Genomic DNA, 144,179 nt, shown 5'->3' with positions numbered 1-144,179 from the left:
CCTCTTAGCCTCCAAATACTTTCTTATTCCTTAAAGATTTATCACAAGATCTTGAATATCTTCATCATTGCCTTCTGCCAAACTTACACAAGTGTGTATCTCTGACCATAAATCATTTAACAATTTTTTCTTGTCAATTAAATTAGCACATTGCTCCAACAGGTTTCCACCCAAGTCAAAAATTGGATTTTTCAGTGCCATACTAGTCCATCTGTGTAGCATATACTGCTCAGGAATGGTTTCAAACCTTTTTGCTTTCCAAACCCAAATCATATGTCTACATGGAATACCTTGTCTATAAAATAGCTTGCAAGAACATGTGGTGTCATAGTTAGTTGGATTAAACACAACATCAAATGTTCTAATCTGATTTCCTTCACTTACTTTTGCGACTTCCAATCCATTTTCTTTCTTCAATTCATCAACACCACAAGAAAAACAAGCAATTTCAACCTCATATTGAAATTCATAAAAGACAGAGTTAGTATATAAATGTGAGGCATGCTTTTCTATCCCTAGTGGTGTTTTGCACTCAGGATATTTATGCTTTGAATCATTATCATTCTGACCTTGAGTGTGTCTTTGGGCATCAATTGCAACTTCATATCTCAAGTAAAACTCAACAAGTGAAATATGAGGATTGATAAAGGAGCAGAAAAAGTCGTTTTCACTTTCGGATCTTGATGTTGTACGCATTATTCCTCCAAGGAACACATCTCTAAAATACGCTGGAATCCACTTGTTCCTTATCTTGTACATATAACCTAACCACTCATGTTCTTCCAAGTGGTATTCAACCATCACCTTGTTCCACCTTTCTTCAAACTCAGCGGGTTCAATTTCAAGATGCCAAACACAAGCACATAATTTTTTTTAGGAAACCAGTTTCTTCTTGCATGATTGATTTCTCCACCTTATCTGGTAACTTTTTCATTATGTGCCACATATAGAAGCGATGTTCAGTCTTGTTAAACACACTTTTAACAGTAATTTTCATTGCTGAATCTTGATCTGTAATCATACAATTCGGTTCATTTCCACCCATTGCCTTGAGAAATGATCTGAATAACCACTCAAATGACAATATATCTTCCTTTGCTATGAAACCAGCAGCAAAAGTAATACAACTCTTATGATGGTCAACCCCTATAAATGGAGTAAACACCATGTTGTACCTGTTTACACATATAGATTAAATTTTAAATGAGCAAATAACTACACACACACATAAATACAAAGACACACGTACTTAGACACAAACACACGCACGCACACACACACACATACACATACATACATGCACTCACAATCTGTAATAGAATCTAAAATCAGATTATGAAATCTGAAATCAGATTCTGAAATCAGAAATCAAATTCTGAAATCAGAATTGTCATCAGCTACTGAAACAATTCAATGCTCATTTGACAAATGAGCAAATAATTGATTGCTCATTTGTCAAATGAGCTTATAACTCAATGCTGATTTGTGAATTAAGCAAACAATTATTTGCTTTTTTGTCAAATGAGCAAATAATTGAATGCTCATTTGTGAAATGAGCAAATAAGTCAATGCTCATTTGTGAAATAAGCAAAAAATTATACTAAGTTCATTTAAAACAAAGTTATTAAGTTAAGCTATAGTTATAACATAAAAATGAATTGTGATTTTTATGAATTACCTATTGGTTTGGTATGTGGTATCAAAGGATACCATATCACCAAATAGAGCATAACTCTTTTTACAAAGGGGGTCAGCCCACAATGCTCTACAAAGGCAATAATCTTCATCCATCTCAAAATCAAAGAAAAAAGCGTTCCACATTAGCTTTTTGTTGGTAAAGTTATCCACGAACATTTGAGCATCACTTCCTTGAATGTATGCTTTCAAATCTCTATGAAAATTTTTGAAATCTTGCTTAGATGCACCGATGTTATCATATCCTCCAACAATTTCCTTCATCATTCGAAAAGTTGTAACAGGACCAATATTCACCTATTTAAAGAACAAAACAGTTTGTTAAATGAGCAAATAATTTAATGCTCATTTTTAAAATGAGCAAACAATTCAATTATTTGCTTGCTCATTTGAACAATTTAATGCTCATTTTTCAAATAAACAAACAATTAAATGCTTATTTTTCAAATGAGCATACTAGTTTTATTAGAACATATAGAGAATTCATGAAACATAAGAGACTTTGAAAGTCGTACCTTAGAATTATTCACAATTATTTTTTTGTGCAATATGTTCATTTTTCTCCCTTCTTTTTGGAAGAGATTGCAACTAGGTGTATAAAGTGCATGAGTATCTCCCTCATGAAATTGTGACACTATAAATTTGTTATCATCACAATGCTTTATGACAATATGTGCCTTGCACCCAACACGAGTAACGAGTCTCTTCCTTTTGATTGAAGTTTTTTCTTCATTGCTTTCTCCTTCGTTGTTATTTAAATCTTTTTCAACAGTAGCCTTTCTTTTCTCTTTGTATCCTTCTTTATTGCATAAGATATATTGTGATTTCAATTCTTTGCTTCTTCTTTGCCTTTTAGTTGTAAACTTTCTTGTGTTGAATCCAGCAGCAAATGCGTATCTTTTATAAAATTCAAGGCCCTCTTCAAGATTATTAAACTTCATCCTTATAGCTGGTTTTAACTCATTGGGGCATATTGGAAGCCATTCTTTTGTTCCTCCAGGAGTGAGCAAAGGTTCTACTTTAGGAGAAACTACTATTGTAGGAGTAGTTGGCACATTTGTGATGGTACTAGAATGACTGTCAAGTTCTTCGTTGTTGCTCATCATTTCTAACATTTAATATAATAGAAATAACAGGTCAATAACAATTCCATAAAATAGTTTTAGGAAGCTCATTAAAAATCTCATACCAGAACATTATGTTGCTGAATTATGTTTTTAACCATACTAATTACTACTTACAGCATAACTCTTACACTTACTCACACAAACACACACACACACACACACACACACACATAATAATTTCATAATCTAAAATAGATTTGAAATCAGCTTCAAAAATCAGAAGTGGAACAGAATGATGAGGGGGCAGGGGGGATAGGTTTGTATAAGGAATTGTAAGAAGGGGGTGTGGTTGGTGTGCAGGAAACAGAACAAGAAGAAGGGGGTGGGGCTTGTGTGCAAGCAAGAAAACCAAGGGACTCAATGCTTTGGTAACAGAAACTAGATGATTTGAAAACTTGATAATGCTACCCTTCACTGTGATTTGCAAAACCTAGCATATATAGAATTCAATATAGCATATGAGGACGTTGTCAAATGAGCAAATAGCTCACAGAAGTGCTCAATCTAAGAAGCACAACCACTAACAAACCAAGAAGGGGGGATAGGTTTGTGCAAGGAAGTGGAAAATGGGAGTGTGGTTGGTATGCAGGAAACAGACCAAGAAGAAGGGGGTGCGGCTTGTGCACAGGCAATTGCACTAAGGAACTCAATGCTCATTTTTTAAATAAGCAAACAATTCTTTGATCTTTTGTCAAATGAGCAAATAATTAAATGCTCATTTGTCAAATGAGCAAATAACTCAATACTCATTTGTGTAATTAGCAATTAAGTATTTGCTCATTTGACAAATGAGCAACTAATTACTTGCTCATTTGATAAATGAGCAACTAAATATTTGCTTATTAGCTACAACCATCTCTTTCACTTTCACTGCTTCTGCAACTCATGTTAATGAGCTAAATGCCATTTCTCACCCTCTTTCTTACACTGTACAATCACCACCACCACCAAACTCTCTCTCCTTCCTCCGCCCATGTCCCTGCACCTTACCACCACCACTATCACCACCACAACCTGTCTTACTTACACTCCCCCGCTGCCGCCTCTGTCCCCTACACCCTATCACCACCACCATTACCAACTTATTTTGCTCATTTGCTCATTTTAATTATGTTTGCTCATTATATTTTTTTTATATTATTACAAATATTTAGGTTTGCTCATTTGCTCATTTTAAATTTGATTGCAAATTTTCAATCTTTATCAAACCTAAATTATTGATTTGATTCAAAAAATTTCAAAGAAGTAAATTCAATCAAATGAATAATTGATGCAATTAAACATGCAATTCAATGAGAATAGAACAAACCTTAAAAATCGAAAATTACCATGCAATTAACATGCAATTCAATAACTGGCGATTGATGCAATTAAACATGTAATTCAATGAGAACAGAACAAACCTCAAAAATCGAAAATTATCATGCAAACATGCAATTAACGAAAATAATTCGAACTACACAATTTGAAATCCTCAAACACTAAGCTTAACATGCAATTGAAAAATATTAACAAAAATTAAGAAAAATACATTCGGAGAACACTAAAACTTTTGTTGATTATTTACCTGTATAATCTATGAAGGTTGTTGATTGTTGTTGCTGCTGAAATTTGACAAAAATCGAACTGAATAATGTTGAAATTTTTGAACCTCACTTAAATTGAAGCTCGCAGCAGAGTATATGTTTGATATATCGCAGCAGTATATCGCAGCCGTTGATATTGTTTGATCCTAAGGTTTAGATTTGTCCTCATACATAAGGAGTGTCCTCACATAAAGGGTGGTTCTCACCGGATCCCGACCCTATATATATATATATATATATACGGGGAGGTTCCGCTGAAAACAGTGCTTATGGTGAAAACTAAAAACAAGCAATCTTAGCCATTGAATATTCACTAGATAATCTGATGGTGTGAAACAACCCAAAGGTCACTATATACAAAAATAAGGTAATTATATCGAGTTATATTAAAAATTGATGACATTTACATCGAGGTCACTATATATAGAAATAAGGTAACTATATCAATTTTTAAAATATTTCCTTAGAGGTCACTGTATACAAAAATAGGATAATTATATCAATTTTGACCACATTTACATAAAGGTCACTATATACAAAAATAAGGTAACTATATCAATTTTGACCACATTTATACAAAGGCCACTATATATAAAAATAAAAATAATGAAGGTCACTATATATAAAAATAAGGTAACTATATCTATTTGACCACATTTATACAGAGGCCACTATATATAAAAATAACGAAGGTCACTATATATAGAAATAAGGTAACTATATCTATTTTGATAACACTTGCACATAGGTCAATATATATATATATATATCAATTTTGATGACACTTCCACAGAGGTCATTATATATAAAAATAAGGTAACTATATGACATTTACAAAAAGGTCATTATATACGAAAATAAGGTAACTATATATAAACTTCAGGTAATTATAAAAGTCGTTATAAATAAAAATAAGCTAATTATATTCATTTTTACTACATTTTAAAAAGATCACTACATGTAAGCCTATGTAGGATTCGAACCCACATCATGTGCAATGCAAGTGCACAATGCTCGACCAATTAAGCTAATAGGCTTCCGGCACACAAAAACAATATACTCCATAGCTATTAACTCATTGTGATGTGAGGAGGGCAGTAGGGATACATCACTGTTTCAAAATTGGGCCTCCACCAGTTAGCAACACACTCACCAATCTGCAAAATCACATAATTTAGACCCAAATATTTTTAAGGTATACGAAGTATGTCTCTACAAGAAATTTGCTTCAAATCAACATTTCAGAATAACAGCAAAAAGAAAAAAGAAGAGTGTTCGAGACAAATAATCAGAAAGAATATCACACAAAGAACACAAAAGTATCACACCTGCCAATTATGTGGAATAAGCATGCAATCCAAATGAACGCATTCCAAGTGTCGAAACAAATCATGTTGATTTCAGGCAGAAATTTGAGAATTTAGAAAAGCTTGCAGGAATGATAACATCATCAATTTTTAGCCGAAGGTGTTCTTGGGCTGTTATCCTCATGTTTTCAGCAGCCTTTTCATGAAAAAGATAGATTCTTCTGAAATTAATAAGGCTGTATCCCATGAAAGCTTATTAACTATCTAGCAAGAGAAAAATTCATATACAATAGATGCTTCAGGAATGTCAAAAGGGAAATAATAAGGTAAGCATGTATTGGAAAATGATGAAGGAATTTGAATAATAATAAGAAACCAAAAATAGACAATAGATGCGAAGAAAACCTAGCAACATAGAAAGCAGGATTCTCAAGCATAAACAATTTATTGCAGCAACAGATGGCCAGAGCTCCCCCAAAACCACCTTCACCGGTGACTATTGAGATGACAGGAACTCTCAGTCCAAACATAGACCTTATGTTTTGAGCTATAGCTTCACCCTGAGCTCAGAGAGACAAATCATTTCGTCCTCATTACCACAGGTTTAGTCAATATAAACTTAAAATAAACTAGTAGTTGTCTACTCACCTGACCAAGTTCCTCAGATTTGAGATCAGCATAAGCTCTTGGCGTGTCAATAAGTGTAATTACGAGAAAACCATGATGATCGCCATACTTCAATTTTCTGTCTCCTTCACATGTAGAAATCTGTTTAATATTTGCAATGGAAGCCTCTTTATAAAGCCTTAAAAGTACTAAACATAAAGAAAATATAATCCAAGAAATTATACAATTTCACCAAGTTCAGCTTGCTAGTTCCCAAAAATGTAACCCTATTTCTCATCTTTACTCTGCATCAAAATGCAAGGCAGTACAATCACAAGAAACAGATGCTAAACTACTCGAATTCCCCCATGAATCCGTGACAACAAACCGACCAAGCAAAAGGCACAATGAAGAGCTCAAGATTGCTCTAATCCCCCAATTTTACATAAATTCAAGGGTCACAAACTCACAATACATGACACATAAAATCTAAAAACAATTAAATGCTTGAATCGACAAAATTCGCATGCTATTCAACAAATTTCGAATCCAAACAACAATTTATATTTCATAACAAAAACATTCGAGCAATTAACTAGAAATAAACCCTAGATTGTGAAATTGATAGTCGATAATTTAAGAAATACTACCTGAGAAGCCGCTTCAATGGAGAAGAAAGCTCAAACTCGCTTCAATGGAGGATCGAGAAAGCTCAAAACTCGCTTCAATGGGATGAATATTCAGCGACGAAAATGATTAACTCACATAATTGATTGTTGAAACGCAAAACTCACTTTTCAGGTTTAATTTTGAAGCTAAAGACGAAATTGATGAAGATTGAAGCAAATTATTGATGAAGATTGAAGCAAATTCCTCTGAAATTTGATGATTTTTTGGGAGAAGGATAGAGAACCAGTGATATCGTGAGATTGAAGAAAGATAAAAATAGAGCAGAGAGAATGGACGGTCAAGATTACAAATAACGCGAATGTAATCTAATCCGTCAGATGAAAATTCAATGGTCTAGATCATCTGTTTTCAGTTTTCAGCTTTAGGTTTGTTTTCACATGATCCAATCTCTATATATGTATATACATATGTATATATATGCATATAATATATACATATATACATATAGATATACATATACATATATACATATACACACACATATAATCCGATTTTTGAAATAAAATAAATGGATAATAAATCTTATATATATATATATATACATGTACGGGGTATTATAAAACCAATATGAATTGTTTGGACTTATAAGTGCATGATACTACAAATCGTACTAACATATATGACTTGATTTGTGGACCTTTTTGTGAATATGAATCACCACACTATGAATGTTATATTATGGATGAGTTTTCTTTTGGATGAGAAGACTAGATTCCTATTATGCTTTTTTATTTATCAATTTTGTTTTCTATCTCTAAACTTTGGACAGTTTTTAAATGATTACAACAAAATTGTAGTCATTGTATTAGATCAAATCTCATTCCTTCATATAAACTGTTGATTTGAAATTTGGGATGACTTTTTAAGTTTTTTTTTTTAAATTGAAAAAAAAAATAAAAAAAATAACGTTCTATCAGTTTCTCCTTCATCGGTTTCAAAAAAAAAAAATTCTCCTTCATCAATACTTTGTTTTGCTTTTCTCTCATCCGGAATCAAATTTATGTTTTTAAATTCATCTCCATCTTTTTCTGGATTACTCTTATTAATGTCACAATTTCTTGATCGTGAGAATGTTCCTTCGATCCTTTCCCTCCTCATTTTAATTTAATGGGTTAGAGCTTCAAGTTTAATAAATACACCATGGATTTGAAATTGTTATTCTAGATCTTCAATACAATACTACCATATTTATATTCTTATGTTTTTTTTTTTAGTTTTTTTTTTATTGAAAAAGCAAGAATAGAAATTTTCGTTTATCTATATTGTACTTCGTATATAATATGGCATAATCCTTCAAAATCTTAATAAAGAGATAAAGATTACAAAAGAGAGAAGATCATGATCGTCGATCAAAATACTGAATTGAAGGAGAAACTAATTTGAAGAACGTGTGCTTTTTTTTTAATTATTATTTTTGGTCAATTATTCTTTTAAAAAGATTAAATAGTTATTCAAATCAACGGTTTATAATAATCAAAATAAATAAATGGCTGAGATTTTATCTAATATAATGACTACAATTTTATTGTACCCACTCAAAAGTTATCCCTAAACTTTTACTTGGAATTTTGATCTTCAATTTTTGCCATACAAACATAAAAAGAAAATAAAATCAAGAGAAAAACCATCATCTCAAGGATGAGATTTATTTATTGAAATCAATTAAAAGGTTTTTGGGGGCTTGGGGGCTTACCACTGGTAAGAATGCCAATGGAAGCCCCTACAAAGATTCACAACTGAGACCAAGAGGAAAGAGATGGTAGAGATGAAGAGAAAAGGAAGAAGAGAAAAAGAAAACCTTAGAAAAATTTGAAAAAACCTAGTAATGAAAACCCTCTCAGGGAGAAAACCTAGAGGGAATCAATTTAATCTTAAATTAGGGTTCATGATTCAAAGATTAAATTTAAGGTTTTACAAAATTGGGGGATTTGGGGCAATTGAATCGTAATACTCAAAAAGTGGACATCCTCAATCGAAGATTTTGCCGAAAAACCAAGAGTGGTAATTCTACTCAAAGTTTTTGTAGTAGTTTTTTCAAAAAAAAAAAAAAAAAGATTAAATGGTAATTGTTCTCAAAAGGTGGTCATTTAAATGGTAGTTTTGGGATAATTTCCTTTATTAGAGCATCCATTTGACCAACACATTGTTTTAGGAGGGAGAGATGAGTGATGTAAAATGCTATGTTTGAAGCTAAGGGTTAATAGGAAATAAAAGATACAGAGTATAATTATTAATACAAAATTAAAATTTTCACTCTTTATATATAAAGAGAGTGATTTAAACTATATTTGCTCCCTTGGTTCCTTATTACTTGAAATTTTGATTTTGACACTATTTATATATTAATGCATTATTCACTTCATCTTTATAAAATGATATAATATTAAGTAAAAATAATTTTAGTTTAAGAAAAATAATTTCAATTTAGTAAAAATGAGTTTAGTAAAAATAATTTCAGTTCTACAAAAATCAAGTTCTTTAAGGAAAAAATATAATAGAGAATCAGTAAAAAGTAATTTTAGCTTAGTAAAAATAGTTTCGATTCGGTAAAATTAATTTCAGTTCAATAAAAATTAATTAAGTTCAGCCAGTTTAGGTTAATTAATTTCAGTTCAGTAAAATTTAGGTAAAGTGAACAAGGCCCAAGTTTGCTCCGATTACATGCTTTTTTTTTACTAATAATTTATAAAAATCACACATTAATGTGCAATATATTGTTAGATTAGTCTCGAACTCTTGATGTATATCATCAAATTTTATTTTTCACGCTAAATAATTACACATATTTAAGGTCATCAAACTTGTGTATTGGCACGTGTGCCACTTAAAACCACCTAAGGAGTTTCAATTCCCATATTTTTTTTAGTCAAACAAACAAGCCTAATATGAACAAAAAAAAGTATCAAATGAGCAAAAAAAACTACCTTTAGATGCACCCAACTCTATCCCAATATACGGGTGTTAATATATGGCAATTTAATAAAGATAATTTTGTATATAATATAATTAGAAGTTTTTGCATGCATCGGGTGTATATGTACATTCGGTTATTGTATACCAAAAGTTATCCATATTATCACAAAAGTTACCCTTAGTCCCATAAAAGTTATCGTTATTACCAATGTTTATTTTATTCTCACAAAATTACCCTTAAACTATCTAAAGTTACCCATATTATCAATTTACATTTATTCTCACAAAATTTACCCTTAAACTATCAAAAGTTACCCATACTATAATAATTTTTTTTTCTTTTTCTTCTTGCCACACTGTAAATTACTGTACACCCGTTTGTTTACAACATTTGTCCAATACAATTTAGGCAATAGATTTATATAAATTTAGATAAGTGCCTTAACAGAAAGAATGTGTTATTGGGTGAAGCAACAAGAGATAAACTTGCAAAAAAAAAAAAAAAACCAAATTAAAAATGAAATTATTCCCCAACAAAAATGAAATTAAAAATAAGTGATAAGTTTATGGTATGGGCAATGGCTACTGAAAAATTGTGGCTATTGTAATTATTTTTAATCTCGGCCGTTTATTTTTAAAGACCAATCTTGTCCATTCATATATCCAATTGACTTAAAATTTTATATAATTAAATAAAAAACTGTTTTCCAATTATTTCACAACCAAAAAAAAAAAAAAACTGCTATTCACAATGGCCATTGTTATTGAAGTTTCAACCTTCAAATTGAAGAAAGCAAAATGCAAAGTTTAGTCTTAAGTTTAACTCTTGCCTGCTGGTTTATTAATAATCAACATAAGATCCAGAGTATCTAAGATCTACAATTTTTCCACCAAAATTATTAAATGAATCATCATCTTCGTCATATATAAAAAATTAAAAACAAAATCGTAAACACAAAAATGGAAGATTCACTTACAGTTACACTAGCCTCTAATCATTGATTCACTTACAGTTACACTAGTCTCTAATTCTAACTCCGATCTTTTTTATTAGAACTAAGAATTATATAATTAGATGGCTAATACCTTACTGAGTTACTGGGGAAGATGAATTCTGCGCAATGTATTCCTATAGTTGAAACTAAACGTCCTACAAACTGCATTTACAAACAGAGTGATTACTGGGGAAGATTATCTCTAATTTGTTAAGGCCCTGTTTGGCAAAGCTAGCGGTAGCGAGTAGCTTTTAGTGGTCGAGTAGCGGGTAACTGTTAAGGTAGCGACTAGCTGTCAAATTAGTAGTGGGTAGAGGTTAGTTGTCAAAGTAACGGTTGATAGCATGTGTGTTTGTTAAAATTAGCGGTTGCATTACTAAAATATATTAATAATTATAATATAAATTGTTACAAAAGAAAGTAACCAAAAATTAACAAACGCTACCCGCTACTCTTAAACGCTACTATTTTTAACGTTTGAGAAAAGTTACCTAAACGCTACTTCTACCGCTAATCACTACTCACACCGCTACCTTGTCAAACACTCTATTTTTTTTTTTCTAATAGTATTTTGACTGATCAAAACGCTAACCGCTACCTCAAACACTACCACCAAACACGGCCTTAACTCAGTGCTATTTGATGCTACTACTATTTTGGATTTAAAACTAATATTTTTATAAATTTTATTTATTATTACTAGAATTATGTAGTCAAACAAATGAATGACTATGATTTAAAATTGCATATTAATGGTCTATTTTTGAAGATTACAATTGTGGCCATTGCAAAATTGTCCCTAGGCAATATAGACTGAGATTATCATGATGAAGAATCATGCCTTTAAATTGTGGTTTTGCATTTGAGTACACCATATTATATATATGGATCTATCTAGATTCCAAATGTGGATATGTTAGATTTGTTGTACTCTTTGTGTATGAAAATGAGATCTCTTAAAAGAGAAAGCAAAAAGTAGTCTAAAGAGAGTGAATGAATGAAGTGAAAAAATAAGTGGAAAATGATGAGTGGCCATAAATGAAATTTCAAGGAAGTGACCCCAATTGAGTTAAGACTAAACAGTGCTTCAGCTACGTTTTTGGACGATCGACATGCCACAGAAAACGAGTTCTCGTACAACACATTATACATGTTTAACAAGTGAATTTTCAAGAACTTGCAGTGTCTTTGAATTTGGGTTCACTACTTGTCTATTTGTGCAGTGTTCCCGTGTTTATTACCCTTTTACTTTCATCAAATTATTTAATTGTATTATATAACCTGTGGGCATGCACGCAGCATGCACTTACACTTACGGTCCGTTTGATAAGTGGCTATAAATAATGAATTTGATGATGGCAATGAGAATGAGTTTGTATGTGTATATATATAAGGAAAATCAAGGTTTATTACCATGGCAATGCTAGCTCACCTTTAAGTGTCCATTTTTCCTTATAAATTTTCATTCCCACCTATCAAGTGGTAATGAAAAAACATAAAGAAAACACATGCTTGAGGAAATGAGGATGAAATTGCATTATCTTGAGGATTACAATGTTAATTTCCTTTTCAATTTACACTTAAAATTCATTTTCATTATCACTATTTATAACCAGTTATCAAACGGACCGTTTATATTTTTAGAAGTGAGTACGGATGGTATTTCACATTCTCACCGATCAATCTCCGATTCACTTGAGGCCATTGAGGGTGAGATTCTCTTACCTTTCCCCCTTCATTCCAAAGAGACATTAATCTCTAACTATAGACTTGTGAGAGATTGAGGTCCGATATGATGCATTGCCTTTACCTAAAAAAATTTGTAGTGTTTTGAAACACCCCATAATTTTCATATTCCTGTTTATACTTATTTTACAAGGAAAATTTTCTATTCATCTCATTAACCCCATATTTCCCTTCTTTGTCAGTAGACTACAGTTTGTGCCTTTGTGTAACTAATGTATGAGTAGAATCATAAAGAATTTTGTTGAAGGGAGTGTAGGAGTGTGTTAAAGAATTTTGACTAATGTATGAGTGTGTTTAAAATAAGTGAATAGTATAATTCTTTATACAAATTACAAGAATCGCAACACATATATAAAGTGAAACATGGAAAAAAAAAATAGTAGGTATATTGCAAATTACAAGTGTGTTAAATAGTTGAAATCAAATGGTCAACAACTAACCAACCATGACGTATAAAAAAAGGTGAATTTAAACTCCTAATGTCTAGTTTGAGAGGTCAAAGTTCCACCATTTACTCATCTAATACTATTCCCTACCTTCTTAGTTATGCTTTAACCATTTTTCTCTCACAAAAAAATTCCAAACTCAACCAACAAATAGGAACGAATAGAGTTTAATTTTTTTTTTCTTTTTATAAATCTAGTAACACTAATATTCGTACTTATCATCTCAAATCTTCAATATTTTGTAATTTTAAATTTTTAATATTAAACTCCAATATTTTAAATAATTATAGCATATGGTTAAAATACAGAAACTAATTCAAAATATTATCCAAATGTATAATTCCATTACTTTACAATGGTATTAGGTTGATGACATCTTTTAACTTACAATTAAATTCATAATATTCCCTAATTCCTACTCTTTTACTTCCAACTTTTCCAAGTCACGCAAATCTCACCCACCCATCCATTCCAAGTCATCCAAGTCAATAAATTAAGACAAAATTGCAAAAAATTAACAAATTATATTCATATTATATTTATACTTTACTACTACGTAGCATAACATAATCCAAAGAAAAAAAACCAAAGAAGAAGCCAAGTCAAATCTAAAAATCTTTGCTGGACCATACCACAGACGAGTCAACCAATCAAAATTTTATTTCATTTATTAAACTACATATTTTATTTTTAACATTAATTATTTAATTATTATTTTTATTCATAAAATAAACACGCGCGACTAACAAGTCTACAACTAACCACTACGAAATTGCCAACCTGTTTATAATAACTGCTTATTAAATTCAATTTTAATTTTGTACAAAATACGAAATTTCCACGTAAGCATTTCCGGCAAACCAACCCACCCTTATTTAATTTTTTATTTATTTTTTAATATTCTCTCTCCTCCTTCTTCCTCCATAAATTCCGATCATCTCCTTTCTCTCTCTTCCACTCACAAAATAAAAAAAAAAAATCAAAATAAAATTAAAAAAAGCAAAAATGGAGGTTGACACTCGGAGTACCAGAAATGCGACGCCATTTACCTTCACAAACCGTCGGAAATGCAACCTACAAGAGACCGAGTTACCACCGAGTCAAAGCTGGGTTGACTCGTTGGATGAACAATCTCCGGTGAGTTCGAGCGTTGGTGCGGCGTTGAAGGTTCAGAAGGTTTACCGGAGTTATCGTACTCGCCGTAGGTTAGCTGATACCGCCGTTGTTGCCGAAGAACTCTGGTATAATTACTTGTTATATTGACGATTTGGCAATGTATTGTTGTTTTATTTTTGTGTGAGGTTATTAATGGCTGTTTTTTGGTAGGTGGCAAGCGATTGACTACGCTAGGTTAAACCATAGTACAATCTCCTTCTTTAACTTTCCTGAATCGGCGGCGTCTCGTTGGAATAGAGTTAGTTTGATTGCTTCCAAGGTTTTCATCCACTTCTTTTTTCTGTTTTTTTCTCTCAAAATTGTAATTTACGACAAAATTATGTGCCTGTCAGTGAGTTAATTACTTTTTGCTGTTGTAAGGGCTGTGTATATCATTTTCCTTTTTTGGTCGAAGTAAAAACGACTGTAATTGAGATGAAAATTTGGAGTGTTGTTTAAATTTGGGTGTTATATGTTTACAGGTGGGTAAAGGTTTGTCTCAGGACTCTAAAGCGCAGAAGTTGGCTTTTCAGCATTGGATTGAAGCTGTAATTTTCAACACTTTTATTTTTTCTCTTTTTTTTTTTTGGAATTTTTTTGACTAAATTATTGATTTTGTTACTGTATTGTAGATTGATCCAAGGCATCGTTATGGACATAATTTGCATCTTTATTATAATGAATGGTGTAAAGCAAATTCTGGTCAACCATTTTTCTATTGGTAAGCATCTGACTATCTGAGTCAGGAATGTTCTGTTATACAGCGTCTTTTTCGGGGATTAGATTTGGAATATTGTTCTTTTGGGATATCTTTGTAGATGAGAATATATATTGACAATGATTATTAGATGTGCATTGTTTTTCTGTGCCATGTTATGATACAATTGGAATATGGTGTCTGTGGACATTGCGTCTTATACGGTCTGGTGAGGGGCTGATGCACGAGTGTAGGGGTTGGGTTTCTCTGTGCTCTGAATGGCTTACTCAATTATCGGAATCTGGAAACTATCTGTTTGTGTATGCTTAGAAATTGGTTGAGTTGGAACGCTTTTTTCCTGCTGAGTAAGAGGAAAACTATTGATTACCTAGGAACTACATTTGATAGTTGTTTACATGTATTATATGGTGACATTAACTGTCTTTTGCTTATCTTGCTTTTAGTGTGATCTCGTGTTAGTTATTCTGTTTGGTAATGAGAAAACATCCCATGAACATGACATAGTTCAATCATAAATTTTCGTATGATTTCAAAATTAGGTGATCATGAGTATCATGTGTTCCTACAGGAAGCTAGGATTGCTTAAACAGTGCCGTTAAGTTTTATGCCTTTTTATACATGAAAGAATGGGTTAGGAATCATGTTGGTTATTGTGTTTTTGTAGGCTGGATGTCGGAGATGGAAAGGATTTAGATCTCAAAGCATGTCCCAGATCGAATTTACGTGAGCAATGCATCCAGTATCTTGGACCTGTATGCACTTCTGTTAATAAAGTTGACTAATGGAAGAACTTTTATCTTTTATAGTGTTAATTCTCTTATGTCTGTTACTGACTTTATTTGGTATTTGCAGCAAGAGAGAGAACATTACGAGTACATTTTTTCTGAGGGGAAGATCATCCACAAAGTCACTAGGGAGTTGCTCGAAACAAGGAAGAAAACATCAGAGATTACCAAATGGATATTTGTTGTGAGCACCTGCAAGAAATTGTATGCTGGTGAGGTAAGATCTCCTAGAGAGCTCAATAGCAAAGGGTTGTCTTTTATTGATTTTTATTCTTGTTTTTGTTTTGGGTATTGACGACCACTGACACCTTCCAAGCTTATTGCAGAAAAAGAAAGGAAAATTTCATCATTCTAGCTTCTTAGCTGGAGGAGCTACTGTAGCTGCTGGTCGATTTGTTGTGGAACATGGTACTCTCAAGGTACACTTTACTTTCGTGATGGATTTCCATATCACTTTATTATTCCAGTCTGTAGCTCATGTTTCTGAGGTTTTCCGGTCTTTTGTCCTGTCTTTGTTTTTTTTAAGGATATGGTTAATCTTCAAATAATAAATTGTGTTATTGTTGACTCACTTTATTTCCATCATGGGTAGAATCAAAGTGATGGTTTTTGGTTGAGTATATGTAGCATCGGAGTGATATAGCTCATCATAGGCTTGTAGTTTGTTTGCATGGGCGTGTAGGATAGTTTGAAGCTTGGTTCTCTGCAATGTGAGGCACATGTGACTGCCACTACAAGGCAAATATGTGATGGGTGCCAGAAGCAAAGTTGCATGAGTGTCCAACTCTTTGGCATGTTTGTTCTTCTCTTGGCTTCTGGGTTTTTTTAACTCCTCTTATTGAGGGAGATTTTCACATAAATTACTTGTGTCTTTCAAGCTTTGCTTGATCTTCCAAAAAAACTATTTAGATAGCTTGCTGAGTTATCAATTTATTTGTTATGTATGCCCAAACTATACGCTACATTCTCCACCAAACTTTAGAATGTGAATTAGAATAGTAGAAAGACCACATTTCTCCAACTTAATCTGAATCATTATATTAGTGTTTGAGTAATATAGAGAACATTTTTATTGTGAAATGGGTACAAATTTTGCAAAACTATTGAGGTTTGGATGCTTATCCTGTTGGATCTGCTTTGTAACATGTGAAAAAGAGGCCAAGAGGGGGAGGGGGGGGGGGTGTTCTCACAATTTTTATACAGGCAAACGTCATATTTTTTGTGGTATGTATCTTATAAGTTTAAAGCACAAGCTACACTGAACAAAGGGTTGCATATAAAAATGAAGACATAGCTGAAATCCTTCACTCTTTGAGCTTCCTCACAATGAAAAAACAAATCAAAGCACGTGCTGTTTCACCTCTGTCAAAGTAGATATGTTTTGAGAGGGAACCTTGTGTCCTTGTCGGATGTTTTGTGTAGAATATTATTTACTTTTTAAAGCTAATCCACACTTTATGTTAGTTGGCACTACGGACCTTCATGCGAAGGCCAACCAAGCACAAATGGGAATCTAATGAGAGAGATTACATGCTCATGAATAATTATGTGAATGGATTCTCTATAAGAATAAAGATCCAAACTTTTGCCTTCACATCAAAAGGTATTTTACAAAGTTTAAAACACCTGGCATATCAAATCACCTTAAATTCTGCAATTGTTGATCTTGAGGGATTGAAGATTTTGGGAAGGGTACACCCTCGGTCACACAAGAAGCATCATCAAGGAAAAAATGGAACAAATGGGAAGACCTTGTAGGAAAATGGCCCCCTCTTTTCCATGTATCATCCTCATTGAAGAACCTATCTTTCTGTAGGAAAAGAGAGACACATCACACACGTTGAATTAGCTTACAATTGAAATCATGAGTAAAGTAATGGAGCCAACATAGGAATTTTAATGGTTTTGCAGAAGTCCATTCAAAGTTTCGGGGTCTTATGCTGCGGGATATCGGTTTCTAAAGGGAAAGCACTACCATCATTACTTCACTATGATATTAGTGGACTTCATGTTACCAAAGCCACTCTATCCCTTATTCTTATATACTTGCTTACTCTGAATCTAACACCTGACAAAAGACATAATTAGTCCAATACAGACATACAGTGTTAATGCCAGCTAGGCTTTACATAGGGTGGTTAACCCTAAGGCCTGAAATGAACCCAGAAATTAGGTTGATGTTGCAGGATCTCTTATACTCTTAGTTGAAAGATGTAGAAAGGATCTTATTATCTGAATATAGAAGAGGAAACAATAGAATACTTCCCCCTGCACTGCACCCTATTCTTTATAGTAGAGTATTGACTATAGATCTTTGCTCCCCTCCAATTCACTGGTACTGGTATGATCTTTGTTTGCTTCTTTGCTGGTTTCAAAGTCTTATGTCATTCTCGATAAGTGTAGCAACGCAATTGTTATATCATGGACTTGGGACCATCGTGCACATCCTGATCCTGAATTTCACATATTGTTAAAAAATCATGAATGTATAGTTCAAAGATTGCAGACATATTTGCCATGTTCGTAATTTTTGAACTCTGTTTATTTGCTGCTGAAGTATATGAGAATTACTTGTATATCTTTGGAACCTGTAAACCATGTGTTCCTCTCAGATTTTGAATGAATGACTATTGACCAATGACCACCATAGGATCAAGGTGTGCTCATTTCTGTGTTTGTGCCTAGGAAATTCCCTGTGGCCTGTGCTATCATCAGGCATGAAGCAAACATTTAGTATGGTTCCTTTCTTAGCGAAGCAGAGAAGCTTGTTACTGTTGATATTTGACTTCTTGAATCAAAATATGTTTGTTATTGAGGATCTAAATCCAGTCTAGTCATTATTTAACACTACAGTCACTTTGTAATAGTTTGTTCTAATACTTTTCTGAAATCTAATTTTTAATCAACCTTATTTTGCAGTCCATCTCAGCATATAGCGGACATTATCGTCCATCTGATGACCGCCTTGATGCCTTTCTTTCAGTTTTAAAGGATAATGGTATAGACCTCAGTGAAGTTGAGGTAAGTCAGTGGTTCTTTTCCTCACTTTTCTTGGATGTGTAGAGAACTGGTTAACATCTTACATCTTGGCTTGAACAAGTGATATGTGTGATTAATGATATTTGCCAAACTTGGAAATAACTTCTGGCTCTGATGAAAAAAATGGATGGAAATGTTACTCTTAGAATTGTTGACATTAGCAATTCCTAAATTTTGCATATTCTACTTTCAGATTGAGCGACCAGATGAGGACTACTCTAGTTACGGGAACAATCAATCCAGTAGTGTGACCAAAATTGAAACATCAGATTCTGAAGTACCTGACAGTAATATTTCTTCTATAGCCAACGAAGAAAGTGTGAAACAAGAACCTTCTATACTGGAGCAGGCTGAATCCCGAAATGAATACAGGAGAACTTTGTCTGGCGGTCTTCAAAGTCCAAGAACAGAGGTTCCCAAAGAAGCAATACTCGAAAGGATCAATTCCAAAAAGATAGATACATATGAACTGGGACATCAACTATCAAGGACCTGGTCAACTGGGGCTGGCCCTAGGATTGGATGTATTGCTGATTATCCCTTAGAACTCAGATTCCAAGCACTGGAATTTACTGAACTTTCTCCCAGAGGACTGCCTCCTCCTTCACCACACAGGCGTGGAGCTGGCTTTGCTCCTCCTATGCCGTGATCATCATTCTAGAAATACTTCTCTGATTGTTGGAATCGTGAGAAGTTTCGTACTTAATCTATGCACAACCACCCAAAACAACAGGAACAAGAAGAAAGTCTTCAAGAAGGAAAACTTATTTTCACAGAATAAGATAAAAGCTTGGAAATTTTGTCCTACTTAGCAGTCCAGGGGGTTCTGAACATCATGATCATGTTGTGGATTTATTTTATCTAACAATTGCTTTATATGTTTTCGGCAAGAGAAATGATCTTGTTAATCCCTTTAAGTTGTACTTCCACTTGCTCTTATGAAATTAGAGTTTGTATGGGATTGTTAAATTTTGGAATACTAATATCATTTCCCCTTAAGCCTTATCGTGCTTTTTGGTGTATGTGTTTTAATGTTATGTAATCCATCTATCATATAATTGGATTTTGTTACTGATTTCTGTAGTAGTATTGTACAATGTGATCTATTTTGTACGACAAGATATGAGCATGTATATTGTGTTGCTGTTGCTGCTGCTTTGGTTTCTCGTCCTTGGTGTCTTGGCGATCACTATTGCCAAGTTAGTAGTATTGCATCTATACTAAAAAGAACTATACAAGCAGTTACAATTTACAAAGCTAAGCCCTAAGCAAAGACAAAGCTGCTAAGCAAACCAACTCTCTTCACACTCCACCACACCCTAAGGCCACTCAACCAACAACACAACAGGTTCAGATCCCATAAGTGCCACCTTCTAGGAAGGGTTCACCTAAGGGAGCAAGAACCAGCTAGTCACAAGCAGGCCTGCTACCTTCCATGAAGGCAACAGAACAGCCAAGACTAGAACAACAAACAACAGAAACAATAACCAGTAACACTAAACATCTAACTCAAGCAACCAAAAGCAACAAAACCAGAACTCAAAAACTGTTTTTAAGTTTGAAGAGCCATTTGCAATCTTCTGTTCTCCATTTTTTGTTTATCAGCTGTTGAATCCTTCCTGTCACCTCCTTTTTTACATTTCTGACCAGAACACTAGGAAGCTATACAGATTTCTGCCAAAAAGCTTGATTTCTAGCCAACCAGATATGGTACACCATAGCAGTAAGAGTTGCTAGAAGTAACTTCTTTTGGATATCATTCTTTCCCTTCCTATTCCATTTCTTCCAAGTACTCTCAGTACTAAATTGCTGATCTTTTGGATATCATTCTTTGATCTCTAGCCAATTACAGATATCAACCATACATTGATTGTTGTACTTGCACTGGATAAAAAGGGTTGCTCACTGGTCTTAGGAAGTTCTCCACAAAGCAGACAACTATCATCATCACAAGCCAGCTTAAGGACACACAGCCAACTTTAGCCAGCTTTTCTCTGGTTCTCAGTCTTCCCAAAGCACACAGCCAGGCTATGAAGGAAGTCTTAGGGACATTATATCTATTCCAAACCTAAGAGCCCCAATTCACCTTGTCCAAGGTACCCTGCAGCCACTTATACCCATCAGCAATCCTATATCTCTTAGACAACCAATTCTGCTCAACAAAACCATCTCTCATTTCTTCTTTCACCTTACATGACAACTTCCAACCCCAGCCAGCATGTTTTGTGGGAACATGGTTCCACCAGTCTTGATCCTTAATATAAACATAATGCACTCATTTAACCCATAGAGAGTCTGTTTTCTGTGCCATCTTCCACACATAGCTCCCCATGGCAGCCTTATTCCAACTTATGCAGTCTCTAATGCCCAAGCCACCTGCTTTTTTGGGTCTGCAGACCCAATCCCAGGCTACAGGGAACCTTACCCAGAACAACATTACCATCCCAAAGGAAATCCCAGCAAAGCAGAGTAATTCTGAGCATTACATTCTTAGGCAACAACAAACATTGAGCCCAATATGTATGCAGGCTTGTAAGGACATAGTTAATCAAAGTCACCGTTGCAGCATAAGACAAATGTCTGCTCTTTCAGAAGTGCAACTTAGCCATCATCTTATCAATAAGCCCATCATAGTCAGAGCTAAACTTCTAACATCAAGAGGGATGCCTAAGTACTTGAAAGGCAAAGAACCAGCCACAAACCCAGACATATGCAGAATTTCATCCTTCACTCTGCTCTTGACACTTCCAAAATACATTTTTGTCTTATCAGTATTAGCCTGCAGACCCGACCTAGCTTCAAAAGCCTTCAAAGCTCTGATCAAGAGAGAAATAGACTCCTTTTGCCATGGGAAAACAGCATTAAGTCATCGGCAAAGATCAAATGATTCAAAGCTAGGGATCTGCATCTCTAATGAAACTTGAAATCACTCTTTTTCCCAATTTTCCTTAACATTCTACTCAAATACTCCATAACAATCACAAATAGCAATGGAGAAATGGGATCTCCTTGTCTTATACCCTTCCTCCCTTTGAAAAAACCATGAAGACCTCCATTGATCATCAGAGAGAAAGGAGTAGAAATACATTGCATAATCTAATCTTTGAACTTGCCAGGAAACCCCAGAGTATCCAGCATACTCCCAATAAAGCTCCAACTTACTGAATCACAAGCTTTCCTCAAGTCAACTTTAATAGTGCACCTAGGAGCTTTACTTTTATCATTGTACCTCTTAAGCATGTCTTGACAAATAAGAATGTTGTCCAAAATAGATCTTCCTGCCACAAAAGCTCCCAGATAAGACCAGGTAAAACGTTTTTAAGCCTTTCACAAAGCATTTTAGAAATAATTTTGTAAATCACATTACAACAGTCAATATGTAATACTCCGTATTTTTATAATATTTTCATTTATATAAATTATTTATTTTATTTATTTTTATAAATTAAAATGATTCATTTCGTTTTAAAAGAAATGAATTATTTAAATATTATGGAAGTGTGTATAAAATAATATGAGTCATTAATTGAGGCAATAAAAATATTTTGAATTGGGTCATATTTATTTAAATGGTTGGATCAACTTGTTGGGAAATTGAGGACACTTAAGAGCCTAACAAATTGGCCCCAAAGGAAGAAGTTAAGGGGAAGAAGGATTTAGTAGTGACAGTCTTGTAATTATGAGTTTTTGTTTTAAAAGGGGAGTATAAATACTTTAAAACCTCAAGATTTTTCACTCAAAAATCATAATTGTCATATTTCACAAAACCCCAAAAGTTTTCCTCCTATTTTCTCTCTTCTTTTTTCCTCACTTTTTTTTCCTCTCTTTTCCCAAGCCTCTCTCTCCCTCTTCTCCTCCCCTCACGACCGACAGCCACCGACACCACCACCAACCACCGGCGACCAGCAGCAGCAGCAGCCGGCCACCCTCCTTCTCTCTCTTTTGTTTTTGGTTTGATATTGTTATATATTAAAAAAAAAAAAATCTCTTCTTAATTTAATTCTAGTGTTTTATTATTTTTAAAGCATGATTTTGATTATGTTTTGATATTGGTTTTGGGTATTTGATGTTGTTAAATTATTCATATAAATTTCAGATTTTTGTTGAATCAAAAACCCTAATTTATAAACCTTAGAATTTGGGAATTTATTGTTTATGGTTAGGGTTTGATCCTAGGTTGTTGTTGTTTAATTAATGGTTTAAACATGTTTTTAATGAGTTTAAAGCCCTCAAATTAATGCTAGAATTTAATTATACACACTACTTTTTAATTATTGTGTTAGGGTTTGATTACCCATAAAAAATGGAGAAGGTTTTAATGATTTAAACATGATTTCCTAGTCTATTAGTGATGTTTTATATTAAATAAGTGTGCTGGAATTTTATTCAAGTCATAAAAACTAAGTCTTTTTTGACAGGATTTAAAGTACTCACGCACTTAAAGAAAAAGTTTTATGGCTTTTATGTCCTTAAATTGGGCTAATTAGTAAGGTTTAAAGTGTATTATATTTGCTGGAAATTTGTAAGAATAGTGGATTAATTATAGTTATGTATTTTTATTTATAGGAAGCTTTGAGCTAGGTGAATTCTAGCGAGTGTGGTCGAGTTTAGGCACTATTCAAGGTATGTATGTGCACAAGAATATTTGTGTATGTGTAGTATCATGCTAGGATTGTAAAGTATGATTTAAGTGATGAATTAGTAGCATGTTTGGTTGACTATATGCTTGAAATTGATGTTGGTTGAGCATGAATTATTATGCAAGCATGTGAATGTGTTATTTGAGGCGTGATACAAGTTGGATATGTATGAATCATGGAAATATGTTTTATTTTCAAGTATCAAGAAAGCATGAATTTAATAAGCAAGACTTATGTATGTTTAAAAGAGCTAAAATTAGAACTATTGAGCATGATTCTTGAATTTATTCCTCACCCATTTATTATTGGTGTTGAGTCAAGAAGTTAGTTTATTTATTTACTCGCTCACGTAAGTTGAGTTCGAGTCAAGGAAGTTTAGTAGTGCAGTTTATGCACCAAGGTAGTAATCGTGCAATTTTGTGCACAAAACTAGACAAAGAATCTTAATTAAAATAAATAGTATGTGCTCACTAATTAATTTAAGAATGAATTGGAAGTATTTGTGGAATGTTGTCATGTTTATTCTTGATTGATTGGTCGGAGTCATCACAAGTTAATTGGTAAATCACGTAAAGTGTAAAAGGATATGCACCAAAACTCTTGGAACGTATACACCTTGAGTATGAATATATGGGGGGAGTTATGGGGTTTTATATCTAACCATAGCTTCTATAGGGGTACAAGACATTGTACTTTCTTTTATTAATATTATACGCTGGAATTCCGTCACTAGGTGACACTAGTTGGTACTCGCTTGGTTAGCTCCCAAGTGAGGGGTCCCTTATATATTATTAAGGGATAGTTAAGGAAGGAAACCCGTTCTATGCGTAATCCAAAGCTATTATTTAATAATTAATATTGTTAGCTATGAGTCAAAGGTAAGTTGACTTGTGATTGTATGGCGAGGATGTTTTATTTATCAATTTTCACGTTAGTGTGGTGCATATGTACTCAGCTTTTGCTGATTCGTACCTTTGTGTTTATGTTTGGCTTTCCTTTGGATTGACCCTACTATAACCCATTTATATGGTGAGTAGAGGGGTTGAAATAAAGAGAAAGTAACAGGTACTTGAAGCATGAAGAGCATGAAAGGAATGAGTGGTGAGAGTTACTTGTTATATTTCTTAGTTTGGATATTTTTGAATTATTGATTATTGTTTATGGACTAACATTATTGTGATTGTTTTTAATTGGTTTTTAAGAAGGGCAATGTTTGAATTGGTTCCAACTTGTGAACGATTTAATTCTACTTTTGTTTTGAGGTTGTGAACTCAAGTTTTATTTTAAAAGTTAATTTATATTTTTGACTTTTGCAGTGTGACTTTGAAAATTAGCCTTAGCCGTTATCACGGTGGCGGTAATATTTTGGTTATTTCCTAAAAAATGTTTTATATAAAGTAATATGAGTGTTTTAAAAGAAGGAAATTTCCAGGGTATTACACAATAGGTCTAAACGGAGCAACCTTATTAGCATTGTCCACCTTAGGAATCAAGGTTAAAGTTGTGGCATTGATTTGTCTTAGCATCTTCCCAGTACTGAAAAAATTTAGCACAACTTTAACAATATCAGGCCCTACCACTTCCCAAGAAGCTTTAAAAAAAACTTACTAGAGAAACTGACAAGCTAAAGTCGTATCACCTAATCAAAAATAATTCCTAAGTCCTCTAACTAAAGTAGATAGGGAAGTAGGGTCGAATCCACAGGGAAACAATGTTCTCTTACTCCTAATTAATTATTATAATCTAAATTATAGAGTAACCAATTTGTAATGTGTAGGAATTAAACTAAGCAAATTAACTAAGGGAATAATCAATAATAAAAGGTCTAGGATATAGGTTCACTAATAAATAATACTCTAGGGTAAAACATAACAATCAATCATCAATGCATAAATTAATCAGATTATAAAGGGCTTTCGCTACGTATTATAATCACAGAATTAATCTACCGGTATTAAATCGCATCTCTTGAATCTTGACCTAACCATTTATAGATTAACATGCCTATTGAAACTAAGCCTAAACATCAATTCTCATCTCTCGAATCTCGAATCAAAATTGCAAAACTCATACAATTAAACCTGGCCAAATCTAATTGCATAGTATTAAATCAATCAATAGGAAATTAATCAATCATCAATAATCAACAATAATAAATTACCCCTTCGTATTATTCATGGATCCCGACAACCCTAGAAATAAATCTACTCACTCATAATCAAAATTAAACTAGGCAAAGCAATTAAAGAAAGCATAATTAAATCAAAGCAATTAAATTACTGAAAGTAAAGAGGGAAGAAATCGTTACCAAAATTAATGGAAATAATAAATTGCATAAAACTCAAGAGTGTAGAGAGAGATAGTGTAGAGAGAGTCAAGAAAGAGTATTAACAAAAGCTTAAACAAATAACTAAGAAATAAAACTAATGAGAAAAGTAGAGAGAGAGAGAGAGAGAGAGAGAGAGAGTAAAGAAAGTGGTAAAAAAAAATGTTCTTCACCTCCTAAAATAAAACGTATTTATACTTAAACTAAAAAGATAAAACAAATTATATCTTTAAACTCCTTCAGAAACACGCGCCCGGTCGGGCGGCATCTCGCCCGACCGGGCGCGCCTCCGGGCGAGCAACTATTCTCTTCCTTCTTCCTCGCCCTGCCGGGCGCGCCTTCAGGTGAGCTCCCGGGCAAGCTTGGACTTCTTCAATTGGGCCGTTTCTTAGCCCAATTCGCATTTCCTCTTAGGGTTCTAAATACATGGTCCATTGCCCCGGACTCTTCTTCTTTGCCGGGCCCTTAATCACCGATTTGATGACTCCAACCGGTCATGGGCTTCGGAATGTGGTCATATAAATGCGACCTTACTCCAATGCTCGTAGTGGCTACAATAAATCCAGGAAAATGCTCCAAATCCGCAATTTCCTATAAAACAATACCAAATCTACGAAAACACTAGAAAACGCATATTAGTAACAAAAGTAGCTCCGTAGAGCTTAAATAAACACAATTATGACCATTGGGACGGGGAATAAATATATATATAAAATAGACTTATCAAACTCCCCCAAGCCAACCCTTTGCTTGTCCCTAAGCAAAGCAATGAATAAATAAACCAAAACTTCACCCCAAAAATAATTAAAATCAAGCACAATCGATTCAAGGCAAATCCAACAAATATGCATCAAAGTCAACCAATCAAACCCATCCAACTACTCATCCTCCCTAACAATTGTCAAGTAGAGCGAACCACACAAGTGTATATGGAATTCAAGACTAGTGCTCACACACTCAACTCTCATTTATGTGGCGAGTAAAAGATGTACTCGATCGCTCTCCAACCACCCCTTTATATGTGAACAATGCCTCCCGAACTCACAACACTCGTGTATTTAAAAAAACAAGCACTCAACCTAGTAGTCGACTCGGAATATATCAAATCATTCTTTGCATTGATAAACAACTAATTTCACATTCACACAACTTTATGCACAAAGGTCGGAAGGTCTTCAAGCTTGTAATGTAAGGCTTAGGGTAAAAGGTAGGATAAATTTGGGAAAATGTGAGAGTAAAGTCACGGGAGCCAAAATCCTAATAAATAAAACCAAGGTCAGAATTAAATAATGACCAAATCATCTCCAACACAACTCAACTCTACCAAAAATTCACCAAACCTCCAATTATAATAAAAATTTCAAACACTTACAATTTCACTCATACATTCAAAATATAACACTATAGAACTTGAGTGAACAAAAGAACTTTGAACTCTTTTTTTTTCTTTTCAATTTGATTTTTTTCTCTTTTCTCTTTTTATTTTTTCTTTCTTTTGATCAACCTTCACTTAGAACATTTGAACATTGAAACAATTTTTTTTTTTCTTTTGCTCTTTTTTTTATTATTATTTTTATCTCACTTGGAATTTTTTCACTTTTGAACACTTTTTTTTTTTCTCAATATTTATTCCAATCCATAAAAATAAGAACAACTATACAACTTCTCAAATTCACCCACATTGTGCAAATTAAGTGCACACTACAACTCCTTCACCTCACTCACTATTAGCTCCCCCAAGCCAAGCTTGGGAATAGTAACCAATGGGGCTTAAATAGGCTTGTAATATAGCTAAATAAATAATGAAAGGGCACAAGCAACAACATGGGTAGCAAGAAGGGAAAATGTATCTAATACTTCTGAAGGCCACCTAAAAGAACAAATGCCTTCGTTCTCCTCAATGTGCATAATAGTGAGTCATACAAACATTACTCAAAGTTATAAACCAATACTCAACTTCATTGATATACCAGGAACTAACACACATTCCTAACCAAATCAACTAGTCAAGCACCAAATCCACAAACAGTTGGAAAAAATTGACTCATGTTAGGAAATCCAAGCAATCAAACATCGAATCATGACTAACCTATCCGCAATACTTATCATCATATACCAAGAATCAAAACAATTTACATGTATGGGGCACAGGAAAGCATGATTTATCATTCATTGGATCGTATTTTTGTATTTTTTTAATTTTTTTGAAAAGAAAAAAAAATCTAAACTATAAAGCAATAAAAAAGACTAAACTAAGCACACCAAAGAAAATAAAAAGAAAAAGGAAAGAAAGAAAACCTATATATACAAGAAATTTCCCCCAAGCCAAACCAGGCAATGTCCTCATTGACTCAAAGGGAAGAAAGTAACCCAGGTGACTACCCCTTATCTTTAAAATCGTATCCACCACCATCCCAAGCACTGCAATGCATCACCTTGGTACAGTTCTGGACAAGAAAGAAACAAAATGTTAGTAAGATAAGAGGTAAAAACGAGTCAGCTTCACTATTTCGATCATAAATTTTTTTATACAAATTATAATGAATTGATTTTAATTGCATTGGAAATTAGATTTGAAGAGCTTTCCAATGATAGGTCACACGCAAAATTCCGTAAAGAAACGCAAAAGTTATGGCATTTTGAGTTGACCAGTTTTTCTCTTGCGCTTTCGCGCTCTCACGCCCGATCGGGCGCCATCTCGCCCGACCGGGGGCGCCTTCAGGCGAGTTTAACACTTTTTTCGACCTTTGGGAGAATTTTGGGCGAAAATCCTCTTTTCTCTTGCGCCCGGTAGGGCGCTATCTCGCCCGGTCGGGCGAGATGGCTCGTATACGGACTTCCTCTCGCGCCCGGTCGGGCGGGTTCTAGCCCGGTCGGGCGCCCTACAGCACTTTGAGTCCGATTTTTTTCAATTTGTTCCTTTTTCTCCACTTGTTCATCTTCCAACCCAAACTCTACACAATTTAGAGCCCTTTCTATAGCATCCACTTCATCCTTCCATGTAGTGGCTTTTCTTGTGGAAGATGTAACACAAAATACCGCCTCCAAGGGATCTCTAACGAGAGCTTGAGGCTTATTAGAAAAATTATATGCACCGACCACATCAATACTATAGCACTTTTCTTCCATCATGGGGCTTTTAGAGGCATTATGTAGATTAAAAATAATATTTTCATCCCCTACACATAACGTAAGTTTACCACTTTTCACATCTATTATTGCCCCTGCAGTATGAAGGAATGGTCTACCCAATATAATTGGAATTTTCAAATCTTCCTCCATATCAAGAATAACAAAATCAACAGGTATATAAAATTTATCTACTCTAACAGGTACGTCCTCTAAAACACCTAAAGGATATTTAAGAGAACGAATCAACCATTTGCAGAGTAATATTGGTAGCTTTTAATTTACCCATATTTAATTTAGAGATCACAGATAATGGCATAACACTTACACTAGCACCCAAATCACATAGAGCTTTATCTATCATCAAATTTCCAATGTGACAAGGAATAGAAAACCTACCTGGATCTTTTAGCTTAGGTGGAGATTTATTCTGTAGTATAGCACTACATTCCTCAGTAAAAGCAACTGTCTCTACCTCACTAATAGATCTTTTCCTGGTTAATATCTCTTTCATAAATTTAGAGTATGCAGGAACTTGAGTAATTAATTCTGTAAAAGGAACTGTTACATGCAAATTCTTGACAACTTCCAGAAACTTACCAAACTGCTTATCTAATTTACTCTTGAGATGTCTATTAGGAAATGGTAGTTTGATAACTGGTTTCTGTACATCCCCACTCTTGTCTTGATTTTTATCCTTCTTTGGAGTTATACCCTGCAATGTATCATTAGAAATGTTAGTTTTACTCTGGAGCCCCGTAGGGCTAGTAATAACAATATTTGGTGTAACAGAATCATGATTAGCAATTTTTGTAATGATAGGTTCATCATCTTTGAGCATAGAAGGCCTATCGTAATTTGAACCACTTCTCAGCGTAATTGCATTCACGTGATCTGTAGGTTGCACCGGCTGCGATGGTAGGGCTCCTTGCTGGCGAGTTTGTAGAGCAAAGGAAAATTGCGCAATTTGATTGTCCACGATTTTATTATGGGCTAAAAGTGAATCAATTTGTGCATCCCTACTCTGCATGTGTTTTTGCATACTTGCTAACATAGTTCTAATTTCTGACAAGGTAGGGTCAGTGGATGGAGGTGGATTTTGTGGTTGGGCACTTTGGTTGGGAGGTTGATAATATTTTTGCTGTGTTTGTTGTGGTGCTTGTTGTTGTGGTTGTTGTGGAGGTGGAGGGTTTAGCACATTGGTACTCCGGTAGGAAAGATTTGGATGGTCTCAGAGTCTAGGATTATAGGTGTTGGAGTATGGGTTATTTTGAAAGGCATTAACTTGCTCCATGGAAATCCTACAATCTTGTTCCCAATGTCCTACAATTCCACAATTTTCACAAAAAGCATCATTAATATTATTATTAACAGCAGAAACATTAGCTACGGAAGATGAATTAGAATTATTAATATTGTCTAATTTCTGGCTAATAGCAGTCAATTGTGCTTGCAAAAAGGATATAGAATCAACTTGGTGCTTTCCCTTATTTGCAAATCCTCTGGGATTCCCATATTGGGAATTATGAATAGCCATCTCTTCAACAACATTACTCTCTATAGTCACATCCAAGTTCATAAATCTGCCGTTAGCTGCAGAGTCCAAAATCATTCTTGAATTATATCCAATCCCATTGTAGAAGGCTTGGATTATCTGCCACTGTGCTAGTCCATGATGAGGACATTCTCTCTGTAAATCTTTAAATCTTTCCCAAGCTTCATACAAAGATTCATCTACTTCTTGGGAAAAAATTTGGATCTTACTCCTTAATAAAGCTGTTCTCTCTGCAGGGTAGTATTTGTTATAGAAATTCAAAATAAGAGTTTCCCAGTCAGTGATACCAAGTGCAGTTCTATACAGTCCATTATACCACAGTTTAGCTTTACCACATAAAGAAAAGGGAAAAAGAATCTCCCTGATTTGGTCCTGCGTGACCCCAGCTAGCCTAATAGTATTGCAATATTGACAGAAATCTAAAATATGAAGATTTGGACCTTCACCCTTAGCTCCGCTAAATTGCTTCCTTTCGATCATAGTAATAAACTGGGGTTTGATTTCAAACTATACTCCTTCGAGATCAGGTGGAGGAATAAGATGTGGGAAATCTGTCAGGGTCGGTTGCGAATAATCGCTAAGCTTGCGAGGTGGTTGGTGCGTCATCTCTGCTTCTAGTTCTGAATAAACTTCTGTATTACTAGAATCAGGTGGTGGTTCCAAAGGTATAGTACCTTCGGAAGTAGCTCGTACCTGTCTAAAAAGATTCTTTTGTCTATGAAAAGAACGTTCAATCTCAGGGTCAAATGGAATGTAACCTGATCTAGAACTCTTGGGCATAAACACAGAACTAAAAAAATAAGTATGAGAAACTGTCCCAAAGAACTTGCGTTCTCTAAGACGAAAGAAAATAATTCAGACTACAAAAATAATCAGAAATAAAAATAAAACCGTTTCCCCGGCAACGGCGCCAAATTTTGACAAGCTAAAGTCGTATCACCTAATCAAAAATAATTCTTAAGTCCTCTAACTAAAGTAGATAGGGAAGTAGGGTTGAATCCACAGGGAAACAATGTTCTCTTACTCCTAATTAATTATTATAATCTAAATTATAGAGTAACCAATTTGTAATGTGTAGGAATTAAACTAAGCAAATTAACTAAGGGAATAATCAATAATAAAAGGTCTAGGATATAGGTTCACTAATAAATAATACTCTAGGGTAAAACATAACAATCAATCATCAATGCATAAATTAATCAGATTATAAAGGGCTTTCGCTACGTATTATAATCACAGAATTAATCTACCGGTATTAAATCGCATCTCTTGAATCTTGACCTAACCATTTATAGATTAACATGCCTATTGAAACTAAGCCTAAACATCAATTCTCATCTCTCGAATCTCGAATCAAAATTGCAAAACTCATACAATTAAACCTGGCCAAATCTAATTGCATAGTATTAAATCAATCAATAGGAAATTAATCAATCATCAATAATCAACAATAATAAATTACCCCTTCGTATTATTCATGGATCCCGACAACCCTAGAAATAAATCTACTCACTCATAATCAAAATTAAACTAGGAAAAGCAATTAAAGAAAGCATAATTAAATCAAAGCAATTAAATTACTGAAAGTAAAGAGGGAAGAAATCGTTACCAAAATTAATGGAAATAATAAATTGCATAAAACTCAAGAGTGTAGAGAGAGAAAGTGTAGAGAGAGTCAATAAAGAGTATTAACAAAAGCTTAAACAAATAACTAAGAAATAAAACTAATGAGAAAAGTAGAGAGCGAGAGAGAGAGAGAGAGAGTAAAGAAAGTGGTAAAAAAAAACGTTCTTCACCTCCTAAAATAAAACGTATTTATACTTAAACTAAAAAGATAAAACAAATTATATCTTTAAACTCCTTCAGAAACATGCGCCCGGTCGGGCGGCATCTCGCCTGGCCGGGCGCGCCTTCGGGCGAGGGCTCGCCCTGCCGGGCGAGCTCCCGGGCAAGCTTGGACTTCTTCAATTGGGTCGTTTCTTAGCCCAATTCGCATTTCCTCTTAGGGTTCTGAATACATGGTCCATTGCCCCGGACTCTTCTTCTTTGCCAGGCCCTTAATCACCGATTTGATGACTCCAACCGGTCATGGGCTTCAGAATGTGGTCATATAAATGCGACCTTACTCCAATGCTCATAGTGGCTACAATAAATCCAGGAAAATGCTTCAAATCCGCAATTTCCTATAAAACAATACCAAATCTACGAAAACACTAGAAAACGCATATTAGTAACAAAAGTAGCTCCGCAGAGCTCAAATAAACACAATTATGACCATTGGGATGTGGAATAAATATATATATAAAATAGACTTATCAGAAACCATTAGGCCTAGGATTTTATCATCTTCAATACTCCACACAGCTCTTTTTCCGTCAGCTTCACAAAAAGCCCTGCACAAACCCTCACCTTGCTCAAGACTTAGCACAACTCCTTCTACAATCACTGAAGCATGAACTCTACCTGAATCAGCAGCTTCAATACCCAGCAAACCCTGATAATAATCCAAGAAAGCAGCACATATATTGTCAGGATCAGAAACAACCTCTTCATGATCATTCAACAGTGCATAGATGCTATTATGCATCCTCCTCTTCCTAATAGCAACATGGAAGAAAGCTGAATCCATATCACCCTCCTTCAGCCAATGAGCCTTAACCTTTTACCTAAGGAACTTATATCTTGCAGAATGAGTGTGCCTTAACCTTTTGCCTAAGGAACTTATATCTTACAGATTGAATGTGCCTTAACCTTTTGCCTAAGGAACTTATGTCTTGCAGAATGAGTGCCAGAATATAAGTTCCTAGCTAGCTTCTCCTGATCAATCAATGCCGCATTCTCAGGATCATTCTGCAAAGCCTTTTGAGCATTAGCTAGATTAAGCTCAGCCTTTGCATCAGTAGTTCAACACATGAAAACTTATCTAAATTCAACTATTTCAGCCTATCTTTCACCTTTTTTTTAACCTTTGAACCACCTAGAACATAATTCTTACATCCCAACCATCCTTAACCTCTGTCATAAACTCAGGAGCATCAATCCACATATTATAAAACATGAAAGGTTTTTTAGTCTTGAATTAGTGCCAAAAACTCGAATGACACAAGGACAGTGATCCATGAGCCCCTTAAGATGAAAGATAACCTGCATAGTAGGGTGATCCTGCCCCCACACATCATTCACCAATATTCTATCAATTTTAGAGCATACTCTCCCACTTCCTTCTTGCTTATTATTCCATGTATTAAACATGCCACCCATCTTCCAATCAACCAGACTACTGTCATTCAAACATAGTCTGAAAGGTTCAACATCCTGCAGAGAAACAGGAGCTTTAATCCTCTCATTTACATTCAATAAACTATTAAAGTCACCCCCCACAATCAAGGACCATTCACCATGCCACTTATACTTCTAATTTGACTCCATAATTCCTCTTTACCAGCTGCATCATTTAAACCATAAACCTAAGTACACGCAAACTTATACCAAGAAGCTTTATGAATAACCAACAAATACAGCAGCTACAACTCCACCCTAACAATGGTAATCTCAAAGACTTGAGGGAGCCAAATCACCCAAATTCTACCACTATCATGTTTGGCATGATTAGTAGCCACAGACCACTCATTCCATACCTCTCAAACACCTTCCCAAACTTCTTACTCTTCACCTTCGTTTCAAGGAGTCCAACCAGTCCTAACCCATGTTGTCTAATAAACCACAAGACATCACAAGTTTTGGTAGACTGATTTAGCCCCCTCACATTCCAAAATCCTATTCTATCCATCAATGGTATGTGAACACTCCCCCTCCTCTAGTACCCTAAATCTGTTGTCACTCACCCCAATTCCATTCACTCCAACATCCATGGTCTCCTGTTGCTTCTCTTTGTAACTAACCCCATTAATTCCTTCATTTGCATTATTATGATCAACATCAGGACCATTCCGCACTACTTTATTCCTATCCTACCCTGCTCCAACTTGTTTATTCATTTTGGTCCATTCTTTTCTATTACCCTTCTGCTTTTGTTTTCTAGCCCTTACAACATGATTTGGGCAATTAGGCTCAGAATGCCCTATACCCCTACAATCTGTACACATTGTAGGCTTCCATTCATACACCACCTTTTGCACAACAGTTCTGCCCATCTCATCTAGAAATTCAATGTTATCAGGCAGCTCACCATTGAGTTTGACCTCAACCATCAACCTAGCATACTCTAGTTTCTCTTTAGTAGAAGTAGCTTTATCAATTTTGAAAGGCCTACCCACAAGAGAAGCAATCTTCATTAGAGCATTTAGCCCCCAAAATTTCAGATCTAAATCAGGCAATCTGATCCAAATCCAAATCAATTCCTGAATACCATTGCTTAACAATGACATGCTTCTTATCAAACAAAATAGGTCCCATATTCAAAGCCTTATCCCTCCCCTCTATACGTTTGAATCGAACCAAAAACACACCATTAGATCCCATTGAAACTTATCCACCCCAAATTTGCCTCAAATTCTTCTAGAAAAGCCATTCATAGCATTATATGGTGGTTTTGAGCTCAACACATTGCAAAATAAGGAAGAATTCCAAAATTCAACTTATGATTGAACATCATTAGCAGTGATTTGCAGCTTTGTGGAAACGTTTGCACCAGATTTCGAATTATATCTAGCCTCATTACCCAATCCATCCCCAGTCAAATTCAACCCCTCATCAGCCACATTGCGAAACAAATTATCCCTCGAAGAATTTCTACCAGCAGAATTAGTAGAAGCAGATTGAAAAGCAGGGTTTTGCAAGTCTGGGTTCGCAAAATAGAGCATCGAGAACCTAGGTTTGCACAATTTGGGGGAAAATTGTGTGAACCAATTCCAGAGCTCAAAGAAGCCTCAACAATCATTAATGGCGTAGGATTAACAAAGCCATTACTAGAATTTCAAAATCAGAAGCTCGATTAAGCTCACCTTTAATGGAGTTCGAGGAATAATGAATTACCTGAAGCCATTGATTGAACTGCTCCTGATGTTGCTCACAGACCTCCTTATTCACCTCCTATATCGGTATCTCCTCCACCATTGGAGATTCCAGCCAGCTCTTCCCTGAAACATCATCCGATGCTGTGCTCTGTTCCTTCCTCTTAGTGTAGTTCCTAGTCATGGGTTTCAATTAGATTTTTGTTTAGATTTATTCTTCTTCTTTTATTTAGAGTTAGAATTCTTGCTCCCCATAGTTTTCTTAACCTTAGCCATGGCTCAATCCGAGGATTTGAAGGTTCGAAAATGGCGGGTACAAGCTTTCTCTCTCTAGGATTTTCTCAACTTGCACCGATTTCATAACTTACACCGATTTCATTCCATTCATAATTGATATCTTTAACTTGCCAATCAACAACAAAAAAGATAGCAGTAAACTTGCTTTCTATGTTCAACTATAAATGTGTTGCAACTTACAAGCCAGACAAATAATTTGCAGAAGTGCACCAAGAACCACCTTTTTCTCCTTACAACGGTTGCTTCACTTGTTGCATAGCAGAAATTCAGTCGACTATTAGTTACCTTCGCAACAAGTGATTTTGCTATGTACAACACCCAATTCACACAGTTATGTTAGCATTTGTGAAGGGGAAGGAATAAGAGGGAAGAGAAAGGAAGTTGAGGGGAAGGATTCTCTTGCCTTAGCTTACCCTATGTCTTATCCAAAACTTTTTGGATGGGGTGACAGCGGTGGGGGCTGGGTTAGGGTGACGGCGGTAGGAAGCGGTGCCGGTGGTGGCTGGGTTAAGATTTTAAGATTTTTCCTTTTTTTCCTTCTTTTTTTTAATCTAATAAATAATTGACACGTGTACAATGTGGGGCCCACTAAAGGTTTTTTGTAACAACCTATCTAATAACCTCTTGATGTGGTGGACATTTTCTATCAAACTTTTGCTGATGTGGAATTCTTCTAACAAACTTTTGTTGAATATTCTGTTGATTGCTTGTCCTACTGCTGCTTGAGTGCTGATAGTATAAACCAACACCCTCCCCTCAAACTAGGAGTGGGAATAGAATTGACCATTCCTAGTTTGGTAAGAAGAGTTTGCTATTGAGAAACTGGAAGTACTTTGGTTGCAAGTTGATTCTGAGTAGGCAAATAGCTCAGTTGTAGCAATCCTTCCATCACTTTTTCTCTTGTAAAATGACAATCAAGTTCGATATGCTTAATCCTTTCATGAAAGGCTGGATTCTTAGCAATGTGAAGAGCTGACATTTTATCAAAGTGTAGAGTTACAGGCTTCAACCCATCAACTCCAACCTCTTTTAATAGTCTGACTATCTAAGTAACTTCTTCTACCGCTTGAGACATTGCTCTGTATTCAGCCTCTAAAGAAGACTTAGAAAGAGTATCTTGTTTCTTTGACTTCCAGCTTAAAGGAGAACCACCAAATAGAAGAATGTATCATGTGACTGATCTTCTAGTGTTGGGATAAGCTACCCAATCAGAGTCATCACTATAGGCTAATCAAAAGCTGTAAGTATTATGCCTTGCCCTGCAGTACACTTGACATATCTGAGATTATGTTCAAGGGCCTTGACATGTGGTTCTCTAGGAGACTGCATGAATTGACTTAGAGTTTGTACAACAAAAGCTAAGTCAGGTCTAATGTGAGTAAGAAAGTTCAGCTTCCTAACATAACATATACAAAGCTGAATCTGAATACAAGTCACCGTCATCAGCCATTAACTTAACACTGGGAGAGGAGTAGATGTGTGCTTAGGCAAATCAAAAGGACAATCTTCAAGCAACTCTTTAGTGTATTTCTTTTGACAAAGAACAATACTAGATGAGCTAGGTATAACCTCCAGCCCAAGAAAGAAATATAACTTTCCAAGATCATTGATGTTGAATGTTTTGTGCAAATGTTCTTTTATATGAGTAGTAGAATCAATATCATTTCTTGTGAGAATAATATCATCCACATACACAACTGCAATGGTGATATTAGATCCTTTCTTCATCAAAAATAGAGAATAATCATTCTTAGATTGAATAAAACCCTAAGATTCAGCTCATAGTGAGTTTAGCAAACCATTGTCTACTTGCTTGCTTAAGTCCATACAAAGACTTTTTGAGTCTGCACACCTTGTTTTTCAAGGATAGGAATTCCTTCAGGCATCTTCATACATACCTCTTCATGTAGATCACCATGTAGGAAGGCATTATTGACATCAAGTTGAAAGATATCCCATTTCCTTGATGTTGTCAGAGCTAAATTACATCTTACAATTGATATTTTCACAACCGGTGAGAAAGTCTCTTGAAAATCAATCCCATACTTCTGAGTAAATCCTTTAGTAACTAGTCTTACTTTATGTATATCTCTCAATAGTCCCATTTGCATTTAGGATTTTGTAAACCCATTTACAGCCAATTGGCTTCTTGGCTTTTGGAAGATCAACAACTTCCTAGGTCTAAGTATTTTCTAAAGCCTTTAACTCCTTTAGCATTGCTTTTATCTAGAGAGGATCATTAGAAGCTTTTCTTTAACTAGTTGGTTTAATGTACTGAGAATGAGCAGCAAGAAGAACCTGTGACTTACTATCAAGTTGAACAAAAGAAACTAAGTTACACCAATGAGAGTTAGCTGAAAAAATGCAAACAAAATCATCATAAAAGGAATTAGGTTTGTGAGGTCTTGAGGTTTTTCTTATTGCTGGTTGGGGATCAGGTTGAGGTATTGCAACAGGTTAAGAGTTTTCAGTGTTATTAGAAATTGTATGAGAAGAATTTGTATTAGACAAGGAATCAGGAAACTGAATATCAGATAAATCTGATAACTCAGTAGTGTGTGGTAAGAAAATTTGCTTAGGTATATGGAAGAAATTTGGTTTTGTGAGGAAAAATGGAAGGGAAAATGTTTTTCAAAGAATAAAATGTCTCTGGAAACTATGTTTCTCTTTGTAGCAAGATCAAGTACCGTGCAAGCCTTCTGTCGAGCAGGGTTTCCTAGAAATACACATGGATTTGCCCTTGGATCAAACTTGGTTCTCTGAACTTTTGATGTAGAAACATAGCGTAGACATCCAAAAATTATAATATGTTCTAGGTTAGGTTTCTTATCAAATAGTTTCTTAAATGGAGTGAAATTATTGATACTTCTTAAAGGCATCCTATTCATCAAATATGTTGCTATAAGAGCACATTCACCCGAATACTTCGTTGGAACTCTTGATTGAAAATAAAGAGCTCTTGCAATTTCTAGCAAATGTCTATGTTTTCTTTCAACCAAACAATTTTGTTGTGGTGTGTCACTACAAATTCTCTGATGCTGTATACCTTTTTTATCAAGTAATTTTTTCATATCTCCTTCATATAACTCCAAGGTATTATCAGTTCTTAAAGTTAGAACTGTCAACTTGAACTGATTCTCAATAAATGCTAAAAACTCCTTGAATATGAAAACTGAATCAAGTTTACTTTTCATTAAATGTGTCCAAGTAAGGAACATATTACAACCAGAATGTGTAGATGTTTTGTAAGGTCCCCAAACATCAAGATGAATCAACTCAAATGGTCTAATAGACTTTATTGAACTAATAGGAAAAGAACTCCTAGAATGTTTTGTCAATGGACAAATCTGACAAAGACTTTCTGCTATAAAACTCTTAGTATCTAAAGAATGAAACAACTACCTTCTAATCACTTTAATGTTATTCAATCCTGTATTACTTCCTTCTTCCTCTTGCAAAAGAGTCTTATTTAAACTGTATAAACCATGTTCTAATCTACCCAGCACTATTGGCTTGTTCAGAGATCGAAAGGTCCTGAACCAAACATACATCAGATGTAAAACTCACTATAAAGCCATTGTCCTTGCATAGTTTAGGTATTGAAATAAGATTAAATTGAAAACCAGGCACATGCAAGACATTCAACAACTCAATTTTCGAATCTAGCTTAATAGATCGAACATTCTCAACCATAACTCTACTTCCATCAAGTATAGTAATATAGAAATTGTTATCATGCACTCTATGATAAGATGAAAACATCTTCAAATCTGAACACATATGGTCAGTTGCTCCACTGTCTAATTAATATCCATCTAATTTTAGATGAAGCATTAAGACATAATTTACCTGTCAAATGATCACTGGTAACAAGACCAAGTGAACCTCCAGAATCTTGATCTTGCTTGTTAGTGCGATTGTTGTATTTGTTGAGTACTTCCAGAATTTGATTGTATTGCGTAGTAAGAGAAGCTTGAATCATCTGATTAGAATCATCAGAACAATCATGTTCTCCAATTTCAGTTGTTGCAGCAATCTTCTTGCCTTTATATAACTTGTGTGTAGGTGGATAGCCATGAATCTTCTAGCATCTATCCATAGTGTGACCTGACATCTTGCATTGATCACAATAGAAACTTCTCTTGGTGCCTGAATAGGCAGGAAATCTGGATCCACAAGATCCTTGATATGCTTGCTGAGATCCTTAATTTGCTGGTTGCCTGTTGTTGTTGTTTCTTCTTTCTCTGTTAGCATTTGCATTAAGAGCTGACCTTGCATCAGTCAGATTATATTTTTGTGGTATGCATACCTTTGTGAGCTTCTTCCTGGAATAACAGCCTATAAGCGTGATTGATAGTATGAAATGGCTGCATCATCAGTATAGTACTTTTCACTAATCCATATTTGCTGCTTGTTTTCATCAAAAACTACATCAATCTATTATCCAGTTGAGACTTGAAGATCTTATTTGTGAGTGTACAATTACATCCAGTACATACACAAGCTGGAAGAGGATCTAATCCATCAATCAAATCCCAAACAGCCTTGATTCTAGTTTAAAGCTCAAATATATTTTCATCTTCTCCTTGATTCATATCATACAATTGTTGATGTAATGAAAACAATTCTATTGCAGATAAATGACCAAATCTCTCTTCCAAGTTCTGACATGTTTCTCTTGCAGTCTTAAAGTATAGTATACTCCTAGAAATAGTTGAATTCAATGAAGCCAAGAACCAAGAAATTACAAGATTATTGCATCGATTCTAGATTCTTAGATTAGGTGAATTATCAGCAGGCTTGTTAAAACTTCCATAAAAAAACTAGTTTATTTCTAGCTGAAAGCGCTATAATCATAGCTCTCTTCCAATCACTAAAGTCATTTCTAAAAATAAAAAAATAAATAAATAAATAAATAAATAAAATAAAAAAACAATCAAAACTAAGTTTGTAGTCTGAAGATCTAACGAACTCAAATAGTAAAGACTATTCGGATCCTGAGTAACATCATTATTTGAATTACTTGAATTATTAGGCATTTTGATCAAGGATTTTGTACAAAAATTAAATGAGAAACAGATTGAGTTCAAGGAATTCTGGAAATTTACCAGAAATTATGCTGATCAGGCTTACAGAAGCTGATTCTTCAGCTGAAACTCTGGAAAAATTATGCGGAAAACACAATTTGCATGACTTCCTGCTCTGATACCATGTGGATATCAATGATTTCTATAATATCAATGGTTTCTGTAATTTCAACAAATGAATCAAACTAAACTTGTTGAAGAAGAAAAGATGAACTGAGATATTTCATTGATATTTTTGTAGAGAGAAAATGCAAACCCAAAATTTTGGGAAGAAAATAAAAGGAAATTTTGCAAATAACACCACAAAATTGTCACGATTTGGATTATAACACCACAAAAATACTTTTATTATAACACCACAACAAATCCAAAAATTGGATTTCACCACCACTTAACTTTGCCATCCAAAAAAACCGTTAAGTGGGCCCTACACTATACACGTGTCAATCATCTATTGGATTAAAAAAATAAAAAAAAAAACTCAAAAATCCTAACCCACACCACCCCACCACCGGCGCCCATTCCCACCGCCGTCACCCCCACCCAGCCATCGTTGTTACCCCAACCCAGCTCCCATCGCCGTCTCCCCTACCCAAAATCGTCGCTAAACCGCCAAAACCCCAACCCAAACCAGCCCAGGCTAGCCGACAACAACATCACCCCCACCACCATCGCCGAACTCCTCTCCCCTACCCAAAACCGTCGCCGAACCGCGGAAACCCCAACCCACACCCACACCCATACCCAAACCCATAAATCGCCCTACTCCTCTCACCCTCACCTGAATCTGTACCCATACCTAGAAACCAAATCGGGGCTGAGGTTGGGGTACGATTAGGCTGGTTTCGACGGTTGGGGTACGGTTGGGCTAGTTTCGACGGTTAAGGGTGGTCGGCTGGGCTGGTTTCGTCGATCGAGGGTTGTCGGCTTGGATGGGGTGAAGGCGATGGGGGCTAGGTTAGGGTGACGGCGGTGGGAACCGGCACCGGTGGTGGCTAGGTTAAGATTTTAGGGTTTTTTTTTTCTTTTTTTTAATCCAATAAATAATTAACACATGTATAATGTGGGGCCCACTAAAGGTTTTTTTGGTGGTATTATAATATATATATATATATATATATATATATATATATATATATATATTTATATATATATATAGAAATGGGATCATGTGAGAACCCATGGCTTAGGTGAGAACCATTTTAAAATGAGAACTCATCTAACACCATTCATTTTTATTAGATGAATGGTTCAGATTTATTGTTTCATTAGTGGGAAGTCACGTGGGCCACCTTCATTAATTGTAATGATTGTTTGTATTTTTTTTTAATTTTTGTGCATTGGGACACAAAATCTGTCAAAAGCTGTCATTATTACATGTTTTTTATTATTTATTGCATTGAAACACGTTAATTTGCATTGGAAAACCAATAGATTGTTCAGTAAAATGCAAGGTTCACATAAATTCGAACGTTACGTTAAAATGTAGTTGAAGTGTACGTCGTAAATGATGTTTCGTAAAATATATCAAGTGTTTCAATTTATAATATTAATGTTTCATATATATTATTGCTTGTTTCATATAGTTGGGCTCTATATGAACTAGGTGTACTGTGATTTCTTATACCTTATCTGATGTTTCAAAAAATATACCTTATGTTTCATTTTATAGGGCTTATGTTCCATAAAATATATGTGTTGTTTCATATACTAATGATATTGTTTTATACATAAAAATCATTGATGTTTCATATAATATTTCATTTCCTATATATGTTTGAAACATCAATGATTATTATGTATAAAACAATATCATTAGTATATGAAACAACACATATATTTTATGGAACATAAGCACTATAAAATAAAACATAAGGTATATTTTTTGAAACATCAGATAAGGTATAAGAAATCACAGTACACCTAGTTCATATAGAGCCCAACTATATGAAACAAGCAATAATATATATGAAACATTAATATTATAAATTGAAACACTTGATATATTTTACGAAACATCATTAACGTACACTTCAACTTCATTTTAACGTCACGTTGACAACACAATTCAATGTAACATTACATTTTTTAATTGAAACAGCGACAAGTCTTTTTGATACAATAATAACATTTTAAAAAACAAAAATTAATCGTCCTAATCAATTGAAATAAAAATCTTATACTACCTTTACCCAAAAAAAAACGAAATTAACAAAATAATCTTATACTACCTTTACCCAAAAAAAAAATTAACAAAATGATAAAAGGATGTTTGCCACCATTAATGACATTGGAAGATGGGAGAATTTCTGAAAAATAGAAAGAGGTGGGTCAAAAGATTTTCTCTCTCTTCAATTTATGGAATGCGTGCATTATGGATGACTGTTTTCTTCAATTTTCTATGCAAAATGTGCACCGTCAGATTTAATGAAATGGATGGCATGAGATTGGTTCTCATTTTGACAAGGTTCTCATATAAGTCTTGGTTCTCACATGATCCCTCCCCTATATATATATATAGGGGAGGGATCATGTGAGAACCAAGGCTTATATGAGAACCTGGTTAAAATGAGAACCAATCTCATGCCATCCATTTAACTAGATCTGACGGTACACATTTTGCATAGAAAGTGTAATTAATCAGCCCCATTTTGCACGCATTCCAAAAATTGAAGAGAGAGAAAATCTTATGACCCACCACTTTCTATTCTTTCTAGAAATTCTCCCATCTTCCAATTTCTCTTTCCTCCATTACTGAATTCTTTCTGCCATTGAATCAACCATGTCTACCTATCAAAAAAAGCAACCATGTCTAACCTACCTCAAGAATATTGATTTTAGAAGGACGAAAACGAAGAAGAATTATCAATAATCATCCTGAGTAATGGTCTTCCTTCTTCAATTGCGTCAAATGTTTATGGTCTTTTGGTTGGGAAAAGCTCATTCACAATGTCATTAATGGCGGCAAACATCCTTTTATCATTTTGTTAATTTCGTTTTTTTTTTGGGGTAAAGGTAGTATAAGATTTTTATTTCAATTGATCAGGACAATTAATTTTTGTTTTTTAAGAAAAAAAATGCACATTCATGTAATAAATCTGCGTATTTTGTTTACAAAATTTGCATATTTGATTTTTAATTACTTATTTTATTGTATTAAAGAAATAATTTTTAGATGTTTCAAAAGATGTTATTATTGTTTCAAAAAGACTTGTCGCTGTTTCAATTAAAAAATGTAATGTTACATTGAATTGTGTTGTCAACGTTATGTTAAAATGTAGTTGGTGTATGTTAATGATGTTTCATAATATATTAAGTGTTTCAATTTATAATATTAATGTTTCATATATATTATTGCTTGTTTCATATAGTTGGGCTCTATATGTATAAAACTTTATTGATGTTTCAAAAAACATACCTTATGTTTCATTTTATACTACTTATGTTCCATAAAATATATGTATTGTTTCATATACTAATGATATTGTTTTATACATAAAAATCATTGATGTTTCATATAATATTTCATTCGAATATTATTTATATTGTTCCAGAAATATGAATTATTGTCCCATAAATATTATACATTGTTCATACATAAGAATTAGTGTTCCAATTATATGATATGCTATAGTTCTCGAATTTTAATTATGTTGTTCCATAAATTTGAAATGATGTACCACACATATGGTCTATTGTTCCATAGCCATGAACTAGTGTTCCAATTGGATGATATGCTCATTATTGTCAAATAGTATTTCCATTGTTCCAGAAATATGAACTATTGTCCCATAAATATTATATATTGTTCCATACATAAGAATTAGTGTTCCAATTACATGATATGCCCATAGTTCTCGAATTTTAATTATGTTGTTCCAGAAATTTAAACTATTGTACCACACATATGGTCTATTGTTCCATAGACATGAACTAGTGTTTCAATTGGATGATATGCCCATTATTGTCAAATAATAACTATATTGTTCAAGAAATATGAACTATTGTCCCATAAATATTATATATTGTTTCATTTATAAGAACTAGTGTTCCAATTACATGATATGCTCATAGTTCCAATTACATGATATGTCTCACCATATTAATTCTTATGTATGAAAAATATATAATATTTATGGGACAATAGTTCATATTTCTGGAACAATATAAATAATATTCGAATGAAATATTATATGAAACATCAATGATTTTTATGTATAAAACAATATCATTAGTATATGAAACAATACATATATTTTATGGAACATAAGTAGTATAAAATGAAACATAAGGTATGTTTTTTGAAACATCAATAAGGTATAAGAAATCACAGTAAACCTAGTTCATATAAAGCCCAACTATATGAAACAAGCAATAATATATATGAAACATTAATATTATAAATTGAAACACTTAATATATTTTATGAAACATCATTAACGTACACTTCAACTACATTTTAACGTAACGTTGACAACACAATTCAATGTAACATTACATTTTTTAATTGAAACAGCGACAAGTCTTTTTGAAACAATAATAACATCTTTTGAAACATCTCAAAATTATTCCTTTAATACAATAAAATAAGTAATTAAAAATCAAATATGCAAATTTTGTAAACAAAATATGCAGATTTATTACATGAATGTGCAATTTTTTTTTCTTAAAAAACAAAAATTAATTGTCCTAATCAATTGAAATAAAAATCTTATACTACCTTTACCAAAAAAAAAACGGATGATTGAACCAACCAAGCTTGAAATATGCTGGATGAGAGTGATAATGGCGTCAATGAGAAAGAGGAGATAGTTCATATATATATATATATCAGAAAGAGGAGAAAATTATGAATGGAATAAATTAGCTAGTTAAATCTCTTGGTTTTCCAATGCAAATTAGCGTGTTTCAATGCAAGAAATAAAAAAAAGCATGCAATAATGACAGGCTTTGACAGATTGTGTGTCCCAATACAAAAAAAAAGGAGGCCCACTTGCACAAGTCATAACACCAAGATTTAATCTCAACCATCCATAACATAAAAATGGATGGTGTAAGATGGGTTTTCACCCTTAAATGGTTCTCACCTAAGCCATGGGTTCTCACATGATCCCATTTATATATATATATATATATATATATATATATATATATATATATATATATATATATATATATATATATATTGGTGTTATAATCCAAATCGTGACATTTTTGTGGTGTTATTTTGTAAAAAATCCAAAATAAAATGAAGTTGTATTGATAATTTACAGATTACATATATTTATAGAGAGTACATAGAAGATTCTAGACTAATTATAGCTAATCAATTTTCTAACAACCTCTTGATGAGGTGGACGTTTCTAACAAACTTTTGCTGATGTGGAATTCTTCTAACAAAGTTTTGTTGAAGATTCTGCTAACTGCTTGTCCTGCTATTGCTTGAGAGCTGAGAGTATAAACCAACAATTCACTTTGCACAGCAACAACTTTGTAGTTTAAGTTGAATATAACTTAAAAATTCCGATGCCCTCAATGCGTGCAATGTGGTTAGTTTTTGGAAAGAGTTTTTGCAATTGGCCCTTATGTCCTATGCTTATTTGCATAGTATTTTACTGTAACTATTTGCATATAGGCGATAAATGTATTGGATGTTGAGTAATCGTGCAATATTTTTCGAAATTTCAGTATACCTAATTACTCTAATTTAGATTTGGTGAGGAAGCGGTAAAAAACTTATTATATCTAATTAATTTAGCTTTAGTGAGAAAACAATAAAAAAAAAAAATGTCCGCACACTATTCATTAGAGCTCTTTCATACTTTTTAAAAGGTAGAGATATCGTCTTTTATTGTTGGACACTTGTAATAATTTAACTTTCATATTATCTGTACATTAATTTTACAACCCTCTCTATTCAAACGTTTTTATAAAGTTTATTGTTGGACTATAGTTAAACTTGTATAGTTGTACGACACTACATGGGGCTGGCAGCAGCCCGATTCTGGTGGCCCAATCTTGCGACTTTTTTTAATATGGCTTTGTAACTTTAATGATATATACTACTTAACTACAATATATAACACTTTAATTTTTTGGGATTAGTGGTCAGTAAATTAGTTTATCTTTTTCATACAAGTTTTCCTTCACACTTTTCCAAATTTTAATTTATTTATTTTTTGCTACATATTGCTTAAAACTTTTCTTTAACTCCACTATTCTTCTCGAGAGGATTAATTTTCTAACTCTTAAAATTTACATTGATTGAATTGATTTGTTTTCTTTAAATCTTGCTTTATTTTTAATAATTTCACTCATAATTTAGTGATTCAGTAAAATGCATGTGAGTTTTTTCTTCTTCTTCTCTCTCTCTCTAAATTCTGCGGTATAATGTTTTTTTGGTTGATAATAAGTAAATTGAGATTATTGTTTTTTGAAGTATATTTATGAATATATATTTGCTTTTAATTTTATCAACTGATTGGCCCTGATAGTTTTTAAATCCTGGCTACGTCCCTATATATGAACAAGTGTATCAATCAAATTAAGCGAAACTCCATTATCTTCGGGCAAGACCCCTTTGATATAGCGAGAAATTACCACCGAGCGCATATTGCGTTCACCGAGTGGCATTATAGAACTCTCACATATACCTTTTTTTCCTTGGGGTCTCCTATCCAGAGACTCCCCCCCTCCCTTTCTACCCATTCTCCTTCACCTAATTTCATCATGGTTACTTGAGAGGCACCACCCCTCAACTTCCATAAACTCAAATTTGACTGCTCGGTTCTCAACAACTCGGCAGCAGCAGGAAGCATCATCAGAGACAGTAGCAGAACTTCTTCCGGAGCGCGTACCTTCAATCTCGGCAACACCAAATTCTTCATTGCTGAGGCGACAACTCTTCACAAAGGTATTCTTTTGGCCCTTGAGCTCGGGATAAAAAAATATTCATATTGAGGGCGATAATCTCCTTGTCATCACTCTTTCAAGGGCACTTAGTCAATTCCCTGACAGATTTATCTCATCATTAGAGACATATGCACTCTTCTCACCAAATTTGATAATTGGAGCATACGTCATATTTTTCAAGAGGCAAATCGGACAGCTGATTGGATATCTACTGTAGGTAATGTAGTTAGTGATAGTATGGACATTACTCCTTGTAATAACTCTAGTCTCTCTACTATTCTCTCCTTTGATGGATTAAGAATTTCCCTCGTGAGGAGGGTCTCCTAATGCCCTCTTTTTTTCTTACCTTCAAAAAACAAAAAAAAAAAAGGTTAATGTGTATAACAAACCTAAAGGTTGGGACGTTGGGTCTATCTTTTGATTTTTCGATTTAAATAAAGTGTACTAAATTGTTGTCCAAAGAAAGTAAACTGAAAGGAGGGCACAAAATTCCATGAATGCCGCCACAAATCAACCATCTGGAGCTCGTCATATCTGTTTCACCGCTTTAAGACTTTGATCTACAGCCATATAATTTGCCAATTTCTTGTTCTTCTTTAATTGGTTCCCAAATTTAACTAGTCTTCTTTATAATTGATTGAATAGAAATACTGAAATATTCCTTTAAATCTCAAATTAACATAACGTTGTATTACTTAACTACATACTTTTTTCAAATAATTGCAATTACTTACTTTGTTCTCTAATGATTGATATTCAATTTTTTTTTTTTTTTTTTTTTTTTTTTTTTTTTTTTTTTTTTTTTACAATTCATATACTAACTCGACTATACTTTTGAGTAATGTATGAAAACCATTAGGGATCGTTTGGTTGGGGGTATTCATCAAAGGAAATGGGAATCAACATGAATCACTCCCTTTGTTATTGTTTATTAGGCCATTTTTTCCATTCCCTTTACCCTTTCCATTCCCCTAAATCCCTCCAAGTTGATTCCCCACCCCCCTTAGGTATTTTCATTCCATTCCCTAGCTACCACAATACCACCACCCTCCCCACCACCGGAACAGCTAGCCTCCTCATCGAAACCCCTCCCCTCACCTTCGCCGTCCCTCCCCCACCCTCGGAACAACCAGGCACCCCCAGCGAAAATCTCCCCACCACCAAAACAACTAGTCACCACTGTACTACACCCACCAAAATTACCACAACTCCCATTGAAACCACCACCACTCTCACTGAAAACCGCCAAAACCACCACTACATCCACCAAAAAACCACCAAAACTACTACTGCTCCCACTGAAACCACCACCATTCCCACTGAAAACCGCCAAAACCACCACTACACACACCGAAAATCACCGAATACACCACAACTCCCACCAAAACAAGCGAAAACCACCACCCCCCTCTCTTTCTCTCTCTCAAAATTCAATTCTGGAATTTTCCCTCAAAATTCACCAAGAACCCTAATTTGTTTTCCTTATTTGAGCATTTGAATTCCAGATCTGAGACCTAAATTGTCGTCTTTTTGAAAATGAACAACATATTCATGGATCCAAGTAATGAATCTCCTTAATCAATCAATTTTTTTTTCCGTATTGGAGCCCTCGTATTTTTGGGTGAGCATGATGGGGTGCTTAAGAAGTGGTGGTTTTGGAAAGTTTTGATGGGAGTGGTGGTGATTTCAGGAAGTTACATGAGAGTGATGGAGGATTGACTGTTTTTGGTGGGAGTGGTGGTGGTCTCGGGAAGTTTCAGTGGGAGTGATGGGTATTTTTCAGGGGAGGGGAGAGCTGTGCGGGCACGGGGAGCGGCGGCGAGGGGCGGGGGAGGTGCGGCGAAGGGTGGCGAGTGGTGGGGGAGGTGCGTCGAGTGGTGGGGTGGCTGGAAATGGTGGGAAGTGAATCAATTAGGTAGTTATGAGGTGGTGGTGTGGTGGTTGGATTGGTGACAATGTTTCCCTTTGTTATTAAAACAAACAATATAGAAAATTTAAGGTAATTTCATTCCTTTCTTTTCCATTCCCTTTGTTCATTCCATTCCGTTTACCCTGTGTAAACCAAACGACCCCTTAGTATGAAGTATCACATAAAATTCTTATTATAAGTGAAAACACACTCCATTATATGAGACCTTTTGGAAATTAAATTGATGTCCCAAAGCAGACAATACTATACTAATATGAAGTGAAGGCGAACATGCGACCAATAAGATGGATGATTAGGGCCAACAAGTTTGCAAAGTAAATTATCTTGCAAAACTTATTTAAGGGTAAACAATATCTTAAATGAATATGCTTTGATTTAGTTTTTGCGTGTCAAACACTTTAAAGTGAGGGCGAAGGGGGGCGTATTCAGCACTAGCTTTTGAGTAGCTTTTAGTGGTTTGACTTATTCAAACCATTACTTAGTAAAAATATTAGTGTTTGGCAAACGTAGTGGCAGGAGTAGAGTTTAGTGGTTGGAGTAACTTTTGTGAAAAGTTAGGTATCTGAAGAATTCTATATATTTTTAGAATATCACAGCTAATAGCTAGTTTGCTAAACACTCATATTTTATTATTCATTTTCACAGCTTACAGGTAGTTGACAGCTACACATATAGCTAACAGCTACCTCTATCTACCGCAATATTTTGCCGAACACGCTCTAAAAAGTTTCACCAAATATAAATAATTAAGAGAAATTAACCTACTAATCACAAGGTGATAAATTAAATCTCAATTGACTAATGTAGATATTTTAATTCCGATAATTAAATATGTCCTATCGAATCGAAACCCTAATAAGTTTAATGTACTTATCTACAACTACGTGTTAAAAGCTGTTTGTATTTGTAATACAAATCTATTACTTGTATCATTCAACACATTATTGTCACCAGTGTCACAAATAATAAAATAATTATTATTCTTGCACAGTATAAGAAGCCACCGCCAACCCATTGTAATGAAACAAGCAACGAATTGAAGCAAAAGTTCTTTTTAAATTTGTGTGCGTACCGTAATGAAAATGTAGTAAAATTTTCTTTCACTGCATTTTTGTTTTTATTTATGTCAAGAGGTTTCCTACGATTTAAAGGAACACTGTAAGGGTTAACTAAAAAGTCTAAAATATGTTACATGTATAATTTTGGAATATATGTTTAGAGATTTTCTATAGTCTAACTACATATGAGTAGGGCTGTGCATCAGTCCAAAATCGGACCGGCCGGACCGTAATCAATCGATATAGGTTTCGATCTAGACCTGTTTATTTCGGTCCGGTCCGATTTTAGATCGGAATGGACCTGTTATATTTTTTTTTTCTTTTTTTTGCATTTTAATATCTTTATACATACATATTTTTTAACGTCTTGTTTTTTGTTTGCGTGCTTTTCTATTTTGCACCTAGGATTTATAAATTACAAGTTTTGTACCTAAATTTTTTAAAAATTTAAATATAAAATTTAAATTTTTCACCCACAAAAAAAAAAAAAAACATTTTCCGGTCCATTCCGGTTCGGACTGAATATTCCGGTTTTTACCCGGACTGGACCGAAAACCCGGAATCACCAATTTGTGGGTCCTTTTTTGCACACCCCTACATCTGAGTTATTATATACTTCCTCCGTTTCTTTTTAGTTGACAGTTTCTTTAGTTACGTTTGTCAATGCACAACTTCAACCATTAATATCTTTAATTACTGATAAACAAAAATTATAAAAAGTTGATATTTTGAAAATATATATCGTGACGAATCTAACAAGATCACATATGACTATATTTTTCATTACGTATAAAGTACAAAATACAGTCAAAGGGGAGTGAGTTAATAGTGCTAAAGTAAAAAAGTATCGACTAAAAAAAACCCGGAGGTAGTATGATCATAAAACTCATTTGTCTACTCTGATCTAATTATGTGCAGTTGTGTGCACCTAAGGAAGGTAGGACATTGTCCATCTTAAAACCACTACCATGCATCCTAGCTAGTTAAGTATGCTTTCACTAAAACAAAGATGCCCACATTGTTTGTATAGGTTGCCCCATCAATTCCTCTTACTAGAAGTGTAATTCGGATAATTGGTTCATGTTCGGTTATGTCAGATTGGGTTAAATTGGGTCATGTCTAGTTCAAATTTGAGTAACTGTTATAGTAAATCATTGTGTCCACACAAGTTGAAATTTGAATCGAATTAGTTTTGAATGAGGTAGAATTAGATTCTGAATCTCTTACACAAATCATGTATACTCCAAAATTGAATGGATCTATCGGACTACCCATGACCGTAGTCAACTTATCAAAGTTCTGTACATAAATTTGCTTATTAGTGCTTGCCAAAGATCCTACTTCTACAATTGTATGTTACCGGTGGGTTATTCCACAGATTAATTTGGAATGGATTGTGATTAGGGGATTTTTCCCCACCAATCACCATCTGACAAGTGGACCAATCAGGTTCCGCCATGTGTCCGTCACATGGGCCAATAGGAGCCTGCCACGTGTCAAGCAATGATCCGTCCACCATGGACCAATTACGACACGACACGTGTCCTTCCCATGACACCTGGGATAACCGGTCACCTAGGCCCAACTCCCGAGGGAAGCCCAATCAGCCCAAGGTTAACCTAAACCTAGATTGACACGTTTCCCGAGGTTATAAATACCTCCCTTAATCCTCATTAAGGGAGATAACACGCTAAAAACGCAGATTACACACATTAAACACTCTCACCTAGAGAGACCCAATCACTTTAATTTCCGCATTAATTACTCCTTAATCAAGTACTAACTTGACCGTCGGAGGCGGATCTCCAATCATCCGGAGCATCCGTTTATTTTGCAGGTACATGCGTCCGGTTCCAGTCTCGGAATTGTAACTCTCCCGCAGGACATCAGAAAACCCCGAAACAGATTGGTTAAAAACCAATCTATATTAGGAAGCTTGGTCGTGGCTCTTGTACATGGTATTCAATTTTATATATTCAGCTCTTCTAATCACATCTAACAATAAATTAGAATATGTGTAATTCAAAATGTTGCAAGTAAAAGACAACATTATCGGAAGACATACAATAGGAGGTTAATTAAAAGAAGTAATAAAGAGATAACATTATCCGAAGATATGGAGAGAGAGGGGGTAGCATGTTATGGAACAACAAACGAAGAAGTGTGCCAGCGTGGACAAAAGGACACGTGGCGGCGAGAGATAGCCTGAAAGTGCCAACAGTCCACATGTGTCAACATAGAAATGGAGTTATACACCTGGCTTTTCCACCCGCCTTTAACACCCCGACCTTCTGCCGCCCAGCAGTCATCACCATTTTCTCTCTCTTCTCTAAACAATTATTTTATTTTTCCATGCTACCTCCTATAAAAACCATACATTTTTTGTTGCACCATTTATTCATATATCTTCATCCTACCTTCTTTTGTCAATAACAAACAATATTATCATCATAATATCTTATCATATGTTATAAATAATATTTATATACATATATATACTTATTTGTACCTAGTCATATAGGTTTTGTACTGATAAAGATCTGAAATAAATTAAAATAATTATGATGATGAGTTCACATAATAATAATGATGGTGAGTCTAGTGGTTCTTCTTCTGGAGGAGGATCCGGAGAGTTTGAAATAGCAAGGGTTTTGGCGAGTTTAAGGAAGAACTATAGCGCCGCTGCGGCCGTGGCAGTGGAGGAGATGAGAGGAAGTAGTGGTGGCCGCAGCGGCGAGTCGGTAGGTCAAGGTGGTGGTGATGGTGGTGGTAATAATAATTGTTGGGGGAGTAAAGGGAAGCGGTGGATGAGTAACAAGCGTGTTAAAGAGTCGTCTTCATCACTTCATTCTTCTTCTCCTTCTGTTTCTCCTTTGCCTTTCGATCTTAACGTGGTACTTTATTTAATCTTTCTCTTTTTCTTATTCTTTTTTATTTTTATTTTTTTTTGTTATCTTTTATTGTTACATGCATGCAATCTATGTTGCACTAATTTTTAACAAGTTGAAATTAAATGCGAGGTACAATAGTTTTATGATAGGGACATAAGATGTAAGATTTTCTCGTACTTTGTATATATGACGGTTGCAAAAACTATTTGTAGTAGACTTGTAGTCATATTGTAACAGTAGAAAGTTATAGGGTGACAAGTGGTTGTTTGAGCATGAAGTATGTGGGTTCCAAAGGGCATGGGGTAAGCAATAGTTTTAAATTAGTTGATACGTATTGACTTTTAATAATATTTAAAAACTTGACTTTGATTACCGTTTGTGATTTATGGATGTGATAAATCACAATCGTATGAAATTTTATTAGATCTGTTTAATGTATACTAGCTTAATTAAAATTAAATTTCAAATGGAGGAAGTATAGAGTATAGACTATAGAGTATAGACATAATAATTTTTCACCATGCTTGTGACCTCAAAAAGTAAGAGATTTTATAAACTTTTTTTTTGCAAGAGTTGACTTATATAGTTAATATTGACTTGTAAGAAGGTCTAGTTTAAAAAGTATCTTTATCTTTAAAAAAAAATAGTATTTTTAAATAATTAAGAAGATTGTTTTAGATGAGACGATCTCAGTTTAAATCAATATGAACTATTAAAAAGATTAACCTTTCAAATAAATGTAACAGGTGAAGTCTATTTAGTTTGTTTGTGTAATTAAGATTGTTCTGATGATGCCTAAATTTTTTTTATTTAGTGCGACACTATAATAGTTTGTAACGCGTGGTTGGTGCACCCGAAAAGAATATTAGGCATGTTTATTTATTTTGGGTCTTACATGGTAGTTCAATTGCAAAAATGAGATAACTTTTTTTAATCATCGCAATGTTTTGACTTTGACACTTAGACAGTGGACTAATTAAATCATTTATAGTTAATAATTAACTAGTAAAATGTAAAAGACAAAGTTACCTTTGAAAATAACATTGAGATGATTTGGACAAATTCTACATCAAAACTAGTTACGTATAGTTCATAGTTGTGATAATGCGACGTAACTACCAGTCCGACTTCATGTGTATAGCACTGGTTTTGCTTTTAATATAATAACAACCGTGTAAGAGTTTGTCGTAATTGACTACTCTACTTTCATAAAGGGTTCCAGATTTTCTGAGTACATCACTATGTTCACTGTTTTTAATTAGATTTTGTTGTAACTTGTAAGAGTTTGTGGTAATTAAAATTATTTACACTACGAATGATAGAATTATACAGTGCAACTGTGCAAGACTGTTTAACATGTTTCATTTGTGTAGGATCAGCCTAATATATTTCAAGAGGAGTGTCTAAGTGTTGATGTAAAACCTGAAAAGAGCTACGAATCCACTGAACGTGGCCGTGTTTGCAATTCAGCACATAATACTGGGAGGTCTAGGCATAATCTGACTGAGGTATATGACAGAGGTCAAGACATAATGGTGATCTAATTAACCTTTACTTCCATGATTGTTTTTGACAGTATGTAGCGATCTAGTTTGCCTTTATATTCACATTCGTAATACGCTATTCTGAATGATTTAGGCAGAGAAGGAAGCACGAAGAATACGCAGGATATTAGCTAATAGGGAGTCTGCACGACAAACTATTCGCAGGAGACAGGTATTTCTTTTTCCATAAGTATTGTATATATGGCCTCTTTTCATAAGTATCAACTATCATATGTATATATTCAGAAATACATGCATGTTTAAGCTTAGGCAGGCTTTGGTGGTTTTGATCTCTAAATCTCAATTACTCACTTAATGTTTGTTTCAGGCTTTTCACGAGGAACTTACAAGAAAAGCCGCAGAACAAGCATCAGAAAATGAAAGATTAAAAAGAGTAAGTAAATATTTTTTTTTCGTTTGCTTCATGACCTTGGTACAAAAAGTGTATCTCTATAGTTTCAGCGTATCTCCATAAACTGACATCGTTCCCTCGGTTTCTTGCATCTTATCTTTAATCTTCAAAAGAACAAGGATTTGGCTGTCAAGGAGTTTCAGTCTCTACAAACTACCAACCAAAAGCTAAAAGGACAGGTATATATTTACAACATAACATCAAATAGCACAAGATTTTGTTACATGCTTTTGATATAAGGTTATAAGGATGTACTTTACATTTCATTAGTGTTATGCAGTTATCTCAAACATTAGGCTTCAAACTTGGAGAGAATAAAGGTGAAGCTCATCAACCATCTTGTCCCGATACTCATAACGTTAACCCTCATTCAGCAAATTGGGCACAGTTTGTGTACAAGAAGTTATCTGCAAGCACCTTTGTAATCCCTGCATCTTTGCCGCCTTCAGACTTGAACGTTTCAAATTTAAGTCCTTGCAGCTTCTCCGAGCAGGAAAATCCTCGGAGTATTAATGGCCAAAATATGCCTTGGTGTATATTACCCTGCCCTGTGTTCCTTCCAATACATGATATCAAGAATTTTTCTTCTTTACATGTGAAAGATAGTGATGAAGGCACTTCAGTTGATTCTAATCATGTTCATAGTCCATCTTCAGATTATAGTCCATCTTCAGTTATACGTTGCGTACACAACTGTCAGTTAGTTAGTCCTGCAGATAGAATAAGTAGTGGTCTTCCATCAACACAAGACGATTGCAGAAATGGTTTCCATCGATTCCCATTTGGACTATCTCTAGACGGAGGGGGTCAAAAGATGATACCGTGTTGCTCAAGAGGTGATTTTGCTCTAGAACGAGAGGATTGTGTCACTCCGCACACACTAGTTAATACGAATGTTTCTTCAGCAGCATGTATAGAGTCTGCAAGTGCTTTAACGGAAAAAAGGAAAGAGCGTGTTCTAAAAACGAGGGAGAGGAATGTTGCAGGAGCAGAGGCCAGAAAAAAACGGAAGGAGCTGATGAAACTAAAGAGCCGCCTTCACTGCCAATTAATAGGATGAGAAAGTAGCTGAGAAATAAACTATTGAGCTTGTATTTTAGTGTTTCTAATTAACTGATGAATTTTTTTTATCTCTTGAAAGGATAAATGGCTTCTTTCCTCTCGGAACAATGCTCGACAGTAGAACTAATGCTGCGCCTTTCTGGTTGAACCAGGCTAAAGTGTCTTGCAGCGGTTAGCATGGAGTTGTTTCCATGGGCGAATAAAAGAACATTTTGTATGAAGAGCTTTGTATTAGTAGTACCATGGTATTGTAAGCGTTTAATGGCTTACAACAGTTGGTATGGATTATGAACATTTTGTATGAAGAGTGTTGTTTAGCGAAGAACATGTTTATGTAGTTCAGTTTACGGTTGTTGTTCAAAGTAACCGAGTTTAAGACTTGAAGCAATTAGTTGGTTCCAAGTTTATTTTGCATATAGGAGTTGTTCTGCATAAACTCTGCTCTGTGATTTTTGTATATTAGATGTTTAACAAATTTTGCGATGTTGGTTGCTAAATCTACTAGTTAGGGGTTAGAGACTACATATAAGTGACCTCTCTAGAGATTTTCAGCTATATAACAACTCGTTGCTAGTTGAACCACCTATCCCAGGTTTCCGCTTAGCCCATCTACAACCTCACCCATGCCCATCTACAACGAGGGTGGAAGGTGGAGCCTGTGGAGGAGCTTACCACCCTGATACCCTCTTGTATTCTTTTGTTATTAGTAATTTATTCTTAAATTTCATACATTATTCCAATGCCAGTTCAAATTTACAGACGAAAAAATGTACCATTAACGACTAACTAGCAACCTACAAGCCCTCAAAACACTACATTACCAATTCTAACTAGTTTCAAAAATCCGATTTCTCAATTGTATGGCCGGTAGATCACAATAGGGCTTCTAACTCTATGATTAGAGCTAGACTCAACCCACTCTAAGAATGAATTATGAGTGTAGATTGTAGGTTCCCACCAATCATCTAAGAATGAAGTAGAAGTAGGATCAGTTACAGTCCCTTTCACCATGACGTTGAAAGACCTTTTCTGGCGCGCCTTTGTGAATATCAAGACATCAGGAATGACTTTGATAGACACACCCTTATTCGGCGATGTCACTTGGGCTTTGTAAACTGCTGCACCGTGTCCTACATAGGTTACAGTCCGAAGAAAGACTCCTGAAATTCTTGTGGCATTAACAGCAAGTTGAAGGTGCATCGAAGGATAGTTTAGGCCATCAGCCCCAATGCCTTGTTTGAATTTCGAGCAGTTGTAGTGGTTTGTACTGTTTTCTGTTCCATGGATAAGGGATAGCGCGCTTTCATTGTAACCTTCAAAGCATAGGTACCGAATGTAATCCTTTGGTGAGATGTCGTAGACTAGGCCTGGATGAACTGCATCAACAGGGTTAAGCAGCCCGGCTCCTGAGTTCAATGGATCCTCTGAGCTATTACCATTCACAGGTTTAGCTGCAGTACGTACACACCAAAAAAAAAAAAAAAAACTGCATTGGTTTGTGATTTAACTAAATTGGTAGCAGCAACAGTCAAAACCCAAGGAGCCACATTGCCTACAGTCCCTCTATAAGGTCCGTCATTTCCCGCAGCACAGACTGTCAAAATCCCCTTCTTCGTGGCGTGAAATGAACCGATGGCTAAGATATCTTTCGAGAAGTTCCTCACAGGACCGCCAATGGAGAACGATATGATATCGACTCCATCAGCAATTGCATCGTCGAATGCAGCTAAGATGTTGGTGTCCGAACACCCTACACTGCCACACACTTTATACATGGCAATGCGCCCACTAGGCACCCCGCCTCGAACTGTTCCCTTAGCTACACCGTATAAGCTTGCTCCCTCTACGGACCTCCCTGCTGCTGTTGATGCTGTGTGAGTTCCGTGCCCTTCGTTGTCGACTGGGGTGGGTTTCATTCCTGTGTCTTCTCCTAGGTTGTAGTACCTTGCTCCTATCACCTTCCTACGAAGTATAACTTAAGCAAGTTATGGATTGACCTTACCTTAACATTTGACCCTTATTATAAAATATTTCCCTTATTAAAAAAAATCAGTTCACTTAAACGAGCATATTTAAAAAGTTAAATTGACCTGTTACATCCGGTGAAATTTTTGCCCGTATCACATTTTCCCTTCCACTTGGTCGGGGGAGGACCATATCCTTCGTCATTGAAGCTTGGCGCTTCAACATAAATCCCTATGAACACAAAGCAAGTTTGTACCTTGTACGTACCATAAAAAATATATTTCAAAGAAAAAAAATAATGTACAAATAGTATAATAACATGAACCTGTGTTATACCAAGTACGAGTACATGACAAAAAAATGTCATTTAAACAAAAATGAATCAAACAAAAAACAGCATAAAAATAAAAAATAAGAAGTAACCTGTGTCCAACAGCCCTACGATAACGTCACTTTCTTCAAATTTTCAGGCATTCCCAAGAAATCCCATGATCTTGTTGTGAGAAGTTTTCGTATCGTGCTTGGAAATACCGATACTACATTGCTTTTCTCTGCATTTTCCAATTCATCAAGTGTGTATTCCATTGATCATATATATGTGTAACAATATATTAACCACCCTAGCTAAGATAACTAGTCAGACATGAAATTGAAATCCGTCATATTCTTAAGTACCTGATAACCTTTGTGCCTCACTAGGCAATAATCTTGCCGCAAATCCGTTAATACTCCTACCATAGCTATGTATCTTAGCTGCCTTGGCCACACTTTCACTGATTTTTTTTCAAATGTAAAAAAAAAAAAAAAAAATGTTTCTTAAATTGGGTGATTGTTTATAATTGTTGTTAATGTATTCACAAATATATTTGTAGAGGAAAAAAAGAACATACTCTCCAATGGTTTCAGCAAGCAAATTGTGATGATGCGACTCAACTGCTAGTTGTTCAAGTCCGCTTGACAACTCCCCCATGTATACTATGTATGGCTATCATTATATCAAAGTTAGTCCAAAACAAAGAAATATAAATCATATTAGTTTTTTTGTTATCTCAGTTTTAAATTTAATCAATTTTAATTTTTTTGAAATTTTAATGGTAGAATTTTTTTTTTTTTTCCTTCATATGTATAGATTGTTAAATGTGAAAGCTTATCTATACTTTTATATACTTCCTCCATTTCTTTTTAGTTGACACATTTCTTTATGCACAAATTCAACCGTTAATATCTTTAATTATTACCGATAAGCAAAAATTATAAATCACAAAACCCCTCATGACTATATTTTTCATTACGTATAAATCACAAAATTAAACACGGTCAAAGAAAAGTGTGTGAATAGTGCTAAAGTCAAAACATGTCAACTAAAAAAAAACAGATGTAGTATTAAAAAGCGTTCATGTGCCGCATCATTCCATCCTTAACAAGCATTGTGCCATGTCATCTATCACTCAATCATGGATTTCAAACACTAAACCTTAGGGAAACAAGATCACACTCTTACCATTTTAGCCAATAATAAAAATTATGTCATCTTTGTAATTAAATACAACTATAAATGGTAGGCACAAAATAAAAAATAAAAAACCTAGATATGCAACTCGGGATAAAAAAAAATTAAGAGGAATATAATCAGCATTTTCCAAATAATGGAGAGTTAAAAATTGTCTTCCTATACTTTTTGTTAATTAATAGCATTTTTTTTAAATGTTAATTAGTAACATTATGTTTAACATTTGTGCACAACAAACTCAAACAACCTATGCTTTAATCAATTCATAAATCATAATACCACAATTATAATACATATAGTTGACAAAAAGGATATATATATATATATATATATATATATATATATATATATATATATATATATATATATATATATATATATATATATATATATATGAAAAACAGTATGATAAAAAAAAATTCATAAAGAAAAAAAATTAATCAAAGTTGTAACCCGGTGCAACACTCGGGCCGTACACTAGTTAACTATTAAAGAGAAAAAAATGCAACCTATTAAATGCAAATGATTTACACGACACATTTCATAGTTTACTGTGTAAAATGAGGAAAATGCATGCAAATATATGATCAAACACTGTTTTTTCACGTAATTTTTCACAAACAAACCAATTTTTTTTACCGTTTTAAATGGACAAGTAAACTGATCATTCACAAATTTCTCAACTTTTAAATTTTTTAATAGAACTTAGATATTTGTACCTAGACTTTCTCTTTGTATTTAACACACTGAATTTTCGATAAACCTTGCTGAATCATGCATATGAAAACAAAATTTTAAAAATGGGTGCGTGACATTAGTAAAACAAATAGTAGTGTGTATTGTTTACTCCAATAGTAAGTTGTAATCGAATTCTACATCTATAAGAGTTACACATTATTTTATTTTATTTTATTTGACGGAAAGAGTTACACATTATTATTAACCCAACAATAATTAAATTAATGACATTTAGTGTTATATATAATATATAAGAACATTATCAAATAAATAAAAATAACGTAAGAGTACTTGATGAAGAGTTTTCACATTAAACTATCATATAACTATACTTAATTGCCAAATTACTACTTCCAATCACAACAAGAGATACTTTTTAAAAATACGAAGTAAATTTCAACAAAGTAATTACACAATTTAAACATGGTGATTGGTGAATGTCACAACCAAATGTTACAATTTTGGTGCTTACATACATGTACATACCTTTCTTTCATTATTATTGTGGTTTGATCCCTTGATCAACGTAACTCCAAGATTTGTGAAGAATAAAAGAAGAACAAAATTGTTCATTTTTCTACTCTCAGTCTCTTACTTTTTTCTCAATACACATACAATCAGGAAAAGTGAGAGGATTTGTTTATGACTAACTAAGCATTGATATTGATTTTTTTAAAAAAAAATGGAATAACGGTATTTATAAGAGTTGACGAGGCAGCTGAGTAGAGTTAATCTTGGCTTTCATTCAGGATCGAAAAATAATAAATAATAATAATAATAATAATAATAATAATAATAATAATAATATTAATAATAATAATTTACTTAAAATGAAGAAATCAGTCTCCCCTTGCACATCGGAAGGACTGTTTCAGAAATTGATATCTGCTAAAAATCAGTATTAATTTGTTGAATGTGGCCCATAATCTAATCTAGCTAATACTCCATATTATAGTACTTTATACATGAATTGGGCATAAAGAATTGAAATAAACTTCTCCAAATATGAAATTTAGGACATTGTATTTTATTTGGAACAAAATGTTATGATTATGATATAATCTTATACGAATAAGGAGTAATTGTTAATTTTAAACAGATCAGATAAATGCAAATTAAATATTAAATTTTAATTATATATAAGATATATCAATAAAAAAAATAATGTTACTGAAAGTATTTTTTTTTTTAAAAAAGTATTAGCTAAAAATGAGTAAGAATCGAGATATGTACGTACTACTGTACTAGTATGAACAATTTCTATAAATGATACATTTTTTTTTTATTAACTAAAACTAATTATTGGCTCGGGCGATGTCCCGAATCATTATAAATTATGATCATGTGAGTTTGATCAAACTTAAATTTAAAGGGATTGATTTTCAACGATGTTAATGAGTGAATGAAAAAAAATAACATTTTCTCTTAATTTTGCATCAATAGAATGAATCACATCTTTGTTATTTTGATATCCATACTATTGATATTATATATCTCACACTCTATAACTACATTTTTATCATTAAATACACATGTTTCTTTTTGAAAAGGACTTAAATATTTTAATACAACATCATGAGTGATATTATGTAACTTGTAATGAAATTTCAATTGAATAAACAATGCTATAAAAATGACCAAGTTGTTTACATATAATAGATAGTTATTTAAATTGAAAGGTTAAATATATGGAGTTTTTCATGTAAAATAAATTTTATTTATGCTTATTGTTAATTATTGCTAAATAATAAGGTATCTATTATTAGAGTGCTTGAATAGACACAATATATAATAATATAGCTTATATGAAAGGTCTTATGAGGTTTGCCATGTCATTACTTATGTGGCTCCAAGTCATGATGAGAGAGGATAACACATGTCAATACCATATTGTCCCTTTGAGTTTTAAATAATATTATAGATGATACATTAACATTGAGTTATGAGACAAAATAAAATACTGTATATAAATCGAATATCAATAAAGACCCAAGACCCATGCATTGCATTAATATAATAATCGTCACTTAAGTTTCTTTTTGACACAAAATATAGTGTTAATTACTTACCCCTTAAAAAAAAAAAAAAAAAAAAAAAAAAACTATACTTGTATGAAGAACTATATATCATTACATTTATTTTTCAAGTGATTTATTTATTTTATTTTTTTTTTTTTTTTTTTTTTTATGTTGTTGTTCCCACCCGGTTCACCTTTTGGGCAGATCCGGATTTGGAGCTCATTTTTGGGTGGTTAAGGTCCAGTCCCCTCCCAATTGTTGTTGCGAGGGATTGAACATGCGATCCTTCCTACCAAGTGCATTCCCAATCACCACTGCACCAAGCCACCAACAACTAATTGGTTTAGGTGAATTAAGATTGATTAACTAAGGAGTAATACTAATTAAAACAAAATCATCTAAAGCAACTTCTTTGGAAAGTCTGTGGTAAACTGGTAACAATCGTAGGAAAGAAGGTCAATTTGTTAGACAAAACAACCATAAAAGTTTTTTAAAAGAAAAAAGAAAATTTGTCAAAATAAGTCAACCTTTCGATTAACTCAAAATAAGCAGACTTTTAAGAGGTATTTTTCTTTTAATGGGCCAAATGACCTACAACTTACCAAACATGTCATTCTTTTAATTAAAAACACTTTATTAAATTTAATTAAGTATTTAACTATAATTATATTAAATAGACAAATCATTTGGATAAAAACAAATAAACATTTTTTTTTTTTTAAAAAAAAAAAAAAAAAAAAACCAGCCACCCCCTTCCCTAGTATCACTGCTAGCTCCTGCAAGCGATCGACGTCGACGACCACTTCCATCCCTGGCGCCGACGACCACCTCCATCCCTCGGCGCCGGTGACCCCACTCCCCACCCACGACACCCTACCCCTCCCTTTTACCCATTCCCGGTTTCCCCTCCCACTACCTCGACACCACCCATTTCCCCCTTTCAAAATTGCCCCCTCCCCGTCCCCCACCTAAATCGACCCTCCTCCCCTTTCCCACCCAGATTCATCACCCCTAAACCCAACCCCCGAAACTACCTTAAACGAGTTTGGGTTTCGTTTAGGTGGTTTCCGGGTTTGGGTTTAGGGTTTGGATGTTGGGTTTAGGGACGAGAATGGGGAAATGGAGGGGATAGGATCGCCGGTGACGGGGGAAGGAGGTAGTCGTCGGTCGACGGCCACTAGAAGGGAGAGGGGGGCTAGCAGTGGCCAGTGGGTGGTGATTGGATTTTTTCGATTTTCAAAAAAAAAAAAAAATTTCGTTTATTTTATTTATTTGATATTATTATTTATTGTAATTTGATTTTTTTTAATAATTAATCAATAATAAAGAATGGACCAACCACATAATGACACGTGTCATTATTTATCTTAACAACTGGTTCACTTTTAATTTAACAGGTTTTGACTCATTTTGAGAAGATAGCTTAAAAATCGACTTATTTTGAGTTAATTGAAAGGTTGGCTTATTTTGAACTAACCACGTAAAGATTGGTTTATTATTGACAAATTTTCTAAAAAAAAAAAAAATACGGAGTAGAAATTTATAAAAACTATAATAGTACAAAACTTTAAAAGTGAGCTACACACAATGTTCAAAAGTTAAAAGAAAAAGGAAAAGTAAAAACACTTACCAAAATTGTTTGATTAGGTAGATGGCTAATCCATTTAATACCAAGAGTAGATTAAATTAAACTTATATGCAGCGGTTTTACCATACATGTGCAAAGTTACCTAAAATGATCAAAGTTACTTCAATATATTTATATATAAACATTATAAAATTTATAGATAAAGTTACACCCTTTGAAGGAGCTAAAATCGAGCTGGCAATTTTTGACACAACACGATCGAAATCGACACAACACGAACACAAAATTATTGAGAGAAAACACAAAATCGACACCACGAAACTAACCCGAACACGACCTGTTTAGATAAAGTGGTTAAATTACGCAATTATCCTACATTTTACAAAGTTTTTTATAGATTTTGTGAACAACACGAAATTGATACGAGGTCAAACACGAATACGACACGGCATGACTTTTGCCAGTTCAACTTGAGAGTGGGGAGTCGGGGAGTAAATTTTTTTCTATGTTAGATAAGAGAAGTGGAGACCTAATACTGAAGGGCAGAATAATTGCATAGACTAGTATCCCAAATTATATACAAACCTACCACTCTACAAACAGAAATTAAACCTCGGAGTTTACCTCCTTAAAAGTTTCTTATCAAACTCAGGGGCAAATATCTCCTGACACCGCACTATTCCAGCTGCTCCACCATAGCACAACCATTTCTCACTTCCCTTATTCATGTTCCATCTCACTTTATTCATAGAGACTGCCTTTGGAGGGAAAACTTCGATTTCAGCAACTGCTTTGGGCTCTGGTTTTCCATCAACATTATCCCCATCTCTATCAGCACATACCAGTGCTTGATCATCACTAGCCTTTCTCGATTTGATTGATTTTCCTTTTCCACCTTTCACACTCGTCTGAGCCTCATTTGTGTCTACACCTCCAGCATCATCACCGTAACACAATGCTGCATTATTGTGGGAAGTTGCAATTATGTAGATGACAGAATAGTCCCAGATACAAGGAATAAACAAGATGAGCAGCTTACCAAGAACCTGATCATCTGGTTTTTGGCCTTTTCCAGTCCCTTTTCTAGTCCTTTTAGCCTGATTTAAACCCGTTGCAACAGTTCTTGCAGGTCTAGGCGTATTTGCCCATTCAGTTGCTGACTTTCTCATTGGCTGTGGAGAACTTGGTAATTGAGTGTTCATAGTGACTGCTGATTCTTCACTTGAAAATGAACTGCAGATAAAATGTGGGGCCCGATTTCTCAATGGATCTTTGTCCACTGCTTTATGTGTTAGCTAGTAACACCAAAACAATAAGGATTAGCTACAACGGAAAAACTTCTCTAATATAATTTCGAAAGAAAAACAGTTATTTTAAAGCAGCTTCCCTACCTAAACAAAAGAGCCTTTAAAAGAGAACAAAATCCAATTGTTCAACACTTCTACACTAGTGCCTAAGATTTCAAGGCCAAGCTTCTGGTTGAGCTAGGAGGACCCTGACACTACAACTTAAGCAAACACTAATGCCTAGAAAACTGATGAGTTCCTTAGAAACCCTACATAGATTCTTAAAGCTCAAAGGAGAAGCTCCAACTGGAACTTCTGAGTTCAAATAACGGGTAGACAGAACAATTCACTTGATCAGATCACTCTTCTCAAGCTCAACCAGATCTGACGAGTTCTGGCTAAGTTGATAAGCAGGTGAGTCAACTTGACATGATTGAAAAGGTAATGATGGCCATTCACAGAAAAACAAGTATGCTGAGATCTACACACAACAGACTGGCATTTTAAACAAGCATTCATCTAGAACATTTCTTTAGAAGAAGAACTATTGAAGAGGGTACTAGGGAGATAAGATGTAAACAGCATTCGACAAGACAAAATTAGTAGAGAGGAGGGTTACAGAAGATCCACAGTAGAAAACACTTCACAAAAATAGTAGTAAAGACAACAAGATAACACTAGAAGAAATTATTGAAGCAAATCAGTGAGTTGAACAGAAAACTTGGATTATATAAGTGTTTACTCTTCTCAGAGGAACAGACAACTGCAGATAAAAGTGAAAACTAGTGATGGGATGTCTAAATCATGTTTCCAATCAAGGAACAATACATAATAATCTAAGTAACCATCAAAAGAACAGAAAACAGCAAGAATGAAGTTATTGGTAATTGAAGGTGCATCTTACCTGAAAATAGAGTACAGTTCCATCTGCACAGCAATATGCAACCATCCCTACGTAAGAAAATAATGTCAATATTAGAGAAGGATAGCTGCACAAACATCGATATATCAGGCTATATTGGGAAAAAAATGAGGCGAGTGCTTATGAGTTATGACTAGCTAGTTTACACCTCTCTCATTTATCATTTTTTCTCAATAAAAATTTAAATTTCACTACATTTTTATACAAGTTTTTGCCAAGTATCCCTCCCTTGTAATCTTGTACTTCCTCCTCTTCATATTGGATGACACATTTCATTTAGGCACGTTGCCAATGCATATATTCTAATGCAAATATCCTTGATTACATATTAACAAAAATTATAAAAATTTAATATTAAAAAAATAGATGCTAAGACGAATCTAACAAGACCCCATATGACTACTTTTTCTCAGCACGTAATCACAAAATGAAGTCAAAACAAGTTATGTGAATAGTGCACAAAATCAAACTGTGTCATCCAATTTGGGTTGGAGGAAGTATATCATTTTTTTTCCAAATTATGTTTTAAGAAAATTTACCTCTCCTCCATCCCACCAACCTCAAATGCTTAAACAACTATCACTCTATCATAGAGAGCCTTTGAAGGTAATTTCTTATAGTTCCTCATTTCCTTAAAATTGCAACAATTTGACTGGCACACTTGCCAAAGCATAACTTTGACCATTAATATCTCTCATTTCATTGGTATTTTTCTTTTGCTTTTCATGACTCCTAAGGAAGAAAAAAGGGAGAAGGGTAGACATGGTAAAGCAAGTTGCTTGTGCAGGTGTCATTGAGTTACATGGATAAGGCTTTAGTGGAAAGTAATGTGTTGATCTCTAGAAAAGAATTGCAAGTGTTGTGAATATAATTGTGTACGAGTTCACCTGATCCTTGTATCTGTTTACAATTTGTAGTATATTTGTGACATTTAGATCAATTAGTTTAAATTTTTATACGGTTATACCGCTTTCATAAATGAACTTTGAAAGGATCTAGGATTCTATGGTAACTTTTTTCAATGATCATGTAAAACTAATTTGGATATCACCATCCTAAGCATTGGCTTTACTTAATACTTCCTCCGGTTCCTATAATTGCAACAGTTTGACTTTTACACTATTAATTTTGACCACATTTTTTCTAATATGTACAAAATAAATGTTAAAATGGAAGATGTCCCTCTTATTCTTTTCAGATAGGTAGGATAAATGACCTGACCCGTTATGAGTCCTCCAGCCAAGCCTTAGAGGCCCAAGTCCCTTTCTCTCCTCCCTCTCCTTGGGCCTCACAACAGAAGAAGAGAATGTATCACACTCAAATTAAGGGAAAAAGGAAATTTAGGGAAATAAAAAAAACAGGAAGTATAAATCACGTATCGCATGTGTTGAACTCTGATGAAAATATACTAGTAGGAGAAATCTTCCTGATTGACATTTTATTTAACCTGGAAGTGGTCAGGGGATTTATATACACCATTTAAGAAAACAGTAACTTTTTTTTTTTTTAATAATTTATATAATAAGAAAACATAAAGAGATCGCTTGACCCAGAATGTTAGGAGCATGGGAGATCTTTAAAGGCGAATATTAAGCAAGTATCCATCAACTCCAAGCTATAGATTAAAAAGTCTGAGGTGCATAAGATGAGTTCAAAAGATCTAGTTATGATGAAATTAAAAACTTGCCATAAAATATAAAATACGGAATCACCTGTTAGTCGTGACACATGAATGTTCCAAACGGCAAATGCTGAGCAATGATAACTGTGCAATCCTTGTTGCTGCGTTCCACTAAAAGGCTGTCCAGTAACAGGAACATCATATGCAGCTCGTGATATACTAAGCATCCGTAGTGTTCCATCATCATAGGATACAAGTACACATCTTGACAGAAATAAAAAATATATATACATTCATGTAAATATAACAGAAGAAAACAATAATATCAATGATTGACCAATACTCTATATGACAAAGATATAGATTACATCAAATATCAACACTTTGTTTGGATTGAAGGAAATGGAGAGAAAGGAAGGGAAGGGAAATGTAGGGATGGATCATCTTCCATTTGGATAGAAAATGAGGAAGGGAATTGAAGGGGAGAGAAATGGAGAAATTAAATTCTAAGAAATTAATCTCTCCAACAATAAACAGATTTGGAAGGAAAACTCATAATTCTTCCCTTCCCTTCCAATGGGAAGCTGGTATTGGCTGGATGATCATGTCAAGACAAGGGCCAGAGTTCAAAAGTAGGCACAAGGTGTTGGCAACTTTGGCAATTCAAACTGAAGTTCTTGCAATTCTCAAATTTCGAACATTATAACCTCACTTGTATTTGATAAAGCCCCGTACAAACCAAACCATCAGCTTAGCTTAGTTTTCAGATATGTTTGATTGATTCTGGACAAAAGATAGTTGGGTTTGGAGGACATCACCGGCAACGAACAGTTGGTCTCCTTTTCATCAACTGGTGACTTATTTGGCGACAGTCATGAGCGTTGAGGAGAGAAGTAGGGGCCGGTCTGAATCATTGAGAATAATAGAAAAGATTCGAATATTATTTTACCAGAATCAAGAAGTTGTAAGAATTTTTCAGATTTTGGAGAGTTTTGTTTGGTTAGTTCATTCTCCATAGTAACAAAGGAAGAATTGGTTCATATGGGAAACAGACGGACACAGGAGTAATTTTGGCAGATGTGTGAGGTGAGCCTCTTCCCAATTAATTTGTGAGTCCATCTCACACAATACACTTTAACTAAAAGATGAAGGGAAGGGGCAACATTCTGTAAATAATGTTTATGTAAAGTTGCAAACATTATATGTAATGGATGGAGTACTATACCATTTGTTATGAAAAAATATTCCTGCTAATCATGTTAACAAAATAACAAGTATACCAAACCCCAGCCTATGAGCACTAGTGTGGAGATACGTTGGATGGTATTACACCCTTTTTCAATGTTTCAAGAAATCAGGGTAAGAAAGTACTAGAAACAACATATCAACAATTATGAGTCGATCATGCTACAAGAAAGGGTTTTGGATGACCAGATTTACTCAGTCTTACCCTTGCTAGTCCAAAACAATACAAAGATCAGTTTTGACAGACCCACATAAATTATCTAATAGGACAAAGTAGGCAAATATTTTCTCAAAAAGAAAATAATAACAAAAATAGTGCAGTAATAATAAGTTTATAATTCATCTACAAATATATTCCATCGAATTAGTAGAACTTTATCATACCTTGGATCAGGCACCCAATCAAGACCATATATGAAACGTTGAGAAGGATTTGCATCCCACAAAGGCCGGAATGGATCACTGCAGGTAAATAGAAGTACTCACGGGTTAATTAGTTGCAGACTTGCAGTATATATAAGAACTAGAGAAGCCAAGGCCCAGAATTAAACAAAGGGAAAATTTTAGACACAATATCTCTCCTATTTTTTCACTATTTGGAGGGAAGTGAGTACTGAATTAGGAAGGTGCACTTTAGACCCACAATAAGGTGGCACATACAAGCTATCACAAAATATCTTTCTACCGTTATTGCAAAATGAAGAACTTAAAGGTTTGAAGTTGCTACATTACCGCAAATCCCAAAACTTCAGCCCTCCATGCCCAGCAGTGACAATAATATTTGAGCTCTCTGGGTCACTAAAAATGAAAGTGAAGATAAAAGTGAAGTTAACAAGTATAAAAAAAAATAAAAATAAAAAAAAAAATAAAAACAAAAAAAATTCACTGGCACACTATAACAAAAAGAAAATTATTTTTTTAAAAAAAAGTTTCATTAAAGCAGTATGCTTCTAAAATATTGCGAAGTTGCTTGCTAAATTCTGATCAAGTGTGTCATGGAAACAACATTTCTGCTATTGCTCATCAATAAAAGTGGTTCAGCTTTTGTCTCAATTAAAGTAATCACTGCCCATCTCTACAATATTTATCCTGCTTCAACTAGGAAGGGGAAAAAAATATCAATCGAATACACTTACCCTTCAAACGGGGCCCAAGAAAGGGCTCTAATAGGACTTGTCTCTGCACTAAAGCACAACAGAGGTCTGGCATCTGTAGAGAAAAGCAGTGTTACAATGCAAACAGGAAGGTGAAACTGAATAAACATTAGCTCAATCCCCTAGCTAACTTAGCCCTATTGTGGCAAACTTAAATTGCAAATTAGAAAAATAATTATATTTAATTTGAAATTAACGAGGAAGGGAAAGGAAATGATGACAGGAGCCTAGGTCAATCACTCATAGTAACTGTACCTTCAGACTGAACATCTACAGAAAACTTCCACAGAGCAACCTGCAAAAAGAATTATAATTAGAAGCACCAATAATAAGAACATACCCAAAAAAAAAAAAAAAAAAAAAAGAGAGGGTGGGGGGTGCAGTAATCATCTATTCCTTTAGGAGAGACTTGCAGAATAGCTAAAAATCATAATCAACCAATTCAGTGCCATCAATATAAAATTAAGGGGGCATTTGAGCGAGTAAATAGAGAGTTTATGATGAGGTGAATGCCTAGTCATTGACATGTAACACAAAATTGACTGAATTCCTACCACTCCATCATGACATCCAGCCAATAAAAAATCGTGTGGAGGGGAAGCCGACCATTCCACAGTCAGAGGCATACTGCAAATTTGACAAAAGTTAAACACAAGCTGCCAAAAAAGCCATATACATGAGAATACATACACTTAAAAGTTGTATATCTTAAAAAATGATGACTAATAAATGTCCAGCAATATGTATAGCAAAATCACCATCTATCTACTACAATAACTAGCAAGCCTGTTTACAGTCTACAGATGTCCTAATTTACAGAAAATAGAAAGTTATATAAATTTTATAACACAATCCCCTTTGCCCCTCATAGCTACAGTACACGTTGAGTCTATGCATGAATGATATGATGCTGCTGGATTAAGTCAGACTTTCTCTATCCACCTACCCCAAAAAAATATAATTGATAAATGATATAATAAAATCAGAATAGGTCACATAGCTAAACAGGTTTGCATCACTTTTTTATTCATACAATTTTGGAAAATGGAGGTTCAGTTAGCTACACATAGTTCCACAAATCATGACTTCTGATCCTTAGTGTCCAAAAGCATTTCTAAGATCTTATACATTTATAAAAGTATAGAGCATTTCGTTTACATAAAAAGCTCTCATACCTCGCAAAGCATAAATCTCAAGAGACATTCGACATTATACAATTTGAAGATTGTCAAAGGCTAAAATATACATAAGAAAATTTATAAAGTAAAAAAATCTCACCATCCATATAAATTTCTTAGGGGTTTATATATATATACACACACACACACACACACACAAACATCAGGTGTAGTTTACCTCTGTCTATCATCATACTTCAATACGGAGCATCGAAATACTGGCTTCAATTTAGCAAAACGAGGATCTCGAGGATCTATGCCTTTTGCATGTCGAGATGCATAAATACGATTAATTACTTGAGGAGAAGGAATTTCCCACCTGCAAATGATGTAAGAGATGTAACTAAAACTAAAACAAGACTGTAGAAGTAAAGTGTTAAGATTGCCAGTTTTAGAAGTTATGAAAAAGGAGAATGTTACAACACAACATCAGGCATTCCAGAAGCATAATACGTATAAATGAGTGTAAAACCGAGTTGATTATTCAATACTGTGGTGTCATATTAACACAACAACACACAGAAGACATTACTATGTGTTTGGTAAGGGGGACACTAAAGACAAGGTTTATAGAATGCAGTTCATGATAAGAGAATATGACATGAACTAAACAGAACCTAAAACAGATATCACAAGCAGGGATTTGGCCTCAATGAACTCATTAATTACTGAAATCCGCCGATCAAAATAATATACGAAGTAGTAAGTTCTAATTGAAGAAGCTTTTGCCCGCTCAACAACTTTTTTCTAGACTAGAGTTATGTACTCCAGCATAAGTAAAGCTTTACTTGTGGATCCATATCCACCCTACTTTTTTTTTTTTTTTTTTTTTTTTTTGGATCGGAAGAGAACGACTACTTTCTCAATCAACAGGAGGTCAATTTTCACTGTTTATTTAGTTTAGTCTAAATCTTTTCTATAATTCAAGTTGGCTGGCAGTCAACTAATTACAATAATTCTTAGCTGGAGTGCTATTCACTGACTGAACTGATAAGATTCAATTGTATCAAACCTCCAGGGGAATTGACGTGGTAAAAAATATACATTATTTTTGAGTTTTGCAAGCTACCCAACCATTCTTATTGGGCATTTTTAACACATCAACCATTGGACATAGTCATTTCAAGATTTCTACTATGTTAAAGAATCATGTGCCACAAATCAATTATAAGCCTTTAAACCACATTCAATTTTAGTTAGGAATGTAGTCAGTGAGGATCAAAACTTCTCATTAGGCCTATTGTTCATTGAACACACATCGCTTTAACGCGTTGTCTTGATAATTCAAAATTGACACATGCACAATTAAATTCTGCTGAGGGGCAACTACTTTTTTCTTGCCTGTACTCACTGGCCATGTTCAAAGTTGCGGATCTAGAACATGACTTAAACTTTTGCCACCAATATGGAAGAAGGGACCACCCATTACGATCACCAAGAACTCAAAAAAGTTGCACCGTGATACTGTATGTCTTAACATTTGTGCAAACCAAACAAAAGGACAGGGGAGATAATATTACAGAATTGAGATAATAGCCTGATTTCTAAATGCGATAAAGAAATTGAAGAATCTCAAAAACATCACTAAACTGTATAAGCAGATGAGAAGGAGATATAAGATACTTACACTTCCACAGATCCATTCCCAAGAACAACAGCAAGATAGCCCATCCTATGCTCATTAACAGACTCATCAGCATTAGGGGGCCGCCATTTCACGTCCCATGCAACTTTTCCATCATGACCCAGGCACAAGACAACTCTAGGAAGAACATCATCCTTTAGGACATGACTGTCACCAGAACCAAGACAACTGTCACCCACGACATGTTCTTTCGATACCATATTGTCTTTTTGACAGAGGTTTTCTTCTATACTTGCTAAAGAAGGTCCTTCGCCCAAATTTTCTGTTGGCAACCCAATGTTGTCATGATCTAAGTTATTACATGTTTTTGACTTGTTTCTAGACCTTCTCCTCAACACTGCAAGAGTGCAATCCAGATCAGTTCCAAGTACTCTTTTACTGGTACGCCTTTTACCAGTTTCTTCAAGAGGCCCTGAAGTATTCAATAAGCTATCTTCAGTTGGGGATATATTCTTCATACTTTCTGGAATTTCAGTGGCAAGAACTTGAAAAGACGGCCCTTCAGAATTGGATATTCCAGCAATTTCATTCATTGTAATAATATCATTATGAACATCTTTCCTTTTTCTTTTCTTTACTTTTTTTGCAGAAGGGTCATTGACTATATATTCATCCACAGGAGGCACATTTAATGAATGCTCTGGAAGCTGAACAGCCAGAGCTGGAATAAACTGGCCTTCAGAATCTTCAATTGAAGAACTACTTATTGGATTTTTTCTAGCCTTTCCTCTGGGTTTCTTTTGTTTATTTTCTTCCTTTGAAACCATAACATTTTGATGTTTTTCTTTTGATCGACTAATGGGAGTTGATATGTCCTGGGAGGAGTGAGTACTCAGCATGGTATTTTCTGGAAGCTGCACAACAAGATCTTTACTGATCTGCATTTCAGGATCAGTGGCAGGTTTCTCTATTGGATTCTTTTTAGGTCTTCCTCTAGGCCTTACAGGTTTGCTGACATTACTCTCTCCCTTTTTTGCAGCTTTATTCGTTTGATATTTCCGTTTTATGCTCCCTACAGAAGCCTGCATAGCTTCCTTTTCTGTAGAGTTTAATAGACACCAAATCTGAATCATCCCTCGTCCATTAAGGGGATCTCCTAGCTTGTGATATGTTGAATCAGGAGGATGGGCAGCAACAGCAAGAAACTGACAGACAAGACAACAAAAAGAAAATGAGCCCTGTATAAGAATGAGATATTGAGAATAACATTGTACTCAACTTATGGGGCTTGAGACTCCTGAAAAAGCATGGCATGGTGATTGAAAATCTTTTCAATGTTTTAGTGCTCCACCCTCACTTTTTTAAGTTTCATTGAAAGAAATACGCCATAAAATTAGTAGTTTAGTTTTAAGCATTGGAGCAGAAAAGGCACGACTGAATTAAGTAGAGTAGTAGTTTTCTCAAACCTTTTCATTTGTTTTCATCACATTTGTGAAAAGGCGTGACTAAATTAAGCAGAGTAGTAGTTTTCTCAAACCTTTTCATATGTTTTCTTCACATTTGTTTTCCTTCCATTCTTTTCCCCTTTCTTTACATCTCCTCTTAGCCCTCTTTTGTAAGATTTCCTCAAATTTTATTAAGTATCCTCATTTCTTGAGTTCCACTCTACACTGCCCTCGTTTCTCGCTACATATGTTTTCTATTGTCTGACTTTCCCCACTTTCAGTTTCCCACTTTTTAAATTTATCTTCTTTGACTTATCTCTTTACTTTTCTTGTTTCAATTTTCGAGAGCAGTTTCTTATGACAATTCATGTCAGCCAACTCCAAATCATTCTTGATTTAGAATAACAGCCACAAGGATTCCTCACTGGCAACATACTATGATCGTGAAAATAGAATTGCATACATGCTTGTCAGGCGAAAAGGATGAAACAAAAGGTGGAGAATGTAAACAAAGCAAAAACCTATAAGAAATAGTACTTAGACCATAACATGCTTGCTTCCTACACATCAGTATAAACCAAGAGAAGAAAAAAACTTACAAAGAAATATTACAAAAAAAAAGTAATTGTAAATAGGAAGAAGTGTGAGGAACCATGCTATTACCTCACATTTTACACCAGATTCTATTCCTTGATCAGTCCTAGGACACCAATCCAACGACCAAACTAGTCCACCAACATATAATACAAAGTCTTTCCTGCAACAAGCTCAAATTTAGGGACAAATATTGCATATTTAAATGCAATAAAGTATGAATATGTACATAAAGGATCTAAGGCATGCAAAAGCACCAGAGACACAGCAGTTTTGCTTTTATTGCTTTAGACTAGGCAACTATAGTGATCCATGTTTGAGGCGTGCCAAAGCTCATGCCTCGTAAATGGTAGTAGCTCAAGTCTGATAAATATAAATTTATTGTCCAAATCTTCAATGTTATATAATATAAATAACACGTCACTATGGAAAACGAAGTTCATAACTGAGTTGCATAAATATAATTCAGGGTAAATTTTTTTAATAAAGGACTGTAAAATCATCAAAAAAAAAAATGTACACCTCACTTTGCCTTGCCCCTCACCTCATATCTAAACTCTAAGAACCCTACCACCATAGTGCACTTCATGCCTTTTAAAACCAAGCAACTAGCAATTGTTAAGCTGTAAGGCTGTAAATAAGAAGACTATGATATAGACTTTAGATATCTTTAATACGGAGTAATAAATATTTAACATATGATCAAATAAAAAGCAGCACTGCACTAAAATAACATACTGGCCCGTATCCATTAAAAAAATACTTCATAATTCTCTAGAAAGTTGAAGACTTGAAACTGTATTATGCCATTCACGCTCAAGTTCTTTAACATCCTAGATAGATATTGCCTTCAGTAGGTCCACAAAGGTACAATAGCATGTGGTCTCACTCCATTTAGGTTCAATGACGAAGTTATATTGGGACAGACAAATTACAACAATACGTGACTATTATATATAGCAAACCTGGAATCAGTAGACAACACAGCACCAGGAACTTTCTCCGCCTGAAACGCAAAAGATAAATAATTAAATACAACACCAGGAAGTCATTGCTTGACAATGCAGTATCAAAGTATTCTGCGAGCAAGGATTACCTCCGTATCACACTTTGGCACCATAGCAGCTGAGAATTGAGATAAAGTTATATCATTACGAGCTTTATCGCCATCGGGATGTCCTATTTCAGAATCAAACCGAATAGTTTTTGGTTTGTAATTGAAATACCTCCATTCACTACACGCACACATATAAGGTTTCATTATACAGGAATGCGGTAAAGAGGAGGAAAGAACTAGAAAATGTGCATCAACTAATAAGGCAATTATTCAATCGCATGTCACCTACTCAAAAACCCATATCAAGGTCTCTAACTCAAAGCATAAAAATAAAAAAGAACAATTCAAGGCACAACACATTGTGTTCAATAAGGTTTCATTATATACACCCCATCTTTTGGAGTTTTCGCGTCGTACACACAATCTTGTTCACAAGTTAGTCAAATTCTATCTGTTTCAATTCTCATAAGCTCTATAATTTACAGCATATTCGCCGAAAAACTTGCTAAAGCCACATACACTTATCGTACACAGACCCTCCGTCTTAACCGCTCACATTATATAATTGCATACAATATCCTCCATCTTTCAAGTCCAGTCAATTTTTCTACACTAACAGTACAGTATTATTCATTTATTCCAAAAAATAATCTCATCATAATATGTACCCATAATTAAATTAAAATTATTACCTGAGGTAAGTAATTGTAGATGCTAGGCGTTGAACTTCGGCATCAATGAAACTAGAATTTTGACCTCGACCGCAAAGCTTGTTGATTGAATCAATAAACCTAAAATGATTCTCAATTGAATAATCAAACATCGAAACTTTGATTTCCGAATTATCGTCGGTAGTAGTGGTAGTCGTAGTTTGAGTAGTAGTCGAGTGATTGAAAGAAGGTTCAGGTGTTGCTTTAGTTTTTCTCGCTCTTCTGTTGATTTGCTTTTTCTCTACTTTGTTGGTTTTCTTTTTCCCTCCTCTCTTGGTTTTGGCTGAGATGGAGTCACTGAAGTCGGATTCAAAGTCGGAGTCCAAGTCGGAGTCGGAGTCGGAATCCATAGCTGAGAGAGCGTCTGAGCTTGAAGACGAAGGATCAAGGAGTTTGAAGAGAAGGGGAAGAGAGGGAAACGGGAGAAAAGAACGAAATTTGCTTATGAATGGAGATAATACTAGATTGATTTAATAGAAAAAAATTATACTGTATATGATTCTCTCCAAAATCCCTTGTCACATTTATTTTAAACGGAGTAACAAAAAAAAACAAATATGGAGCACAGAATTTTCAATTAAAAATACTCGTAATCATGCATCTCCGACTTCTCTCACCGTTTCACTGTCTACCGGCGTCACCTCCTCTCCACCGCGTCTCACTCTCATCACCGCCCGACAATTTACTGAAGTTTGTAATCTGGATATTGGTAAAAGGCTTAAGCTGGAGGAAACAATTTTAATGGATGTAGCCGTGTTTTTCATAACTTAGCCTTACCCTTAGTAATGAGGTGACAATTGTTCAGGTGGTTGAGAATGGCACGAAAAGGGCTGATGGAACAAGACTTGAGCAAGTTGGATGTAACAAAACTACATCCGCTTTCACCTGAGGTCAGGCCACCATTAATATTGGTAATATACATTTGATCATTAATGTACTTTGAGAATTGCATTGTTTATCTTGTAAATTTGAAATATTCTCGTCATGATATTCATTATTACTCCGCATATTCATAGGAACTATTGGTCATGTGGCTCATGGAAAGTCGACTGTTGTGAAGGCTTTATCTGGTGTTCAGGTACATCTCTGCTACTTTATACATGGTTTTGATGGGTGTTGACTTAATACTGAAATTTATAGCCTGATGATGATGGTTTAACATAAGTAAAATATTTTCTAGTCACTAACGCTTTGCATTTTAGCCAAAAATAGACTAAGTATGTATGAGCTGATCATTTGTATTTGTTTTTACTCTACATATTAATGTAATTTGAGCAGTGGAGGTTATTCTTGTTGTTAACTGGGATGTTGTTTGTTTTGTTTTGTGTTTCTTCCTATTATGCAGACTGTACGATTCAAGAATGAGCTCGAGCGAAATATCACTATCAAACTTGGCTATGCTAATGCCAAAATTTATAAATGTGTTGACGAAAGATGCCCTCGACCCATGTGCTACAAGTATGCTATCTGTTTTACCTCAACAATCCACTGGTGTGATGATTGTGATGATGCCTTTCGTTTCTTTTCCTTTGACATCTATTATCCTCTCTCTTATTCGGAGCTTATTAGCTCAACAATCATAAATTGATGGATTCTTGTTGTATAACTAACTAGTAGAGATGGATGCACCCTTTGGAAACCACCTATTCTATTGCGGTTGTTTGTTGAAGATGAATGATTTTATCCTAAAGTTTATTTCATGTGTTGCAATTTTGGATTTGCTGGTGACATACTGGCCAAACTGTTTTTGCAGGGCATATGGAAGTGGGAAGGAAGATTCCCCAATGTGTGATGTACCTGGATTCGAGAATGCTAGGATGAAGCTTCTGAGACATGTGTCCTTTGTCGATTGCCCAGTAATCTATTGCTGCTACTAGGATTTTGTGTTCATAACTTTGGTTGATTGTTTGCTCGAGAATTGTGTCGATCTTATGAATTCCTATTTGTTTTGTTTCTCAGTTTTGAGTCTAGTGTTGCTTGGGACAAGCAACAACTTAGCTTTGGAGAATTTGATTAATCATGTTTATGTAGGACATTTTGGGTATTTTTAGTTTGCATTTATAGATTAGTTGTATGCTTTTATGCTATGAATTTGATTATCTTTGTTGGAGCAATCAAACTTTATTTTTTCTTGCCATGTTCGTGTAGAAAATTAGATAAAAAAATCCTATATTATTGAGTCATGTGGGAGCTCAATGGTAAATATCTAACATCCCAACCTTAAAGTTATGAATTCAATTCTCATATCCCAACCTAGTTTGGGTCCTACCCCTCCTCTAGCCTCATTTGGGCTAGTATATGTAGACTAGGTAATAATTAGTCTGAATTTTGCTTAAGGAGGTGGAGCTAAACTAGCTAATTTATAAGAGTTGTTCCATCTAAAAAAAGTATTGCTTAACAACTACAACCTTTGCACTTTCTCGACTTTGATTTGGCACACTAGTGTCCTTTTTCTAAATAACTGACATCAATATTGCTGTTTATTGAAGATTGGATAGCATGCTATGTTATAAGTGGATTATCTCTAGCCTTAGACCTTGAGCATCTCCATTTTACACCAGTTTTGTGTGATTTATGTATCTGAAATTCTTAATGACAGGGTCATGATATTCTGATGGCTACTATGCTTAATGGAGCTGCTATTATGGATGGGGCCTTGCTTCTTATTACTGCTAATGAGAGCTGTCCCCAACCCCAGACTTCTGAGCATCTTGCTGTAATTGAGATCATGCGACTTAAGCATATTATCATCCTCCAAAATAAGGTTGATCTCATCCCAGAAAATGTTGCTTTGAATCAGCATGAAGCTATTCAGAATTTTATTCAGGTAACTTGTTTAGAATGTTGAACTCGTTGACCATGGTCCAAATTCATTTAGTTGGAACTTGGAAGGCTGAAGCATGTTTCAGTGTTTCTGATGCGGTATTGTTTTCTTTAGGGAACTGCTGCTGCTGAAGCCCCTGTAATTCCAATTTCTGGTCAATTGAAGTACAACATCGATGTTGTGTGTGAAAACATTGTCAAAAAGATTCCTATCCCTGAGAAAAATTTCGTCTCACCACCAACTATGATTGTGATTCGGTCTTTTGATGTTAACAAACCTGGGTATGAAGTTGATGATATACGTGGTGGTGTTGCTGGTGGAAGTATTTTAAACCTGGGTATGAAGTTGATGATATACGTATAAAAATAATATAAGTAACAACCCGTGCATCGAACGGGCCAAAATGCTAGTTCTAATTAATATGCCTGTAGCTAGTCAAGCCAGTCTTGTTCCCGACATAACTTGTTTAGTTTTATTTAGCCTGTTTAGGTCGGAAAAATTCCAAACGGACTAGTCATTTTCTAAGGTAAGAGGATTTGAGGTGGGAAGTGATATACTAATTAATACCAGCATAATATACCGCTACTCCACCAACTCAAATCAACATCGAGTCAATTTTATATCTATTGCAAATTTATATAGCAAAATCATCTTTAGTAACCCTCTAAAACTATTGTCTATTGATCAATTTAATCATCATACTAACTTTCATATCTTATTAATCCATTCTTTTGATAGAGTATATGATAATATTGTCTAGTATATATTATGTGGATATCTTTTGTGTGTATTCATGTATATCTTATATTCTCATAGATTAAGTTGTAATCCCTATATTGTTTAATGAGAATATGATACTCAATGAGATTTACACACTTACATGGTATCACAGCCTATAGGAAAATTCTCTCTCAATTTTTCTTAAACCCTAACGATCCGTGCCCTAGCCTCCTTCACCGTTCATCATCATCATGACTCACACTGATAACGAATCCTCCCTCAACCATGGCGAATCAAACCCTCCTCCCCCTCCATCCTCTTCTTTTCATCCTGCTTATGCAGTCACTAATATCAAAAACCTCATGTCTGTTACCTTAGATCTGGAGGAAAGCCAATACGCCACTTGGGTTGAGCTCTTCCAAAATCATGCTTGTGCATTTAATGTTCTAGATCACATTGATGCTACTGTCCCTCGCCCCATAGAAATTGATTCCTCTATGTGGAAACGTCTTGATGCCATTGTCAAGTAATGGTTCTATGGAACAATCTCTCGGGATTTGGTTCACACAACCATAAAATCGGGTGCTACGACTCTCGAATTATGGGCTCGGTTGGAGGAGATTTTTCATGACAATAAATACACTCGTGCTGTTTACTTAGAGGAACAATTCACCAACACACGCCTTGAGAACTTTGCTAACATGCCGGACTACTGCAAACACATCAAACTATTGGCTGATCAACTTGCTAATGTTGATAGACCGGTCTCGGACAAGTCAATGTTGTTATAACTCATTAAGGGGTTGTCGAAGGGTGAGCACGATACCCTTACTGTTATGATCCATCAGGCTAAACTTATGCCTACTTTTAACAAAGCTCGTTCACAATTTTTATTGGAAGAAACGAGAAAGGCTAAACAAGAGGAGCAAAGCCAATATGCCCTAGTAACTCAAAATGCTTCTTCCATTGCGTCCACCACCCCCGCACCGCCACAACAATCCGATCAACAGCCACGTGGCGGTGGCCGGGGTGCTGGTCGTGTTCATGGAAAGCCGAACTAGTCTAAGGGTGGGAAAGGTCGTGGCAGAGGTGAAAAATCCAACTCGGGTAGTCAGTCCGCTGAAGGTTCGTAATTCCCAACAACAACAGCAGTGGCCAATAGGCCAAGGTGCACCTCAGTAGTGGGCCGACCGAGCACCATGGCAGCAGCAACAACCGGGCCAGTGGGCATCTCCCCCATGTCCGTATCCTACTGGTCCGGCCCAACAGTACATGCCACCTTCACAAGGTATCCTGGGCCAACGTCCAGCCCAACAACAAGCTTACTTCAGCCCAGCACCTCAACAGGCTCACTTTGGGCCCTTGATGTCTCCAATAGACTTCGGCCAGGCTTATAGCTTTATGCAACTTCAGCAACCCGAAAATGTGTGGTACATGGATACTGCTGCCTCATCTCACCTTACTCATAATGCAGGTAATCTTCCTAAATTTTTGCATTTGAGCTATCCTCAATTTATTTTAGTTGGTGACGGAAACGCATTCCAATTCAAGGCTATGTCACTACTACCACCCCTTCCCCTCATCCTTCCTTCACCCTTAAGAATGTCCTTTATACTTTTATATAATGAAAAACTTAATTTCTATTAGGAAGTTTGCTAGTGACAATTCGGTTTATGTTGAGTTTAATTTGACCTTTTCGGTTTTTCTATGAAGGATCTCAGTATGGAGACCTCTAGCGAGGTGCAATAGTGGTGGGAACCTCTATTCATTCTCTTTCTCTTTCCGCTGCATCACACAATGAACATCTCTCTCTAGCTACTATCTCTCCTTCAGTTTGACACAGCTGCCTTGGTCATCCCGGAGCCCCAGTTTTCAATTATCCAAAGTCTAGGAATTTAATTCAATGTAATAATGGGGATAAATCCCACTTTTGCTACTCTTGTCCATTAGGGAAGCATATTAGACTTCCATTTAACTCTTCTTTAAGTGTCACTTTTTATATCCACATAATATGTACTAGAGAATATTATCATATACTCAATCACTTTTTACATCACCAATAACAAATTTGCTTTAGAAGTAGAGAACGCACACATTAAAACTATGTGTCATGCGATAATAATCCCACAACATAGATGTGAATATGTGATAACAAATCAATTAATAACAAAGAATCACATTAAGGACATTAACCTACAAAGACACAAAACTTCAGTAATAAACGTACACCAAATACATGCAATTTTTACAACCACTTGTACAATTTTATTCTTTTTAGGAACATTATTGACCATTCTCCGTGGCAAGGATGAACCAAGCTTAGCTAGCAGTTAGCTAACTAACTTTGTAGGTCATCAAGGTTAGCCTGTAACGTTGTGGAACGAGTTAGAGCCTCCCAGCCGGCTTGCGTTGGGTGTACTTCATCCCAGAAGAAGTAAGACTTTGGGTCTTGGCATACCGTGTACATCTTGTTGCCCTTATCATCCACACTTCCACAGTAATAATTTTGATTTATACCCGTGCAACATGGCTTCATTATATTGTCAAAATCTGAACTTCCTGCATTAGAAGAAACCAATAAAAATGTACAATATTAGAGGTTTAGATCTTGAATTAAGCTAGCTAGCATGTTCAAACACTAGGCCTTCGTCTCATTTCCCTTGTGACGACTAATCCATACTATACTACCACACACACAATCACGATAATATATTCTCTTTAGATAAACAATAATCTACAGACAAACTAAGGTAAAGTCACTATATCAACATTTCACCTCTATTAGCTGTATTAGCTGCTTAACTGTTAGACAATTAGCTAACCTCTTATAATAAAGAAAACGCAAGTTAACATAACATTAGGAAACAAGACTGATACAACTAATCATATTCAACCGGTTATCTTTTACCCAAGACGGTTTAAAGCCTCCATTAGTCTCACAATATACTAATTAAGCATCAAAGTCAAAATACCAAGATGATCATTAAAAGTGAAACCTAAAATCAATCATAAAATTAACATTATATAAGGAGATACAATGAAGTCAATTAATTATAAGTGATCACATACCTTGTTGAGTTCCTTTTTCTTGGAAGATTGATAAAAAGGCGTTGTATAAATCGATGATGACAATTGGAGAGCCATGATGATCTTGAGTAGTTTGATTGTTTAACTTGGTAATTGCTTGTTGTAACAAGAGATTATGGAACATAACGGCCTTGTTGTAAGTGTCGTTGCACCTTTGGAATGAATTCTCTTTTGTGCTACGAGGTAAACATCCCAAAGGTTGTAATGCTGTCACTGATATTTTCTTCACTCCTAATTTCTTGATGCGTTGAATATCCACCACTAATTGACTTACCACTTGGGGAATAAAATTTTGTAAACCCTATACCAAAAATAGTGTTATAATTAGCTTAAGAATAATAAGAGGTGTTAATTGAGTTTTATCTTAGATTACAAGGCAGCTATTAACTTGACCATTATATATTCACTAAATTTTCTACTCCTTAGTAGTAATTTTGTATCCAATAATACATTGATCAATTGCTTTTGGGGTCAAGCAGTTGTTAATGTTCTACCCAATATGCAATATAGTACCTTGTTTAAAAATAAAATAAAATTACTCCATGTAAATTTCTCGTGATATGTACTAGAAATAGTCCAAAATATATAATCCTAACTGAACTGCTATGTTCTTTAAAACTAATTGTCTTTTTCTTCTTTCATCAACATTGCATATGCATGACTTCATACTGTTCATATAAATCATATTGGTCATGTAACAATTTTTGTAAGTTGATATCATACACAGAAGGTCCAATTGAAAATTTTAAAGATTAGTTATGCCGCCCAACAATAAAGGATTACGTGATTTTAAAATGTTAACACAAGTAATAAGCAATTCAAAATTGCGTGCAACAAAGTAATGTTTAATGTTTTAATACTAGTATATAATTGGAGAAAGAGATTTCATAACCACCCTACACTTTTTAACAATAATTATGAGTTGATTACCTATGCGTGTAAGTAAAATAGGGTGATTTAAGATTGAAAGCCCCAACCCTACCCTAACATATAATATATGTAATTGTACATTTCATTCCTTATTAATTTGATTAATTGGAAGGTTGCCACATTTGATTAATTAATAATGTAGAATGATTCTCTCCTAAAACATTTTATCCGTACATCTAGATACAACTTTTGGATATATAAAAAATAAAAAAAAAATAAAAATATAACAATACAATCAACACCAACTTTTATATGCGGCTGACTACACAAAAATACAAGTAGTGGCGGATCTTGGGCCAAAAAGTTAGGGGGGGCAGGGTTTGATCCCTCAACCTTTTGCACAAAAATACAATACTTAACAACATTTTATTTGTAATTATTAGACATCATATTACTTATAATCAACAACTCAAATATGCTTAAGGGGGGTCGGGCCCTTACCCGCCCTAATCAAGATCCGCCCCTGAATATAACAATATGATAAACACTAACTTTTATAAGGAGTTACTCGGTTAATGTTACAAGGGTTACTCTATCAGTGTTATAAGAGTTATTCGGTCAGTGTTATAGGGGATACTTTATTCTCTTACAAGTGGTCACATGATATGGCCAACCACACCCAAAATGCGTTGAGCAATAATGTCTAGTGATAAAAATTAGTCATTAAGTTAATTGGTGCTAAAAATTAGCCATAAAAATTATGTGACTGCTTTATTTTTATTTTAATCCGTCACATATTATTTTAGTTTTATAGATGCACTTGGCTTAAAAGTATGCGTACACGCTACACGTAGATATACACCTAGATGTAAATTAGAAATTTCGCTACCTAAATAACAAATTCCTTTACGACCATTTGCCATACCATACAAAAGAAAACTTATTCAGAATTGAGAATGTAACTATAATAGGAGATAAAGTTGCATATTTACCTGATTGGTACCACCTCTAGCAAGGAAGGCTGAGTAGTCATTACCAACAAGACTAACATGAGCAATGGAATGTTGAAGGTCGGAAGGTGTGAAAGTGTTGTCGTTTAGAAGACGTTCGAAGAAATCGATCTGGGTTGTCATGTTAGGGTAAGGCGCCGTTGTATCAAAAACACCCGTGCCTCCGTAAGCAAAGTTCATTCCATATTTCAAATGGTTGTTTGCATATCTTCTAAATTTGTAGGCTACCGGTGACCTTATTCCTAAAGATTTAGCTGCATAAACATTGAAAAATCATGGAAACTAATTAGAAACGTTGTGTAATATTTTAATAAATCAATTCAAATTCCATTATGCAATGTTATTACTAATCTATGGGAGAAGGAATCAAAACACACACGTTAATTATGACCCGATATAAATTTCTATCTTATGGTGTAACCAAATGGGTGACAGTACTATTTTACTCTCTAGAAGAGGTTATAAGCCATGCCGAGCCTACTTGCCTCATTGGAAGAAGCTAGGCATGACGACCTAATTAAGTTTGCGTGTCACCATGTCATGTTGTGCTAGCATACCTAAGTTAAGCTATATTTGTGTGTTTTGTTTGTGTTGGATCATGTTATGTCATGTTTTATTGTACAGTTGTGCTTATGAGATTGGACATCTGGCCCACAACCTATCACGCACAATATTTTATTTTGGTTTTACCTGTCACGCACAATAATATATCACATTGTATGTTTTCTATATGAGGTCATGCACTGTCACGATTCGGCCTAGTCTACTGCCATCTCTACCCTCTTCTAGTGCAAATTTGAAATCTTGAATCTCTAAGCTAAGTACTATACATAGAGCTATGCCAAATTAAAAGACACCAAAAATGTAACTAACACTAGTTAGGGGAACGATTCATCATGACGAAGTGAGAAAACAAAGTATGTACTAAAAACTTTAGTTTAGTCGTTAGAAACGTTATAAAATAAAATCCAAACATAAATAAATGACATGGGACACATACATGACGAATCAATTAAATCAAAGTAACAAAAATGTAACGATATAAAGACATAAAGTAGTAAGGCTGAGGCACACCATATTTATATACATAAGTATATCTGTAAAGATGATGAAGAATCAAGGGGACCCCAATCATACAATTATTTACAGCGTTAAAGATATATGATCATATGACTAAGGACGTGGGTAAATAAAGATGGAATCTAACTCCACTAATACAATTTCATCTATCTATCATACTTTAAACTTTAAAGGGAATAAGGACGCCTACAAAAGGTATTATTGGAAATTTGGAACAAGCTAGGAAGAGAGGGGCTCCAACTTCACCAACTTAAACACAAAAGATAAAGATACCACTGAAAAAAAGAGAGGGTATTTGGGTAGTCTTTTCTCCTCTTTTGTTGACTAGTAATCATTTGTTACATCAACTTTATTGTTTATTTTTGTTCTCAAACTTATCTCTTGTGAAATATGAGGTGCAAAATATTAACAATATATAAAGAAGTTACTATATTGACTTAATTGAACCGATCAATCATCACCTAATCATCTTTAATTAGACCTGAATATCTGAGTTTTGAAATTTCAAGTTAAAGAGAATACACCCTAAACCACCCCACTTGTAAATTCTAATAGAAATTGGTGGAATGGTGGTAATGAGATTTTATTCAACACTCATGTAATTTTATAATACTCTAATAGTTTAAATGAATTTTTTAAGCTTTAAAAAATTAAATAAGGAGTTTAACTAATGTTTAATACTTGCCAAAAGTCAATTGTCCATGGCCATTAGCAAAATAAAGGAAAGTCTTTATCTAATATATAGATAAAGACATATAATTTGACTTCACTTTAACTAATATTGCAAAACGTTGTATTTAGCTAAAGAAGGTATTCGTATGTGACATTTGCACATACGCGACATGATTGACGATGACCGATATATATATACCAAGATGTACGTTTCCATCAATATTATTATATCATGATTAGTGACACTCATTTTGCTTAATAATATACTCAAAGTCTTATTAATGTCTTATTAGAAATTTGGAATTTAAAATAAAGCCAATGAAAGGGATTAGAGTGCTTGATTTAGCACAGGTATTAAGTACTAAGGAGCAAATAACATCATTGGTTAAAGTCTTAAGGGGTGATACTCAAGACATGAAATTAAATTGCGTTTACATCACTTGCCTTTGTAACTCTATCTACGCTAAATAAAAAAGTATTATTAAGGAGCAAGTCTGATTTAATGTTACATTTAATCAGCCTACATGGTTTAGGGTGTGTTCTATTCACCTGATTTTCACTTCTTTGAACTTATTAAACCTGAACTAAACTTATCTGAACTTATTATACTTGAAATAAGTGAAAATAAGGTGAACAGAACAGACCCTAAATCATAGTGTTTGATCGAATCTATTAATTTTGCAAAGCTCGGAATAGAAAAATTGTAACAAAAGTTCATCATTCATTCATTGTTTTGCCAATAGACTTCATATAATATAGCTAATTTAAACAGCATCAAACAAAATCAATATATTGATTAATAAATTTTAACATTATGATACGTTTTAACATTATTATTATTATTATTTTATTTTATTTTATTTTTTTGATATAACTTAAAATAAGATGAACAAAATAAGGCTTTAATAATTTATTTTTTAAAAAATTACTGAAAGTAAGATTAATTGAAAAACTTATAAAGTACGAGTAAAGCATACAAAAAGATACTCACTCCGAACCTTAATATTTGTCTCATTTAAAATATGTAGTTCATATGAGAAGTGGAATTTTGACCATTATTATTCATTGATAACCAAACAATTACCAAGTATATGTCACATATTATATATGTCACATATTATTGCTTAAAGACATATAATTTAAAGAAATTTGTCTAGGAAAAAAAATTAAAAAATAAAATCAAATATTTGTATGACAAACATTAAAAACGGAACGATTTGTAAACAACATATAAAAATTGGTATGATATCTCCCATTAATTAAACTACTTTTCCCTTGATCATCTCAAATATAATAACTAAAAAACTACTACGTAAAGGAGGAAATTTACATGTGCAAGTTAAGGAAAACTTTTAACAATAATAGATTAAATAGTGCACCATTTTCGAAAAGGGATGTAACTAATTTGACACGTAGCTAGTATAGAAGAAGTATTTGTGTCAAAAATTATGAAGAGGACAGAAGAAAATAATAAAAACGTACCAAGAAAATCAGTGAAAACACGACCATCCGAAAATCGTCCTGAAGGTTTGCCAGGAAATGTGATACCATATGGAATTTTCCATGATTGGCTGTTCGATATTCTGTTATTTCCTGTATCCGCATAGGAATCTCCGAACACAAACAGCTTTTCGTGGCGACGGTGGTGGTGGTGATGGTGGTGGCGCGAGGTGCTCTCTACCACTTCACTTCCTAATAATATAATAAAAAATAGTTGTTAGAGATAAAATACTACGTATAAAACCAAATCCTGACCTTCAACTATTAACTTAAGCTAAGCCGCACTAGTCTATTAAGGTTAAGGTTAGAGGTGAGGGACCTCAACCTAGAATAAACTTGAAATAAGATTAAAATTTTAGCTAAGGAGGTGAGAATCAAAACTCGACCTCTTGCTTGACCTCATGGTTAAGAGGTGGGAACTCGACTAGATAATTGAGCTCTCGCTTGATTCTCTACCAAACAAGAACGAGTGTACATATAATACAGTAAATAAGTTACGTACGTACCTAAGAGAAAAAAAATGGCGGAACAAAGGAAGAAGAAGGCAAATTGTGCCGGACCCATTGCAAATAACAAAGCAATAAACGAAGAATGAAATGTGTAATGCGATCGATGTTAGTTGTGGTCGTAAAAAAGGGGTGTGCTTTGAATCTTTACAAAAGTTATATATTTATAGTGCTTTCTGAATTAAAGCAAAAAAAAAGGAAAAAGAAAGTATTAGTTGTATCAAACCCATTTGCATGTACCTGGTGTACAGTATTTTTACTGTACATCGGGTTTTCGCACGTACTTTTTTTTAAAAAAAAAATCGCAGAATTTCAAATACCTAAAATAAAAAAAAACGCTGAACAACAATGGAGGAGAGAGAAAGTGAGAAAACACAGCTATCAATCATCCATTGAGGAGAGAGAAAGTGAGAAATCGCAAAAATTGCAGAAAACGAACATCAATCGAGGAGAAAAAAGGTTAGAAAACGCAAAAATTGCAGAAATCGATCATCAATCGAGGAGAAAAAAGGTGAGAAAACGCACAAATAGAAGAATTCGATCATCAATTAAGGACAAAGAAAGTGAGAAAACTTACAAATTGCAGAATTCGATCATCAATGGAGAATTCGACTTTCGATACAACAAATTGCAGCAATCTCATTCACGAATTGCTACAAAAACAGAGGCAAATTGAGACTGAATTTGAAATCGGTTTAAATCGATCGATTATAGAAGAAGAAGAAACTAATTGTTTTGGAGATGAATTCGTACCAATATTCAAAATCCAGACAATGCAGATGAAGCAATCGATAATGCGGATGAAGCAATTGAGAATGCAGAAGACGCAATTCATAATGCAGAAAATCAAGTGGTTCCTGATAAATCAATTGATTCAAATTCAGAACAAACAACCAAATCAGATGCAACTGAAGGTAATTTCTATGAATTTTTGAGATTGTATGGAAAAAGTAACCCTTTGAATACATAATTGTTACCCTTTTCATGCATAAACGTGACCATACTTATGCCTAAATGTTACCCTCAGATTGAATGCAGAACTTTTTAGATTGCATGCAAAAAGTAACCCTTTGAATGCCTAAATGTTACCCTTTTCATGCTTAAAAGTGACCCTATTTATGCTCAAATGTTACACTCAGATTGTATGCTGAAAATTCAGATTGTATGCAAAAAGTAACCCTTTGAATGCCTAAATGTTACCTTTTTCATGCATAAAAGTTACCCTACTTATGCTCAAATGTTGCACTCAGATTGTATGTAAAAAGTAACCCTTTCAATGCCTTAATGTTACCTTTTTCATGCATAAAAGTTACCCTATTTTCAAACGAATGTTACCCTTTTTTTTATGCTGTCTGTGGTTATTATCTGATTTGTTTGTATTAAATAACAGATACAAATCCAATTGATGCTTATGGTTTAGATCTTAGAGGATCATTTGTTGGTGTGGTAAGAGAAACTTTTGAAGAAATTTTGGAATTGTATGAAAAACATGCTGCTATACTGGGGTTTTCAATAAGAAAACATACAACTAGATTCAAACAACACACAAAAATAGTAACTGAGAAAAACTATGTGTGTTCTGCTGAGGGAAAGAGACATTCAGGTCAGAAGAAAACAAAGTTAGTTGAAATGGTTGATGAAGAGGATCCAAACTTCTTTTTTAGAGTGAAGTTTGACAAAGAAGGAAGAATTTGCAATATCTTTTGGAGAGATTCAATGATGCTAAAAGACTATAGGATATATGGAGATGTTCTTGTCTTTGATACAACATACAAAACCAACAGATATAATCTTATATGTGCTCCATTTGTTGGCATAAATAACCACTGGCATAATTGTATGTTTGCTTGTGCTTTTATTGGGGATGAAACGACAGATTCATTTGTGTGGTTATTACAAACCTTCTTCAAAGCTATGGAGGATAGAAAACCAACTTCAATATTCACTGACCAGGACCAAGCAATGGCAAATGCTATACTGGAGGTAAAAGATTTATATTGACATCTTACAGATTTGAGCTATGACAATAAAGTTTTCCTTTTTCACATAAAGTTACCCTTTTAGCTACATAAAGTTACCCTTTTTAGTGCATAAAGTAACCCTTTTAACAGCATAAAGTGACCCCTTTATTTTCAATGCAGGTGATTCCTAATACAAAACATAGACTTTGTATATGGCATTTGGAGCAAAATGCCATAACCAGATTTGGAGCTCTTAAAAAAGACAAAGAATTCAAATTTGCATTCAACCAGTGCTTAAAGATGTGTGTGACAGAACAAGAATTCGAAGCAAAGTGGCAAGCAATGTTGCAAAAATATGAGTTGACAGAACACTCTTGGTACAAAAGAGTGTATGAGTTGAAAGACAAACGGTGTCCTGCCCTTTGTAGAGATTTCTTTTCAGCAGGGATCTTATCGTCACAAAGGAGTGAAAGCACTAATCATGCCATAGGATTCAGATCAAGTAAAGCAACTACTTTGACAGAATTTTATACCATATTTAAGAAGACAACTAATCGTTGGAGAAGCACAGAGAAATATGATGAGTTTACCTGTAGCAAGTCAATAGCATTCACTTCATTGCCTCTATCTGGAATGCTAAAGCATGCTGCACAGGTAAAAAGTTAACTGACAAGTACATAAATTACACCTAATATATGGCAATTTAAATGAAGCTACATGATTTTGATGTACAGGTTTTCACTTTATCACTCTTTAGAAATTTTGAAGAGGAGTTTGGATACTCTATGGCAACAATTGTTCAGATGTTAGGCAGTAATGAAGAATGCCTACTTTATCAAGTAACACTAGAAGACAAGCCATGGTCTGCACATCAAGTAAACTGTATACAAGAGAGCCAAACTGTATGGTGTACGTGCAAAAACTTTGAAGCATCTGGATGGTTATGTTATCATTGCATCAGAATTCTACATTTGCATTCAGTAACAAGAATACCAGACAAGTATGTTTCAAAAAGATGGACTAAGTTTGCAAAAACAGAGGCATGGGATAGGTTGAAGAATCAGGATCCTAAACAGCAATATATTCCATGGAGGCAAACAATGATGAGGAAATACTACAATCTAATCTTAAAAAGTCAAGAAAATGAAGAGACAAGAGCATTTATGGAAGAAAGCTTCAGAAACAGTCTTAAAATGGTGGAAGACTTACTTGCTAGTGCTGCTCAGAAAGAAAGTGCAGAAGCTGCTTCTAACATTCCTGATGTGGCAGACAACACTCAAAGCAATACTGACGCTTCTTCAGCATCAAGTACAAGCACATGTGTACCAATAATTCTTGATCCTAAAAGGGCTGTAACAAAAGGAAGAAGAAAGAGAGCAAAAGGAGGACTTTAAAAAAGCAAGAGAAAAAGAAAACCAGCACTGCCACCTCCAAATTCAGAATTTGGATCAAAGACACCTAACTTACGACTCTTTTAAGATCTTTTTTAGAACATTTTTTTTTTCGAAATTAATATACCTTGTATTGTTAAACTATTTTTCTTTTGTTTTCTTACTCTATGACTAGTTTAATGAAAATGTGATTGACACTTTTATTAGCACATGTTTAATTATTGGAACACATCAACTTATGTTACCCTTTAACGTATAAAAGTAACCCTTTTCATGCATAAAAGTAACCCTTTTCATGCATAAAAGTGACCCTTTTCATGCATAAAAGTTATCCTTTCTATCCACTAAATCAACATTTTCTTTGGCAATAGTTACCCTTTCTGTTAATAAAAGTTAACCCTTTTATCAATAAAAGTTACCCTTTCCATGCATAAAATTTACACTATCTACCCACAAAAGTATACCTTATCATGTATAAACTTATTATTTCTACCCACAAAAGTAACCCTTTTTATCCTTTCTATCCACTAAATCAACCTTTTCTTTTCTAATAGTTACCCTTTCTGTTAATAAAAGTTACCCTTTTTATCACTAAAAGTTATCCTTTTCATGCATAAAACCCCTGACCCTTTTATTTTACAGAAAAAAGTGTCCCTTTTCATGAATAGAAGTGACCCTTTTTCTACATAAAAGTGACCCTTTTCATTGCTAAAATTACCATTTCTAACAATAAAATCTACCTTTTTCTATAAATAAAAGTTACCCTTTCTATAAATAAAATTTACCCTTTCTATAAATAAAAGTTACCCTTTTCTGCATAAAAGTTACCCCATAAAAAACATAAAAATAAACCTTTTAATTACTTTATGTATTCACATACATCAGTATTCCAAAAACAACTAAAGACTTTAAACTAAGTTTAATTACATCATTAAACTTAATGTATGCACATACATTAAGTTTTTTCATTGTTAAAAAAACCCCCTGAACTAATCAGCTAACAACTATCAATTATTTCACTATTTAGAAGGAGTAAACTTTTTTGCCTGCTTTTTTGCCCTTTTTCCTTTGTTCTTTTCCTCTTCTCCCTCTGCCTTTGCTTCTGCTTCTGCTGCCATTTTTCTTTCTTCTGTTTCTCTCTTCTTCTTTGCAGCAATTGCAGCCTTTAATCTTTCTTCAATTCCATTGACATAAGCAGGATCTTTCTTCTTCTCAATGAACTTGTGTAATTCTAACAACACATCGTTCCTAGATTCATTCAAATCACACAGTACCAGTGTGGTACAGATCTCTCCTCGTAAAAATTTCCTTCCATTAATCTCAAATCAGCAAAAAAAATAAAAATTATCAATATGTAATTAATAAAAGCAATAGAAAGGAAAAAACTACATAAACTATATAGATAATTACTGTTTTGAGATCATTGAATTTGAACGATTCACCAACAAAATGGAGCATGTGATACATGACAAAGACCCCACAGTCCAAATTGTCAACTTTTTCTTTTCTCCATTCCAACTCAACAACTTCAAAACCATAAGAAGGTAGCTGAGAACTCTTTGGATGATTTCTTTTGCCAAGAAAAGCACCCATTTGAACACACTGACATAAAATATAAAAGTTTAGAATACATTAAAATCAAAAAAGTTAAAATGGAAACAATGAATCAACAGTAACATAACAAAAAAAACAAACATAAACATACCATCTTTGAACACAATTCTTTTCTATAAACAAGAGCAGAATCAGTCCAGATAATGTTGTCAAGATAATATACCAACTCTTTTGTATGATCAATAACATACAAAATGTAGTGATTCTCAATAAGAACAGGAAAATAGATCTGAAACATCAAAATTAAAGAGATTTAAACAGAGCATATCATAAAGAGAACTCTTTTAAATTTATTACATTAAGTTTAGAATAAAAATACCAGATCAGCATCCATTATATTACATTCTGGATTCTCATAGCTAACCCAACCTTCCCATATGTCGTGCAAATCCTTAACAGCACTAGATATGTTACCTTTGCCAATATTGTCACAAACATGCAAGAATGAAAACTATTAAAGTATAAGATCTCAATAATATATATATAAAGTAAATGTGTTAAGATATAAAAAAAGGAATGAAATAACTTACACTCTGCCTAACACCGAAGAAGAATTTCCGAGGACCAGTAGCCTGAAAACATGCTTTCTCATTCAAATACAGACAGAAGCAATCAATAACGCACCATTGAATCCTGAGTGGAGCAACAAGGGACACCATGTCTTCTCTTGGAATTAAAAAGTTCATTCCAAAAGTAACAAGGCTCTCACTGAAACAATAAAAAATAAGATCAACATTAAAAAAAAAATATAAGAAAAAAAACAGATAAAAAAATAATTATAATAAAAAAGGACACTTAACTTCTTATCCATTGAAACATCCTTCAGCAAACAATAATCGAGAATTTCCAAATGTAACTGAGGCAAATTCTTGAAAATCCGAGCATTGCTCTTTACAAAAAGAGTTACAAAAGGCACCTGCATACCTACATGTCCACAGTCCAGAGAGCATAGAGATTTATTTGCTCTGAGTCGAGGAGGTTCATTTTGATCAATATGCCCGACAGGAATATTTTGAGTAGGACCAAGAATGATAGCAGAAGGTCCAGAACCATTAAGGCCTTCATTAACTATTTTTCCATGACCATTGTCATCATCCTTAGGAATATTTTCATTGAAATCTTGTGCAGGTTCTTTTTCAGGAACAAAATCTTTGTTACCTTCTGTAGGTTCATAAAAACCGCGAAACATATCATGTACAGACTTCATTTTATTACACTCATCAATTAAACCATCTAAAATCTTCAAATAATGAGGATCAGAGAGTAGCAGTTCAGTTTGAGAAACTGAAACAAAATCATCAGAAGATAATGAAACACTTCTGCGAGAAGTAATCAGATCATTCAAGGTTTGAAAACCAGTTGACTGAACAAATAATAAAACATCCATATTTCTTTTAAACAAAAGAAACGTTTCATGAACAACCTACAAACATATGAACAATGAAAAAAAAATGTTACAAATAAAAATAATAAAATAAGTAGGAATCTAATTCCATTAAACTAAACATATAAGAAAACAGAACACTTACATCAGTTGAAATTTTTTTAATTTCTTCATCGGTCATAATACCTTCTGGAAGCTCAAATGCAACAATGCGACCAGTGGTACCATTTGTAGAAGGACCCTTATCATAACCCAAAGTAGGAGCTGGCTTAAAAACAGTTCCCCTAAAATTAAGCTATGACACAGGATATGTAATAGTATCCAATGGTCCCTGCCCATAACCACCAGCTTTGATCTCTAACTTAATTCTCTTCTTAATCTTTACATCCGTCCAATGTTGAATTAAAGGAAGAGTACTACTTTCCTTTTCACCTTGAAAATTTAGACGATGAAAATACATAATTTACAAAGCCAGCAAACAACCACTAACATTTTGAGCATTTTCATCATCCTTATACTTCTGAACAACCTTCTTTAACTTTTTTAAAACATATGAACACCAATCAAAAGTTTTAATTTCATCAACTTTTTCAAGCTTTCAGCAACTTCAATGAAACAGTCCTATTAGTAGTAGGAGCTAAAAAGCTAGACATAGCTTGAAGAACAAAACACCTCTTAAATTCTTCCCCTCCATCAACCAAATCAACCATCCTAGACTCCAATTTTGACAAATGAAGAGGTTGCTTACCAGATTGACCATAATCAGATCTCCATGCCTGAATGATACGTTTATCTACACTTTCATCTTCAGAATTTTTATTAAGTTCAGGAACACAAATATCACTCAAAGGCAAGCAAAACACATCGCATATATCATTTCTAGTAACAACAAATTCTTTACCAGTAGTGATGGTAAACATGCAGCTACCAGCATTGAAGTTTTCAACAAGCCAAGGTAGCATTTGACGATTAAGAGTTTTCAATTTAAGATGTAATAAACCTCCGAAACCAATTTCTTCAACAGCCTGTTTTTGCTCAGGACTAAAGTTCTGCAGCAATATTTCCAATGAATAGGGTCTGCATCTTGCAATGATTCTTCTTTGCTCCCTAAATAGAAAAAAAAAGAAAGAAAATGTAACTAAAACAATATAAAATAAAAACAAAATATAATTAAAAATGTAATAAAAAAATATGTATACTTACATAACAGATTCAGAATCAGATTCAGAAAGCATTTCATAATCAGAATCTTCCACTGTATTAGCTTTCTTAGGTACAATTTTGGCCTTCTTAGGAACTATTTTGGCCTTCTCAGACTCTGGTTTGTCACTCTCAGGAATTTTCCCAGCCTTTTTAGATACTGCTTTGCTCTTCTTAGGAGCTATCTGGGTCTTTTTTGGTACTGGTTTAGGCTTAGCAGGCTCTTTAGGCTTTCCTTTTCCTTTTGTAGGCTTTTTATAACGATAACCACCTATTGAACCACCTGTATTTAATTATTAAAGTAATATAAATACAAATTCAGAAATTACTCATGGAAAAATATAGAATAATGTGCACAAATGACACTTTTAAATGCATAAAGTGACCCTTTTAACAGCACAAAGTAACTCTTTTAACAGCACAAAGTGACCCTTCTTTTAACAGCACAAAGTGACCCTTTTAACAGCATAAAGTGACCCTTTTAACAGCATAAAGTGACCCTTTTATATGCAAAAAGTGACCCTTTTAACTGAAAAAGTTATTCATTTAACAACATACACTGACTCTTTTCACAGCATAAAGTGACCCTTTTAACATCACAAAGTGACCCTTTTAACATCACAAAGTGACCCTTTTAACAGCATAAAGTGACCCTTTTGTATGCATAAAGTGACCCTTTTGTATGCATAAAGTGACCCTTTTATATGCAAAAAGTGACCCTTTTTTTGCAAAAAGTGACCCTTTTAACTGAAAAAGTTAATCATTTAACAACATATAGTGACTCTTTTAACAGCATAAAGTCACCCTTTTAACATCATAAAGTGAACATTGTCAAAACATATAAATGACACACATGTCTATTACTCAAACACAATGAGAAATGCATATATGCATGTTAATCAAACACAGATGCACAAACACAATGCGAATATGCCTATTATACACATAATCTAACTAAAACATAAAACCTAAACAAATAATCAGTTTAATTAGCATTCTCTGACTAAAACCTAACATACAAAATTTGAAGAATAATAAGCAAAATTTTGAATAAATTATATACAATGAACAATAAAATAAAGCAAAATTAAACATAATAACTTCATAATTCAAATTCAATTATCATAATATGCATAAAAAATCAACTGAAAACTATAAAAAAATAACATGCACTAGTAATTCGACATATATAAGCGAAATTTCAATTGAAAAATTTGAAAAAATGATGAAAAATTTAAGTAAACACACCTTCTTCAGCATCTACAGCCTTCTTTGTAATCTTCTTCTTCACCATTGCAGAATCAACACTACAAAAATCGAAAACAAAATCAAAATAAAAAAACCTAAAAATCGAAGAATCAAAACAATTTAAACTAACAAAAATCTCAAAAAAATAAGTAAACGAACCTGAATTAAGCAAATAACAACTTCACCAGTGAAAAAGAAGAAAGAAAAAGCTCGAAAATCAACAATGGAGGACAGAGAAAACGCTCGAAATCGCCAGTTACTTGCTTTTTAGAGAGAGAAAAACGAAGAGAGAGAAAGTTATAGTGAATGAATGAAGAGAGAAAAGTTCTATTTCTTTCTTTATTTTGGCAATCATTAGGAAGCACGTGCCAAACCCACTAAATTGGCAGTTGATGCTTGTCCAAAAATTCCGCCATTCATTAAATTAATGAACACCGGTTTTTTTAAAAAATTTGTGTAGTTGTATTATGACCAAGTTAGTGTACACGCACTTTGCTGTAGTTATGGATAAAGAATTGATTATTGGATATTATGTGTAATAATTGGATATTTTTTGTGAGATACGATGTGTAATAATTGGATATTTTTTGTGAGATACGATGTGTAATAATTGGATTTTTTTGTGAGATACGATGTGATAATTGGATAATTGGATATTTTTTGTGAAATATGAGGTGATAATTGGATATTTTTTGTGAAATATGAGGTGATAATTGGATATTTTTTGTGAGATACGATGTGAGATACGATTGGATTTTTTTGTGAGATACGATTGGATATTTTTTGTGAGATACGATGTGATAATTGGATAATTGGATATTTTTTGTGAGATACGATGTGTAATAATTGGGTATTTTTTGTGAGATACGATGTGTAATAATTGGATATTTTTTGTGAGATACGATGTATAAAAATTTGATTATTGCATACTCGTATGATGGGATATTGAGGTTGTCAGGAATTGATTTTCCTTAGTTGTATTACTATATGAACAAGTATATATATATACAACCTAATAAGAGATTAGGGCCGGTAACATTGGCCCATTAGCTATACAATATTAGGTTTAACACCTCCCTCAAGTTGGAGCATGCAAATCATAAATGCCCAACTTGTCAAGTAAATACAAAAATTGGTTATTGCTCAAGGCCTTAGTGAATATATTCGCAAGTTGATCAGTGGTCTTCACATAAGACGAGCTAATAACCTCTTCCTGAGTCGCATCCCTAACATAATGACAATTAACCTCAATAAGCTTAGTTTGTTCATGAAAGACCGGATTCTGCGCAATATATAAAGCTGATTGACTATCACAAAATAAGCTCATCGTACGTGGATACGAGACTCCCAAACTGCCAAGTAGCGCCTTCAACCATTTCAACTCAGAAGTAATTGCCGACATTGAACGATAATCTACCTCTGCAGAAGACTTAGAGACAGTATGTTGCTTCTTGGTCTTTCAAGAAATCGGAGAACCACCAAGAAGCACCAACTAACCAGAAATCGACCATCTCGTCAAAGGAAAACTAGCCCAATCCAAGTCACACCAACCCGTCAAATTTAGATTGCAATCAGAACTAAAAAAGATCCCTTGTCCCGGACAACCTTTCAAGTAGCGTACCGTACGAAGTGCTGCCTCCCAATGATCTTAACGAGGTTGTTGCATATTTGAGATAAGATATGAACTGCATAAGCCAAGTCAGGTCTAGTTAAGACAAATAAATCAAACGGCACACACGACGGCGATACATTTCGGGGTCATCAATAAGAAGTGTCTCTGATTTTGCAAGAGTATGATTTTGTTCAATCGGAGTACGGGCTCTACAATAATATCAAGGGTGTATTTCCATTGACATAAAAATATGCCTTCCGGACTTCGTGCGACCTCAATACCAAGAAAATACTTCAAAACACCCAAATCTTTCATATGAAAGCATTCACTCAAGTATGACTTGAATGTAGAAATTCCAGAAGAGTTATTCCCCGAAATAATCAAATCATCAACATACACAAGGACAATGAGATGAATAGCCCCATGATTCAGAGTGAAAAGAGAATAATCGGAGTACGACTGTATGAAACCGTACCTTGTGAGAGAGCAAGATAATTTGGCAAACCAACAACGGGGTGCTTGTCGAAGGCCATACAAAGACTTCCATAGGTGACATACCATGCCCGATTGAGAACTATGAAACCCGGGATTCATATAGACTTCCTCATCAAGATCACCATGAAGGAAGACATTATGAACATTCATTTGATGCATGGTAGGCGTGTCGCGTACCTATCAAAAATAACCTAACAGACCAATACTAATGTAGACTGGCAAGTAAGGGTCGGATCCCAAGAGACTAAGGTTCAGAAATAATTAAATAGACTCGAATTTCTACTAAGCAAGAATCAATTATAATCAATTATCTAAGGAACTAAGTATGAGAAGAATTCGAAAATAAACTAAATGAGATGATTAAATCAAGTACTTAAAACATCCAAGATCTAGTTTCACCACAATTATTATCGATGCAATTGTAATTCTACCCTTAACATACAATTTCAATCGAACGGGGAAAAGTAAACCCTAATAATTACCAAGGATCTCTCTAGAGTATCAATGGCTTCCCTAACATACAATCAATCCTATTCTCATGGTATCATGCATATTAAAGACATTAAACACATTACTCTCACTTCCCAATTATCAAACCCAACTACTCTCGTGTTGAGAATCAAACCCTAAATTGATTTACTCAAATCCGTTTATACCCAACTCTCGCTGTGATAAAAACAATGGAATAATCGCAATACTATAGTTACGTCTAACCTAGCATTGACATAATCACAATCAATTTAGCAATTCAATTGTTAAAGTTGTTAAAGAATTTAAAGATTTAATTCATGCATCAATAATAATAGGGCTACACTAGATCTTGAATTAAAGAATCTACTCACACATGATTAAAGAAACAAAAACAATAATAAATAATGAAAACATAATTAAATAACAAAGGATGAAAAATAAATACCAAATCTTGAATAAAATTGAAAGTAGAAAGCTTGAATCTTGAATCTTTAATTACAATAACTTGGAAAGTAAATAATGGAGAGAACTAGTTCTTAAGGAGAGAATAATAAAAATAAAATAAAACAAGGCTTAATGAATGAATAATCCATCAAGAAGAACAAACTAAAGAATATATACAAGCCTAAAAAGATAAGAAAAATCGGCTACGCTTGGCGCACAAGAATCCCAGGAGGCACGGACGTGCCTACTTGCGTGCATAAACTTGGGTAGCTTCTGACTTCCAGGCACGGACATGCCTGATGATGGGCACAGACGTGCCTCCCCTGCTGCGCGTATCACTCATCTTAAATCAGTCATAACTTCATATCCGGAGCTCCGTTTGAGGCGTGTAATATATTTTTGGAAAGGTCTTCAAGTCTACTTTTCCAATGCAATTTGAATCACTCCATTATCATTTGTATATTAAAAGTTATGAGCATAATAGTGAATAGGTGTCATATTTGTCAAGTATTTCATCAGCGTTTTGCTTCATTTTCACTCAATTAGCTCCGTTAATCCTGAAATACATCAAAAACAACGAAAATACCCATAAAAGCATCGAATCATCGAAACTAAACCAAATTACACCAAAATGGACTAAAACACTCGACTAAGCTAATAAAACCCACTAAAAACAAGCTAAATAATATACACAAAACATGACTTATCAATGTAATTCCCAATTCTTCGTAGCATCAACAATTAAGAAAGCACTAACGGTGACCATTTTCACTACGGGAGCAAATGTCTCATTATAATCGATACCCTCAACTTGATGGTTGCCAAAGATAACAAGGCGAGCTTTCAATCGTTCAATTGTGCCATCCAAGTCATCCAAGAAATCAAAATCGACCCCAACATTGTCGTTAAACACATCATCCACACCCACATTATCATTAATCGAACCACTATTAACCGCAAATATAATGGAAATTCATTCTAAAAAAACTTAACATCACGGGACACAAAGATATCAGCTTTTTTCAAATCATACAACTTCTAACCCTTTCTACCATGAGGGTATCCTACAAACACACACTTCCTACTTCTCGGTGCAAATTTATCACCCTTAGCCTTTTGATTATGAGCAAAACAAAGACATCTAAAAACTCGCATTTCATCAAAGGTAGGTTCTTTGCCAAATAAGACCTCATACGGTGTCTTATTTTCTAGTAAACGAGAGGGAGTACGATTAATCAAATATACAGCCCCAAGAACACATTCACCCCATAAATCAATCGGTAGATTGCCTTGAAACATTAATGCTCGACCCACATTTAATATATGTTGGTGTTTACGCTCAACCCGACCATTTTGTTGTGGAGTACCAACACAAGAAGTTTGAAATAAAATGCCATGTTCATCAAAATAGGAAGCATGCGTTTACATTCCGTATCATTGTCACTCCGGACACATTTCACAGATACATCAAATTGAGTCTTAATCATAGCAAAGAATGAGCAAAAAGATGAATAGACCTCGGTTTTGTCATTCAACAAATAAACCCTAACACCCCTTGAGAAATCATCGATAAGGGTCAAAAAATTGTGCGCACCACAAGTACAAGGAGTTTTATACAACCCCCATAGATCACAATGTATAATTTCAAAAATACGGCTAGCACGACTATCACTTATAGGAAAACTATCCCTAGTTTGTTTAGCTTGAGGACAAATTTCACATGCCTTGTGTAAATATTTACTACTAGAAGTACCTCTAATAGCAGGGAGTAACTTGACAACTCTTTCGGAAGGATGCCCCAAACGTCGATGCCACAACTCAAATGCTGAGACCTCCAGACCCGTGACTGCACATACTTTTGGGATGCACCAGAAATAGTAGAGTCCATTTATTCGTTCACCGCTGCCAATCAGGCTCCCCAATTTTTGATCCTGTATAGCACATAAAGAATTAGTGAATCATATATGAAAATGAGAGTCATCAATTAATTTAGAGACCGATATCAAATTGCAATTTAATTTAGGAACAAATAAGACGTGTTCAAGAATAATTCCATCCGCCAGGAAAACACGGCCCTCCTTTGCAGCAATTGCTTGAGCACCGTCGGGAAGACCAACAGGGCATGGTAGAATGGATTGAATATCTATTAGAGAAGACTCGTCAGCCGTTACATGATGAGAGGCGCCTGTGTCAATAATCCACGACAAAGAAAAATAATCATCGATCCTCATGTCTAGAGAACAATCGATGGTGAAATTAGTGTAGGCCATTGCCGTAGCGTGAGCCAGGATAGCAGCAGGCGGCACATTAGCACCGCCAGTAGAGGGAGTAGTGTACGGGGCAGCGGTAGCCTGACTCGTTCCGTGGTTGCCTTTTTTTTTGAGCCACCAATTAGGGTAGCCATGGACCAAAAAACAAGCATCATAATCGTGACCCGATCGATTGCAATGGGTACAATATATTTTAGAGTTTAGAGAGAAAATTTAGGATTCAGAAATTTAGAGGCTTTGATATCACGTCAGGAATTGATTTTCCTTAGTTGTATTAATGTATGAACAAGTGTATATATACAACCTAATAAGAGATTAGGGCTGGTAACATTGACCCATTAGCTATACAATATTAGGCTTAACAGAGGTAGTATTAATATCCAAATTGTTTTCTTGCACTTCTTGTTAATTTGTTGTACTCTAATAATGTTGATGTAACACTAACAATTACTTGTATCAGTTGTATGGTTTCACAAAGTAATGTGGTGCAAGTTCAATTATTCGCATCAATTGACTTGGACTATTTTGGATTTTCAATCAAATTTACTACGGTAAGACTAAGTTTGAATTAAAAATTAAATTGGCGTCGCATTTTTAAATATATATGCATATCATACATCAACTCTAATTCAAATTGAGTTATTTAGAATTTGAGAAAGCAATTGTACAGTTAAGCTAAAAAAAAAAAATTAGAGTTAAGAAAAAAATAATATGAAGTGCTCCGTATAAAGTAATACTTCGTATATCTTAAAGGATAAGTATTACATCGCTTTATAAATTAATTAATATTTTGGGAGAAGATTTCAACAATAATTCAATACAAAGTATAATATAGTTAGTGTTGCTAGAAGAAATTGTGGGATGGAATTAACGTTGATCTGCAAAATCATCAAATGTTATAAATTATGTAAATTGCGTATTCTATTTATAATGTACCTATAAACTTATCTAGTCCAATTTATACTTAATTTTTTAAAGTAAGGAAAATGACCCTAATCATCAGACCTCAACCCTAATAATTTTTTCGATCTGATATTTACGAATTAGATATTTAAAAGTGGGGGGAAAGGATAAGAGATCCACAACCCATCCTCAAACTGACTAGTGAAAATTAAATTTGACAATTTCAACCTCAAAATTAAAAGGTGCAATCTTTCCCATTAAACCAAATGTATGCTTGGCCGTGAAAAATGTAATTGTAGCAATAATCGTTTACATTATTTAACACACCGTATTTATTTTTATTGCATGCCTTTATTCCATGCTTTACTTTGTGGGCCTGTGGCATCATTGTCCCTCACTTCAATCAATTTTACAGATAATTGATTAATTACTTTCAATGTTCGAACTTCTAAGTCTTTGATCAAAATAACACCTTTTGTACTTTATATATAAGGATGAGCAAATTCTGGATTGAGATTGTATTATAAGAGCAATTGTTAATTTTGACTATGAGACGACTTCATAGAGATTTGAGTAACTTAATCCTTGTAACGTAGGACCTACGTGGTTAAATATTGATTTTATGGGTCAATTTTGAAAAATAGAGTATTCCGTAATTGATTTGAGTAACAAATGGTGATCATTAAACACAAAAGTTTATTAAAGCTCAGTTAATGCGATCTACATCTAGTTAATATAAACAGTTGAACAATATATTTCTGATTTAAAAATAAAATAAAAAAATTGATCTCCAAAAGTACTCTATTGATTGACAAAAAAAAACTAAACAAGAAGTTCTAATTATAAGGAAGAATAATAGATAGTGAAAGATAAATTGGTTGGCAATAAATAAAGGTTGTTGTACTCAAGTTCAATCCCTCACATAACTGATACAAGGGAAAATTTTGCATATCTATCCTCTTTAGGTTAGTGAAGCTTTCTATAAAAAAATACATATGATTATAGTTTTCCTCTTCAATCAAATATTAGTTTAGACACCCTCATTTTTAAAAATGAATCTTATTAATTAATTTTTGCAAAGTATAGTCTCATAAGCCAACAAATCATTGCTTATGACCACAAACGATGGTTGTTGTGCTCATAATAGTAATGGTTTTGTTAGAATTTATTGATCATGTGTATTGTTGTTAGATATTCAAAAAAATTAATATTTTTATCAGTAAAATGTATAATTAAATCCTAATTTTTCAACTTTAGAAAAAATAATGGGACGATGAATGTGTCACGACTATTAATTATTAGGAATTATTAAAGATTCTATCTAACTATTGCCAAAAAAAAAATTAAGAAAAAATTTCTATCTATTTAACTGAGTCATTTCAACAAAAAACATCTTTTAGATAACAATGTTTTAGAATTCGTGCTTTGAATAGGCCAACAATAGTATTATGTGGAAGCTCCCAATTTAGAGCACTAATTTAAAAGGTTTGATTTCCATCTTCCTCAAAGTGAGGTAGGGTGGCTTTGAGGTGAAGTACAACTTAATCACAATCACGCGTGTGTGTTCCATATAAATTAATTCAACATGCGCTATATTAGCTTCGAAAGGCATTATATTAATAATAACGTAAATGTGAATAACGGTATTTCCACTCATATATACCTCATAAACTAGCATAAATAGTTGACAATATCTTGACCACAACCAAGATTTGGTCTAATTTAGAAAGTCAAAATATGCACAAGGCGCCAAGGTAAGTAACCAACAATCTACTCAATGTGTCATTTTGCGAAAGGTTCTAGGTCAAACTTTGTGGAACCACCGACTAATTCTTTCAACTTTCAAATATCCAAGTCATCTTTTCTTCAATTCCTTCGTGGAAATTGAGATTAGTGTGCTCCGATAATGATATATACTATTAGGTCTATTATGTACTAATTCAAAATACTACCTTCCGTCGAAATACTAATTCAAAATATTGTTAGTCCTTCATGTCATAATATAGTCTCTGTTTCTCATTTTCTTCGAGAATCAATAAAAGTGTAGTATGAAAATATTTAAAATATTACTCTGTAACAAATAAGAGTGCGACAATTTTATTAATTTAAATCTTTAATATGTTTCTACGAAAATCAATTAAGGTAAGTTGAGATTAATGTGCTTCCGTATTGCATGTTGTACAATAAGGTGTTCAACTTATTTTTACTTATTTCAGAAAATATAAGTTCAGATCAGAAAAAATAAGTTCAGATCAGATCATCGTTTTATGTGCAATTTTTTATCGCTAAATATCATTAATTTCGTAATGAAAAAAATTATGAAAATTACATATTAATGAAATACACATTATTACGAATCTAACAAGATCCATCACACTTGATATATTTTTTCCTTACAGATTATCGCATAATAAGGTGAACTAAACAAGGCCTAAACCATGCATAAACGCTAAGAATAAGGAAAAATGTTGTTTGTAGTGAATAAATACCGTAATACTCCGAGCATGTTCAACATAGCTTTTGAATAGCTTTTAAGTAGCTATTATTAATATTTAATAAAAAAATTGAGTGTTTCACATACTATTACTCCGTAGTACATTTTTGTGCAAGAAGCTTTCCAGTTATGAAATAGTCGAACTGGTCCTTTCTCCTAATCCTCGGGAGAGACCTTTCACATACTAGGGGATTTCGTTTGGGAAAGAAAATGTACCATACTACTCCGTAATGTATTTGGGTCCATAACCATGGTTCCAATTTCGTGGTGAAGGACCTCTAATGCCTCTACATACTAGGTTTTATGTACTAAGCATGCTCTTAATTTTTTATTTATTTTTTTTTTTAATTTTACATGTAGCACATCACCTTCACCTTCTGCCCCAATGCTAACTTCACCGCCCAACCTTTACACCCTTACTAGTTTCAATGACGGTATTATAGGAAATTTAAGCTTGCTCTCTGAGTACTTGAAAAAAAATGTGACAATAATTTCTTAATCATTCCAAAATATACAATGGTTATTATCTTGACATTCCGAAAACAAATGCTGAGGTTTTTTACTGGACACACCCCGGACACGAATATGTATACAGGTCAGGAAGCAACTATCAAGCCATATTCAACCCTTCTCCCAAGCTTATCAAAGCTGTTTGTATTCTCCTAACCATTCATATAGTTAGGAAGAAAATCAAACACCCTTAAGGAAGGTACTCCATATTCAAATTTATTATAACAAGATTTATTATCTCATAAATCATTCGTAGCATCAGCTTGAAAGCTAGTGTTTAGTACTAGCTACTAGCCTCTTATGATGGCAACAAAAGCCACCCTCTATTACAAATTTCAAAAGAAGAATTCATTACGCTAATACCACGAACAAAGGCTAAGACAAAATTGAAACATTAGTTAGTACAGTAAGATGATGCTATACGAGACAGATCTGAGGTCATACTAACTCGAAATTGAAGTAATGAAGATATCGGCGGTGATTTGATCTGCTCAGTTAGGCGGGGGGAAAAAGATGGCATCCGAAGTCCTCTTTGATCTGAACTGATTCTCAATCTCTGGGCTCACATTGAAGGCTGCCTGCAGTACTTCAGCGGATAGTGCCTTCCATGCTGAGGTCTTTCCGGCTAAGTGCGTGAATATTGGGCTGAAAACACCACGATTCATTACATAAATCATTTAAGATAAATCCAATTGATAAAATCCTTTAAACAATAGAGTTGAATAGTTTATCTTGTTAGGGACCTAATTTACGGGTTGTTCAGATCAATAAGCATAACATAACAACGTGAACATATATTGAATTCTTGCTTAGAGTCAGGGAATTAAGGGCACATCAGAATAAGCTGATGAGAACACGATATACAAGACTTCAAGGGAAAGAAACATAAGATAGAAGACCTACTTTGGTGTAGTAATGATAGAGAACCACTCCATCCCCGAAGGATCAGCAATCTTGGAGACCACAAAGAACCTTGGAACAATAAACAACTGCCCTGCCTTCACGGTAGTTTCCAGCACCCTTCTTCCATCAATCCCCGCAACTTGAACTCGGCCACTTCCCCGAACAATGTAGGTGACCTGTAGGGCAGAGTCACAGGAAAAGCCAGGGGAGCACATTGCACTACCATCCAACCTCACGAGATCAGCCCCAAGTCCAACCTCTCCAACCAAGGGCAAATTCTTGGTGTTCAAAACCACCACTCTCCCACCATTTTTAATATCCACATCCAAAGGAGCTTCCTCACAGTTCAACACCATGCCCCTCCTGTTCTCATTCTTGGGTTCAGGCATTTTGGCTGATCCATCAAGCTGCACGATCCCACTCCCGGGTTGATTTCCTACAAGGGAGTTCACTGTTTTTTCATCCAAGTCCCATGCTCGGCCTACAAACTCCGTACTAAATCCAGTGAAAATGCCATTCGAGCCTGTCAAGAAAAAGTCTGTGAATCGGCCTGCTTTGTGGGCTTTCGAGGTGTCACCAAGAAACAGGATCACTAGTTCTGTATCTTCTTTGTTGTACAACCAGGAGACTACGCCAAAGGGGAGGGCTATTGCATCTCCTTTCTTGATTGGAATCACTTTCTCTTCCTTTTCTGGAAGGACAATCCCACATATTCCGCTGCCTGATAAAAAAATTCACAGAACGATTTTGAGTGCAAACATTAATAATGCTTAGTATCTCAACACAAATCCTTTTACTCCATGCTCTAACATTATATCGTCAAAACTAGATGCAACGAACATCGAAATCAAATCCCCTACATTGTTGAACAATGGAATACAAATCAATCCATGATAATGATAACCCTTGATAAATGTTATACACCCCATATTTTATTCATCCAATGTTGTCATACATTTAGATTGAGCAATTTTTACAAGTTGTAACTTTTGATCAAATTCATCCTATAGCAACTCAATGTAAAGCTTCTCATATTCTTATTTAAATTCATTGAAAACGAAATCAAAACCAAATTTTGTGGGGTATATTGTTATAATAGAACCAATTGTTAAAACAAAACATTAATACGGAGTAATGGAATTCCAAGATTGCACTACCAAACTAAACTTGATCGAAACTCAAACATAACCCAAACAAATTACTCATATTCAATCCAACAAAACCAAGAAAATTATGAACAGAATCAAATAATCCAATTCCAAAATTACTTAACCAAATCAAAATATCAAATGACAACTATAATCTACAACAAAATCATGTCAAAACCAAGGAAACATTCCAAACAACCATCAACAATCAATTACATCATAAATATATCACACGATCATCAAAACTACATCTGGGTATTTATAATCTTGCCATGATTTACACCAAACCCATCAAATAAATCAATAAATACAATAAAAAATCAATGAAAATGAAGGGTACCCTGAAGAACATAGGCAACTCTGGAAGAATCAGAATAAGCAGGAAGAGAAAACCCAAATTTCTGAAGAGCAAGTTTCGAAGCGCCAATGTTACCCTCGCGTAACATAGGAAGTTCTGAGTCACACCATGCATAGTATGTACCTCCTGTTCCACCATGAACTTTTGCTGCTAATTGGGGTGTAAGATCAATCTCCATTTTCTCCAAATTTTTTTTTTTTTTTTTTGTTTTTTTTTTATTCTAATATTTTTTGGATTCTGAATTTGAGATGCAATGAAGAAGATTATAATGTTTGATGGAAGAAGGTGAAGTGATAGTACAATTGAATGAAATGGTATGGTATAGCTGATTTTGGGGGGATGGATTTTATTTATAGGTAGTTATTGTTATTAGTCTTATGACCATGAAAATTTATGTTTGTAACAGAATGTGGGAGTATGCGTAATGAATGTAACACACTAATCTTGTGATTTGTGAATGGATTACGGAGCGAAAATGCTTAGTTTTCTTTTTGATGAAAAGAGAGCGAAAATGAATTTAAACGTTAGGGTAGGGATGACAATTTAGATTGAAATGGATACGAGCCTTGATTGAAAAAAAGAAAAAAAAATGCGAGATTCATATTTGAAAATTTGAAGTCTTGAGCTTGTTATGTAAGTGAGTTAGGCAAAAATAATTAATGTTCTACTTGTTAATGTTAGTGTTCGTGAACAGCTGGTTATTGGATGGGTCGAGTTGTTAACAGAGGAAGGTCAAAAGAGGGTCACCTTTTATTGGGCTTAACTGCTTAAGTGGATCAGGTCAATGGGCAGGCCAAAACCAACAAAAAAAATGGAGGAAAGGGGGTGATAATTTAGACCCTAAGAAAATATATAAGTAATTCTAAAACATAAAGCATAAAATAGGCCCAAAAAATAAAATTGTATCGGACATAACAAAAAAATATAAGTCAAAACCAGGGCACGTTGCTCTTGGACCCCGATTCACTTAATGTGCAACAAGACCCCATGACAGTTGTTCGATTCAAGGCATAATATTCTAGTTAAGTAAATATAATTTATTTCAATTGTATGGCCATGTTTATTTCACCTTTAAAAAAAAAAAATATTCAGCAAAAATAATTTATCTTCAGTAAATATAATTTCGGTTCAGTAAAAATAAGTTTAGTTAAGTAAAATTAATTTCGAGTCAATAAAAATATTTTCAGTTCAATCAGTAACTTTAAAAAAATATATATTAGAAAATCAGTAAAAATAATTTCAGTTTAGCAAAAATAATTTAGCTCAATAAAATTAATTTTAGTTCAGTAAAAATAATTTAAGTTCAGCAAAAATAATTTCAATTCAACAAAAATAAGGTGAAGTGAACAGGGCCTAAGTCAAAACTTTGGTATCTAACCTTATTACTAGAACTTATAATACTTTTCTTGCTTTCTTTTGTTTGAACTTAACTTATTTTCCCTCGTTATTTTATTTTTATAGGGGTCTTTTATATGAAACATACTCCTTGTAACCTAAAGCTCGGTGCAAATGAAAATGAAGTGTTACTTTGTTAGTCTATATCCTTAATTAATAGACGGCCTACCTACCATTTCACGTATTGCGCACACAAAGAAACAAGGAGATACCGAGACAGGGAGTAAAAACGAGAGCACCAATTGCAATCACCATAGTTGCTACTTGCTAGAAGTAGACAACACAACGTAATTTCATCATATGAGACGACTAACTTGAATAAAACGATTATTATTTGGAGCTAATTAGAAAGGGATTATACACCAACCAAGTAATTTACCAATAAAGGCATGAACAATAAAAACCTTTGAATATTATTTTGTGTTTATTTCCATACATATGGCAATTCTTAATATGATGATTAACAAAAGCATTTAATTGTATTGACAATATATACACTTTCATTATTGTAGATAGGTTAATTATAATAAATAATACTAATATATAGATTACCAATAATAATAAAATAATTAATAAATATTGATATGAATATTTCCTCTATTTCTTCTTAAGCAACTAGCTCCAAAGGTAAGCAACAAGGAATCATAGTTTGATTGGCTCGCTACATCGAATTTCTAAGTTATAGTACTTATAAACTACAATATTCATCAATGGTTCTACGGTTGTACCTAAGCTTGCAATAAATATTTATTTGATTTATATTTCTTCTACTTAATCAGAATTTCACAAACGGTGTAGCTTGGTTGAGCATTGTCTTTGTTTTACCTATAACCAAACACACTGTAAGTAACGAAGTAAGTATATCAATTTAACGATGCAATAACTTATATATATGCTAGATATTTTCAATAATTTTACAATAAGCACGTCATTTATGTATACCATACAATTAAAAATGCTTATTAGTAGACCTGACAATCCTGACCCAGACCCGAATGACCCGACCCATGACCCGAAAACAGTGACCCGAAACCCGAAATCAACCCGGCCCGATCCATACCCGACCCGAAGTGGAATTGACCCGAAACCCGAAATGACCCGACCCGAAGTTGACCCGAGACCCGAAATGACCCGACCTGAAGTTGACCCGAAACCCAAAGTGACCCGAGACCCGAAGTTGACCCGATACCCAAAGTGACCCGACCTTTAACTTGAATTAATTGACCCAAATAGACTTGACCCAAAGTGACCTGAACTAAATTACTTTATACCTGAAATGACCAGAATCTATTTAAGCCAACGATTTGACCTGAGCAAACCGAAATAGAAAATAACCGCAATCAAACTGACTTAATTTTTATTTTATTTTTATTAATTTGTAATGTGTAACAGTGTAAGTAATTTACATATTTTGAGCATTACTTTTCTCGATTTCTTTGACTTTTTCTCTTTATAAGTTATTAAAAATTCGTAAAAAGATTGAAATTTAACGACTATTCTACGGCGTTTGTCCATAAGATTAAGAAAAAATTTACTAAAGCTTGAAATAAAAATCACAATTCTCACAAGTTTAGAAAAAAAAAATAGTACAATAATAATGCGTACATAACATAATGTTCAATACCAAATGAAATTACAAAATATTCTAAATAATTATACTCCAATACTCGACTCTTAAAATTGTTAGCATTTAACACTTGGAGCCGCCGTCCAATCCACATAAGAACCAAAAAATCCATCATCCTCATTTTCTACATAAATATAAAAACAATAATATAAGCAAATACACTATAAATGCAAAAATAAAGAAACAAGAATGTATAGCTCTAAAAAATGTAGGAATATGAATATACATATTTTTAAAAAATATAATAAAATACTTACTTTCAAAAGAGTACATCCAACTACGAGTTGTTATTAAAGCCTCCACATTTTCAGGAATTGATGAACTTTTCCATTTATTCAATACTCGACTCCCAATGCTGAAAGTTGATTCGGAAGCGATGGTTGTCAGGGGCACGACCAAAATATCTCTAGCCAAATGAGATAGGCCTTTATATCGATGCTCATTTTCTTTCCAAAAAGCTAATATGTCAAGCTCCGCTTTCCGATCTAGTTTAGGGTCCTCAAGGTAAACATCCAATATTGACCTCTCACCAAAAGAAGATGAGGCCTCTTTATCATCATATTCCTGAATTCAACACAACGAGTCAACGACAAACCATAAAACACATCACCAAACAAAACAACATAAACTTAACTTATCATCTTAATAACAACTACTTAACTTAAGGCAAATATGTAAAAAAAACAGTCTAATCAATAGATTAAGAATGAAGGATAATCAAAAGGATTATAATTGACAGAACAAATAAAGTAAACACAAGAAAAATAGAAGGCAAATATGTAAAAAACAGTCTAATTAATAGATTAAGAATGAAGGATAATCATAAGGATTATAATTGACAGAAAAAATAAAGTAAACACAAGAAAAACAGAAGGCAATATGTAAAAAAGAGTCTAATCAATAGATTAAGAATGAAGGATAATCAAAAGGATTAAAATAACACAGAACAATTACCACAAAATAGTCGAATTTCGCTTGCGGTTTCCAGTTGAAGTGCTGCTTATGGAGGCTCTGGAATGTGAGGCATGTGCCATATCGGTGTTGGTGTTCAATGTCGATGATGTTCCAGTTTGGGCATATAGTTTATAAAATTTCTCCAACTTAAGATGGAGATCACTAACTCTCAAGGTAGCCTCAACATCTCCAAATATGTTTTCATAACAAAACTTTAGCACTGATAATTTGCAACGAGGATCAAGAATCATAGCAAATGCAAATAACATGCCATAATCATCTTGTTCTGAGTTAAACCAATACTTATCAAACTTGCTCTTCATTTCTATTGCCATTGTCCTCAAAACATCATCATCATCGTGCTCCAACTCTATCAACGAGGATCGAGAATCTTCCAAACATTCCCAAAATAAAGATTTGAGGTAGGATACTCACTTCCCGAAAACATCTTAGTTATCTCATAGAAGGGTTCTAAAACATCTCGAATCTTCTCAAGAACATCCCACTCTTCAAAGGTATGACACCATTTTTGAACTTCAGACATCTCCCCAAAAGCCTCACGATATAAGATAGCCCTATCAAGCATCATGTATGTAGAGTTCCACCTCGTAGGAACATCAAGCCACAATGATTTTGTTTCTTTTATCTTAGCTAGAGTTACACAAGATCGAAAAGTGTTTTTTCTTGTTTCAGAATATTTTACCTTCTTCAAAAAATGCCTTACTTTCTCAACTATATGTTCAATGACCTTAAGTCCATCTTTAACAATGAGATTTAATACATGTGCAGCACATCGTACATGAAAAAACTCACCATTGTACAACAAAACATCTCGTGCAAGTAGATTTCCTTCAAATAATCTTGCATTCTATCATTACCAGAGGCATTGTCTAATGTGAAGCAAAAAAACTTATCATCAATACCCCAATCTTGAAGCATGGACAACACAGCAGCATACATGGTATTTCTAGTGTGTGGTGAATCAATATGACTAAAGTTAAGCACTGTACTAATTAATTTCCAATTGTCATCCACATAGTCAGCCGTCAGACACAAATATCCCTCAGTTTGACAAGAGGTCCACATATCACATGTTAATGAGATACGACTAGAGACTTTACTAAGTGTTTCCTTTAACTAAGCCTTCAAAGTTTTATGCATTTTTAAACAATCAGCTTAGCAGTGTTCTTACAAATGAATTTTACATCATCACTTAAATATGCATGAGGTTCTCTATTACCATCATGCTCAACCCAAGAGAAAGCATACCCATGTTTTATTATGGCTTTAGCTACCAGATTTCTGTACACAATTTGGTTAAAGATTTTACCTTTGTTTGAACCGTTTCCTCCTTGGTTTTTCATATATTTCTCATACGCACTGCATTTTCTTAGATGTCTTTGCATATTTTGGGTTCCATAATGGGGGTCGATTATGAAGGCTGCTTTTTGGAAATGTTTGCAAATTGACCTCTGTTTCCCATCACTAGATTCCGTCTTGTCAAACGTGAGGAATTCCGGCCAAACTAGACTCTGTTTCTTTTCTAAGGCTTGAAATCCAGATTCCATAGTGCTCACATTGTTGTTTTCAATTGTAAGTTCAGGATCACCGGCTTCTTCCTCTTATGTACGAACATTGGCTTCTTTCTCTGGTGTACACTCATCCTCTGTACCCTCTGGTGAAATAATAGGCTCGTCATAATGATTATCCATTGCTGCAAAAAAAGCAAGAATATTATCATTAGTTATTGTCATATTAAGATAAGGTGTAGCATCTCTTATCCAATAATGTTCAAATATTTGAATCATAATTCTGAAACTAATATCCACACAGAATTTGAAATGTTGCAGACAAAATAATAATATCTAAACTAATCAAAAAGGGAAAATCAACCTTCTGTTTTTATATACATTCAAATTAAGGCCATGTCAACACACTTATAAAAGATATTTGTTTGTTAGAATGCAGCTTGCTTGAACTAACAGATAATCAAAGAATGAAAATTCGAAAAGTGGTCACCTTAACAGTTAACACCATGTAACTAAAAATCTAAAATAGCCCATACAAAGCATGTAAGTTTAACGTCTAGTCAAACGATGCAAACAAAAGTAAAGTGCCATGCCCAAATAACATATAAGAGTAGTTAATCACAGTACAGGAAGTAGTAGCATACGAATAGTAAAACCCTTGCTAAAGATGCAAAAAGAAAATAGCAACTGAAATTGAAAGTAATTATTAGCAATTGCCACAACTCAGCAACAGCCTACATGGTACACTGAATTGAGTATCCTATCAAATATAACTGTATGAGGCAGATAGATTACATTATACTACAAGAAAACAGCTGGATTCCGACGGAATTTTTCCGTCGGAAACATAGCAAAATCTGTCGGAATCACCTCTTCCGACGGAATCCCGTCGGAATAGGTCTGTCGCAGCACCCCTTGTCGGAAATTCGACCTTTTCCGGCGGAAATTCCGTCGGAAGAGGTGATTCCTACGGAATTTCCGACGGATCTAATTCTGTCGACATCATTTTTTACTTTAATTGAAAGTCCGTCGCAACTTTTTGAAGGAAATTTCCGTCGGAGGTGGATCGGATTCCGACGGAATTTTCCGTCGGAAGTGGTATATTCCGACGGAATTTACCGTCGGAAGAGGAATATTCCGACGGAAAATTCCATTGGAAGAGTCATTAAAAAAATAAAAAGCCCCCCACCCCACCCTGCCTAGACCACCCCCCACCCCACACCCACACCCAGCGCCACCCCTTCCCACCCACACCACCAACCAGACCACCCCACCCCCGCCCCCCTAACTACCCTCTACCCCACCCAAACCACCACCAACCCACCCTACCCCCTGCCCACCTATCCCCCTGACTTCCCCCCTACCCACCCACGCCACCACTAGCCCACCTCACCCCCCCTACCCAACCCACGGCCACCACCAGCCCACCCCACCCCCAACTGACTACCCCTCCTACCCACCCACAACCAAACACTGCCCCCCTAACGCCCCCTACCCACCCACAACCAACACTGCCCCCTTACCCACCTGCCCCTAAATCGTACCACCACCCCACAACCACCACCCAAACCCAAAACTACCCCAAAAAACTCGAAACCACCCAAAAAAACCCGAAACCACCCAAATCTACCACCCAAACCCACGCCATCAAACCCACGAAACCACCAAAAAAACCCACCACCTCCAAAAATCGCCACCCACCACCAACCCACACACCACACACGCACACACAACCACTTTACACCCAAAAAATAAATAAAAAAAACAAAGAAAAAAAAATCGAAAATCGAAAAATTAAATAACAAAACATACCTTATTAATAGAAATGGGCTCGAATTTCACCACGAGAACGGTTTAACAAGGCCAAATTCGACCATTAAAAGTCTAGATCTAGGCTTTTAATGGTTGAGTTTGGCCTAAAAAACCACCAAGACGTTGCGCATAGTGGTGGTACGGTGGTGTTAGTTGCGGCGAGAAGGAGGGGAAAGCAAACACATAGATGTCTTCGACGTTGTGTGAGAAGGAGGGTGAGAAGGAGGGGAAAGAAGTCAGAGAAGAAGGAGGCGAGAAAGAGGAAAGGAAGAGAGGAGAGAGAATGAGAAGAGATTCAGAGAAAAACTTGGGGGAAGGAGAAGAGAAGAAGCGAGAGAAAGAGAGGGGAAAGAGGCGGAGAAAGAAGGTGAGAAAGAGTCTTAGGGGTTTTTTTTATATAAATAATTACTTTAATTCCGACGGAATATTCCTCGGGTATTAATTCCGTCGGAAACTTCAGGCGGATTTAAATTCCGCCGGAAATGTAATTTTCCGAGGGGGAATATTCCTTCGTAAACTTCCGACGGATTGTTTTTCTGCCGGAAAAGTAAATTTCCGACGGAATATTCCGTCGGAAACCCTTATATTCCAAAGGATTTTAATTCCGTCGTAAATTCCATCGGAAATTTCCGACGGAATAAAATTCCATCGGAACTTATGAGGTTTCCGACGGAATTTAGTGTCCGTCGAAAAGAGTCCGTCGAAAATCAGCCTATTTCTTGTAATGAGTTTAGTTGTTTAATCAATCGAATGGACTCTTCCATTTGCATACCAAACCACATACTGGACAGTTGAAATAAGCTCAAAACCCCATCAACCATAACATCAATTTCTATCTCATTAATCACTCTAAAACAGATCTAACACAAAAATAAGTGAACCCCCAAAAAAAAAGCACAGATTTATATATAATAAACAAAATGCAATACAAATTAATATGATTCATTCTTATAAAACTCAATAAATTTAGAATAATAAAGAATTTTCGTTAGAATTTATCTAATGCATTAAGATTTATCCCATAGAAACCCCCAATTGAATTTTTTTTTATTTTTTTTTAAAAAAAAATAATTTTATACAGACAACATATATTAGATCTAAGGAAATAGAAGTAAATTACCTGAGATTCTGGGAATACGAAATCTTCTAGGCCACTTGAGTAAAAAATGCTTCAATGGAAAATGAGATGAAGTGTGTAGAGATTAGAGAAGAGTGAAGACAAAAGTGAGAGATTGGACTTCAATGGAGTAATGGATGGAATAAAAAAATGAAAACGACTGAGGAAGATTCTAGGGCTGTAGATTTTTTATTTATTTTTTTCTTATTGTTTTACTTTTATTTTTGTTTTTTGTATTTTATAATTTAGTCACTTTACTTTTACTCATGGAAATATGGAGGGAGTATTCCCGCTAATTAATTTACCTCTTATCCTCATAATGAAATACTTTTGGAGTTTTAGCCATTTAGGGGGGGGGGGGGGGAAGAATTTCCCACAATTTTTAACCACGTTAAATGTTTTATTTTTGTTTCCCTCTTAAATTTTCAGTTTTAAGTTGTAACTTTGTTAAAATTGAAATTTTGAAAATTTTTAATTGATCAACAAGTGTGTTCGTAATCTTACATCTGAATATGAGAATATTTCACTTAATTAATAATACCTCCGTTTTTTTTAGTTGACACATTTTGACTTTATTCACACACTCCTCTTTGATCGTATTTTGTGTTTTATATGTAATGAAAAATATAGTCATGTGGGATCTTGTAACGTTCGTCACGATATTTATTTTCAAAATATCAATTTTTCAAAATTTCTATTATCGGTGATTAAGATATAAATGGTTGAAGTTATGTATTAGCAAACGTGACTAAAAAAACGTGTCAACTAAAAAGAAACGGAGGAAGTATTATATTGTGTGCAACTGGCCAACTGTGCACCAATTACCCAACACTCAGTCATTATAAGTTTATAACTGAATAAATTTTTATTTTTATAAATATAAACATCAATATATAATGCATGATAATGATCTTATAGTCAATCAAAAAGTAATATTCATTTATTACATTAGTTTAGTTGTTTAATTGAGTAGTAGACTAGTAGATAGATACAAGCATAGTTGCATAACTGCAATACTTCATAATTCATTAGTTCATAATAGACTTATAGTGACGAGACATCCTATGAAGTAATTTAGATCGGAGAGTCGGAGACTGAGCTATTAAGTAGCCCGAAAAAGGTTTAATCTAATCTTATCAAGTTTGAATTTGAGATCAAATTACCTTGAATAGGAAAAACCTTGTTATGAGTTTTGTTTGAAAAAAATTGATTGGAATCGGATAGGTTTACAATAATGTTGTTAATCAACTTTATAATAAATTTTTTTGTCGTTTTCCACCCTTATGTTTAAATAGTTGATCACACATATTATTATACATTAAAGCATGTAATATTAAGAACTAATTACAACTGAGTTTAAGTTGACTTGTTTGAATTCCTAATTAACAATAAATTTTTTATCAAACGAAGCATGTTATAACCTATTTTTGATTGAATTGGTCACAAAAATAAAATTGAGTATATGTTGGCTGGTTTGACCTCCTAATTTGCGATTTTAGCAGTAAACTTAATTTCAAACAAAGCATGTCATAACATATATTTGATCGAATCGGTTAAGAAAGTTCACAGCGCGAGTAAGTGTACTTGGCGTCCATCCACGCTACTACTCTTTAAGTCTTTATTAGAAAAAATCTAGTCTTGTCACTCTTGTATCATTGTGTGTACTTGTTGAAATCGCCACCACAATAAATATTTTAAGAATATTCTATTGGTAAAATTCTATAATGTAAATTACTGATAATTAGAATAGGAATAACAAGTCTATTATTGATCAATTTCCTGCAACGGCATGCCTGCATACATGTATCAATGTATGTCCAGTTAAAATTAATGGAGCACTTAAAAAGCATAGATTATATTATAGATTAGTATAAGAATAATACAAAGAAATTATTACAACAGTGAACAGTGACAATGGTAATAAGAGTATTAAAACTAAGGTCAATAAGAGAGTGAGGTATAACTCAATTAGTTAGAGCATCCCTCTTAGTTTCAGGAGATCCTGAAATTGATCCTCAATCCAAACACTAAAAAAAAAAACAAGTTCAATAAAAGTCTAACAATTACTATATTCCATGAAAAAAGTAGCCTTAATAAATACAGTGAGTTTCTCGTCAAAAAATAAATAAATATATATACAGAGTTGAATTTAACCCAATGCATCAACCCAAAACGAAGTTGACCCGAAATTTGCACCCGAAAATTGACCCGATCCGACCCGAACTGACCTGACCTGACCCAAATTGTTAACCCGATACCCGAAACGACCCGACCCAACCCGATAACTTTTTGACCCGAACTTGAATCAACCCGAAATGACCCGACTCATACCCGACCTGAATGACCCATTTGCCAGGTCTACTTATTAGTTCTTACTTTGACTTTTTTATGTCTTAATTTATTTTTTTTTTTTTTTTTTTGAGAACAAATAAAAATGGAAAGAATATGAATAATCTTCAAATTTAAAGAAGAAAAAAAAAGTACGGTCTATATATATTCCAAAGCAAAACTATAGAAATTTCCAGTAATATTTACATTATTACCAGCAAAACCATAATATACTTAACATTTTCAGTATGGCTTCATCTATACAACAAACTTTATTAACTACAAAAACTACAAAAAAAATCAAAGAAAAAAGAAACATAAAAAGAAAATTCATGAAGATGATGAATACAATAATAATGATAATATCAAATTAATTACCTATTTCTAAAAGGAGTAATCTTGATAACAAGACCCGGAAAAACATCATCCGGGTCATTAATATGTGGATTTTCTTCAACAATATAAGGATCTCCACATTTTTCACTAATAGAATGAAGTGTTTCACCTTCTCTTACTACATAAACCTCATCACAAGGCATGCTTATCATATCCTTAGAAACATATCTCCAACTCTCCTCCATCGACATCGCCTCAACATGGATGCTCTCGCACAAGCTCATAGCCAACAAGAACGCCATGATCAAAGCCAAGTACCATGACAATTTTTGTGCCATGTTTAATGATAATAATGTTGAAGAAGAAGAAGATGAAGAAGAATAATTTTCATATGGCATAACACATATGGTTTATATTATATATTTTGAGGGGTTGAAATAATATAAGATCGTGGTGGGGCTCAATGATTAGTCTTCTAAACTGGCTGCTGGTGGCTTTCAACGTTGAATTTTAATGTAACACGTCGCATTATGAGAAGTTTCTTAACAAGATATGGTTTTTAAGAATATAACTATATATATATACGTATGTTTGAAAGGTTCAACTCAACTACTTTATAAATTTATGAATAACAATAGGTTGTTGAAGTGGGTTATTTGCCTTTTTTTTTTTCTTAGAAGAGTGGAATAAGTTTCTCGTTGTGGTTGGTTACTAGTTTTTTCTTTGTATGAAATCAATATTTTATTAATTGTTGTATTAGTTATCATCACAAATTCACAATAATACATGGAATTTTTTTTTTTTCTTGATAACAAAGTTGTGTATATGGTTAGCAAGTTAAACTACTAATATATTGTCGGCTTATCAATATGTACTAACCGAAATATTGAATCAAACTTGAGATAGCTTTTTATTAATTGTAGGCAGAAGAGGATGTATGGACTTTTTAACCTATATATGTGTCTTACTATTACAAATAAAGTTGACTAAAAGTTTGTTCTTTTTACTAAAATTTATTTGAACTAAAAAATATTAGACTTTATCGACTTGATTAAACCTGATTAGACTTAAAAACTTATTTTTCAAAGGTGAAGAGAACGCATCCTAGTCTAACGATTGTTACTTAATTCTATTTTAAAAGGATATATGAAAATAATTGATATTAGATAATTAAAAAGCAAAAATAATATAAAATAATAATTAAAATTTATACACGATGACATGATGGATGGGTAATGGAGGGAAAATTGGTTAAACTGGTTTTATTGAATGGATGGGAGGGTCAACCTATTATAGCCGAGTCAGTTTAACTATACGAGTAATAATTTAAGGGTGGTGGGAGAAATGGGGATACATTTAATATTTTAATTACATAACCTTAGCTTAAGGGAATAATAGTAGTCCCATCACATGAACTATTATACAATTCACGTGCTTAATTGTACACATCCCATTCTTTGAACAAAAACCACAAATTGACAGTAATTATTTTGGTGCTTAACTCTTAATTGTGTGATTTAATTTGATTAATGTGTAGATGGTACGGAGTCTAAGTATATAAAAATCTTGCATTGGCTAACAAACTAGCTAGTATTAATCTCACTAATACTAGCTAGTTTGTTAGCCAATGCAAGATTTTTATATACTTAGACTCCGTACCATCTACACATTAATCAAATTAAATCACACAATTAAGAGTTAAGCACCAAAATAATTTGTTACTAATTATTTTAGTGTGAAACTCTTAATTATGTAATTTGATTAATGTGTAGATGACATGGAGTATAAGTAATATATCGAAATTTTGCAAATCAATTCGCTAATAAAGTTGTAATAACTTCACTAATCATGTATGTTTAAGTACTTAAATGTCTTTCTTACTTGAACCTATAGAGTGAGAGCCCGTTAAAGCTCTTTATTACCGCACATTTTGGCCGAATCTTGGTCCATTAACTTGAGTAATAAAATAGTCGTTTTCTGTGTTGTTAAAGATGAGTAAAATATTGTGTTATGTATTGATTTGGAAATGAACAACTATATATTTGGAAATGAACCTACTATCTAATTGTAAAACTTTGATACATATACTTGGAAAAATTGACAAGAATATTATGACCTTTGCTCGGTCCGCCAAAAATAAAATCACCTTTTGATAATCCCCCAATAAAACAATCTTTGACATGCATCTTTCAAAAATAGGACGAAACCGGTTGGTAACCTGTTTAATAGGTTATGTGTGACATGTGTCATTTTGTAATTGGTAGATTGGTTTTTTTCACAATTTTTTTTACACTAATAAAATTGATTTTAATTTTTTTTTTTAAAATTTAAAAAAAAAAACCAAAACATCCCTCGCCCATCAGCAACTACTACCCGACCACCAGTCCACCACAACCAGCCCGGAACCCTATCACCGGCCCCATCCTCACCCAACCTCACCTTTCTCTGGCAATCCTACCCTACGCTCACCAGCCGAAAACTCCCTACCTCACTACCGGCCCGAAACCAAACCCCACCCTTCACCATAATCGAAACCCTCAAAAAGGAGCGGGATGGTATGGGATCTAGCGAGGGTCAGGGCGGGGTGGTTTAGGGATCTAGCTCAGGTCGGGATGGTTTAGAGTCTAGCCGAGGGTTGGGGCGAGGATGGTTTGTTGTGTGTTCTGGTGGTTTGCCGAGGATCGAAACTAGGGTCGGGGGTCGGAGAAGGGGATGTTTGCGTGGTTTGGCAAGGGTTGGGGTTGCGCGAAAGGGAAGGGTCGGGACGGTGCGTGTTTGGTGGCGCTGTGAGGGGGCTGACCGAAGGTAGTGATCGTGTTGTGCAGTAGACGGTGGTGGCTGCAACAAGGGAGGCTGAGATCAGAGATTAAGGTTGGAGGGATGAAATTTTTTAATTAAGTTGTTAAAAAACATTAAATCAATTTTTAAAAAGGATATATTTTATAAAGATAAATGTAAAAATTAAAATAAAAAAAATCCAAACCAATCACAAGGAACACGTGTCTTCCCCAACCTATGAAACAGGTTACCGGTCATTTATCCTATTTTTGGAAGATGCATGTTGATTAGGGGATTTAACCCCACCACATGGATCAACTAAACTCTGTCACGTGTCGTCCACGTGGACCAACCAAAGTCTGCCACGTGTCACCTCGTGAGAGGTCCAAGGTGGAACAATTAGGCTGCGACACGTGGCAGACAGATTGCCAACTTGGACAAGCAGCCTTCCAAGGCCCATACTCCAAGAAAGCCCAATCAGGCCTAGGTTTTTTGTAAACCTAGGACTGACACACATTACAAAACCCTATAAAAGGGAGATGCTCCCCCTTAGGGAACATGAGATTCAGAAATTATTAAACACACGTGTACATAAATTGCTGAGCATTAACTCCAGCTTTAATTGCACTTCTTGAGGGCTAAGGCTCGGATTTCGAGGCTATTTGAGATAGCCGGATGATCACTTTTCTTCTAAGAGGAGCCTGCGCATCTTTTACATCCGAACACGTTCTAACTTGATCATCAGAGGCGGAACTCCCACCCACGGGAGTCTCCGTTGTTTTGCAGGTACAGGCGTCCAGAGGCCAGTCATGGTGTTGTAACTCTCCCGCAGGACACATAAAAAACCCCGAAACTTTTGGCGTCGTCTGTGGGGAGAGTACTTCTAAGATGGCTTCACAAGAACCTGTACCGCCCTTTAATGAGGAACGGCCTATGGCCGACGCACAGATCTATACTGACCAAGATACAGATGACGACCTTGAGGTCGACACATATGTGGCCCCTAATGGGTCACTAAGAACTAGGCGCATCCGTCCCGCCGAAAGGAGGGAACGGGGCAATGAACAGGCGGGTCCTAGCGAACCAGCCGGCCAGCCGATTGGTCAACCCCAGGCGGCCGAAGCCTCCGCCCCTATCACAAGAAACGAGCTCATGACTCTCATGACAAGTTTCAAAGGGGAGACTAAGGACCTGATTGATAAATGGACGGTTGTCTCCACCAAGAAACATTCGGCCAAAAAGCCCTCCCAGTCTGGAAGGAACAAGCCGGTTAAGGACCGAGAGGCTACTCCTTACCCTAAACCTCGAGAGGGACAAAGGCGATTGATTGATTTAGCCAAATTTTGATTCCCTGAGCCAGGGAAGAGGAAGGCCATCCGACATGTTCAGCCGGATGGTTCAATGAAAACTTATTCTGATGCCCGAATGTTAATCCAGCAGAAAAAGAACATGCAACTGTCAGAGTCGGCTTCAACGTCGAACTTGCAAGACAGCTTTCAGAATACCTCAATGAGGTATTCACAATCAAACCGAGAGAACCAGACAGGCGGCATGTCCGCTCACTCTAGTCCTCCGATGCTCCATGCGGCCCCGTATGCGCCTCAACGGCCATACATGCTGTATGGACAACCTGACATGCAGCCGACCCTCTTCGGGGGGGGGGGGGGGCAGGCGGCACATAATGTCCAACCCTTGGACTGGCAGCTCCGACTGCAAAGACTCGGGGAATAGCCCTCAGTGTTCTCCAAGGAAATAACTGAGGCCGCACAGCCGGCCAAGGTGAAAAATGTATTGGTAGGTACCTATGATGGTACCACCAATCCAGAAGATCACCTTATGGCATACACCAACCTCATGTATCTACAAGGGTTGGATGATGCCGCATGGTGTCGATGCTTCCCGGCCACATTAAAGGGCGTCGCCCAAAAATGGTTCGGCAACCTACCAGCCAGATGCATCAATAATTTCAAGACGCTTGCATACTTGTTTGCGTCCAACTTCTCAATGAGCATCCCTGCTAAGAAAACAAGTCTTGACTTGGGTGCAATTCAGCGGGGAGAGAAAGAAGGCTTTCAGTCATACATCAGGCGGTTCAATCTGATGAGAATTCATATTAAAGGACTGTCTGATGAAGTGGCCTATACAGACTTTTTCAAAGGTCTAAAGGACGGGTCAGCCTTTAAGTTCGACCTTATCAGAAAGAGGGTTGCTACCCTCCAAGAAGCACTGATGGAGGCGGACGCCTATATACAGGTGACCGAACTTTGCAACGTCATTAAACAATCTGACTCTAAGAAGTCTGACAAAAGAAATAGTCGGTCAGCACAGCCGGCTAAGAAAGAAGAAAAGAAAAGAAAAGAAGTCTATGTGGCTGATACCTCTGAACAACCTTCCCAAAAGAAAAAGAAAGAAACTAAAACGTACTCCCCAAAGTACGAGTTCAATAAAGACTGTTACACCATCCTCATGGAGATAAAAGACCGGATGGCTATTGAAAAGTCGGCTGCTATGAAAGGTTCCGCAAAAAATCGGAACAAAAATAAGTAATGTCATTTCCATGAGGACATTGGCCATGACACCAACGATTGCTATAGTCTTAGGCGGCTGTTGGACCGCCTGGCTGACAAAGGGGTACTCAAGTCCTACATTCTGAGGTCCAAGGTTACCCTGCAAACTAACCTTAGGCAGTCGTCCAAGAAAAAGTCTCAACCTGCTAATAGTTCTGATACTGACAAAGAACATATCTATACAATAGCAGGCGGTTATGCTGGAGGCGGCCCAACCATCTGGGGAACCAAATACTACATCAGGCTGCTAGATGTCAACTTAGTTGATGAGGGGCAGGCGTCTAAGGACACTTTTCCTGAAGTTTTCATCTCTGAGGGAGACAGGGGCAATGTCAGGAGGCCGCATGATGACCCCATTGTTATCGAATGCAAAGTGGCCAACCAAAAGGTTGGCTGAATCCTCAAAGACACCGGCAGTTACTCTGATCTCATCAGCTAAAAGTGCTTGACCAAGCTCAAGTACAAGCCTAAGAGCATGCACAAGGTCTCTCATCCCTTAGTGGGATTTGGGGGCGAAGTTGTGCATCCGGTAGGTCGAATAGACTTACCCATTCGGCTGGGAGAAAAGGGAGAGGGACGCCACTTGGTGGTCCGGTTCTTAGTTGTTGAAGAGCTGACCGCCTATAACATGATTTTAGGTCGTCCCACCCTAAATGAGTCCAAAGTTGTTATCATTCCTTCAATTCCCTTATGCTTCTCAAGTTTGAAAGGGATGCTGGAACAGTCGGCTCCCTACGGGGAGACCAAAAGACGGCTAGGGAGTGCTATCTCTCTGACGTCAAACCCATTGTGGTTGCATCCGGCCCTAGTGGAGAAACTATAGACCTTGATAAAATCAAGGAAGCAGCGCCTGCTCCTTTAGTAGGCGGCAAAAAGAGAAAGGCCGACCAGTTGGTGGCCGTGAAAAAAGAAAAGCAATAGCAATCACTAACCAGAGAACGGCCGGATGAACTTCGTCCCTAGCCGGCTGGTGAGCACATTGATATTATTCTGGATGACACTCGTCCAGAACGTACTGTTAAGGTGGGGGCGGCTACTTTTTCTAAATTGGGTGCAGACCTGCACAACCTATTGAAAGAGTTCAAAGACATCTCTGCCTTTGAAGTGAACGAGATGTCAGGCATCAGCACGGATCTAGCCGTCCACAAACTTGCTGTAGATCTGAAAAAGAAGCCGATTAGGCAAAAGAAGAGGAACCATGGTGAAGAAAGAAGTCAGGCGGCAACCGCCGAGGTGAAAAAACTATTGGATGTCGGGTTCATTCGGCAATGCTACTTCCCAGATTGGGTTGCCAATGTTGTGCTCGTGAAAAAGCCGAATGGTACCTGGCGCATGTGTGTTGATTACACAGACCTGAACAAGGCATGTCCGAAGGATAGTTATCCTCTTCCAAAGATCGACAGTCTGGTCGACTCTACAGCTGGCCATGCCTTGATGAGCTTTATGGACGCCTATTTAGGCTTTCACCAGATACCCTTATGGAAAAAAGATCAAGAAAAGACGGCATTCGTCACTGATAAGGGTTTATTCTGCTATACTGTGATGCCATTTGGTTTGAAGAATGCACCTGCTACCTTACAGCGAATGATTAATACAGTATTCACTAATCAAATTGGAAGGAATGTGGAGGCGTACATTGATGACATGATAGTCAAATCCAAACTTTAGACGGATCATCTTACAGACCTCCGATAAACATTCGCCACACTCAGGCGGCACCAGGTCATGCTCAATCCCAAGAAGTGTGTCTTTGGTGTTGACTCTGGGAAGTTTCTCGGATTTTTGATTGATCAAAGGGGGATAGAGGCCAACCCAGAAAAAATACAGGCGGACATAGACATGCAGTCGCCCCACACTGTAAAAGAAGTTTAGAAGTTGACGGCATTGGGGAGGTTCCTCAGTTGGTCAGGCGACAAGTGCCTCTATTTATTCCAAGCTATTAAAAAGAAGACAATGTTTGAATGGGGGCGGATGCAGAGGCGACTTTTCAAAAGTTGAAACAACACTTGCACTCTTTGCCAAGGCTGGTTAGTCCTTTGCCAAAGGAAGTGTTGTACATGTACCTAGACGTCTCTGACCATGCGCTCAGTGTTGTTCTCCTTGCTGAAAGAGGCGCCACCCAGCCCCCGGTCTATTTCATCAGTTATGTTCTAGGGAATGCAGAGCTGAGGTACCGCATGGTTGAAAAATTTAGACTTGCTCTCTTTACGGCAATCAAGAAGTTAAAACCTTACTTCATGGCGCATCCGGTAGTGGTTTACACAGACCAACCAATCAAGCGGCCAATGACAACCATGGAATCATCCGGCCGAATGATCAAATGAGCGATTGAAATTTAAAGTCTTGAAATTTCCTTTGAACCAAGAAAGGCAGTGAAGGGATAGACGTTTGCCGACTTCATTGTCGAAATGACAAGGTCGGCTGATCCTGAAAACCCTGATTAGGTTTGGAAGGTATATGTGGACGGGAGCTCCACCCTGAACGGTTGTGGTGCAGGCGTCATATGTCAGTCTCCTGAAGGAGACAAGTATGAATATGCATTACGATTCAAGTTCCAAGCCTCAAATAATGAGGCAGAGTACGAGGCCCTACTAGCTTGCATCCGCATGTGTAAGGCGGCTGGGGAAAGGAAAGTGGACGCCTACTCGGATTTGCAGTTGATTGTTAGCCAGTACCATGGTGACTATGAAGCCACCCATCCGACTATGATCAAATACTTGAAGGCGGTCAAGGAAGAGGCAGGGACACTTGATGAATTTCATCTAAGTCAAGTGCCCAGGTCAGAGAACAATCAGGCAGATGCTCTCTCTAAACTTGCATCATCCGCCTCCTCTGATACACCTAGGTCAGTCTTCTAAGAAGTTATGGAAAAAAGAAGCATTGAAGAAGATCCCATTGGAGTACTAGACCGAAGCTCAACCTGGATGGATGGCATCCGGGCTTACATATCAGACGGCACCTTGCCGGATACTTACTCAGAGATGGTTACAATGAAAAAACGAGCGGCTAGTTTTGAGATTCATAATGGAGAACTCTTCAAAAAGAGCTATCTCCAACCTTTATTGAATTGTGTCACCCTAGAGAGGGGACAAGAGGTTTTAGAAGACTTACATTCAGGCTTCTGTGCCTCCCATATAAGAGGCAGGACCCTAACAAAGAGAGCCAGGCGGCAGGGCTACTTTTGGCCTACGCTTGAAGAAGACGCCATGAAAATGGTGAAAAAATGTGACAAGGTCAAAGGTTTGGCAAGCTCATACACCATCCGGCAACTGATCTGACGGCTATCCATAGTCCAGTGCCATTCGCCAAGTGGGGCATGGATATTCTAGGACCTTATACGCCTGCTACAGGCGGACAGAGGTATATCCTGGTTGCTGTTGATTACTTCACCAAATGGGTTGAAGCATAGGCGATCAAAGGCATTAAGACCAAAGATGTTATCTCCTTCATCTGGAGAAATGTCATCACTCGGTATGGGGTACCCATGTCTATGGTATTTGACAATGGTCTTCAATTTGAGACGCCTGCTCTCAAGAGTTGGTTGGGAGACCAAGGGATCTCTCACTATTTTGCATCAGTCGGTCCTCCTCAAGCAAACGACCAGGTTGAAGCCTTCAACAAGTTAATCTCAGATGGCATCAAAAAGAAAATAGAAAGAGCTGGCGGCCTATGGGCTGACGAATTACCGCATGTTCTGTGGGGCCATCAGGACGACTAAAAAAGGGGCGACTGGTGAAACCCTATTTCTCATGGTTTAAGGGTCAGAAGTTGTTTTGCCTATTGAACACTATGAGCCGACTCTTAGAGTCACGTTATATGATGAGGAGGCTAATTGGGAGGCCATGTGGCTAGCACTGGACTCAATCCTAGAACGCTGGGGCAATGCTGCCTTGCGCCATAAGATCTACCGTCTGAGAATGACGAGAGCCTACAACAAAAGAGTGCACAAGAGCCCCTTGAAAGTAGGGGACTTTGTGCTACGAAAAATGGAGGCGACTGGTAGGGCCAATGAGCAGGGAAAGCTGACTTCCAATTGGGAAGGCCCATACCGGATCTATGAAGAAGTAAGAAGCGACACCTACCGCTTGGAAACACCAGACGGCAGGCAGCTAGCCAGAATTTGGAACGTAGACAACTTGAAAAAGTACTACTTCTGAGACTTGTAATCTTATTTTGTACTCTAAGTATCAATGGAAAATGCATTGTTAACCTTTAATGTATTTCTCTCATGGAATCGTCTGTATAAAGTACAATCGGCCTTATTTAATATTTTAAATTACTGCTCCAACACGAGCAAATTTAAGCTAAGTCTAACAAACTTAGCAGCTATGTGTTGTTCCTTTTAGGACAACCTATTGAGGCCAACGACCAGATGATATAAAATTAAAACAATACGTCTGTCCCAACATGAGCAGGCGCCCGGCGACATTCATTTGGATGAATTCGTTGCAGAGAGCATCTCCCATTTGGGTGGCACATTGCTCTGTGAACTGATCAAATGAGACCAAGATAACAAAGACTACCGATTGCTCTAAAAACATGCGGTAATCTCTAATATCTAAGTCGGATGTCGAATGTTGTTGCTCAGGGGCAACACAGTCGGAAAAATTTGAGGATATGAGCTAAGTTCCACACTTAGTAGCTAATTGAGTAATAAGCTAAGTCTAAAGCTTAGCACATGAGAGGAAACAACATGCGGCTAACGGCGTCTACTTCTTCTATTTACTCAAAACAAGGTGACAAAGATTGATTAATCCCAAAGGTTAACTCAAAGTTGCTCGACCTGAATAACCTAAAATGGAACCTAAATGGTACGAATGAAGCCGCCTAACCTTTTGACAAACAGACGGTATTCGGCCACTATTCACTAGGCGAAAACATGTAATCCGCACCGGTTCAAACCCCCCATTTCGCACTGGTTTTGAACCGGTCTTGATTTGGGGGGTGCTAAAACCCCATGCATTTCGCACCGGTTTTGGGTGAGAACCGGTGCAAAAAACCTTACTTTTCGCACCGGTTTTTGCTTTAAACCGGTGCCAAAAGTCCCTCAAAAAAATTTTAAAAAAACTTTTAGCACCGGTTTTGTTCCAAAACCGGTGTTAAAAGTGCCCCAAAAGAATAATTTTTTTTTTTTTTTGTATTTTTTCCACTTAAATTGATATATAAACACTAACATATATATAAAGTTACATATTTTCATTATAAAAGGCTGTAATATTACAATTTTCGTCAAAAAATAAATAACATACAATGTTACATAAGCACAATCAACATGGACATGCAAAAGGCTCTCAGGCAGACTAAGCTGGCATTAGAAGCATTCCGATCATAGCATTAGTCGAGTGCAGCGACCTTTACTCCTGAAAAAGCAAAATCACCATTACAACTTTCATAAAAGTTTAAGCTGACCAAGAAGACATATATATTGCTAAAAAACTCACATCTACATCAGACATGAAGAAAAACTTTCCAAAGCTATAATATCCGATGTACACAGTTAAGATATCACTGAACTTCTGCCTCATAATATGAATTAAATTCAGAACTTGAGATGTCGATGTACAGTTGCTCACAAGAGAACAAAAAGGAGAATGAATCCCAGAAGTCAGAACAAACCAATGAATCCCAAAAGTCAGAACAAACCAGATGTCAGAATAGCCTGTAAACGAGTAATTAACTAAGTAAACATTAAAGAGGGATGACGGCAATACAAAATTAAGGAGATCGTTCATCATTTACGTTTGAAAGCAATACAAAATTTGAGATAAAAAATTAAGCTTCCCTTAAGTCTGAAATGATCTCATGGACTATACACAACAGATCGCTTTGGCTTTAATATGTAATTAAAACAAACACATTTTTAGTATCTCACAATCTGATAAAAATTATAACTTTTACTTGAAAAAAAAAATCTTCGGCTTTTCAGATGTAACAGAGAACTATATATAGATGCTTAAAATAAAGACAATATACTAATACAAAGTATTCATCTATACCAGATTACCAGATAATTATACTACAATGAAAATGCCTTTAACTAGTTAGCAGCTAGCCTCATTGAGTTACAATCAGGCTAATTTTATAGACACAATTAAATAATCTTTCAATTTGTCGAACCAGTTGAGCAACCACCACCATTTCCAAAAAGAAAGACTGGAATTCTGCTCTCAGGGACAATACAACTATACGTGTGCATATTCAGTTTAGTATTCCAGCAAGATGAGAAACCTCTTATCCATTAAAATGGTAAGCATAAAATATTCGGGGAAAAAAAATAGAAAGAAAGATTGAATGTTGACTGACTTACATTGTGTTAGGTTTTCAAGTAATTCACAAACAAGAACTACTTTAATAATTGTGGGAACAACACCTAACTTTGTATAATCAAAATCAAATTATACAATAACTCAAATACAAACCAATGTATTTCAACCAAACACAAAATTGCCAAAGTATTACAGAAAATATAATGAAAACACTAGTTGTGAAAGATAATATACTTGCCTCTACTCCAAGCTTTAACAAGCAACGTGAACATGAGAAAACCGGTGACCACTTGAGTCTCAATCCTTGACACACTGACTTAGGCGTATGAATACATTCCTAAAGAGTTTAATTTCCCCACAATGGTGCTTGGGTTTCATCCGGAAATACTCTTTGAGATACAAAAGTCAACCCAATTGTTCTTTGCACTAAGAATCAAATTGATGATGAATAATTCACAAAGAAGGCAAAATTCAAGAAGATTTCTCACAAAAGTTTGCAAGAATTTTGAGAGAAATTATGGAAATTTCTTAAGGAGAATATCAGAGAAAATGTTCTGTTTATTTTCTATCCCGAAAATCAAGTCTTTAATAAAGACTTAACCGTCAAAAATTCGCGAAAAACAGATGGCGCGGGCGCTCCACCGGGAGGAGCGGGCGCTCCTCTTCTGGAATCCCAACTTTCTGATTTTCCAGAAAGTTGACGCGATTTTGTCGCGATTTAGGCGCGGGCGCGCCACCTGGAAGAGCGACCGCTCCTCCAAAGACTTGCCAGATTTCCAGAAACTCATCGCGGTTTTGGCGCGGTTTTATCGCGGGTCGCGCCTAGCTAGTGCGAGCACGATCAAACAGTAGAGCACGCTCCACTCCGACACTCTAAATATTCCAACAATCCTCCCCCATTTAGAGTGTCCCTTTAAACATTCTCCAATTCTATCATTTAGCCACATCTTATGCATCAATGTTAATGTCCCTTCGGATTGAATTAACACCTAGTACAACACACTTAACGATGATCATATCCCATGATTTCCATACGGATTGAATCACACGGATATATCCAATCATTCGAAAGTGAAGTACACATAAGACAAATCGAATTAATCATCACTTGACACCTTTAAACAGCCATGTGTCCGTATCTTTCATAAGTTCATCGAAGTCTATATGTCCATCTAACTTCTTGAAGCGGCTAAACTTCGAACTTATATAGGTAGGTTCTCATATACGTAAATGTGCCCTTGTGACAAGACACTTACATTTAGAGCTTCTCAACTCTAAATCTTTGAGAACTTTAAATGACGCTACCTAACACATCACAAGTATCATAGCAATATGGGTCATCAAATATTGCTAACAAACATCAAAATTGCAAATTCAACCACATCAAATCTAAGACTTGATGTTTCTTCAAGCGTTAGATTGGGTTTCACAAATTTGTGTTTTTGGAAATAAACCCATTCCATTCATAGCAAATATGGTGGAATGTCTTGGCATTGCCTTTGTAAAGCAATTCGCCAAATTCAACTTTGTTGGAACATAGTCAAGACTTATGACCCCATCATTGATAAGCTCTTTCACTAGACTATGCCTTAGTGAAATATGCCGAGACTTACCATTGTACACTTGACTATAAGCCTTTATCAAAGCCGAATTGGAATCACAATGGATTGCCACCGGTGGCGTTGGCTTTGACAATAAAGGCAACTCTATCATGAGATTCCTCAACCACTCAGCTTCTTTACTAGCTGATGCAAGAGCTATAAACTCTGCTGCCATAGTGGAATCAGCTATGCAAGTTTGTTTCTTGGAAGACCATGAAATGGCACCTCCTCCAAACATGAATACCCAACCACTTACAGAAGAGTCATCCTCTTTGTAAGTGATCCAACTAGCATCCGAAAATCCTTCTAAAACCGAAGGAAATCCACTATAAGATAGACCATAGTCTAACGTACCCTTAAGGTACCTCAAGACCCTCCTTATTGCAAACCAATGCTGAGCACCCGGGTTACTAGTAAATCTACTTAGTTTTCCCACAGCCAATGCAATATCCGGTCTTGTACTAGTCACGGCATACATCAAGGATTCAATTATCCTTGAATATTCCAATTGGGAAATTGTTTTCCCCAAATTCTTAACCAATTTGACATTTGGTTCCATGGGGATGTTCACGGAACACTTATCAAACATATTGAATCGTTTGATCATTTTCTCAACATAGTGAGATTGACTTAAAATAAGTCTTCCATTGTCCCGAATTATCTTGATGCCTAAAATGACATCCGCCTCCCCCAAATCCTTCATCTGAAAAGATGAGGATAAGAATTCCTTGGTCAATTCTACTTGTTGTAGACTTGTACCAAAGATAAGCATATCATCAACATATAGACAAATGATGACACCATGACCTTTGTCATCAAATTTGCTATATATACACTATCAGCTTGATTCACCTTGAATCCAAAGGACAAAATTGTGTCATCAAACTTCCGATGCCACTGCTTTGGTGCTTGTTTAAGTCCATACAAGGACTTAACCAATTTACACACCTTATCTTCTTGTCCTTCCAAAACAAACCCTTCGGGTTGTTTCATGTACACTTCTTCCTCTAGATCTCCATAAAGGAATGTCGTTTTGACATCCATTTGATGGATTACTAGATTATATACCGAAGCCATTGCAATTAACAACCTTATCGAGGTTATTCTTGCAACCGGTGCATAGGTGTCAAAATAATCAACACCATGATTTTTCCTAAAGCCTTGGATAACCAATCTGGCTTTAAATTTCACTATGGAGCCATCCGGTCTCCTGTTCCTAGTGAAAATCCACTTGCAACCAAGAGGTTTGCAACCGGAAGGTAAATCCTCTAAGACCCAAGTGTTATTTCCCATGATGGAATCTATCTCATCATTTATAGCCTCTTTCCAAAATGCACTATCTTGGGAAGAAATTGCTTCACTATAAGTTTTTGGGTCACTATCCACATTGAAGCAATATGGAGTAGTGGAACTAAGGACATCCCTAGAACCTTCAACCAAATAAATTATGAAGTCATCTAGAGGATTCCTAATTTTCCTTTCTCTAGTACTTCTCCTCAATTAAGGAGTTTCAACATTCTCATTATCGAATGTACTTTCATGAGTTTCAAGTTGATCATTCAACTCTACTATCTCCCTATCATTGGCACTAATTTGTAGATCTTTCGGTCTACTCATTGATGAAAATCGATTTTCATCAAAAATTGCATCTCTTGACACTATAACTGAATGAACAGATATATAGTCATTTTGTTCTATTACATAGAACTTATAGGTTTTGCTATGCTCAGCATACCCTATAAATATGCAATCCAAGCCCTTTTCACCGAGCTTTCTTTTCTTGTTGCCGAGCACTCTTACAATTGCCCTACAACCCCAAACCTTGAGATACTTCAAGTTTGGCTTTCTCTTGTACTAAAGTTCATAAAGAGTAGATTCTTTTCCCTTTGTGGGAACCCGGTTAAGAATGTGACATGCTGTCAACATAGCTTCACCCCAGAACCCTTCACTCAAACCTGAGTAAGACAACATGGAATTAACCATTTCTTCAAGAGTTCTGTTTTTCCTTTCAGCTACACCATTTGATTGTGGTGCATAACCAGCTGTAGTCTCATGAATTATACCCAAAGATTGGAAATAACTTGGATCATAGTATTCCCCTCCCTTATCAGTTCTAATTCTCTTAATAAATGAATCTACTTGCAATTCTACTTCCCTTTTATAAATATCAAACTTGGTTAAAGCTTCATCTTTGGAATGCAAAAGATACACGTAACAAAACCTAGAATAATCATCTATAAAAGTGACCATGTATCTTTTGTTCGCCAAAGAAGGCGTACTATGAAAATCACACAAGTCACTATGGATTAGTTCTAAAATGTTAGAACTTCTCTCAACTCTCTTAAATGGAGTTCTAGTGATCTTGTTCAACATGCAAGTAGAACACTTATTAGGAGAAATATCACAACATGGAATCAATTCTTGTTTGGACATGAAAAGCATTTTATTATAATTAACATGTCCTAATCGAGAATGCCACAAGTCAAAAAACTTAAATCAACATGATTATCACTTGCATCAACATTCAAACAAACATCACCAAATCCATACATGTCTTTCAAAGAAAGCTTAAATAATCCATTACATAAATAACAACGACCTATGAAATTTGTTCCTCTAGTAATAATACACCTATTAGCTTCAAACACTAGTTTATAGCCAAGACTATTAAGGGAAGGCCCCGATACAAGATTCCTACTAGTATCCGGAGCATACAACACATCCCTAAGAATGATTGCATTCCCCGAACTAAACATTAGTTCTACTTGTCCTCTACCAAGGACCTTGATGGTTGAATTGTTCCCCATAAAGAGATCTTCTCCATCACCAACCTTGTGAAAGGTTTTGAACCAATGCCTCATCTTGCATACATGCCTTGAAGCCCCCGAATCAATCCACCATGAGTCATCATCCTGCACCATAAAAATGTTAGGATCCGTTGCATTTAAATCCAAACCGGAATTAAATTCAACCTCATGAATTGGATTACCTTTGGTGGGTTGTTCCTTGCTAGTGCTAGCATGGCCCTCCTTGGCTTTCTCCATCCTTTTCTTGTAAGAAAAGCAGTCCTTCTTGTGGTGACGAACTTTACCGCATTCCCAACAAGCAAACTTGTTATTGTTTGCTTGCTTCTTGGACTTTCCCTTGAAAGAGGTATTATTCTTCCTCTTTCCACTAGTGGAAGCACCAGTTTTTCCTTCCTCTACCAAATTAATGGTAGATGAGCTAGGATTCCCATCCTTAGCACTTTCCATGGCTCTTATCCCTTCTTCAACTTGAAGATGGGTGGCCAACTCGGACAAAGACATGTCCTCTTTCTTGTGTTTAAGCTCATGCTTAACACTTTTCCAACTAGCAGGTAACTTGTCAATTATACTTGAAACAACAAACAATTCATTCATAGATATACCATGTTGTTTCAAGTTCCCATAGATTCGTTGTAATTCATGAAATTGGTCCATTATGGACCGACCATCAAGAAACTTAAAATTATTAAAATTACTTACTAAAAACTTCTTACTTGAAGCATCTTCAGCCATATATTTCCCCTCCAAAGACTCCCAAAGCTCCTTGGCCGACTCCACATTTTGATAAACATCAAAAAGATCATCCTCCATACCATTCAAAATATGACCACGACAAATAAAATCATCGTTGTCCCATTTTGACCTTTCCCAAACATCTTCCAAGGATTCATTCTCATGTTCACTAGGCCTTGGAGTACTAATGACATAGGCTACTTTCAAAGATGTAAGAAGAAAGTACATCTTCTTCTTCCATCTCCGAAATTCCACACCGTCAAACTTCTTGAGTTTAACAAAATTTGTGGTCAATTCTTTCAACACTAGACATGCTTGATTACTTCTAAAAACTTAAACTCTTTAGATTGTTAGGTTTTCAAGTAATTCACAAACAAGAACTACTTTAATAATTGTGGGAACAACACCTAACTTTGTATAATCAAAATCAAATTATACAATAACTCAAATACAAACCAATGTATTTCAACCAAACACAAAATTGCCAAAGTATTACAGAAAATATAATGAAAACACTAGTTGTGAAAGATAATATACTTGCCTCTACTCCAAGCTTTAACAAGCAACGTGAACATGAGAAAACCGGTGACCACTTGAGTCTCAATCCTTGACACACTGACTTAGGCGTATGAATACATTCCTAAAGAGTTTAATTTCCCCACAATGGTGCTTGGGTTTGATTCGGAAATACTCTTTGAGATACAAAAGTCAGCCCAATTGTTCTTTGCACTAAGAATCAAATTGATGATGAATAATTCACAAAGAAGGCAAAATTCAAGAAGATTTCTCACAAAAGTTTGCAAGAATTTTGAGAGAAATTATGGAGAATTTCTTAAGGAGAATATCAGAGAAAATGTTCTGTTTATTTTCTATCTCGAAAATCAAGTCTTTAATAAAGACTTAACCGTCAAAAATTCGCGAAAGACAGATGGCGCGGGCGTTCCACCGGGAGGAGCGGGCGTTCCACCGGGAGGAGCGGGCGCTCCTCATGGTGGAGCGGGCGCTCCTATAGTAGGAGCAGGTGCTCCTCTTCTGGAATCCCAACTTTCTGATTTTCCAAAAAGTTGACGCGATTTTGTCGCGATTTAGGCGCGGGCCGCGCCTAATAGAGGCGCGGGCGCTCCTCCAAAGACTTGCCAAATTTCCAGAAACTCATCGCGGTTTTGGCGCGGTTTTATCGCGGGTCGCGCCTAGCTAGTACGAGCGCGATCAAACAGTAGAGCACGCTCCACTCCGACACTCTAAATATTCCAACACATTGTATACGGTGAAAGTGGTCTTGGTTTTGGCTGTGCGGAAGTCTGCTCATTCCCTGCATCTTATGCTTCAATAGATTCAACTGGACCATTATTTGACAAGCTAGCTGTCTGAGATTCAGCACCATCCGAGGCCATGGAAGTGGCCAATGAATTAGGAGTTGTTGGGGTTGGCGAAGTAGGGGGGCTTCAAGTCTTCATATCTGCAAGGATAAGAGAAGATAACCAATTTTTTTATCAGCTATTTTCCCAAATAATTTATGAGTTGAAATGGTAATCTCAAATGTTGTGTAAAGATGAGAGCCAACTACTGACTAGCTAAATGACTTGACTAAATTATGATCCATAGAATAAAAACTTCAAGTAAAAAGGTATTTCTATGTTGTAGTTAAATGAAGCCAAAATACAAAGGGCATCTTGACTGAATCAATTGAGTAAATGTGGGAGAATGATGCATGCACATGAGTAAATTACCTATGGTAATCTAGTTTATTCACTTGCTATTAAAACATACTACACTGTGATTCCACTTTAGCCAGATAAATTTGATTATATAACTTACGCAGTATAAGGAGAAAGAGGCTGCAATTTCTGTGATTCCACTGTAGCTGTTACGACATATAGGACAAGCCCTCAATGTGGAATTAACATCCATTCCAGAGGTTGGTGAGCTGTTACGCCAAAATCTGATGCAAGTTATACAAAATGGGTGGTCAGATTCTGATAGCAAACCAAACTTCCGTTCAGAGGCTGTTGTCTTAGCGAGCACACGTTCTAAGCACACACTGCACTCTATCTCTTGACTGCGTTTCAGTGAAGGAACATAGGAGTTTGTCGCTAGGTATTTGACCCAAAAATCCCTAAAATCCAACATATTATCTTCGATAATACAACAATGAAACCCCAAAATCTAAAATAAAGTCAATTATCTAATTAAAATTCAAAAACCCTAAAATCAAAAAAATTAATTAAACAATTCCCCACCCAGCCCGGCAGCCATTCCCCAACCCAGCCCCGACTGCCACCCCCTCCCCCTGCACCACCACCGAAACCACCCTCCTTCCAGAGCCACATGAGCGCAATAGACCCCCCGCCCCAGCCCCACCAACGAAACCGCCCAAAACTTGAATTCCCCAACCCGAAACCACCCTAACTCCCATCCCTTTCCCCACCCGAAACCCCCAACGTCATGGCATCATTATCCTAATTTCCAACTCCTCCATTTTGTAAACTATGCAGATGTGACACTTCTTTCTGCACCATGATAAATCAGATGAGTACAGACAAGGTTCATATAATTTAACTTCTTTATGATATCCAACACCAATCCAACAACAGCTTAACTATTTTCTTCAGAAAAATATTTGAAACATGAAGACAGAAATTATACTAATGTACTAAAAATAAAAAGATTAGTACAAATTCAAGTGAGAATTGAGTTTGTTTGGCAACAAGACTTTTGCATTTTTACACAATCTATGAAATATGTGTCTATTAATATAATCTTATGCTTCTCTTAGAAGAAATTCTCTATTGTATTAGTTCTTGGGATGATATAAGATAGAGATACCTTCAATTGCTGAATTTGCATTCTCATGGCAAGGACATCACCAGAAGCATCTTCGTTTATAACGGCCTGATAGGTTGAACAAATGGATATAAATATTATAATTAATGAACATGAAGCTAACCAGTTAATATTCTTTTAGAGAATGGTACTTAAAGGCAAATATCTAAAGAAAACCAACTTAGCCAAACACAAAGTAGTACAGATTTCCTGACAACATACATTGTTCTTTATAAATTTAGCATGCTGAAACTTCAGGGTGCTAAGAGTCTCCAGTGAGCAGCTGCAAGAAGCCGAAAAGTTATATCAAGGAATAAAGTTCTAAATAAAGAAAAATCTACCTTCTATATTTGGAACTCAAGATAAAGAAAAACAGGAAATACTCTGTATCTGCTTAAGCAAAATTATAAACTCTGCCATCACCTCAAAATAGAAGAGAATTATTCGAGATTGCTAAATCAACACTACCATGTGTATAAGATATAAACTGAACACTTTGCCTGGTTTAGATTCCCATTACATTATAGATGAAAGTGGCGATTAAAAAGAAAAGGGATGCAGGAAGCACTAACCAGTTGGATGGACTAATATTAGCAATTATAGTGGTTTTTGCATTCCCTCCAAGTGAGTTGAATTCCAAAGTACAGCTCAAGTCAGACTTGCAAATAGGATTCCTTGGCAGATTAATGAGCAAAAAATTGTGTTAGAAAATACCTGAAGCAAAAAGGTTAATTTTGAATCTCGATATGGCACGTGATGGGATTTTCCATTGGATATGCTCACGAGGTTCACTATCGCGAGTCTGAAGCATTATATTAAGTAAGGACAATCAAGAGATAAATTCTTTACTGTGAGCTACTGCTATATAGTTTTAATTGAAAGAAGGAAAAACAGACCTAAAGTTGACAGTGACTTATTGATATTTGTGGCTTCTTTAAGACGGTCACCTTCTGCACCAGAACTCTTTTGCCTGTAATGATCATCTTGGTGAGGCTAAGACTTGAAATAGATAGCAGTAAAACACTCAACAAGAAGACTAGATTCTAGAACAATAATTTCTCTCTTTCTATTTTCTTTCTTTTGTATTAGTCTAGTACTAGCAACGAGTTGCAATTTATGATTTTACCTTTCAGAGCCAGCTAAATCTATAAGATTTAGTCGAGCAAAGCGATTATGTGTTACACCTTGGGATTCCCACTGCAGTTTTACCACCATTCATTAAGCACTTAAATTTCAAACTTTGAAAATTCTGCACTATAAAAGAGCTGGTTTTTTTTTTTTACACATACTAGACTTAGAGGGAAAATACTTACAGTACTCTCAATAACACAGGTGAATACACTGTGAGAACGACTACTTGCTCTATTCATGTTAGTGGCAGCCACCTTTCTGTTTGCAGCACCCTGACAACCATTAACATTCCTTCATTAGGCACTTGTATATAGAATTCGTAAAAAACAGGCATCGATTAAAAAATCAGTCACCTTAGAGACTTTGAAACATATTGCGAGATTGTCATATTTACCATTCACGAGTTCATATTTGAAGATGACAAGTGGAATCATCACATAATTTTACTAGTTGATACGTATTATTGCTAGTCATCCTAGAAGCTCCTAGTTAATTTGCAACCTTGTCACAAGATATTTGTAAAGTTTGTTGTTGTAACTCATTCAGGAGGCCCCTAGTAAAGAGGCATATTTTAAGAGGTCAAAAATCATGTCAAGAGTTGAGAATACTTGAGATTGGCTCCTTAACAAACCATGCTCTCACCAAAACCTAACCTAAACTTTAGACTTTAGCAAAGAACAAAAGATTATCTATCACCAAACAAACTTAATTATGCTTGTACAATCTAATCAAGGTCTTCTGTAGGTTGAGTATGTGTTTAGTTAGGTTGATCAATACCTGAAGAAGTTGTTGCATAACATCTCGAGCACTAGTGACCTCTAACTCATTTGGGTTTTCAACATGAATGCCTTTCTTCAAGTCTTATCTGAAAAATGAGGAGCATAAGCTTTAGTCAAAACAAAACAACGAAATTCCAGAAAATTATAACATCAACAATTAAATGTTAGTCAAAACAAAACAAAGAAATTCCAGAAAATTAGAGGCTAAAAAAATCTAAATTAACAAAACCCTAGAAAATGCCAATATATTTCAGAACTAATAGCCTATAATAATTTGAAAACAACAACAATAACAATGAAATTGCCCCAATTTTGACCTAAAAACTGCAATCAAAATTGTAGCCCTAGCAAGAAGAAAACGAAATTGAGGTAAGAAGTTAAATAAATATAAGTTAACAGCGAACCTGGTGGCCAGCTGTTGGACGGTGGTGGTGGAGCACAAGGACGGTGGTGCGTGCGACCGGAGCAGGCAGAACCAGCAATGGTCAACGGTGGGCACTTGCAAACACATCCGGTGGTGCTTGAGACAATTAGAGGATGGAACCCACCACCACTAGCACCGACAATTAGATGAAGAACCAGCAATGGTCGACGGTGGGCACTTGCAAATCAGAAGCCCCTTCAATGGAGAATGTCGAGTACGCTTCAATGGAGGAGAGAGAGAGGTAGATGACAGAGGAGGAAAGATCGAGGAGGAAAGATCGAGGAGGAAAGAGAAAGAAAGAATTATAACCGGTTTTTTTTTTTATTTTACAAGAGTTTTCACACCGGTTCGAATTGAACCAGTGCGATGTACTAACTTTTCCCACCGGTTTTGTTAGAACCGGTGCGAAATCTCTTTCCCTCAATCCGGCCAATTGTTTTTCGCACCGGTTTTTAAAACCCGGTGCGCATTTGGCGGTGCCCATTTAAGTTTTTCTACTAGTGATTCCTATTTAGGTTAGCGAAACAATTAAAGCTACCGCCTGTAACCCAACAAGCGGTTGCTACTTTGGTTAAACATCCCGTTTGACGCCTGTTTCTGTAATGGTACCAAACAAACGGACATTTACAATCAATAAAATAAACTAAGTACAAAACTTAGTAGCTAAGCGTGGTTCGTCTAAAGAACTATATTGAGGCCGATAGCAAGATAATTTTGTATGTTCGCCTGTGCATTGGCCGACTGACCGCCTGGTTTGGGGCAATCACCATAGTGATTGATTCACCTGGAAATTAGTCATACTCCTTAAAGTATTAAAAATTCCCAAGTCAATCAATTCACCTTTGAAAACCAGGCAAGCAGTCGCCAAGGGCAAGAATAATCGGTATAATGAAATAAGCATTCATGAAAAAAGCAAGTTACTTATACTTAGCAAAATTTATGAAATGCAAAAATTTAAAGCAATTTGGAGAACCCAGCCAAATGGCCGGATGATTCATATAAACAGTCGGCCAGGTGATCGACAAACATGAGTTTAAAATTTGTCAATAAACCCGACCCCTTGGTCGGTAAAGATACAAGCAGAGCATACGGCACGCAGGCCGAAGAGAAATTACATGGCCATTCGGCCGCAGAAAAATCACCCAAGGGCCTAAGCTTCAGGAGGAGGCTTATCAGTATCATGAGCCACATCCTTCTGTTCCCCAGTAGGCTCCTTATCCTTTTCAGCATCCACCTCCTCCTCCTCCTCCTCCTTGTC

At 35.2% G+C, this 144,179-nt stretch overlaps 7 protein-coding genes, 2 long non-coding RNA genes and 2 pseudogenes across 10 annotated transcripts; 4 read left to right on the top strand and 7 right to left on the bottom strand.

The window, feature by feature from the left end:
- Positions 1–6,030: 6,030 nt before the first annotated feature.
- On the bottom strand, positions 6,031–7,389 carry LOC110729309. Its single transcript, XR_002512876.1, has 2 exons — positions 6,364–7,389; positions 6,031–6,275 (listed from the first exon to the last, which is right to left on the bottom strand). It is a non-coding gene; the product is annotated as an uncharacterized LOC110729309 (long non-coding RNA).
- Positions 7,390–13,855: 6,466 nt separating this feature from the next.
- On the top strand, positions 13,856–19,883 carry LOC110729341 (IQ domain-containing protein IQM3-like). The gene is made up of 9 exons (XM_021909074.1): positions 13,856–14,352; positions 14,438–14,546; positions 14,749–14,814; positions 14,899–14,987; positions 15,649–15,736; positions 15,837–15,986; positions 16,096–16,188; positions 18,689–18,790; positions 19,002–19,883. Exons 1-9 carry the CDS (start codon positions 14,117–14,119, stop codon positions 19,455–19,457), a joined length of 1,389 nt encoding a protein of 462 aa, XP_021764766.1. The 5' UTR covers positions 13,856–14,116; the 3' UTR covers positions 19,458–19,883.
- A 33,106-nt stretch (positions 19,884–52,989) lies between these two features.
- Positions 52,990–56,943, top strand: LOC110729308. Of its 2 annotated transcripts, none has more exons than XM_021909037.1 (6): positions 52,990–53,609; positions 54,980–55,141; positions 55,245–55,322; positions 55,479–55,544; positions 55,676–55,741; positions 55,843–56,943. In XM_021909037.1, the coding sequence occupies exons 1-6, from the start codon at positions 53,277–53,279 to the stop codon at positions 56,620–56,622; spliced, it is 1,485 nt and encodes a 494-aa protein (XP_021764729.1). In that variant the 5' UTR covers positions 52,990–53,276; the 3' UTR covers positions 56,623–56,943. The 2 variants fall into 2 exon arrangements, with proteins under 2 accessions (XP_021764729.1, XP_021764730.1); XM_021909038.1 differs by having other exon boundaries at positions 52,991–53,609; positions 54,980–55,114.
- A 533-nt stretch (positions 56,944–57,476) lies between these two features.
- On the bottom strand, positions 57,477–63,689 carry LOC110729413 (annotated as a pseudogene).
- A 669-nt stretch (positions 63,690–64,358) lies between these two features.
- Positions 64,359–78,222, bottom strand: LOC110729340. The gene is made up of 15 exons (XM_021909073.1): positions 77,223–78,222; positions 76,570–76,708; positions 76,439–76,479; positions 75,543–75,636; positions 73,477–74,639; positions 72,028–72,168; positions 71,226–71,298; positions 70,927–70,966; positions 70,654–70,726; positions 70,250–70,315; positions 69,902–69,979; positions 68,364–68,536; positions 66,634–66,680; positions 65,483–65,738; positions 64,359–65,401 (listed from the first exon to the last, which is right to left on the bottom strand). Exons 1-15 carry the CDS (start codon positions 77,588–77,590, stop codon positions 65,064–65,066), a joined length of 3,090 nt encoding a protein of 1,029 aa, XP_021764765.1. The 5' UTR covers positions 77,591–78,222; the 3' UTR covers positions 64,359–65,063.
- Positions 78,056–80,740, top strand: LOC110729412 (annotated as a pseudogene).
- A 2,139-nt stretch (positions 80,741–82,879) lies between these two features.
- Positions 82,880–89,666, bottom strand: LOC110729339 (GDSL esterase/lipase At5g03610-like). The gene is made up of 5 exons (XM_021909072.1): positions 89,510–89,666; positions 88,986–89,195; positions 85,734–86,005; positions 83,854–84,172; positions 82,880–83,343 (listed from the first exon to the last, which is right to left on the bottom strand). The coding sequence occupies exons 1-5, from the start codon at positions 89,565–89,567 to the stop codon at positions 83,123–83,125; spliced, it is 1,080 nt and encodes a 359-aa protein (XP_021764764.1). The 5' UTR covers positions 89,568–89,666; the 3' UTR covers positions 82,880–83,122.
- A 442-nt stretch (positions 89,667–90,108) lies between these two features.
- Positions 90,109–92,864, top strand: LOC110729411 (protein FAR1-RELATED SEQUENCE 5-like). The gene is made up of 4 exons (XM_021909153.1): positions 90,109–90,202; positions 90,900–91,492; positions 91,651–92,124; positions 92,205–92,864. The coding sequence occupies exons 1-4, from the start codon at positions 90,109–90,111 to the stop codon at positions 92,862–92,864; spliced, it is 1,821 nt and encodes a 606-aa protein (XP_021764845.1).
- A 3,265-nt stretch (positions 92,865–96,129) lies between these two features.
- On the bottom strand, positions 96,130–98,739 carry LOC110729338 (histone H1C-like). Its single transcript, XM_021909071.1, has 2 exons — positions 98,308–98,739; positions 96,130–97,342 (listed from the first exon to the last, which is right to left on the bottom strand). The coding sequence occupies exons 1-2, from the start codon at positions 98,351–98,353 to the stop codon at positions 97,059–97,061; spliced, it is 330 nt and encodes a 109-aa protein (XP_021764763.1). The 5' UTR covers positions 98,354–98,739; the 3' UTR covers positions 96,130–97,058.
- Positions 98,740–107,769: 9,030 nt separating this feature from the next.
- Positions 107,770–110,952, bottom strand: LOC110729337 (12S seed storage globulin 2-like). Its single transcript, XM_021909070.1, has 3 exons — positions 109,898–110,952; positions 108,410–109,130; positions 107,770–108,151 (listed from the first exon to the last, which is right to left on the bottom strand). The coding sequence occupies exons 1-3, from the start codon at positions 110,091–110,093 to the stop codon at positions 107,998–108,000; spliced, it is 1,071 nt and encodes a 356-aa protein (XP_021764762.1). The 5' UTR covers positions 110,094–110,952; the 3' UTR covers positions 107,770–107,997.
- Positions 110,953–139,593: 28,641 nt separating this feature from the next.
- LOC110729306 lies at positions 139,594–142,008 on the bottom strand. The gene is made up of 6 exons (XR_002512875.1): positions 141,901–142,008; positions 141,714–141,784; positions 141,160–141,557; positions 140,810–140,870; positions 140,591–140,656; positions 139,594–139,880 (listed from the first exon to the last, which is right to left on the bottom strand). It is a non-coding gene; the product is annotated as an uncharacterized LOC110729306 (long non-coding RNA).
- Between the last annotated feature and the right edge of the window lie 2,171 nt (positions 142,009–144,179).

Source organism: Chenopodium quinoa, unplaced genomic scaffold, assembly GCF_001683475.1.
Source record: "Chenopodium quinoa cultivar QQ74 unplaced genomic scaffold, ASM168347v1, whole genome shotgun sequence".
Taxonomy (NCBI): Eukaryota; Viridiplantae; Streptophyta; class Magnoliopsida; order Caryophyllales; family Amaranthaceae; genus Chenopodium; species Chenopodium quinoa.
This window is presented reverse-complemented; position numbering and strand designations above follow the sequence as displayed.

Bases quoted from the DNA above. Each gene is read 5' to 3' on its own strand.
- LOC110729338 (XM_021909071.1), bottom strand. From the start codon at position 98,353: ATGGTGAAGAAGAAGATTACAAAGAAGGCTGTAGATGCTGAAGAAG. The intron at 97,343-98,307 runs GTGTGTTTACTT...AATTAAATACAG, and splicing joins GGCTGTAGATGCTGAAGAAG to GTGGTTCAATAGGTGGTTAT.
- LOC110729411 (XM_021909153.1), top strand. From the start codon at position 90,109: ATGGAGAATTCGACTTTCGATACAACAAATTGCAGCAATCTCATTCAC. The intron at 91,493-91,650 runs GTAAAAGATTTA...TTTTCAATGCAG, and splicing joins TGGCAAATGCTATACTGGAG to GTGATTCCTAATACAAAACA. The intron at 92,125-92,204 runs GTAAAAAGTTAA...TTTGATGTACAG, and splicing joins TGCTAAAGCATGCTGCACAG to GTTTTCACTTTATCACTCTT.
- LOC110729337 (XM_021909070.1), bottom strand. From the start codon at position 110,093: ATGGAGATTGATCTTACACCCCAATTAGCAGCAAAAGTTCATGGTGGA. The intron at 109,131-109,897 runs GTACCCTTCATT...TTTTTTTATCAG, and splicing joins AGTTGCCTATGTTCTTCAGG to GCAGCGGAATATGTGGGATT. The intron at 108,152-108,409 runs GTAGGTCTTCTA...TGGTGTTTTCAG, and splicing joins TCTATCATTACTACACCAAA to CCCAATATTCACGCACTTAG.
- LOC110729308 (XM_021909037.1), top strand. From the start codon at position 53,277: ATGATGATGAGTTCACATAATAATAATGATGGTGAGTCTAGTGGTTCT. The intron at 55,545-55,675 runs GTAAGTAAATAT...AATCTTCAAAAG, and splicing joins AAAATGAAAGATTAAAAAGA to AACAAGGATTTGGCTGTCAA. The intron at 55,742-55,842 runs GTATATATTTAC...AGTGTTATGCAG, and splicing joins ACCAAAAGCTAAAAGGACAG to TTATCTCAAACATTAGGCTT.
- LOC110729340 (XM_021909073.1), bottom strand. From the start codon at position 77,590: ATGGATTCCGACTCCGACTCCGACTTGGACTCCGACTTTGAATCCGAC. The intron at 72,169-73,476 runs GTAAGTATCTTA...CATCATTTGCAG, and splicing joins GGGAATGGATCTGTGGAAGT to GTGGGAAATTCCTTCTCCTC. The intron at 65,402-65,482 runs GTAAGCTGCTCA...ACAATAATGCAG, and splicing joins ACCAGATGATCAGGTTCTTG to CATTGTGTTACGGTGATGAT.
- LOC110729341 (XM_021909074.1), top strand. From the start codon at position 14,117: ATGGAGGTTGACACTCGGAGTACCAGAAATGCGACGCCATTTACCTTC. The intron at 14,815-14,898 runs GTAATTTTCAAC...ACTGTATTGTAG, and splicing joins TTCAGCATTGGATTGAAGCT to ATTGATCCAAGGCATCGTTA. The intron at 15,987-16,095 runs GTAAGATCTCCT...AGCTTATTGCAG, and splicing joins AGAAATTGTATGCTGGTGAG to AAAAAGAAAGGAAAATTTCA.
- LOC110729339 (XM_021909072.1), bottom strand. From the start codon at position 89,567: ATGGGTCCGGCACAATTTGCCTTCTTCTTCCTTTGTTCCGCCATTTTT. The intron at 84,173-85,733 runs GTAAATATGCAA...TTTTTGGTATAG, and splicing joins CTAGAGGTGGTACCAATCAG to GGTTTACAAAATTTTATTCC. The intron at 83,344-83,853 runs GTATGTGATCAC...CTTCTAATGCAG, and splicing joins AGAAAAAGGAACTCAACAAG to GAAGTTCAGATTTTGACAAT.